We start from the raw sequence: 143,376 nt of genomic DNA on the forward strand, positions 1-143,376 counted from the left end.
TCATATTACCCAGGTTTATTCTTGACTCAGTCTTGATGATTGCTTCCTTTTGCTGTTGCTGGATACCTGCAATTCTGCCATCACCTCCACTGTGCCAAGACTCCTGTGCCAAGACTTGGTGGTAACCAAGCTGGAGATCTATCCTGCTATTAGCTGGGATGGGGATCTGCCAGAATTGCTGCCTTCTGCTTCAGCTGAGCTGGGACTCTGTCACTGGGTGCAAATCCCTGCCAATGTCACTCGCCACCAGTGCTTTCCCTTTATATGCCTTGATGACTCAGAAATTGGCTTCAGTTGGGGAAGAGAGCCACTCCCTCTCTTCAGCCATGTTGCAGGAGGCCCCACGGCAAGAGTGCTTGGGTCTCAAGGAGTTAGAACTTAGGAGTGAGAGCAGCATGTTCATGTTGCCCAGTCAGCTGGGTCAGGAAGGGTCCCCCAGTCAGCCACCAGGTCTTACTGACCTTCAGGTCTTATTTCTGAATTCGCTTTCTAATGATGACATTTGATAAGTTACCTTTCATTGGTCCCTTTTTCCTCCTTTTTTCTTTTAAATTTTATTTTAGTTTTCAATGTTCATTTATTTTGAGAAAGAGAGCTAGCACGCGTGTGGGGGACGGGTAGAGAGAGAGGGAGAGAGAGAATCCCAAGCAGGCTCCATGCTGTCAGTGCAGAGCCTGACACAGGGCCCAGTCTCACGAATGGCGAGATCATGATCTGAGCCGAGATCAAGAATTGGGTGCTTAACCAACTGAGCCACCTGGGAACCCCTCTTTTATATTTTAAAAGTAATACATGTTTGAAAATAAATTCAAAGCAGTAGAGAAAAATGTGAAATAGAAAGTAAAGGTCCCGTAGTGGTAGCCACTGTTCACTTTTTCTTGTGTGTATCTTTCTGTATGTTTTCTATTCCAGTACAAATATATGTATAGTTAATAGTCTTTAAAAACCCACAAATAGGATAAGATTACAAGGCTCTCCTGCAATTTCTTTTCTCATTTAATAATCTTGTACATCTCTTTATATCTTTTCATAATAATTGTTTCTTGTACATCTACCTCATTCTTTTTGATAGATGCAGAGTATTTATTTTACTCAATGGGTCCACCATTGATGGGCATTTGTTTTCTTTGTTTACTGTAATAAATGAGGCAAATGAATGTCCTTGTTCACAAATCTTTGCATACTTGTAAAATCTGTAGAATAAATTCCTGGCAATGAAATTGCTTTGTCAAGGAGTACGTGTGTGCACTTAAATTGTTTAATTACATCACCAAATTGCCTTCAAAAATGCTGCACCAATTAGACACTCAACAGTATGTGATGGTCCCTGTTTTATCACACCCTTACCAGGTCTGGGTATTGTCACCTGCCCTTTCTTGAATCTGGACTCTTGTTTGCATTACCACTATGGGCATGGTTATTTTTTGTCTTTTTCCTAGAGGGGTGCTCAGTATCCTCAGTGTTTATTTGAAACCTGGTGGGGGTGGGAGTGGGAAGGAAAAGTTGTCACCTAAGACCTCACACCAGCCAAATCTTAGCCTATCTTGCTTTTTGGAGGAATTAAACAAAAGCACAAATGAGACCCCAACTGCACACCAGTAGGTCCACAATAATTTTTAGCTCTCTCTCCTTCTTTGGGGATTAGGCTGGTTTATCCCATGCATTGAGGACCAGCATCTCAGGCCAAGGCCCACATCATGAATTTACTTGCTCTGGTGGAATGAATTGCTCAGCCTCGGGGCCATGCAAGGCTGGGTCATTGAGAAATGATCTGGTGTCCACATTAGGGCCAGCTGAGTCTCCTAAGGCTGAATTTGTTTCTGTCCAGATAAAAACATTATTCCCTATGGCCTTGTCCATCCCCATGGTCTTGTACTATCTTGCTTTTAATGTGACTTTTCCTGTAGTAAAGTAGTCAGTTTCCTTTGGGAAATGTCTAAGTCTTCTGTGTCTGACCTGGGGAAAAATAACTTGAGATTTGATTGCCTCTGGGAGGTCAGACCTGGTGGAAAGAAAGCCTCTGTCTAGAGTTACAGTGTGTAAGAATCACCTTCTTTCCTCCGTGTTGACTCAAGAGACTGGAACCTGGGGTGCGGACCAGGAGGCAAAGAGCTCAAGGGATGAGAGAGAACAGTCTGCTTTGTACCGTCAGTCCTTCTGGATTCTTGATCTCCTTACTTATTCCAAACCTTCAAGAATTTGACCCAAGACCCCCCCTCAACCCAGGATGGAGAAGAAGGGAGCCCAGGTTGGTCCTTGATTAGATGTCAGACAACCCCTTTCTTCAGGATCCAGGGAAAACTCATCTGCCAACTGTTTTCAGCAGCTATCAGTTAGTATGCCCTAGACTCCCCCTACATCTTGCAAGACCAGGAAGCTCAATCCCTGGCCCTACCCACCTAGGCCATTTGGCTGTGGGGGTCCAAATGTGGTGCCAAGAAGCTGCTCCTGACACAGAAAGAATCAAAGTCCCCTTCTGTATTAGACCCCACTCCCTCTCCCAACTTACTCGCAGTCCAGATCTCTGTACCCAGCCCATCCCCACTCCTGCCCATGACCGGGGCTGGTCCAGGTCCTGGGCTCTGCACACACCAGCCTACCTGCCTCTAGCCCAGGTACCACCTGCCCTTTTGGCTTCTGTAGGGAAGCCTGTCAGATTTTACCTTAAATTTCTCTCTCTGTCTTCAGTCCTCAAAGTCCTCTCTCTGAAACTGATTCTTTGCCCTGACATCTATTTCCCTTTCCTCTAGCCCTAGGAGGATGGTGTTTATCCCCCTGTGGCTGCAGCTATCCCTTGCTGATCCTGAAACCACCCCCTTGGACTATATTCTGGCCTCAGGAACTACAACCTCCTTCCCAGAACAATCACCTCTAGGGCTCTCCCAGGCCTGCCTTTCCTGCTGTTGGTGCGTCACATGTCCACCACCGAGGCTAATCCAGACGTATTGACATAAAATCATGCTTCCTCACCCCTAATTCCCAGTGAGCACTAGTCTAGTTCTGAAATGTACTTGTGATCGGACCGCTGGGTTCACAGTGACCCTGAGCGTTTGTGGAGTGCTGGGAAAAAGTACAAATAGAGGCCTACATACTATGTGTCTAAATATTTAAAAGTTAGAAGTTAGGGGTGCCTGGGTGGCTCAGTCGGTTAAGCGTCCGACTTCAACTCAGGTCACGATCTCTCAGTCTGTGAGTTCAAGCCCTGCGTCGGGCTCTGGGCTGATGGCTCAGAGCCAGGAGCCTGCTTCCGATTCTGTGTCGCCCTCTCTCTAGAGACTGCCCCTTCCCTGTTCATGCTCTCTCTCTGTCTCAAAAATAAACGTTAAAAAAAAAAGTTAGAAGTTAACACACTGGTAAACATGTTCCATCCTCCTACTTTGACAACTATACCTTCATAATGACAGGGCAGAAAAATAGGTGCAAAGCTGTGGTTTTAAGGACCGAAAGTCAGCACATTATCAAAAATGATTGAATTAAATTGTCGCAGAAAATATAAAATATTTTAAAGTTCTTTCAGCGTTTTGGATCAACAACTTTATAGTGTTCATCATATTGGTACAGGTTTTGGTAATTGTTTCTTAAAATAATTTTGTGTACTTTCCCTACTTTTCTAGGATTCCAATTACAGGTAAATTTAACCACTTGAAATTGAGTCTGTTTATTTTTCCCAGTCTCTTTTTCCCCCTCTCTGTTCTCCATTTTGAATAGTTTTTACTGTGTGTCTTCAGCCTCACTGATGTTTCTTCTCCAGTGTCTTCAGCTTCACTGATGTTTCTTCTCCAGATAATTTGCTATCCAGTGACTTTTTCACATTATATTTTTCATGTCTAGAAATTCCACCTAGTTATTGTAAAATCTTTTATTTCTCTTCTCATCATGTTCATATCTTCCTTCAAATTACTTCAAATTTAGAAAACTATTCAGCAGAATATACTAATGCTAAACAAACGTGTTTCATGACTGTACGACTCAGCTCCTTGGGTATACGCCCAAGAGAAATGAATGCCTATGTCCACTAAAAAATATGCATGTAGTATATTCATAGCATCTTTTTTCATTATAGCCCCAAATTAGAAGCAAACCAAATGTTAATCAACAGTAGAATGGTTAATAAATTATGATATAGTCATATCTGGGATACTAAACAGCAATGAAAAAGATTTAACTGCATGCAATAACATGGGTGAATCTTACAATTGTAAAATTGAGCAAAAGATCCAGACACAAAAAGCTACATTCTGTATGATTCTATTTTTACATAAAGTACAGGCAAAGCTACTTTATGCCAATAGAATTTCAAAAAACAGGGGTTATCTCTTGGAATGTATTAAGTGGCATCATGCATAAGGGAGCTTTGATGGGATATCAGAAATGTCTATATCTTCATCTGGATAACAATTACATATGTAACAATTCACAGATCTATACAATTAAGATTTGTGCAGTTTATTGCACATAAGGTATATCCCAATAAAAAAGAAGAAACTCTTATGCTTCTAAAAAATGTATAGGAGTAATGATGTGATAACCATTTCAAATTTTAAAAACTTATTTTTAAAATAATTTGTTTTACATTTATTTATTTTTGAGAAACAGAGTGAGACAAAGTGTGAGTGGGGGAGGGGAAGAGAGAGAAGGAGACACAGAATCTGAAGCGGGCTCCAGGCTCTGAGCAAGCGGTCAGCACAGAGGCTGATGCGGGGCTCGAACCCACAAAGACCTGGGATCATGACCTGAGCTGAAGTCGGACCCTCAGCCGACTGAGCCATCTAGGTGCCCCAAATTTTAAAAACTTCTGTTAAAATTCTAAAAGTTTCATTTAAAAAAATATTTAAAAAAATTTTAATTTCAGTATAGTTAACATACAGTGTTGAATTAGCCTCAGGTGTACAATATAGTGATTCAACAAATCTGTACGTTGTTCAGTGCTTATCATGGTAAATGTACTATTAATCTCCTTCACTTATTTCACCCATCCCCCCAACCCACCTCCCCTCTGGAGTTTGTTGGTTTGTCTCTTTTTCCTTTGTTCATTTGTTTTGTTTCTTAAATTCCACATATGAGTAAAATCATATGCTAATTTGTCTTTCTCTGACTGACATATTTCACTTAGCACTATACCCTCTAGACCATCTATGTTGTTACAAATGGCAAGATTTTGTTTTTTTCTGTGACTGAGTAATATTCTATTGTATATGCATACCACATCTTCTTTATCCATTCATCTGTCAATGGACACTTGGGTTGCTTCCAAAATTTGGCTATTGTAAGTAATGTTGCAATAAACATGGAGGTTAATATATATTTTTGAATTAGTACTTTTGTATTCTTTGGGTAAAGATCCAGTAGTGGAATTACTTCCCACCAACAGTGCACAAGGGTTCCTTTTTCTCCACATTCTTGCCAACACTTGTTGTTTCTAGTGTTTTTTATTTTAGCCATTCTGACAGGTGTGAGGTGATACCTCACTGTGGTTTTGATTTGCATTTCCCTGATGATGAGTGATGCTGAGCATATTTTCATGTGTCTGTTGAACGTCTATATGCTTTCTTAGAAAAAAATGTCAGTTCATGTCCTCTGCCCATTTTTTTAAATTGGATTATTTGTTTTTCTGCTGTTGATTTGTATAAATTCTTTATATATTTTGGGTACTAATCCCTTATCAGATCTGTCATTTGCAAATATCTTCTCCCGTTTAGTAGGTTGTCTTTTTGTTTGTTTCTTTTGCTGTGCATAAGCTTTTTATTTGTAGATAATTATTTTTTAAACATTTTATTTTTAAGTAATATCTACACCCAACATGAGGCTGGAACTCACAATCCTGAGATCCAGTATCACATGCTCTATTGACTGAGCCAGCCAGTCACCCCTTGTGATAATTATTTTTGACTTCCGTATTTTCTTCTGGTATTTTCCAATATATATAATACTAGCTTGAGGACTTTGAGAAGATGGCAAAAAAGGAGTCACCAGGAATCTGTCTGCCCACCGAGAGGACAATTGCACTGGCAGAATCTCTCTGATGTAACCGTTTTGGAACGCTAGAGTCTTTGAAGGCTTGCAACTTCTGGGGAAAACTTAGGATGGTAAATTATGGCTAATTTTGGTCATTCTTAGCTATTAGTACAATAACACCATCCCCTCCCCCTCAGTCACATAGTAGACAGCTGTGTAAGTATTCCTGGAGCAACTTGCACATAGTACATGGGAGATAGGGTGTGCAACTATGAGCCTGTCTTCCAAATATACGGGATCTGTGCTCTGATCACTGATAGTTGCTTCTGATCAAAGAGGTGCAAAGAGATGTGTGGCCATTGTCGCACCACCCTGATCCCCCCTTGTTGAAAAACACATTTCTGCTGAAGTGATTTGCAGGAGATTTAAAGGGTCAGGGTCTCTTTTTCCTCCTTTATTTTTGCTTTTTCCCTTTTGAGAGACAGATATGTAAGATTAGAACATTGAAAAGCAACTGCATATACAGAGAAAATTAGAAAGTGGCCACACTTGCCCAGGGAAAGGTCCAGAAGGACCAAAGATATTAAGCTTACACCTTATTCTGACCCTCAGCACAGAAATGGTCTAAAATGACCAAACAAACAAAACTCACAGTAAATAATAAAAAAAAAAATAATAAGATTGAGCAAACCCTAGGGAGGGGGAGAAAATGATTTCCTGAGTTACCATAATTTTAGATTCAAATTTGTTGTGTTCAGCAAAAAGTTCCAAAGCATACAAAGAAACAGCAAAGTGGCCCATTCAAAGGAAGGAAAGGGGCGCCTGGGTGGCTCAGTCAGCTAAGCGTCTGACTCTTGATTTCAGCTCAGGTCATGATCTCAGGGTCTGTGAGCTTAAGCCCTACATCCAGCTCTGTGTGCTGACAGCTCAGAGCCTGCTTGGGATTCTCTCTCTCCCTCTCTCCCTGCCCCTCCCCTACTCACACACACACTCTCTCTAAATAAATAAACATTTTTTTAAAAAAGGAAGAAAAATAAACCACCAGAAATGGTCCCTAAAAAAGACCTAATGGCAGACCTACTAGACAAAGACTTTCAAACAACTGTCTTAAAGGGGCACCTGGGTGGCTCAGTTGGTTAAGCATCTGACTTCAGCTCAGGTCTGATCTCACTGTTTGTGAGTTCAAGCCCTGCATCAGGCTCTGTGCTGACAGCTCAGAGCCTAGAGCCTGCTTCAGATTCTGCAACTCCCTCTCTCTCTCTGACCCTCCCCCACTCACGCTTTGTCTCTCTCTCTCTCTCTCAAAAATAAATAAACTAAAAAAAAATTAAAACAACTGTCTTAAAGATGCTCAAAGAACTAAAAAAACTGTGTGGAGAAAATCAAGAACATGGTGTATGAACAAATGAAATATCGATAAAGAAATAGAAAACCTAGAGATTCCTGGGTGACTCAGTCAGTTGAGTGTCCAGCTCTTGATTCTGGCCCAGGTCATGATCTCATGGTTCATGGGATAGGGCCCTGTGTTGGGCTCTGTGCTGACAGTGTGGAGCCTGCTTGGGATTCTCTCTCTCTGCCCCTCCCCTACTTGTGCTCTTTCTTTCTCTCTCAAAATAATTAAATAAACATAGAAAAAAAAAGAAGGGAGAGATAGAAAACCTAAAAGAAATCTGAAAGAAATTCTGGAAATGAAACGTACACTAACTGAGATGAAAAATTCACTAGAGGGATTTGAAGGAAGATGTGAGCATGCAGGAGAAAGAATCAGCCAACTTGAAGACAGGACAATGGAAAGTATTGAGGCTAAGAAACAGAAAGAAAAAGATGAAAGAAAAGTGAGCAGAATCTCAGGGATCTGTGATACAATCAAGTGGACCAACATATGTGTCCTAAGAATCCTAGAAGGAGTAGAGAGAGAGAAAGGGTCAGAGTTTTTGAAGAAATAATGGCTAAAAAATTTGATGAAAGACATTTGATGAAAGACATGAATATAAATGTCCAAGAAGCTCAATGAATCCAAGTAAAATGAATTCAAGGAGGCCCACACCAAGGCACATTATAATCAAACATTCAAAAAACCGAGAGTCTTGGGACACTTGGCTGGCTCAGTTGGTACAGCATGCAGCTCTTGATTTTGGGACTGTGAGTTTGAGCCCCATGTTGGGTGTAGCAATTACATAAATAAATAAATACATAAATAAATCTTTAAAAAAAGAGAGTCTTGAAAGCAGCAAGAAATAAGTGAATCATTATATTCAAAGATTGTCAAAAGATTATCAGCATATTTTGCATAAAATTTGGAGGTCAGAAGAGAGTGGCCAATATATTCAAAGTGCTAAAAGAGGGGTACCTGTCTGGCTCAGTTGGAGGAGCAGGTGACTGTTGATCTTGCAGTCATGAGTTCAAGGCCCACCTTGGGTATAGAGATTGCTTAAATGAATAAAAACTTAAAAAATAATCCCAAAGTGCTAAAAGAAAAAAACTGTCAATCAAGAATCCTATATTTGCAAAACTGTCCTTCAAAAGTGAGGGAGAAATTAAGACATTCTCAAATAAACAAAAGCTGAGGGTGTTGGTGGCCACTAGACCTGTCCTGAAAGACAGGTAGAGTCCTGCAAGGTGAGAAGAAAAAACACAGTAAACAGTAATTTTTTTAAATGTTTTTATTTATTTTTGAGAAACAGAGAGACAGAGCATGAGCAGGGGAGGGGCAGAGAGAGAGAGGGAGACACAGAATCTGAAGCAGGCTCCAGGCTCTGAGCTGTCAGCACAGAGCCTGACGCGGGGCTCGAACTCACACACCGCGAGATCATGACCTCCCCTAAAGTCAGACGCTTAACCGACTGAGCCACCCAGGCGCCCCAGTAAACAGTAATTTAAAGTTGTATGAAGAAATAAAAGATCTCAGTAAATATAAATAGATAGGCAATTATAAGCACTAGTATTTTTGTCACAATGGTTTGTAATTGTATTTTTTGTTAGTTTTCTACCTGGTTTAGAACACTAATGCATTTATTTATTTGTTTGTTTGTTTATTTATTTATTTATTTATTTTTGAGAGAGAGAGAGAGAGAGATATAGAGAGACAGAGACAGACAGAACGTGCACTCGTGCACACACAGGGGAGGGCAGAGGGAGAGGGAGAGAGAAAATCTTAAGTAATCTCTATGCCCAGCACAGAGCCTGATGCAGGGCTCAATCTCACAAATGGAGACTTAACTGACTGAGCCACCCAGGCACCCCTAAACGCTAATGCATTTAAAGAAAAGACTTATTAATGTAAAGCCTGTATTACTATAACTTTGGTTTGTAACTCCAAACCTTGTTTTTTACATAATTTGGGGTACTAATGCATTTATTTATGTTTTTGGACACTTAATGTTTAAACATGCAATTTTGGGCACCTGGGTGGCTCAGTCAGTTAAGTGTGTGGTTTCAGCTCAGGTCATGATCTCCCAGCTCGTGGGTTCAAGCTCCACGTTGGACTCTGTGCTGACAGCTCAGAGCCTGGAGCCTGCTTTGGATTCTGTTTCTCCCTCTCTCTCTGCCCCTCCCATGCTTGTGCTCTCTCTCTCTCTCTCTTAAAAACAAACAAACATTTAAAAAATCTTTAAAAATGCAATCCTGTGATATCAACAACCAAAAGGGATAGGGACAGCTGTAAAGGAGCAGAGTTTTTGTATGTTATTGAAATTGAGCTGGTATAAATACAAATTAGAGTGTTATAACTTTAGGATGTTAAATGTACTCCCCATGGTAACCACAAAGAAAATAGCTTTAGAATATACACAAAAGGAAATGAAAAAGAAATCTAAATGTTTCACCAACAAAAATCAACTAAACGCAAAAGAAGCTAGTAATGCAGAAAATGAGGGACCAAAAAGGTAGAAGCCATGTAGAAAACAAATAGCACAATGACTTAAATAAGTCTCATTAGCAGTAATTACTTTAAATGTAAATAGATGCAACTCTCCAGTCAAAAGGAGCAGAGCTTGGTAAATGGCTCAACTGTCTGGTATCTACAAGAGACTCACTTGAGACCCAAAGGCACAAACTTTGAAAATGGAAGGATGGAAAGATTTCATGCCATGGCAACCAAAATAGAGCAGGAGTGGCTATACTAATATCAGGTAATATAGTATTTAAATAAAAAAAGTTTACAAGAGGCAAAGAAAACCATTACACGTTAGCAAATGATTTAATATGGTAAGAAGATACAACTATTACAGGCATAGCTCATGTAGTGCACTTTGCTCTCCTGCACTTCTCAGATACTGTATTTTTATAGACTGAACGTTTGTGGTAACACTGCAGTGATATTTTTCCCAACATTTGTTCATCTCATGTCTTTGTGTCACATTTTGCTGTTTCCCACAATATTTCAAGCTTTTTTTCATTAGTATTATATTTGTTATGGTGATCTATGATCAGGGATTATGATTTGATGAAAGTTCAGATGATAGGTAGCATTTTTAGCAATAAGTTATTTTTTAAAATTTTTAAAAAATGTTTTTATTTATTTTTGAGGCAGAGAGAGACAGAGCATGAGCAGGGGAGGGGCAGAGAGACAGGGAGACACAGAATCTGAAACAGGTTCCAGGCTCTGAGCTGTCAGCACAGAGCCCGACGCGGGGCTCAAACTCACAGACTGTGAAATCATGACCTGAGCTGAAGTCAGATGCCCAACTGACTAAGCCACCCAGGCGCCTGAGCAATCAGTTATTTTTTAAATTAAGGTATGTACATTTAAAAAATTAAAAAAATTTTTTTAAACATTTATTTATTTTTGAGAGACAGAGAGAGACAGAGCAAGAGCAGGGGAGGGGCAGAGAGAGAGGGAGACACAGAATCCGAAACAGGCTCCAGGCTCTGAGCTGTCAGCACAGAGCCCCACGCAGGGCTCAAACTCACGAACCGTGAGACCATGACCTGAGCTGAAGTCAGATGCTTAACCAATAGCTAACCAGGCGCCCCTAGGTATGTACTTTTTAAAAAAATATAATGCTATCATACACAAAATGGACTATAATATAGTATAAATATAACTTTTATATGCACTAGGAAAGCAAAAAATACACTAAACTCACTTTATTGTGATGTTTGCTTTATTGTGGTGGTCTGGAACCTAAGCTGCAGTGTTTCTGAGGTGTGCCTGTAAAAACTTTTCACACCTAATGGCAGATGATCAAAATATATGAAGCAAAAACTTACAGAATTGAAGGGAGAAATAGATCTACAATGATAACTGGAGACTTCAATGCCCCACTCTCAATATTGGATAAAACAACCAGACAGGAGTTAAGTAAGGAAATAGAAGGCTTAAGCAACACAATGCACCAACTACATCCAACAGACGTATACCGAACACTCCACCCAACAACAGCATACACATTCTTCTCAAGTGCACATGGAACATTTTCCAGGATAGACTATATGTTAGGTCATACATTAAGTCTCAATAGATTTTAGAAGGTAGATATCAACAAAGTATCTCTCTGACCACTATGAGATAAGGTTAAATGAAACAGTACATTTTCCAAACAACCAATGACTCAAAGAAACCACAAGAAAAATTAGGAAACACTCAGTTGAGTGAAAACAAAAATGCAATACGTTGAAACTTATGAGACATAGAGAAAGCAGTGCTAAGGGGGAAATTCATAGTTATAAATGCTTACATTAAAAAACAGGAAGGATCTCAAATCAACAACCTAACTTTATAACTTAAGGAATTAGAAAAAGAATGAACTAAACCCAAAGCAAGCAGAAGGAAGGAAACCATAAAGATTAAAGCAGAGATAAATGAAATAGAGAATAGAAAACAATAGAGAATGTCAGTGAAACCAAAAGTTGGTTCTTTGAAAAGACTAAGAAAATTGACAAATCTTCAGCTAAATGGACTAAGAAAAATAAGAGAAAACTCAAGTTACTAATATCAGAAGTGAAAGTGGGGACATTATTGCTGATTCTATAGAGATAAAAAGGATCATAAGAGAGTACTATGAACAATTGTATGTCAAAAAATTGGATAGCCTAGATTAAATGGACAAATTCCTAGAAACACAAAACCTAACCAAGACTACATTATGAAGAAATAGAAGAATATTTATGTAGCTATTATAGTTAGGAGATTGAGTCAATAATCAAAAAATCTCCCAATGAAGAAAAGTCCTGGACCTGATGGATTCATTAAGGAATTCCACCAAAAATTACAGAATTAACATTATTCCTGCTCCAACTCTTCCAAAAAATTTAAGAGAGAATACTTCTTAACTTATTCTATGAGGCTAGAGTAACCCTGATACCAATCTAGACATAGATAATACAAGAAAAGAAAACTACATACCAATATCTCTGAACACTGATGCAAAAATTCTCAACAAAATACTAGCAAACAGAATTCAGCACCATATTAAAGGATTATGCACTATGACCAAGAGAGATTTATCCCTGAAATGCAAGGATGGTCCAGCATATGAAAATTGATCAGTGTCATATTTGACATCAACACAATGAAGGGAAAAATCCACATAACCATCTCAACTGATGCATTTGACAAAATACAACACTTTTTCATGATAAAACCACTGAACACACTAGGAATAGAAGGAAACAGCTTCAACACAATAAAAGTCAAATATAAATAAACCACAGCAGACATTATACTCAATGGGAAAAGACTGAAAGCTTTTCCCCTAAGACCAGAAACAAGGCAAGGATGCCTACTTTCACCAGTTATATTCAATATAGTACTGGAAGTTTTAGAGCAATTAGGCAAGGAAAAAAAATGCAACGTACAGAATGGGAGAAAACATTTGCAAATCGTATACCTGATAAGGGATTATTATCCAGAATATAAAGAGAACTTCTAAAATTTAACAACAACAAAAAGCAAGCTGATTCAGAAATTACGAAAGGACTTGAATAGACATTTTCCCAAAGAACATATATGAATAGCTAGTAAGCACATGAAAAGATGCTCCACATCACTAATTTCTAGGAAAATGCAAAGCAAAACTGAGACACCCCCTCACACCTATGAGGATGGCTACTATTAAAAAACAATAATAGCAACAGAAAATAACAAGTGTTGGCAAGGATATGGTGAAATTGGAACTCTTGTACACTGTTGGTGGAATTATAAAATGATACAGCTGCTGTGGGAGACGACATGGAGGTTTCTCAAAAAAATTAAAAATAAATTACCATATGATCCAGCAAGTCTACTCCTGGGTATATACTCAAAAGAAATGAAAGCAGAGTCTTCAAGAGATAGTTGTACAGTCATGTTCACGGCAACATTATTCACAATAGCCAAAATGTGGGAGTAACCCTTGTGTCCATCAACTGATGAACGGATAAGCAAAATGTGGTATATACCTATATTGCATCTTAAAAAGTAAGGAAATTCTGTAATATGCTACATCATGAATAAAACTTGAGGACATTATGCTAAGTGAAAGAAGCCAGTCACAAAAAGGCAAATGGTGTAAGATTCTACTTATATGAGGTAAATGGAGTAGTCAAAATCCTAGAGACAGAAAGTGTAATGGAGTTTTCCAGGGGCCATGAGGAAGAGAGAATAAGGAGTTATTATTTAATAGGTATAGAGTTTCAGTTTTACAAGGTAAGAAGAGTTATAGGGATGGATAGTGGTGAATGTTGCAACAGCAGGATGAATGCATTTAATATCGCTGAAATGTACCCTCAAAATGGTTAAGATGGTAAAATTTATGTTATATGTCTATTACTATAAAAAAGGAAAAAAAGTTTGTTGTTCAATATGACTCTTGTTCCTGTAAAATCTAGTTGACTGAAGTAATATTTACTTATCGAAATTTTATATATAATTTCTTCTCTCACTATATTGCCCATTATATTGTTAATCTCATTTGAACTCTTTATCTCAGAAATGATTACTCATTTTGTCATTACCCTTTTATCCACTTTACATGTTTTCCATTCTATAATAAAATTTCAAAATCATCTGTACTATACCCAGAAAATATCTATTGATTTCTGGAAATATAGTGCTTTTGTTAGTTACATACCAAATATAATATTATCCTTTTAATAATATCATGGCAATGTTCTTTATCAAAGTGCATATTTGTTTAGTGCTGACAATTGTTGCTCCTTTTTTTATCCTTTTCTTCAGACATCTTATTGGACGTAATTTCAACAGTTTTAGATCCAGAGGGACAGAGGCATCCTTGTGTACTTTAATAAATTGTGGTGTGTGTGTGTGTGTGTGTGCGTGTGTATGTGATACGCAAGATTCTCCTAATCACAGGGACCAGATATGGACCTCTTTTCCTTCAATTTAAGGAGGCTACTGTCTGGACCCATATGTTTGCTTTCCCAACACTTGGCCTGTAGTAAGAAAATAAAATATTGAGAACAGTCTTCATTTCAAATATTTAGACCTATTGTCCTCATAAGTGGGAACAGCCGCTTACTGTTTCCTACATCTCAGGCACTGTTCTACACATTTTATACTTACTAGTGAAACATCAGTATTTAATCACAAGAATTCTATAAGGTAGTTTCCGCTATTATACCTATTTTAACAGATGAGGAGACTAAGGATAGAGAGGCTAAGCAAATTGTCTAAACATTAAAATATCCCAAGAATGTCAACACTTTGCTGTTAAAATTTTCTCTCTTGAATCTAGGAGAAGCACAAAAATTCAAAACAAACTGGTTCCCAGTTCTTGTTTCAGAAACTATGGTCATCAAATCTATCTATCTATCATCTATCTATCTATCTATCTATCATCCATCTATCCTGGAGTTCTCATACCACAGGTCCACCTGTCTATGAGGGAGAGTCTCCTGGGAGTCCCACAGACATCTCCAACTCAACATGTTTAAGATAATATGAGTAGTTTTCTCCTCCAGTCTTGCTTTGCCTCCTGTGATTTTTATTTTAGTGAATGACACTGCTCAGTCATCTGAGCCAGACCCTGGGGTGATCTGAGGTTCTTCCTTTCTTCTTCTACCAAGTTGTCCTTATTTAAACATATAATTTAGTGCTGATAATGTGCTGTTTCTTGATTAGGACAAGTTACAGGAATGTGTTTACTTTGTGACATGTTGATCAAGTGGTACACTTACAATTTATGCAATGAATATATGTATGTACATATGTATGCACATTATATACAATCCAGTTGTAATTCAATATAATTATTTTATAAATTTAAAAATGTAATTTACTTAACATTTTAATTAACTTAAAGAAGAAAAATATACTTCAAAAAAGCATTTTAAAAACTGCTTTAAAAATAAATGTGGGGCGCCTGCATGGCTCAGTTGGTTAAGCATCTGACTCTTGGTTTCAGCTCAGGTCATGATCTCGTGGTTCGTGAGATTGAGTCCTGGGTCAGACTTGGAAGTCTCTCTCTCTCTCTCTCTCTCTCTCTCTCTCTCTCTCTCCCTCCCTCTCCTGCACTTTCTCTCTTTCTCTGTCACAAAATAAATTTAAAAACTTACAAAAATGATATAAATGTAACAGAATGTTATGGTTGTGTATGAACTGGGGCTCAGGTGTTTCTAAGAAAGGTTGGACAAATCCTCCTCTCTTTGTATCCTTTTACATCTAGTGATTTACACAAGGCCTGAGGAACCCCTGGCGAGAAGTCCTAAACTCTTTTCAGAGATATACAATATGGTGGATGAAAGGGGTGACCCTAAATAGAAACCAGATGATAGGGAAGGAGACCAGAAACCACTGAGGGAAAACTCCCTATATAAATGGGAAAAGTTGTTGAGTACATAAACCAGCTCTAACAATAGGTCACAATAATGGAGAAGAGTGTCCATGTATAGGACAGTGGCTGAAACTGGAGGTGATTCCAATCCAACCACTCTGGTGGCAGATGTGCATCCTGGTAGACATGCATTATGAGTTTTAATTGGAAGAGTTAAATCACTGATTTTTTTAAGTTTGTTTGTTCATTGATTGATTGAGAGCTGGGGAGGGGCAGAGAGAGAGGGAGAAAGAGAATCCCAAGCAGGTTCCATGCTGTCATCACAGAACCTGATGCAGGCTCGAACTCACAAACTGTGAGATTATGACCTGAGCTGAAATCAAGAGTCAATGCTTAACTGACGAAGCCACTCAGGTACCCCTAAATCATTGATTTCTGAAATACCCTGGGGCTCAGCCAATCTCGTTATGTGGTTCCCCTCCTCTCTTACCCTGTGCATGTCTCAGGAGAATCTCTTTCTTACTTTCAAGGGGTGAAGACATGGACTTTCTGCCTTGAGTGTGATGCAGTGTCCAAGTTTCATGGCCTTCAGTCTACAGCTGAATTCTAGCACCAGCATGTGGGAGTTCCTACATGGGGTGGTAGGGATGACATCCATAGGAATGGAGTTTCAGCAGGAATATGACTCTTATGGAGACAATAAATCCTGAGGTTATGGAGTCCCTGCCTGGATGTCTATGGCAGTAAGAAAAAGAAGGATATAACTAACAGCTCAAGCAATTTCATGGCAGGACCTCTCCAACTGAGCATAACGTAGAAAAAGCATTCTCTCTATTTCACAAGAGATAACTTTAATCCCAAGCATCAAGCCAAAGCTGCAGCATTTCAGCTCCACAAACAATGGCTTGTGGCAATGATGGGATTCAATTGCCAGTGTGGGGTGGCACTTTCATGAATGGTTGGGACCTGAGCATGCAGATTTCTGGCTCAACTAGCCATGGTCCAGAGCTCCCACTTTTTGCTTGCTTGCAAAAATCCTTGGTTTTAAGCTAACAAGATCTAGTTGCAAATGTTGATGGGTGACATTTGTATTACCAACTGGTAAAAGTTGAGAGTTTTGGTTATCTTTGTACAATTACATGTAGGTGTGTGTGCATGTGCATATGTTTATATAAGACTTGGTCTATACCCATGTTCTTGTTAGAGTGTTTCTTTCTTTTTTTAAAATTTATTGAGAGAGAGAGAGAGAGAGAGAGAGAGAGAGAGAGAGAGAAAAGAATGATTGGGGGAGAGGTACAGAGAGAGAGAGAGAGAGAGAGAGAGAGAGAGAGAGAATTTTAAGTAGGTTCCATGCTCAGTGTGGAGCCCACTGTAGGGCTGCATCCCACAACCCTGGGATCATAACCTGAGCCAAAATCAAGAGTCACATACTCAACCAACTGAGCCACCCAGGCACCCCTAGAGTGTTGCTTCTTAGAACAAATTTGACCATGTTGGTCTTCCTTACATGAAAACTCTTCACTGACTCATTGCCTAGGGGTCCAGCTTCTTAGCCAGGTTCACCACACCCTCCATAATCTTGCTCCTGTCTGTATCATTAATCTCATCCTCCTCTGCTATCCTTACACAGTGTAATCATTCTGAAATGGTACTTGGATTCCCACTTTCATTGAGTGTCTCGTATTTAAATTTTTCTACAACTATTTTGGAAATTATATACTCTCTTTCTATTCTTTTATTGATTACTCTAGAAATTTTAACATATTTATTTATGAAAGTCTGAAGTCAATCCCCTTACCCCACCGCCACTCCCACCCCAAATTCAAGGACCTTGGACACTTTAACTCCACTTTTTCCTTTCCAGAGATATAAGCTACTGTCCTACGTTTTAATTTCATCTTTGGAAAACTCACCAGAGCTCATGATTACTATTTTAACAGTCATGGTTTATGCATATGTATCTACATATTTACCATTTTCTTTGTCTTTATTATTTCCTGCATCCTAGACCTTCCATCTTAGATCACTCCTTACAGAGGAGATCACATTTGGTCTAAAGAACTTTTCTTTTATAATTTTCTTTATTGAGGGTCAGCTAATGGCAGTCTTTCCATTTTTTCTTTTCTGCAATGTCTTTATTTCACCCTGATTCTTAAAAAATCTTTTTAACTGTGCATAGATTTCTAGGTTGACTGTTCCCTCAGCACATTGGACATACCATTCCACTGTTCTCTGGGTGTCTGTTGTTGCTTTGTGAAGTCAGTTGTCAGCTTATCTATTGTTTGTTTGAAGGCAACCTTTCTTTTCTCTGGCTGCTTTAAAATTTTTTTTATTCTTGATTTTGCAGTTTTAACATGATGTAATAGGTGTGGACTTATTTCTATTTATTCCATTTGAAATTCATTGGGCAACTGTAGCTTGATACCTTTATCGATTCTGGAAAAGCATCAGCCATTATCTCTCCACATATTGCCTCTACGCCATGGTCTCCCTCTTTTGGGGGGGTTTCTGATTAGATATATGTTTGGCCAACTCACATTACCCTTCACGTTTTGTAACCTCTCCCTCAGAGCTTTCTCTCTCTAGGATGTCTTCCTCATATATTTTTCAGCTCTTTCTGTTCACTGATTCTATTAGCACCTGCATCCAGTTGGCTGTTAAACCCATTTATTGAGTTTCTAATTATAGTTATTATATTTTTCATTTCTAGAAGTTATATTTAGTTCCTTTTCTTATCTACTTGATCATTCTTTAAAATTCCTGTTCTTTGCTCATATTTCAAAATTGTCTTTTATTTTTTAATGAATCTGAGACACACAGAATTAGATAAATCTTAATCCTTGATTCATGGTCACACACTGTCATCATTGGACACAGACCTCTATTTTGTGTATGAATGTATGTATGTATGTATGTATTTTAAAAAAATGCTTATTAATTTATTTATTTAGAGAGAGAGGGGTGGTGCAGAGAGAGGGGGAGGATCCCAAGCAGGCTCCAGAGTGTTAGCGCAAGCCTGTTGCAGGGATTGATCTCAGGAACCTTGAGATCATGACCTGAGGTGAAATCAAGAGTCAGAGGTTTGACTGAGCCACCCACGCACCCCTGCGTGTATTTCTAAAAGAATGTGATGAATTACCTAATCCCACCATCCAACTCAAGAGCTAGAAGACCTACCTATCTGCTTCTTCCCATCCTATAATTCTGCTTTCCCCCTTCTGAAATCTGTGATTATTGGGGTGCCTGGGTGGTTCAGTCGGTTGGGCGACAGACTCCAGCTCAGGTCATGATCTCTCAGTCAGTAAGTTTGAGCCCCGCATGGGGCTCTCTGCTGACAGCTCAGAGCCTGGAGCCTGCTTTGGATTCTGTGTCTCCCTCTCTTTCTGCTCCTCCCCCACTCGCACTCTGTCTCTCTCTGTCTCTCAAAAATGAATAAATGTTAAAAAAAAATTTTTTTTGAGATCTGTGATTATCATTCATTTTTTTTGTTCTTATAGTTCTAATAAATATATATGTGACCTAAATATATTGTTCAGTTTTAATAGTTTCTGAACTTTATGAAGAGTATTATGGCATATATAATATTCTGGGATTTTAAAAAATATCTGCATTATATTAACTAAGACTTTTCTATATTTTTGCACACTCTATAATTTCCATTGTGAGACTATTCCATGACTATTTTATTCATTCTTCTCCTAATGAGCATTTTGGTTGTTTCTATTTTTTTCTACTATCAACAGTCTTGCTGTGAATATTCCTTTATCTATTTTTTGACAAACATGAGCAGAAATTTCCACTGGGCACATAGCTATGGGTGGAATGCTGGGTTGTAGGGTACATAAGATAGTCAGTGCACATCAGTATAGCTACAGGCTAACATCTAGTCTGGTTGGTCAGGCACTCCATTCTGATTAGTCAATATCCATGTGACATTGGTTGTTCATACTTTGAATATTATCCTTGAGGATTTATGAATGGCAAACTTTGTAAGCTAATGTCAAATTATTTTAAATCGTTGTCCTAATTTATACTTCCACCAGAAATAATATGAGATTGCGTTGATCCACATTATCTGCAACATTTGAAATTGACAGATATCTTAATTTTTGCCAATCAGATGGGTATGAATTGGTATCTCATTCTGGTCTTGACTTGCATTTCCTGTTTATTAATAAATTCAAGCATCTCTTCAAGCATATATGGCCATATGCATTTCCTCTGAGAATTTCCTGCTCATATACCTTGCTCATGTATCTTACTCATGTATCATTCATGTACTTTTCTATTTGATTGTCTTGTTTGTTTTTTTTTTTTTAAGTTTATTTATGTATTTTGAGAGAGACAGACAGCATGAGAGATGGAGGGGCAGAAAGAGGGAGAGAGAGAGAGAATCCCAAACGGGCTCAGCACTGCCAGTGCAGAGCCTGATGCAGGACTTGAACTTACAAAACTGCAAAATCATAATCTGAGCTGTAACCTAGTTGGATGCTTCACCAACTGAGCCACCCAGGCATCCCTGTCTTGTTCTTATCGATTTGAAAGAGTTTATATAAAGAAAATTTAAAATCCCTTATGCCAATTCTTGGTCATTTATGTATATAATGAATATGTCCTCAACATTTGTAGCTTTTCACTTTCTTTAAGATGATTTATAAAATAAAAAATAATCAAAAATGAAAAAAGATGATTTATGAATAGAAGTTCTTCACTTTCATATAGTCAAATGGGTCGATATTTTCTTTCCGAGATAGTGTTTTTTGTATGCCTTGTTTAAGAAAACCTTCTTAATCCAGGTTCAGAAAGATATTTACGTATACTTCTGTGATGTGTCACACTAGTTTCATGTGTCAACATGACTGGGTCATGTGGTACACAGATATTTGGTTAAATATTACTTCTGGGTATGTCTGTGAAGGTGTTTCTGGATTAGATTAACATTTCAGTAAAGCAGATTGCCTTCCCCAATGTGAATGGGCCTCATCCAATACGCTGAAGTCTGAACAGAATAAAAAGGCCGAGTAAGAAAAAATTCTCTGTGTCTGCCTGTCTTCAAGCTAAGACATCAGTCTTCTGCTTTCGAACTTGGACTCCAACTGGAACTTATGCCATCTGTTCTCCTGGTTTTCAGACCTTTGGACTTGGACTAGAACTATACCATTAGTTTTCTTGGGTCTTTAATTTGCCTACAGGAGATCTTGGGACTTCTCAACCTCTATAATTGCATGAGCCAATTCCTTATAATAAATCTTTATATATATATGTATATGTTTAACACATATATAAATTATATATTTGTATATATATTTATATCCTTATTTATGTAACTCATAAGCAAATATATGTTTATATATGCAAAATATATTGACATGTATTTTATATTAAATATATACTTATATATATATTTTTAAGATTTTTTTTTAAGAGTTTTAAATTTTAAGCAATCTTTACACCCAATGTGGGGCTCAAACGCACAAACCCAAGATCAAAAGTTGCATGCTCTACTGACTGAATCAGCCAGGCACCCCATATATTTAATGTACATAATTTACATAAATGTACCTTAAAATAAATATAAATCTATCTATCTGTCTATCTATCTACCATCTCCTATTGGCTCTGTCTCTTTGGAGAACCCTGACTAATACAATTTCTATAAGACATTTAAATTTATTTGATATTTAAGTCTTTAACCCATGTGGAACTGAATTTTGTGCATTATGTAAAGTAGGGATCCAATTAATTATTTTTCTAAATAGATCATCAGTTCCCCTTCTTTTCCCGTATATCTGCTATGCCACCTCTGTTGTACGTCTAAGTTCCATATGTAAATCTGTTTTGAACAATCTAGTCTATTGTACTGATCATTTTGTACCTCTGAGCCAGCATCAAATGGTCCTGTTGCTATACCTTCTTAATAATCCCTGGTATCTGATAAGGCAAATCACACCACTTTATTCTTTTCTTCAGAAATGTTTAAGGTAATTAATTAGATCTCTTAGTACCCATTTTGGAGCTTTTACTATGATTTCCAATTAAAAGAATCCTGGATTCTTGGAAAAATGGCTATTTTTCACATCTGGATAGAAAATGTACAAAATGAGGGGCGCCTGGGTGGCGCAGTCGGTTAAGCGTCCGACTTCAGCCAGGTCACGATCTCGCGGTCCGTGAGTTCGAGCCCCGCGTCAGGCTCTGGGCTGATGGCTCAGAGCCTGGAGCCTGATTCCAATTCTGTGTCTCCCTCTCTCTCTGCCCCTCCCCCGTTCATGCTCTGTCTCTCTCTGTCCCAAAAATAAATAAAAACCATTGAAAAAAAAAAAATTAAAAAAAAAAAAGAAAATGTACAAAATGAGTCGAAACATTTTCTAATATTACAAAATGAGGAAATTATAAATATTTCTGGGACTGCAAATGACCCGGTGGCCAACTTGAACCCTGGTCAAAGATGGAAAAATAGAGTATAAGTACAACAATAACTTTGACGGATTAAAATACTTCAAATATATTTTAATACATACATTTGTAATGATACTAAAAAACCCTCATTGGTGACCTTTGGAATATGCTAGTGAACCATTACTTTTGTTTGATTATCTTACTTTGTATTGGGTTAAAAAAGACACAGCAAAATGCATTTAAATGTATAGGCCTTAATATGTGCAAATTAAGTGTATAATCTTAAATGTATAAATTGATGAAAATTTACATTTATATACATCTATGTAACTATCACTCAATATAAGGTATAGAATAATTCTTCTCAACTCGTAATGTGTATATGTATCAGCTGGTGATTTTCAAGTTCTGATTCAGTAGGTCTATTGTGAGACCTTGGATCCTATGCATTTAATAAGCTCCCAGGTGATGCTGATACTGATGATTTGTGGCCCACACTTGAGAAGCCAGAATATAAATTCTTCTATGTTGTAGCGTGTAGTAGTAATAGTAGTTTTTTTTTAGTTGCTGAATGATTTTCATTTGTTAATAGAATTACTATTCCTACATTTATTACTTATTTTACCATTAATGGACATTTTTGTTTCCAATTTTAGGCCATTATGAATTCAATTGCTGTGAAAATTCTTGTACATGTCTTTGGGTGGACATATGCACTTACTTGGTAGGGAGTATATACCTAGGAATAGAATTGTTGGGTCATAGGGTCTCTGTATAACTTTAGCAGATACTGTCAAACAGTTTTCCAAAATGGCTGTACCGTTTCGCTCTTACCAGCAAGGTATCAGAGTCTTGGTTGGTCCATACTTCACCGACACTTGTACTGATCTTGTTAAAATACAGTTATCCTGTTGAGTGTGTGGTGGTATCCAATGCAGGTTTTCTGGCCAGTGGGAGACCCTCTTTTGAGAAGTTCCTCCTCAAGTGATTTTTTTTTCCTACTAAAATTTGTGGCTTGTTTTTTTGTTTCATATTGGCTTGTAGGGATTCTTCACAGATTCTGGATGTGAGTTCTTCATTTGATCGATATACTGCAAATACCTTTTCCCAGTCTGTGTTTTGTTTCTTCACTCTCTTTAATGATGTCTTTAATGAACATAAGTTTAATTTTAACAAAATCCAATTTGTCAGTATTTTTTTCTTCAATTTTTGAAAGCTGTGGTAAAATACACATAACATAAAATTTACCATCCTGACCATTTCTAAGTGTACAATCAGTGGCATTAAGTACATTCATACTGTTGTGCAAGCATCACCACCATCCATTTCCCAGACTTTTTCCCTTGCAAAACTGAAACTCCGTACCCATTAAACAACCACTCCCCATTCCCGTTTCCCCTCAGTTGCTGGTAATCATCATTCTACCTTCTGTCCCTAGGATTTTGACTACTGTTAGTACCTTGTGTAGGTGGAATCATACACTTACACCTATGGAATAATACAGTATTTGTCTTTCTGTGACTGGCTTATTTCACTTATTTCTTTGTCTCTTGCAATGTTTTTTGATTTAAAATTTATTTTGTCTGATACTAGCATAGCCACTCCTGCTCTTACATTACTGTCCTCTCTTGTGCTTATTTTTTGTAGTGAAATGCTTATATTCCTTTCTCATTTCCTTTTGTGTATATTTTATTTCTTTTTTTTTTTTTTTAAGTTTATTTATTTTTGAGACACAGGGAGATAGAGCATGAATAGGGGAGGGTCAGAGAGAGGGAGACACAGAATCCGAAGCAGGCTCCAGGCTCTGAGCTGTCAGTACAGAGCTCGAGGCGGGGCTAGAACTCATGGACCACAGGTCACGGTGACCTGAGCTGAAGTCGGACGTCTAACCGACTGAGCCACCCAGGCGCCCCTATTTCTTTTTTTTTTTTTTTTTAAGTTTATTTAGTTATTTTGAGAGAGAGAGAGAGAGAGAGAGAGAGAAAGAGAGCAAGCATGAGCTGGGGAGGAGCAGACTGAGAGGGAGAGAGAATCCGAAGCAGGTTCCCCATTGTCAGCAGAGAGCCTGACGCCAGGGTTGATCTTACAAACCATGAGATCATGACTTGAGCCGATATCAAGAGTCCTATGCTTAACCAACTGAGCCGCCAGATGCCCCATTGTGTATATTTTAGAGCTCTTTTCTTTGTGGTTACTATGAGGATTTCATTTAAAATTTTAAAGTTATAACTACTTTGAATTTATACCAGCTTAACTTTAATAACATACAAAAAGCTCTATCCCCACTGCTTTTGGTTGTTGATATCACAAAATTATATCTTTATATATGGTGTGTTCTCAAACATAAACTAATAATTATTGTAAGTGCATTAGTCTCCTAAATTAGGTAGAAAACAAGATGTGAAGTTACAAACTAAAGGTGCAGTAATACTAGCTTTTACACTAACACTTTTTTTCTTTAAATGTATTAGTCTCTGAAATCATGTAGAAAACAAACAAAAAATGCAGTTACAAACCATTCTTACAATAATATGAGGTTTTATGATTGCCCATGTTTTTACCTTTACTGAGATCTTTTTAAATGTTTTTAAAAAGATTTTACTTTTAAGTAATCTCTACACCCAGTGTGGGGCTTGAACTTCATGACCCTGAGATCCAGAGTCACATGCTATACAGACTGAGTCAGCCAGGCTCCTCAGCCTTTATTAGGATCTCTATTTCTCCATACAGCTTTGAGTTACTGTCTAGTGTCCTTTCATTTCACCCTGCAGGACTACCTTGAGCACTTTTTTGCAGGGAAGGTGTAATGGTAACAAACTTCCTCAGCTTTTGTTTTCTGGGATTGTTTTAATATCCTTCTTAGTTTTAAAAAACAGTTTTGCCAAATACAAGATTTTTGATTGACATTTTTTTTTCTCTCAACAATTTTGATATATTGACGACTCTAGTCTGGCCTTCAGAGTTTCTGATGAGAAATCTGCTTATGATCTTATTGAGGACACCTTGTAATGCGACAGGTCACTTCTCTCTTGTGCTTTCAAAATTCTTTGTCTTTGTCTTTTGGCAGTGTGAATATAATGTGTCTCAGTGTAGGTCTCTTTGAGTTCATCTTTGATTCTTTGAGCCTCTTAGATGTTTATATTCATGTCTTCCACCAAATTTGGGAAGTTTCAGACTATTTTTTTCAAATATTCTCTCTGTTCCATTCTCTCTTTTAATCTCCTTCTAGGACTCCCACAATATATTTGCTGGTCCTTTGATGGTATCCCACAGGTCCCTTAGGCTCTGTTCATTTTTCTTCAATCTCTTTCCTTTCTGTTCCTCAGCCTCAATAATTTCCATTGTCTTACTTTCAAGTTCATGGATATTTTCTTCTGCCGGTTCAAATTTGTGTTTGAATGTCTCTAGTGAATTTTTCATTTCAGTTAGTGTATTTTTCATCCCTAGAATATCTTTTTAGATTTTTTTAAACATTTATTCATTTTTGAGAGACAGACGGAGCATGAGTGGGGGAGGGGCAGAGAGAGAGAGAGAGAGAGAGAGAGAGAGACAGAATCGGAAGCAGGCTCCAGGCTCTGAAATGTCAGCACAGAGCCTGATATGGGGCTTGAACTCACGGACCGCAAGATCATGACCTGAGCCAAAGTTGAATGCCCAACCGACTGAGCCACCCATGCGCCCTTCTTTTTAGGTTTTCTATCTCTTTATTGATAGACATTTTGTTCATACATTATTTTCTTGACTTTCTCCATAGCTTTCTTTAGTTTTTGAACATTGTTAAAACAGTTGCTTTAAAGTCTTTGTCTAGTAAATCTAGCATTAGGTCTTTTTAAGGGACTGTTTTTGTTTGTTTATTATTTCTCTTTGCATAGGTCATACTTTTCTGTTTCTTTGTATACTTTGTGATATATTGTTGAAAACTTGAGATTTGTACCTAATAATGTGGTAACTCTGGAAATCAGAGTTTCCCCCATCTTTCTTTCTTTCTTTCTTTCTTTCTTTCTTTCTTTCTTTCTTCCTTCTTTCATCTTTATTTCTTCCTTTCTTCCTTTAAATAAGTTTTTGTAAACTGTTTCTATGCCTAGGATCAACCTGAGGTGTAAACTTAAGGTCTTCTCCACTATTTTCTGAGACCATGTCTTTTCCTGGATATGCCCAGTGACACTCTAATTTCTCCTATATATGTAGTTGCTTTTAAATATCTTAGTCTTTAATGTCTAGTTACCAAAAAGAGAAAGAAAAATGAAGGGCAAAGAAGGATCTAACTTCTTAAACCCCTGGAAGCCACTTTAGCCAGGGTGTGTGCGTGGGTGAGAGGAGGTCCAAATACAACGGCCACCTCCTCTTTGTCTACATCTTGTTATTTGAAGTAACTTTCAAGGGTCAGAGCACAGATCCCTGATATTTGGAGAAAAGGCTACTTTTGGCACCCTGGCTTCTGCAAGCTGCTCCAAGAAAACATGCACAGCCACCTGTCAGGTAGCTGGAGGTGGGGGATAAGCAGATGTTACTGTGCTAAACCTGAAATTGACCAAAATTAATAGGAATTTATTGTCCAAGTTTTTCCTGGAAGTTGCAAGCCTTTCCAAAGACTCCAGAGCTCCAAAAATAGATTCTCCAGTGCAATTATTGCCTGGGTGAGGAGACAGGTTGTTGGTGCTTCCTACTCCATCATCTTCCTAGAATCCTTCTACGATATTTTATTATATGGTTATCACCTTTTGCATCCTGCTTAGGATTTTCCCACTCCAAAATCATAAAGATATTCTCCTATATTTCCATCCAGAAGATTTAATACTTTACCATTCATATTTAGGTCTGCAATCCATTTTGAATTGCTTTTTTTCATTAAGGAGGGCACTTGGGATGAGCACTGGGTGTTATATGTAAGTGATGAAGCACTGGATTCTACCCCTGAAGCCAAGACTACACTGTATGTTATTTAACTTGAAAATAAACAAACAAACAAAAAACAAAAGAAAAACAGAAAAAAAAAAGAATTGCTTTTTTGTAGTCAGATTTTTTAAAAATATTTTTTGATGTCAATGTTCATTTTTTTAAGTTTATTTACTTATTTTGAGACAGAGAAAGAGAGAGAGAGAGAGAGAGAGAGAGAGAGAGACAGCAGGGAGAGAGAGAATCCCAAGCAGGCTCAGGACTCAATTTCATGAACCGTGAGATCATAACCTGAGCCAAGATCAAGAGTTGGTCACTTAACCGACTGAGCCACCCAGGCACTCCAAGTCAAGGTTCATTTTAACCAACTCATGGTTTCTCAAACTTAAAGGGAACAAATCAAATATTTTTTTGCTTTTCCTATATGAACTATGCATTGAGGAGAGAATATTTCTCTTCATAGAAGAGATAATTGAGGAATGATGTTTCTCTTCATAGAAATGATCCAGCTAATAACTGAGGAGGGAGTTAAATAATTGGTATGTCACCATTTTTCAGCCTCTAATGCATAAAAAAGAGGCATCATATAAAGAGATATTACCAGATACAATCATCCACTGATGGAAATATACAATACTAGCTATAAAAAATTATTGCCCTCAAATTGAACTTGTGTCTGATCAAACCTCTAGATATACTTAAGAATTTTATAAAATTTTATAAAAAAATATGGGGGGATAGAGAAATATGATAAACAACTTTACAAGCAAACCCTCAAACTATAGGAAATTCTCAAGATAAACAATCTTCTTTCTGCAACAAATGAATTTGCTGAAAAAAAAATGGAGAGGGAATCTATAGATTAAAAAAGACTTCAGTGACATTAATCAATTATAATGTATGAGAAGAATCAGAGAGATTTGTATATTTTACTATATATTTAATGATATTAAGGGATTATTGTTAAATTTTTAGATGTGATCATTATAATTATATTTAACAAAAAAAAATGCCTGTATTTTAGAGATACATACTAAAATGTTTATTAGTAAGATATTATGTCTAGGACTTGCTTCAAAATAATACAAAGAGAGGAGGAAGTGGAAGATATAAATTAAATGAGATTGGCCAGGAGTTTATAATAATTGAATTGGATAATTGAATAGATACAGGGGGAGGAGTATTATATTATTCTTTCTTCTACATTTTTGTTGTGTGTGTGTGTGTTTGAAATTTTTCATGATAAAAAGTTTAAAAACTGTCCCCTTGTTACTTTTCCATATTGATTTTAGAACCAGCTTATCAAATTACATGGTTTTTTATTGAAACTGCACTGAATCTAGGATCAATATGGAAAGAACTGACTTTATTATAAAGTTATACTTTTTAAATTCATGGATGTGAATTATCTTTCCATTGATTAGCTTTTTTAAAATTTCAAGAAATGTTTATACTTTTCTGCATCTTTATTAGGTTATTAAATATCTAACCCCTCATTGTAATATAGTAAATGATGTACTTTTGCAGATTACATGTTTTAGTATTGTGCTAATGTAAAAACATGCAAGTGACTTTTGTATATTGATCTTCTATCCAGGCACCTTGCTAAATACAGTTGCATCTAACAATTTGTCTTTCTTTTGTATTTTCTAGGTAAAGAGTTATGTCATCTGAAAATAACGTTAGTTTTATTTTCCCTCTTTAATCGTAACATGCATGTGCGTAAAAAGGTACCTTAAAAGAAAATTTGATAGGGCTACAATAGATAGGAAATAAACAAATCCACCATCACAGTGGGAGATTTCAATACATTTCCTTAAATTGGTGATAACACAAACAGATAAAAATACACTAAATATGTGGAAGATGTGAACAATAAAATTGTACAACAGAGACTTGACAATTAGTACAATTAAAGAGTACAAAATCTTCTCCAGAACTATCTTAGTATCTATCTTACACTACTGAGAAAACTCAGTAGTGTAAAATAAAAATAAGCATTTAAAAAATACCTCAATGTCTGTGAGTCAGGAATTCAGGAGGAGCTTGCCTGGGTGGTTTTGATTCAATACATCTTTAAAAAATTTTTTAATTTATTTTAGGGGGAAAGAGGCAGAGAGAGAAGGGGACAGAGGGTCTGAAGTGGTCTCTGTGCTGACAGCAGAGTTGGCTCAATTTTCTCATGAGATTCACGGAGATGATTTTAGTGACTGCAGTTATCTGATGGCTTGATGGAAGCAGAAGTATCTACTTTCAGACTGATTTACCCACATAACTAGTAAGTTGGTGCTAGTGGTTGGAAAGAAGCCTCAGTTCCTCCTCATTGTAGGTCTTGTCACAGGGCTACTGGAATATCTTCATGACATGGCAGCTGGTTTCCCTTAGGGTGAGCAACCTCAGATAACAAGGTGGAAACTGCAAGGTGTTTTATGACTTAGCCCCAGAAGTCACATGCTATCATTTTTGCAACATCTTATTGCTTGTACATAGCAGGCTTATTATTCAGTGTGGGAGGCGACTACCCAAGATTATTAATGCCTTGAGATGAGAATAATTGAGGGCCACCTTGAAGACTGATAAGCACATGTGTTATGTTTACAAACACCGATTATATACTAGTCACAGAGCAAGTTTCAACAAATTTTAAAGAAAAAGTATCATACAGGCAAGGTTCTTTGATCACAAATATACCCTAAATACTGCTATTTAGAAATGAAAAACATGCTTTCAAATAACTCATGTGTCAAAGAAGAGATCATAATGGAAATTTAAAAATACTCAGAACTGAATGATAATAAAACATGTGAGATACAGCGAAAATAGTTCTTCAAGGATAATTTTTAGCCTTACATATTTATATGAAAAAAGAAGAAAAGCTGAAAATTAGGGAACTAAGTTTCCAACTTAAGTGGTAAGTTAAAGAATAAGTAAACCCAAGGAAAGTAGAATAAAGTAGATAATAAAAATAACAGTAGATATCAAGAAGTTAGAAAAGATACAATAGAAAAGATCAGCAAAATTAACAAATTGATTCCTTATAATGATTAAAATATGGACAAAGAGTCTCTGCCAATGAGAACCAAAAAAATAGAGCAGACAAAAATAAATGTTAACCAAAAAAATAGAGCAGACACAAATATATGTTAACCAAAAAAATAGAGCAGAAACAATCACAGAGGAAGCAGAGATTCAGAAGATAATAAGAGAATTTTGTCAACAACTTTACAGCAATACATTTGAAAACTTAGACAAAACAGACATAGTATTAGAAAAATATAACTTATTAGAACTGACTCAAAAAGAAATAGAAAACCTGAAATAGTGCTTTAAATATTACTATTAAAGAAACAGAAGAAATAGTAAAACAAAACAAAACAAAACAAAACACTTCCCATAAAGAAAACACCAGTTCCAGATAGTTTTACAAATGTGTTTCACCAAATTTAAAAATATCAGATCATTCCAACCTTACATAAACTTTTTAGAGAAAAGAAAAAAGATAATACTTGTCCAACTCATTCTATAAAGCTAGAATAGCTTAGATACCAAATCCTAGATGACAAAAAAATGAAAATATCAGGCTTATTTTATTTATTAATATAGATGAAAAAATCCAAAACAAATATTAGCAGATCAAATCCAATGATATATGTACAATAAATCATAAAGTTCTTTGAGTAAGTTGGGTTTATTTCAGGAAAATAAAATCAAATATCAGGAAAATCTCTAAATATAATTGACCACAACAGATTATAGGAGAAAAACCATACGATCATGTCAAAAGATGCAGAAAAAGCCCTTGATAAAATTCAATGTGGATTTAATTAAAACTTTTAGTAAATTAGAACTAAATTTGAACTTCCTTTACTTGATCAAGAGAGGTCTCCAAAAACTCTGCAATAAATATCATCATAAAGAAGAAATGCCAGAGCATTAAATTCATACATAAGACAAAGTTACCTGCCATCATCACTTCTAACATTGTACCTTAGGACCTGGCCAGCACAATAAAAAAAGGAAAATAAGTGAAAGGCAACAGGATTATTTTATCTCTAAATATATTAAACAGTTATTTTATATTCTGTGTTTCACAGCTCTAAGTTGAGTTATTTGCAGATGTGTTTCTGCTACTTGTTGTTTTAGCTGGTTCTTGTTCTTTTTTCTTGTTTCTTTTTTTAAGTTTATTTATTTTTGAGAGAGAGTGGCAGAGAGATGGGGGGGTGGGACAGAGGATCTGAAGTGGGCTCCATGCTGACAGCAGAGAACCTGATGTGGGGTTCAAACTCATGAACCGCAAGATCATGACCTGAGCCCAAGTTGGCTGCTCAACTGACTGAGCTACCTAGGCGCCCCGCTGGTTCTTGTGCTTGATGTCATATTTCCATGTGTGTTTGGTGATATTTGATTGTGTTCATTCATTTTCTTTGGAACCTTATCTGTGGAAATCATTCGAGGCCTGAGCTTTATATTGGCTTCTGCCTGGCACCTGGGGCACTACCAGTTTGGAATCATTTAATGCTAAATTCTTGGTTTGAGGTTTTTCAGATGTCCCAGATAGTTGCATATTGTGTGAGGTCTAAGTTGTAGTTGTGGAATCTCAGGAGGTGATTCTTTTTTCCTACATTCATTGGTATTGTCAAGGTTTAAAACGTAATTTTCTTGAGGCACCTGGGTGGCCCAGTCAGTTAAGCGTCTGACTCTTGATTTCAGCTCAGGTCATGATCTCACAGTTTGTGAGACTGAGCCTCGCATCAGGTTCTGATGCTGTCAGCATGGAGCCTGCTTGGAATTCTCTCTCACTCTGTCCCTCCTCCACTCATTCTCTCTCTTTCAAAAATGAATAAATAAACGTTAAAAAAAAAACCAGTTATTTTCTTGCAATTTCCTGGGTGTGGGGATGGGGCAAGTTTTTTCTAGTTCGCCTGTACCTTAGAGTAGAGAGAATGCTTTGAGGTTCTAAGTTTATGCAGAGGAGTGTTTGCTCAACTTGGGCAGACCCTGTGCTTTATCTTTTTTCCCATATTGCCCTGAGAGATCATGAAAACTGAAGCTCAATTTCACCTGTTAGCAAATACCCCCATGTCAGTTATTTATCGCCACAATGTTATGGCATAACATACCGTTCAAAAATTCAGTGGCTTAAATTAATAAGCATTTATTATTGCTCAAGAGTCCTCAACTTTGTGGGATGGTTCTTCTCATTCAGCTGGTCTCACTTAAGTGTCTGCAGTCAGCTACAGTCAGGTATATACCTCTGTTGCTCTTGGCTAAGCCCTCTCTTGTTTGGGGGTCAGCTGGCTATACCTGACCAAGAGATGGTGGCTCTGATGGTCTTGGCTGGGAAAGCCTGGCTCTCTTGCACCTGTCTCTTGTCTCCAGCAGGCTATCCCAGGCTTACACTCACCGTGGAGGCAGGAGTTCAAGAGAAAGAGCAGGAGTATGCAAGCTCTAAAGCTTAGGCTTAGAACTGGCACGTGACTTCTTCCCTATTCTATTGGCCAAAGCAAGTGGCAAGTCAGATTCACGGTGTGGGAAAGTAGAGTCTATCTCTTGATGCAGGGAGTTTCAAAGTCATATGGCAAAGGACATGGATGCAGGGAGAGGTGAATTGGTGCCATTTTTGCAACCAATGTATCATAACCGCCAAGACTAAAGTTGCCTTCAGTGCTCTTCATACTTCTCTGGTTTTGCCTTCAGTTAGATTTTGGCTGGGGTGATTTTAATTTTCTTGCCAGCTCATTGATGCATTTAAGAAGATTAAAAAAATTTTTTTTTAGCTATCACTTTTTAACACTTATCACGTTTTCAGTGGGAGGATCAACGAAGCACCTAGTCTGCCATACTGCTTGAATGACAGACAGTTTGATGAGTTCTTGTCTCTGCACATGTGTGGTTTTCTACCCTAATTCTCTCTCCCAACTTGGAGCCTACTCAAATGCTTCCTTTATGTTTCTTTGCTTTTCTGACTACTCCTCTTCACTGACGCAGAGTTGGCTGTTGCCTCTAAACTCAAAGTATTCTGTACTTATCTCTATTAAGGCATGGAATTCCTAACACGGCAATCATACTTTGTGAAGTGCAGGGTCCCTTGTTAAAGATTAAGAATTCCAAGATAGTGACAGCAGAGCATTACACCAAGAGTGGGGCCTTTTTAAGTGTGGGACTCTGTGTGACTGCACAGCTCACACTCCTAAGAAGCTGGCCCTGATCGTAATTATTGGCTTACATTTCCATCTCCCTTATATGTCACTGGATGGCTATGAAAGAACACGGCCTAAGGTAAGCCTGACTGATTAATCATAATCAGTAAATTGTTGTTGAGTTAACTAATGAAAGCTGCCCTATATTCTCAGTTCTCAAACATATCAACCCTTTGATGACAGCTTTAAGAGAAAAGTAGAAAACCATATTAAATGTCCCTATTCATTATAAGATGCATTCCAATGTCAGAATAGTTAACAAAATGTGTATCTGAGAAACCATGGTGGTGCCTTTTGGTGTCTGACATGATGACTATTCTCATACTTCATGGAAAGCAAAATGGTTCTTTCGGTTCTAAAGTGGGTTCCTGAGAACAAGTTTCTACTTTATTTTCTGTCATATCTGCTCGTGGGTGGTCCCTGGCCTGGAAATGGTCTGCAACCTTAGCTCATGATTGAAAATTCTTGATGGAACAGGTGTGGTGGGCAGCAGGGCACGTAACCATTCTGCCAGGCCCCTGTCCCCAGACTTCTAAGTTTCCTTGGGGAAGGGCTTTCCAAACTCCTTTCTGTCATTTATGTCATGTGGCATCTGTAAACATTTCCCTGGAGAAAGGGGAAAGGGCGTAGCTCCCTTTTGGAGCTTTGAATTCTACTTTCCCTGCTTCAGTTTCCCCCTTTATACAAGGAAGAGCCAGGAACCCCAAAGGGGTACAGGGAAAAGGGAATTGTTGAGTGGATGTTCAATCATAACTCCTCCAAGATCCGTTCCCGGAGAGGAGGACAGTTGGTCTCCCAAGCCTGCAAGCTCTCACTTCACCACCCCAAAGCTTTCAAGACCAGACGAGGTGAAGGAAGGAAGATGGGAAGAGGGCTTTAAGGATTCCTCTCCACCCCAACTTTCAGCGCCTGAGGCAGTGTTCCCTCACACCCACCCTGGGAAGTCAGGATCCAGGACCAGCCCCTCCCCCACATTTCCAGCCCCTCCCCCTGCGGCTTCCCCCAAGCGGCCCCCCCCCCCCCCCCATTACAGCATCGCTTTGGGCGCCAAGACGGATTCCAGCCAGGAACTGCTGCAGTCAGCTCTCCTCCGCCTCTCCTGGCTCCTGCAGCCTGTGTCCTGGCTCTGCAGCCTCCGGCTGTGCTTCGGACAGTCCCCTTTCCCTTCCCCACCCCGCCCCCGCCATGGCACAAACCCTGGCTCAAGGCCTAGAGGTGGGCGGGCACAGTGGGCAAGGGTGGGAGCCCCAGCAAAGTCGCCAGGTATAGCGGGGTTCTCCCTCCACACTGGGAATGCCTGGGGCTGTGCGGACTGTGGGTGGGGGACTCCTGTCCGTGGCTTGGAGGCCGGGCACAGCGCCCCACCCTGGCAGGGGCTGGGGCAGAGAAAGGGGGCTCCTCGAACCCAAGCCAGGAGCCGAAGTCGGGTAGCTGACTGGGAAAACCCGAAGGGTCTCCCGAGGCAACGTGTATAGGGGGCTGTGTGTGACATTCAGGGTGTGACTGTGCCTCGGTGGGCGCGATTCCGTGCCTGTGGGGCTGTGCGACTGTCTCCCCGGCCGCCCGCCTCGGGGCTTGGGTCCCTGTGCCTAGGTCGGCTGTGCTTGGTCGTGACACCGTGTGCCTGTTCCTGGGTCGGGCGGACACGGACCCGGTGGTCCCCGGAGAGGGGAGCTGGTTCGCACCCCCGAGCTGGGGGCCTCCCCAAGGCTGTCGCTCCGCCCGGCGGGCGCTCCTCCGAGACCCCGGCGGCGGTCCGCCGGCTGCGACCTCGGCCCTCCTGGGTCCGGTGCGGGGGCGGGGAGCTCGGTCCCCCTCCCTCTCCCGGGCTCGGCAGCCCTGCGTGGGGGCGGGGGCGGGGGCGGAGCGCGCGGGCGGGATCCCCCCGCCTCCCCTTCCTGGTCCCCGGGAAATCCAGCCTCCGTGGCTTGGCCGCCTCCCGCTCCCGCGCCCGCTGCCGCTCGGCGCTCGCTCGGGGCTCCGCAGCCGGCGCGGCCCCTCCGCTGGGGGCTCCGCAGTGCCGGGCCCCGTCCCTGCCCGCCCGTCCGCCCGCCCGCCGCCGCAGCGCCCCCGGCCCGGGCCGCCGGCACCATGTAACCCGGCCGGAGCCCGAGCCGGGCCAGGTAAGCCGCGGGGAGGGGTGGGGACGGGGCCGCGCTCGCGGCGCCCTCTGCAGCGCCCCCCAGCCTCGGCCTGGCTGCGGCCCCGGCGCCGCCCACGCCCCGGGCTCCCGCGGCCTCGGCTCCCGGCCCCGGGAGCGGTGGGGGGAGGGCTGGGCCTCCTCCGCCGCCTCCGCCCCCGCCCCGGCCTGGCGGCCGCGGGCCTGACCCCGGACACGGGCAGGGGGACCACGCGGAGCGAGGACCGGCCCTCCGGGGTTGAGCCTCGGGGGCCGGCCAGCCCCGGCCCAGTGCTGGCCGGGGCTGGAGGCTCGGGCTGGGGAGGGAGTAGCCAGCCGGGTTGTGGGGGGAAGTGGTGGTGTTGGGGAGATCCGGAGAGAAGTTTCCTTTGCAGGTGTGTGAGTGTGAGTGCGTGTCACTGTGTCTGTGATGAGTGTGAGTGTGTCACCGTGTGGGTCTGTGGGTGATTCTGTATGGCAGTGAGTGTGCGTGTGTCATTGTGGGTGAGTGTGTGTCAGTGGGTGTATGCAGTGAGTGTGGAGTGTGTTACAGTGTATGTATCTGTAGACATGTGTGTGAATGAGTGTGTGTGCTGTCACCGTGTGTGCCTGTGTATGTCTCTGTGCGTGTGTATGTGAATAGGATGTGTGTGTGCCAGTGTGACTGTGTCTCTGTGACTGGGTCCAGGTATCTGTGGCCTGTGTGTGTTGGCTGTGTGAGAATGTATCTGAGCAGGGTTCACTCTGAATCACTGACACCTGGGCCTTGTCCCTCCTCTCCCCAGGGGATTCCTGGTGGTGTGGAGGCATGGGACAGGGAGATCAGACTTTTCTGAGGTCAGATCATCCCTCCTCCCCTGTGACTCCTCACCTCTGACTCAGGCAAGAGCTGCATTGTACTCCCCACCTTGATCCTCACCTTCACCTACCTCAGGGGGTATCCTCTAGGATGCTACTGGTTGTGTCCTTCCTGCCTGCTGGGGCCCCTGGTGGTAGTATGACCAGGGGTGAGCTGGAGTGTCTGTGTGCTTCATTTTGGAGCCTGGGAACTTGTGTCAGCCCAGTAATGTTTCACCAAGGGCCCTTTAGTGCCAGGAGCTGAGGAGGCCAGGTGGAAGCTTCTGTCCTGTTGTTAGTCATCAGAGCAGGTGGCTGTCTCCCAGACTTCCAAGTCCTAAATTTCCAAGTTCTGGGTCATTTGTTCAGTTCCTTGGCTCCAGGTGGGTCTGTGCTAAAGCTCTTTGAAGTAATAATAGTAGGAAAACAATGCCCTTCTATCAGCCCAGGGCTTTTGAAAAATACTCCCCTCTCAACTCTTTCTTCTTATCCCCAGACAGCCTTGGGAAGCAGGCAGGCCAGGTTAAGCCATATGAAATTGTCAGTATTCAGTTGTTTTTGCTTTTTACCTATGAAAACAGCAACTTCATGTAATTCAACTAAATACAATGCCAATTTACAGATGAGGATGTTGAGGTTTGAGAGGTGAATTGCATTTCTCATGATTTCACCCTGCTAATCAGTGGAACAGAAAGACTCCAACCTAGGTCTTTGGGTGATTTCAAAGAGCTGGGCTGGGCCAAGGTTAAAGAATAGTACTCCCTGGTGTGTTCTCTCTGACCCTGGGAGCACTGATCTTCACCTCACCCCAGCATTCCCTGACTGCTGGGGCTACTTCTGCACCCAGCTGCCAAGGCCTAAAAGGGAGAGAGGGGGAGAAAGAGAGGAGGGAGGGAAGGGAGAGGCTTCGTGAGTTGGCAGTGAATCAGGGTCTAAAAAGGGAGCCGGGAGGGCTAGGGTGGCAGGTGTTTCTAAAAGGAACATGAACATAGGATGAACAGCCTCAGATACAAGCCCTGCATCCCCTCACTCCCACTGTCCCACTGATCTAGCAGACAGTGCCCACTGGCATTTTATGCCAGGGTGCTCATGTCCAAGGAGTGAATTTGTATGTAGCTATTGAATGATGGCCCGAGAAAGGACCTTAGAATTAACTTCGTCTAACCTCTTAATTATAAAGTGAGGACACTGAAGCCCAGAGAAGGGAGGGGACTTGCCCAAGGTCACACAGCAAACCTGTGTGTTCCTGGCTAGTCTTAGCCCAGGAACTTTCCAACCCCCCATGTTGCTTTCCCTTCCTGGAATTCTCCCCCTCCCGCCCCCATCTGTGCCCATCAGAGCTCAGCAGAGGGGATTTGAGGAGAAGAATCAAAGACTAACTAAGCCTAAGGCTGTAGATCTTTCAACCTGGGGACCTTTTCAAAAAGAGAGATAGATGTTATTGGGGATGGGGATTTGTAACCATACCCACCACTGAGTAGGCCATGGGCTTGTCCTGATACCTGCTGGTGAGGGGCTGGAGTTGCTGAAGGCCAGACTCCCAGACTTTTCTTCTGTGGCAGCTCGGCTGCTGCCTGGCACCTCACATCATCTCTCTCCAGCTGATGTTAGGGCTTGAGCAGGCTGAGCTCCATTTTCCTTCATCCCACCCAATTTCTGATGCATTTTGCCTCTAGCTGGCCTGACAATTCCTTATTTCATGGATTCCTGTTGGGTAGAGAAACTTCTGGGGCTTTTCTGGTTTGGGAAGGGTCTATAGTTACCCTTAAACCCTTTCTAATTAAACTTTCTGGAAGTCTAGGGGAAATGATAGGATAATTGTCCCCATTTCACAGATGGGAAGACTGAAATTCAGAGAGGGGCCTTCTATTTGGCTGTTTTTTGTTTGTTTGTTTGTTTTGTTTTTTCTCTTAGTCTACTAAGATCAGTAGAAGAGGTTCTTGGAGTGAGGCGATGAAGGGAGCAAATGACAAAAGAAGCTTTTGTCTAGAGGGGCTTCTAGTGTCTTATCATCCCCATGGTCAGGAAACCTTTCCAGAGTCTGATATTATTCCCACTTGGTGGATTCAACATGTTGTCTCAGTGGGAGTTGGAAGAACAGCTGTGTACCCTCCACTATACAAGCATTATGTCTTGATTCCTTCTTTACCCGCCCCCCAGTCTGAAGACTGCTGGCTCAGCGGGCCTCCTGCTGTCTGGGGAGTCTGGGTTTGAGCTGGGGTGAGGCAGTGGCACCATCGTTATGGTAACGAGCTGCCAGCTCATTGTTGCTAATAACTTGTCGAGTCCCTGGGCTCAAATGCAGCATGCCTTCCCACCAGCTCTTCTTCCCATGTCACAGAAAGAAAAAGTGAGGCTATGAGGGAGGGGGCCAGTAAATAAGGGCTTCTAGAGAAGTGGATGGCCTTGTCCTTGGATTATAGCTAGAGAGTTGGGGGTAGGTCACTGGGGGGCTGATTTACATGTTTGATTACATAAGTTTGTGTATGATTGCCTGAGCTATTACATGTGAATACACTCAGAGCATTCTTGTATAGACCTGTACATGCTAGCTGACATGTTCATATGCTTCTACACAGCAACCCACATGTAAACATGCTTTCAAGTATCAGAACATGCTTGCACATGAATACTGCCTCTACCATCTGCACATAAGTCACCCAAGAAATCTGGGTTTGTGGGGGTGTCCAGGTATGTGGGTGGGGATCTGATCTTTTTCTGATGCAGCTTCAAAGTGTCTTGTTAACAAAGGGACAGAATGGTACCAGGGTTCCTCCTTCCTTCCAGTCAAGAGCTGAGAATGGGAGTGGGCTGGGAATGATGTGGGGGGCTCAAACTCCCAGCTCCTGAAGGCCCCTGCCTCTGTGTCCTTTGAGCTCAGGTATCTCCTGCTCCCCTCACTCTCTGTTCTTTCTCATCCTCTCCTCTTCCTATGTGTAAATATTAAAGAGCTGAGCCTGCAGGGCTGATGTAGACATGGGGAGAGAATGAAATTAAAAAGGATTCCCTTGCCCCCATCTCGACACCCCCACCCCGCAGTCCCCCGCTACTGCCTCCTCCCCTTTCCCTTCTCCCCTCCCCTCAATCAGTGCTTCCACATGTCTCTCCTCCCCCCAGTCCAGATGGGAGCTGGCTCCTTCAGAAAGGGGGCTCAGATCAGGGTGTGGGGAGCTACCTCTCTCTGCCTCCCCCCACCACATCTGCCTACAGGGCTGGGAGCCCCCACGTGAGTATTTCTCTTATCTTTGGGGTGGTGGTTAAGAAGGAAAAGTGGTTTTTAGAACCAGCTGTGAGTGGCGTTGAGAGGCTCAGGGCTGAAAGGAGGTGGGTGGGGTCCTCTCTCTAGGTTCCCTCAGGGAAGCCTCGTGTCTGGGTTTCTTTTCTTTCTTTGGACATAGAAGGAAGGGAGCAATACCAGGTGCTCCCGGTGGACGGGAGCGAGTGTGGGATGGGCAGGGGAGAGGGGCTTCTGTTTTAAAGAGCACTCTTGTGCGGTGGGGTGAAGCATCCTGGGTTTCTGGGGACTGGCCCCTCAGAGTCGCTGGGAGCTGTCCCGAGTGCTGAACGGGACTCGGCGGGAATCTGCTTCTTCGGAACTGTCTTGGGTCTTGAATGGGGCTGCGTTGGGACCCGATGATGGAATGGTGACTAGGCAGTGCTGAGGGCTCACTAGAAAAATTCTCCCAGATGACCCACTTTCCAAGGAAGGAGTCCCTGGATGGAAAGATAGATTCTGGGGTCCTCCCTCTGTCTTTGGCCTCACAATTATTAGTGGTATTTGAGAAAAGGATTCCTCTTTTCCTGTTTCAGTTCCCCCTCCCCTTTCCAAAACCACCTTTCTGTTAGTGTGGAGGTAGGAATGGAGGATGATATTGTGGCTGTGAGCTCTCTTCTGGATAGTTTTTAGTGCAAGAAGCTCAGGGGTATGGGCACCAGCTTTTCTCTTACTGGGTCCCAGAAGTTCAGACTCAAGACAGTTCTGGATTAGGAGAGCTTAGGTTTACTAGTTAGGCCTGGGGTAGATAGAGCTCAGGAGTTCAGGACAGTTTGATTGACTATGTGGTACTCCTTTGCCCGGCATACTTCGGAATTGAGGCAGGGGACAGTGAAATATTCTGCAAGCCTGTCTCATGCTCTGCCTACCCCAAACACAGCTCAGAGCAGCCTTTGGGAGAGACTTTTGCTGGGGAGGAAGATTTACAAGCAAAGGATTCAAGAGTGGGTGGGGTTGTTCAGAGCCACAGAGCAGAGAAGGAGGAAGCCACTGGAGACAGGGCAATGAGAAGAGGAAGATTTGGGGGAGAAACCCCTCCCCCTGAAATTAGGGGATAGGGTCTGGGTTTCAATCCTCAGCTTCCTTGGAAATCTTTTCCCCACTAACCTAGAGTTGTTTCAATTTTCTGGGTTCTTGGACTTCATCTTTGTAACTCAGAAGGGAATAGAGCAAGGCCTTATTTCTCCAGGTCCTTTCCCTTGTCATCCCAGGGGGATGAGAGCCAAATGTCAGGACATGCAGATGAGACTGTGGGGGAACAACAGGCAGGAGGGGTTGATGGCAGCTTCACTTCCCATCCCCAAGAGCACAATCAAATATTCAAATGGGATCCTTCTCGAGGGGAGAGCAGAGAGGGTTCCAGATGATGCTGGGCAAAAACTGGGTGTGGCAGGGAGTTCAAGGAAAGGGGGAAGTATGTAGGGACCCCAAGCTGAGCCAGTTCATTCTTTCCCAGATGTGACTTCTAGTTAATAAGGAGCCCATCACCCATCATGGTTTTGATGTAACTCATCAAGATGATTCTGCTCTTCTCTAGCTGCTTGGGAGGAGCTGAGTTTTCCTATGCTGTGGGTGCTGGGAGGTGGTGGGTGTGGGTGTGGGTGCCTGTTTGGGGAGGGGAGGTGTTTGTGCTCCACTCAGCTCCCTTGGTTACATAACAGCTTTGATAAGACTTTACTTTGGATCTGCTGCTACTGCCTGAAGCAGTCACCCCTCCACCCCCACACGGAATACTGGATGTCCACCTCCCTCTCCCTGGCCCCTTGGAGAGTCCTGCTATTCATGATCCAATGTTCCGGCAGCCACTTTCCTGCTGGGAGGTGTCTTCAGCTTCCCTCCCTGCTCCCTACCCAGCTCCTGTTTTTTAAATACTTGCTTTTTTTGTTATCTTGAGCCAAGGTCATCATCTTTACATTTTGGAGCCTTGAGATCCTCTCTTTGGCAGGGTCCTTGGGCTGGGGTGGAAGAGGTCCACTGAACATCATGAAGTTGCCCTCTAGGAAAGGAGAGGCATCTCAGGAGGTTTTAGGGCCCAGAGATAATCTGACTGTTCCTTCTTCTGCTCCAGTAACTGTTTTGGAGTCTGGGAGCAGTGGACCATATCCAGAGGTACTGGGAGGAAAAACTCTGATCTTGATATTTTCTCTTTATTTTCTCTTTTTAAATTTAAGAGTTACATATGTATATGGGGGTGGGAGTGGGAGCTGCCTCTTCGGTGGGTAAAAGTACACCTACTCCAAGGTGTACCTGCTTCATTGTTACTGATCCTCCAGGTTGCCTGAGGAAATATTGGTTACTACAGGCATTGGACAAAGGGATAACAGAGCCCATTTTTAGAATGACTTTTTTTCTGAGAGTGGGTGGGAATGGGGTGTGTCCAGGACTGGGACATATCCTATTGATAGTAGGAACAACTTTCCAAATGGAGAAGTGGGAGACTGGCAAGAAAGAGAGGGAGTGCAAACCTGTGATGTCCTTTGGAGAGAATATGGACTCCTGGCTTTCTTCACAGGATAGAAGTCAGGGGATGGACTGTATATCTCTGCTCTTCCAGTGCACATGTATGTGTTTTTCTGCCTGTGAGTGGGTATGTGACTGTGGATATGTACACATACGCATGAGTATGGTGTATGAATGTGTTCAAACACATTAACGGACTTGTGTATAAGTGTTGAGACGTGCATACATAAGTATATGTATGTATGACTTTATGTGCGCATCCACGTATATATGTGACTTTGAAGACAATTAATTAAACCTATGTGTGAGTGTGTGTGTGTATTGGGGTGCTTGCTCAACAGTGCATATGTGTTTAAGTTTGCATGTGAGCATGGATGTGGGGACATATGTGCACACATGAATTAATAGCGTATGAATATATGCACTTAAGTTGGGTCATGTGAATAAATGTGACCGAGAGAAAGAATGAAAGAGAGAGAGAGATTCTGGCTGAACACTGGGGCTGTCCAAAAGTTGTTTTCCCACAGGCTTGAATTTGATCCACTCTGATGCCTGTGGCTCTTCTCCAGAAAGCAGCCTCTTTGAGATGTCTCAAATTTTCATGTTCCTCACTACCATCCATAGGATGTGGGTTTTCAGAGGAGAAACCTATACAGGCCTTGAGGATGGCTAAGTGAGGGAGTCGAACCCAAGCTGATCAGATGCTATGGCGCTTAGGAGTGTATGTGGGGAAAGAATATGGGAGATTAAACATTAACGTGATCACAGACATTTCAAGAATCAAGCAGAACAAAGTAGCCTTGGTGGCTGAAAGGGGCAGGGATATTAGAGAGGCCTGAGTATGTGTATGAGTCTTACACGTGCAGGGCATGTGGCAATATGTGTGTATGCGTGTCTGTGTATATTACTTGTCTATGCTTCAGTATGCCTACCTTGACCTAAATGCACATTCTAACATGTACACACATGAATAAATCTACAGGAATGTATTTGTCACCATGTACTTACATGCTAACAAACATACATATAAACAGAGTATGCAGAGATATGTAGGCATATGCTAACACTGGCCTAATTGCAACTGGTGAGTGCATACATGTGCACCTCACTCACCCACTCACATGTTAACAACAGCCTGCAGATAGTCCCTTTTACACCACACATGCCTCATCCAATGCATCCCTTCATTCAGCCAATGTTTATTTTATGCCTACGATCTGCTACAGTCTGTACTGCACACTGGGGATGGTCCTTGACCTCAGGTAACTTACAATCTAGGGAAGGTAAAAGACCTGGAACCAAGTAAGGAGAGTATTAAGGAAGGCGGTGCAACATAAGTGTTCGTTGGAGGTGGTGGAGACCTATAGAGAGGTTGGTCAGTTCTGGGGTGGGGAGGAGAAGGGTTTGGCAAAGGATCCATAGGAGAGGAGGCCTTTGAGCCACAGCCTGAAGTTAGAATAGGTATTCCCCAGGTGGACAACTGTAGGAAAAGGTGTTTCAGTGACAGGAAATGTCCTAGCTGGTCTCCCTATTTCCACCCTTGCCAGCCCCCTCCCCCATAGATTCTCCCCTGGAAAACCAGCCTGAGTAAGATGAGGTCCTGCCTTTCCAATGGCTTTTCATCTCAGAATGGAATCCAAAGTGCTTAGTGGGGCTTGAGTGACATAAATGCTGACCTCCCAGTCACCAGTGACCTCCCTGATCTCAGGTGTCATTCCTACAAGGGCTGCCTTTTGGTTCCACAAGAACCAAAGATGGTGAACACAGTCCCACCTTGAGGCCATTGTACTAACTTTTCCCTCAGCTTGAAACGTTCTTCCCCCAGATACCCATGTGATTTGCTCTCTTACTTTATTCAAGTCTTTGCTCAAAAGTCACATTTTTGGAGAGGCCTCCCCCACAGTCTCTCTTGACTATCCCCTTGTCTTTCTGTCTCCTCACCCCACTCCATTATTAAATATCTTTGTTTATCATCTCTCTTTTTCGGAGTCAGGGAGCCAAGCCCGAGGCTGATCAGACGCTGTGGTGCTCAGAGGTGTATGTAGGGGATATATACCCTATACATTCTAATATACATGCTATAATACATGCTGTACTAGAATATAAACTTCTTCAGAATGGGAGCTTTGTCCGTTTTGTTCACTGCTGTATTTACTGTGTCCAGAGGAGTGCCTGGCTCGGAGTAGGTATTCAATACATATTTGTTGAATAAACACATTTTAGACAGATCACACTGGCAGCTAGTGAGGAGAATAGATGGGGGTTGGGCCAAGATGTGAGGTAGGGAGACCAGTTAGGAGCCTGCTGAAGTAGCTTTGGTGAGAACTTAGGATGAGGGCCGCTTTGATGTAGAACAGTGGAAGTAGAGGTGGATAAAAGGAGATGCAATGTGTAAACACATGCATGCATGCACTCCTGTGCACACACATGCACACGTATGTATTTTGGCCAGTCAGATCTATTGTCTCAGCTGGAGACGGCTAAGGAAGAAAGTAAAAATGTCTTTATGTGTGTATGCGGTTTGCATGTCATGAACACCCCATGGCAAGCCGGACACCTTCCAGATAACCCTGGCTGACATTCTCCCTTCCTTTTGGGTCTTGTCACCACCACCCCACCTAGGCCTACCCTTGCCAGCCAGATTACAGAGGGCTGCTGTGTAGGGGTCCCTCTGGTTCCATTTGGTCAGTGATACAGGGCTCCTGCCTTAGGGAACAGGGTAGGGAACAACATTCTGGACAGGGGGAAGGGTCTTAGGAGGTCAGAGCCGCAGAGACTTAGGACAGAGGCCCTCGGGTCTGGACCCAGACCGGGAAAGGACTCAGGGCTCTGGGCCAGCCTTCCTGAAGTCAGATATGGTGGAGGCAGGGCAGCCTCCTCAGCATTTTCCCTCCCCTCTTCCTCTCCCTGCTCCATTCTGGGTCCTCTCTCCTGGTGGGGTGGATGCCTTGGCCGAGTATGGGCTCAGGAGTGAGTGGTTCCCCCAGGCTGTGATGTGAATTCAGGTATGTGGGTACATCCAGGGAAAAGGGACCCGTTTTCCAGAGGACGGAGGCGGGGGGGGGGGGGGGGGGGTTTGGTGGGGGTGGTAGGGGAGGAAGCTCTCGGAGAGTCTCAACTTTGGCTGTTTTCCTCTCTCCCAAGAGACACGGGGAATCGCGCCGGTGTAGCAGAGTGCGGGACTGAGGTTAGACCTCAGGCGGGGCTGGTTGGCGGCCGGCGGGAAGGGACTGAGACTCGAGGCGTGGGGCAAGCCGGGAGGAGGGCCGGCGAGAAAGGGGAGAAGTGGGAGTGGTGGGCCAGCCCCGCCCCGTGCCGCTCCCCGAACTGGGGTAGGGCCGGTTAAGGCCTACAGCCCTCTTTGAGCTGCTCCCCCAGACCTCCAGGCTCGCGCCCGGGTTGCCTCATCCCCCCGAGGCCAGTGCTAGAGCCCCCTGCAGGCTCTAGGTGTCTGGGGGCCTTCTGCCAATCTCCTCTCCATCTGGACTAGGGGCGGGGGCGCTGTCGCCGCTCCCCTCCCACCTGGGCTCCCAGCTTGGGGGTTGGGCCGAAGCTGCCGCCAGAGCCGCCCACCTGCCCGCGGTGTCATGGCAACGACTCTGCCCACGTGGACGAAGAGGAAAGGGAGAAGAGAGGAGGTATCACGACAGACGTGAGGATGGGAGGAGGCTCCTCAGGGTCCTATGTGCTGGAGCCCCCACCCTGCCCGTGGTTTGGCCCTAGCTGCTTTCACCCCAGGGTCCCCAGGGCAGGGTGGGGCTTGAGCTCCAGTCCTGGCCTCTGAGTGCCCGTGCCCTTGGGTGTCCTGAGTAATGCTGATGACCTTGGCCTCCTGTGCTGGGGGTCTCCCTGGCAGCGTCCTGGGGGAGATGGGGCCGGGCCGTAGCATGTGCAGATCTCTCCTCACCCCACCCGACAAGTCGGGGATGGTGCCTGGGGCTGAGGGGATGAGAGCCCGACCTACTTCTCCATTTTCTCACTATTTTTCAAAAGGAAAATGACCCACTTTTCAGCCAATGGGACTGGGGCCTGCTCCCAGGCTGATTCCGTGAGCCCCCCTGCCCAGGCCTCTGCCCCATTCTCAGCCTCTTAGCCACGTGCTGGACCCACTTCCTGAGGGAAGCAGGTGCACCTGTGTGGAGGGGTCCTTCCCTGCCATCTGCATCAGGCTGTGGAGGGGCCTGCTCTGAATGAGGCAGGGGTGTGCTAGGCCCCTACCGATGGTAGGATCAGCCCCACTTTGGGCAGACCCCATTGGCAGCCACAGTCCTGGGCAGTTTGAGTGTCTGTCTGCTATCCCCATGCACTCCCAGGATGCATCTGTGGAGGGGAAGGGAGGGGTCGGGGGGGGGGGCGCAATCCTCTCACTCTGTATCAATGGATGGTGGTAGGCTTTCTTCTCAAGCATGGAAAGGAAGAGCCTGTGGCCCTTGAGAACCATGTCTGTCTGTCTGTCTGTCTGTCTGCCGGCCTGCTAGAGCTCCTCCCCGAGAGCACTCCTGGAGGGTTCTGTCCATCTCTTTCTTCCCAAGCTCCTCCCCCTCTCTAGGATATTGGTCTGGGCCTCAGAGCCCCCTCCCTCCCTCAGCTATATTGGCCTGGGCTGGCTTGGGGGGGTGATTAGGGATTTAATTATTTAGTTTCTCCAGCTCAATAGATTAATTCCATCCATCACAGGCAGGCTGAGCCTTCTCCCCCTTTCAGGACTGCCTGGCCAACCCCAGAGGGAGGGAGCATCATTGCTCACCTGGGCCTAGTACTGGATCTGGGAACAATGGATAAAGTTCTTGTTGGGGGAGGATTTGGTGTACGACATTGAGCAGATGTGGGTGCCTGAGTGATGTGAAATGAACATGTATATTTGTTGTTTGGGGATAAACATGTGAATGAACATGTATGTGAGGTTTGTATCTGGGCAGCTTCTCTGTGTAGAAGCATCAATGTCCATTGGATAAAAATGCAGATGTGTGAACCCTTGTGGGAACAAGTTTGTGTGTATTTGTGCACATTATGTAGATGATGCCTATATATATGACAAATGCCACGTGAATTGTGTTGGATGATATGCATGGCTGTGTAATCTGACTCTGGATGAGCACATATGTTAAACTGTGAATAAGCAGCCTTGGCAACATGTGCCCATGTGCGAGGGAGGGATAGCAGGGATGGAGGTTTTCTGAGGCTGAGTGATGAGTCAGGACACACTGGGAGTCCACTTGGTGGCCTCATCAAATCCATTTGGTCAGAGAGACATGCTACTTTTGACCTGCTTGGGCTTGGTCTCCTAGTGGTTGAGAATGTTGGGCCTGGATTCAGACCAGATTTCAGTTCCTCTTCCTCCACCCTTGTGACCTTGGGCAATTTTCTTTATATTTTTCAATGAGCCTCAGTCCCTCATCTGTAAAATGGGAGTAAAAATGGTACCCACCGCAAAGGAGAGTTTGCGAGGATTGCATAAAGACGTGCATCAAAAGCACTTGACACAATGCCTGCTCCGTTGTAGGCATTCACAGAGCTGCACCTTGGACTTCAGAGTTGAAAGGCAGCAGAAGTTGTCTGTCTGAAATGTGTTCAGTGCTTGAATCCATTCTATAGCATCCCTCCAAAGTGGCCCTCCAACTTCTGCTAACATGCTTCGCTAGACAGAACATGCCCCGTTCTTCAGGAAACCCACATCACCCTGGTCCAGCTCTGCCTGCTGGGGAGTTCTGATCCAGCTGCAGGCAGTCATTTCCCTGCTGCCACCTTCTGTCTCTCCTCTACGCCCCGTGCCCCAGCTGAGGGGTACTACTTCTTGATGGCTCAATCACTTATTGAGCGTCTATTATATGCCAGGTCTTGTCCATACAGAAACAGATCAGATGAATCCTGGTTTCCAAGGAGCTCACAGGCCACAAACAAATATTTACCCTATTGGGTTGAAGTATGGGGCCTAAGAGGAGATAGCAACTGCTGTGTCCTGGGATTGATGGGGAGGGCACGCGTAAGTAAGGTTTCTTGGAAGAATGGATACCATTCTTCAGAGGGCAGAGCTGGGAGGGCAGGCCTTCCATATGGAGGGATCTCACAGTCTGTACTGTCTCCTCTCCCCATGCTGTCTCCCACTGTGGTTGTGGCTCCTGCTAAGCCTAGAAGTCCAGAGAGGAGAGCAGAGGCTAAGGTACCCTGGAGGCTGGGACAGGATCAGGCAGTGGTAAGGGGTGGGAGGTGTTACCACGTGAACTCTGACAGTCAGCCAACCAACCAGCCTTCATGGGGGCCCTATGTGTGACTCCCCTGTAGGAGAAACCCAGAGGAGGAGACAGGTCTTAATGCAGGCAGCCCCCGTCCAAGCTGACACAGAGAGCTTACAGGACAGTGTGCTAACTCAGGAGGCAGACCTAAATTCTGGACTCCATGAGGAGACCAGACATCTGGGCCAGATGGTAGGAAAGGCCATGGGCCTGGCCTGCCTGAGAAGCTGCTGCCCAGTGGACCCTTGCCATGGGCTTGGGATCCTACCTGTTGTTCTCTAATGGCTCTGGCAGGGTGAAGTCTGGCAGCATCATGGAGGCCAGAGCAGCAGCAGCCCAAATTTTATCAAACACCTACAAATGGCAGAAGGTGCTGGGGTGCTAAAGTCAAAAGAAGCCACCATATGGAGACATAAGTGTCAGCTGCCTTGGTTAGATCAGCTTGTTTACTCATTGCCACAACCTTAGGAGGTAGGTATTATCCCTATTTTACAGATGAGCAAATTGGGACTCAGATAAACAAGTTTTTCAGCATCATGCAGGCAGGTTGCAATATAATGGTTTGAGGCAGATGACTGTCTTTCCAATACCCAGCAACAAGGTCACTGGGCTTTCCCTTTCAGATCCCTGGCGTTGGAAGAGAGACCACCAGCCCTGGCTTCAGGGTTTGGTGGGTCTGCAAATCAAGGGCCTCTAGTCTCAAATGCCACTATCTTTGGCCGCCGGGGCTGCTCTGCTATCTTCAGCATGCTCAAGGTGTAGGAAGTCTTCCAAAGGAGCTCAGGCAAACAGAAAGTCCTGGGTGAAACATGAAATAAATGAGTTTCCAGAGCACCCATTTCTGATCCAAACCTGAGTCAGGTATGGCTACAGCCTCTGCCCAAGGCCATTTGAGAATGGTCTTAGAGACCCTGCTTCCAGACCTCACACACTTTAGTGGTTTCTCCCTCGTTATCAATAGGATTGATGGACAGTTTGCCTGTATTATCTTAATCCTTGTGACAATGCGATGAGAAAGGAACTATTTTTGCCCCCATTTGGAAGTTGAGGTGAAGAGAGCTCAAGAGAGATGAAGGGCCTCCCTTAAGCCCACATGTCTAGTAAGTGGTGGACCTGGGACATGAACCCAAATAGTTTAACTCAAGACCCACAGTCTCTCTGACTAGCTGCGTCTGACCAGGGTCCTCTAGGAGTCTTGTCCTAAGAGTCCTGCCTTACAGCAGTGGGCAAGCATGACTTCCCCCAAAGGAGGCTTCTGGAGATCTTCAGGAGGGGGAACATGGACATGACAAGGCAGAAGAGCCTGAGAATGGGTTCACTTGGCAGGAAGGGAGGAGCAGGCCAAAAGCAGTTGGCCATGGCTGCAATTAGGAAGGAGGAGGGGGTGGTGGAGATCAGGCTGAATTGTGTCCCACAGGGCCTTTGGCAGCCCTGGAGAAGGAGGAAAACTGAACTTTGCTCTGGTGTCTCTTGGCTATATGGCCCCAGCTGGGAGAGGAGCTGGAACCCAGAGAGTCTGAATAAAGAGACCTACTTGGTGTGGGTGGTGGACCCTGAGCCCTGAGATTCCCTCCTCAGAGTCTCATTCTTTTCTGCAGTGTGGGGAGAGTCATTTTCCCCACTCTTTCTTCCTCTTTCTCCCAAATGCCTTCCTTGAACTGTGCAAAGGGGCACATCTGGAGAGACCCAGATGCAGCTAGAAAAAAAACCATCTGTATCTGCCCAGTTGAGAGGGGCTAGATAGGTATGGTGAGCAGGGCTGGGTTTGGAGGCTGGACTTCTAATACTACATCCTTCAGGGGCTCTCTAAAGCTTTTAGATGGAAAGGAGTGGAGGTCCTTTCTCTGGGCTATTGGGCACAGGAGTAGAGTGGATGAGGGTAGCAAGTGAAGACTTTCATTCATACAGATACACAGATATATATGTCTATATTTGTATATCTATATATTTAGTTTATTTTTTGAGAGAGTTAGTTTATTTATAGGGAGAGAGAATGAGTGGGGGAGGGCCAGAGAGGCGGGTGGGGGGGTAGAGAATCCCAAGCAGGCTCTGTGCACTGTCAGCACAGAGCCCAGTGGGCTCCGATGTGGGGCTTGAACTCACAAACCGTGAGATCATGACCTGAGCCGAAATCAAGAGTTGGACACTTAACCAACTGAGCCACCCAGGTGCCCCCATGAAGGTATTTTTTTGAGCATCTGTTAATGTCAGGCATTGTTCGAGACACCCAGAATACTGCAGCACATGAAACAGACAAAGTCCATGCCGTCCTGCAGCTTATGTTCTACTATCAGGAGACATACTATAAACATGTAACAGATAAAGAAAATAATCTCAAAGAACAATAAGTGCTATGAAGGCAATGAAGCAGGCTGATGTAGAGCGTACCTGGGGGATGGGGCTCAACTTTAGTTAGTGAGTGGTCAGGGAAGGCCTCTCTGAGCTGAGACCTGAAAGATGAGGCAGAGGAAGCCATGGGAATATCTGGGGCAGAGCGTTCCAACAGAGAGAACATCAAGTGCAAAGCCCCCTGAGGTGGGATTTTCAAAGAGATTACAGGTAGTGTGGGTTATTCACAGACTGAGCACTGTCCAATGGGTCAGGAGATGGATTTAGACTTGCCTCTACCTAAATGTCTCGAGTGTTTTGGGGCAGTAAGCCTGTTTTCTGTAAAATTCCTACCCTAACCCCCCAGGAAGACTTGATTAAATAAAGCAATAAAGGGGAATGAAAAAGACCCCAAGCCTTCCTCCTAATATTCTCTTCCTCCTTCCTTCTCCATTTTCTGGGGGCAGTAAGTGTAGGAAGTTTTTCTCTGGGGTCCTAAGGGCTGGTGGTAGGATTGAGAGAGGTCAGGGACAAGGGCACCAGCCCAGCTACAAGAGATGCTGCCAAAGGCAGCTGGGCAAAGCCAAATGTTGAAATGGTCAAGGGGGCTCAGGCAGAACTGGATGCAGGAGGAGGCAGACAGCTGGGGGAGGAACGCCTACCCATGTACACAGGAGTATGGGCTACAGGTCATTGGCTGTGTGTTAAGGCTCCCCAGTAGTGAGCCCCCGCCACGTATGCTGCTGTTAGGACAGGGGGTGGTAGAGGACCGGACAGGAAAACTGAGGCAGAATCCTGGCCATGCTGGTTAAGTTGACACAGGGAAAGGGGATGGGTAGACAAAGCCTGAAACTTGCAGAAGCCCAGGACTACAGCAGCAAAATGAGTTCCAGGCCTTGCTTGTGGCAAGCTCTGTTGTGTTGGAACTGGTATGGGGATGACCTCATAGGTTCCAGTGTGAGGGGACTAGATAGGGCTGATCCCCAGCAAGAGAGCAACTGTACCCCTTTGCTGCCATCTGGACCATTGTGTCCAGCGTGTAGCTCTCCCAGACAGCTTCGTGGGGGGAGGCATGAATCAGTTAACATTTGATTTTTGAAATCTTTATCTTTGCTTTGCCCAAGGCATCGCTTTGTGTCTACCTCTGAGACATTGGCTTTTGCCAAACACGTCTGGCTCCCTGGTGCCCAGGTGTGGACAGCCTTGACTAAGAACTGCTTTTTTCCCAGCAGAATACCTTTGGTCTTATATGGTTGTCCTGGAGAGATTAAGTGACCCACCCAAGGTCACACTGTAAACCAATAGAGGCAGTTAAAAAAAAATTGAAAGGACAGATAATGAGAGCTACTTTTATTAAGTATTCTGTACGGTACAAGGGCTTTAAAGACTGCACTTTGTTAACCATCACATCACTATTACCTTTCTGATGGTTCTATTATTATTGCCATTTTACAGATGAGAGGCTAAGACCTGCCCAAGGACACACAGCAAGTGAGTAAGTGGAAAGGGACTTGAACCCAGAAAGTCTGACAACAGAGTCTGCACCCATAACTGCTTTGATCCAGGGAGTTTGTGAGTTGCCTGGGTCTCAGAAAATGAAAAGCAACTGATTTGGCTGGGCAGGGCCCTGGGGGAAAGAAAAAGAAAACACTCTGACTCTTTCCTCTGCAGCCCTTTTCCTTCCTCCATTTTCCATTCTTTTTCTGGAAGGTAATTGCTTGGGGCAGTGACAACCTCCTGGCGAATTACACAGCTGGTTTCCCAGTGAGATTTGTAACAACAACCCCGCCAGCCTGGCGGCCCGCAGCAAGTTCCGGTTTAAGAAACTAATTGCTGGATTGTGTAGTTGGTGCTAAATTGGGTAATTTCTTGGTGACGGCATGTGTGCCAGTTCTTCCATTCCCAGATAGATTCGAGCTGCATCAGAGAATTTGTCATACACGGCACCCTCCCAGACTCCTCCACTCTCCACTTCCCGAGCTAGCACAGGCAATTGCAAAAGTGGCTGTTTCCCTGGGCCCAGAGGTTCATCACCTGAGCAGCTCTCTGTGTCCTGGGATAGTAGAGAGGTGACTTCATGCAGTAAAATGGGGAACATACCACCAGCACCTAGAATTGCCATAGGGCTTCAGGGAGCTTCTTTACTCTGTACTTATCTGACCTTGGACTTGGAACAAACTCAGCACTCACCTTTGGGGAAAAGGCTAAACCATATACCACACTCTGGTTTGCTCTGGAGTGTGTGGGTACGTGTGAGGTTTTTGTTTGTTTGTTTTCTTCTTCTTTTGACAAATTCACTTTCATTACTGTGTTTACTTCAGAATGGCTTTTAATAAGGGTGTCTTCTCTGGGCTGACAGCACAGGTGGGAGGAAAGCTAAGGTGTTGGGGTGAGGCAACACTGAGTTTGACTTTGGGTTTTACCACCAACTCTGTGACCCAGGACAGATCAGTTAGCCTCTCCCAGCCTCAGTTTCTTTTTCTGTGAAATGGAAGTGGGGAGGATAGTACCTATCCCTTGGAATAATTGTGGAAATTAAATAAGATGTCATAAGTGAAATGCTCACATTCACTCAACAAACACCTGCCATATGCCAAGTATCATTCTAGGGGTGGGGGGGGGGTGAATAAGATGGATGAAATTTCTACACTCACATGGAGCTTACAGTGTAGTGGGAGAGACAGACAATCTCCAAATCACACACATTGAAAATGGTAATGATATAAGAGCTATACAGGTACCTAATGCCTTGAGAGCAAACAGCAGGGAGATCTGACCTAGTCGGGGAGGCCAGAGAAAGCTGCCCCGAGGAAGTAACAACGGGGCTGAGATCTGAAGGGTGTGTAGGAGTTAACAAGGCAGAGGTGGGCGGGAAGAGCTTTCTGGACAGGGGGAACAGGTCCCTGATGGGATCATGGGATTGCAAAAAGACTGGCCTGGTTGGAGCAGAGAAAGCAAGGGGGAGCATGTTGTGAGAGGGTGTTGGAAACGTAGGAAGGGCCGGACCCTGCAGGCCTTGTTGGACAGGTTATGGTGTTTTATCTTAAGAACATCAATAAGCCAATAAAGAGGTTTAAGCAGAAAAGTGACAATATCAGATTTCTGTTTCCAAGTGACCATTTGGATTGGAAGCTGGGTAGGAAAGGAAGCAGGGAGACCAGTTAGGAGATTTTTCAGATGCTCAGGCAAGAGATGGTGTTCTGAGTTAGCTGGATTGGTTAGTGGTGCTTTCTACTTACAAATACAGAAAACCTGGCCAACGATGGTTTAAATAAAGAAGAGTTTATTTCTTACCACATTTAGGCCCAGAGGAAGGCAGACGGCTTATGTTGGTTCCATGGCTCAATGACTCCAGGACTAGCATTTCTGGGATTCTCTAGGCCTTTCTCTCATGGTGGCAAGACAGCCCGCCTTAGCTCCAGGCTTCATGGTTGTATTCAAGCCTAGAAGAAAGGGAGGAAGGATGGTACTAGCAAGCTCCACCCCTTTTATCACAAAGGCAGAATATTTTCCAGAAACCATCAGAGTTTTATGTATGTATCATTAGCCAAAAGTGAATCCTGTAGCCTCTAGTTACAGGTGCTGGGAAGGGGGAAGGGAGGTTAAGAGTGAGTTTTAGCTAGGCAGCCAACCATTGTTGGTGGATATGGAAATAGTGGGCAGATCTATTTTTAGGAAGCAAAATCCGTAGGTCTTGGTGATAGATGGAATTATTAGTCCCCTCCTTGCTTGTTTTGCCTCTCTATGGATTAGTATATAAGGTGACAGCAGGAGAATATGATGGTAAAGTATACCATATAAGAGGAAGCCTGTATAATCCAATCTACATCAATGATGTCTTTTCTTTAGGAAATCCATAAATTGGGTATCTCCTTCCCCCAGCAGTTTGCATTTGATCATAGTTTAGTATTTGGACATTGGGGATTTTGCAAATTCAGAATAAAGGCTTCACATGAGGGATTACACTGTGTAATCTTTTAGAGTTCATAAAATGGTTTCATATACATTTTATCATTTGATATTAAGATCCTGGGAGATAGATGAGTGGGCATCATCTGGTCACTTGTCTAGTGTCACACACCTTCTGGTCTGAGAGCTTGTACTTTTTCCACTACCCAGTGCTACCCTATAGGACATGGGTAGTTTGTCTGAAGAGAAGCCCATCTCCCCTGAGACTTAGAGCTGGGAGAACATGGACTGATGCTAAAGGGACTGAAGTTTGATAATCTTGATGGAGGTTCAGAGGCTTCGCAGCAGCACCTGTGTGAGGCGGGGCCAAGGAGTAGGGGGAGCTTGGGAACATCTACCCTTGGGAAGCTCAGCATGACACTCCTTGATGTGACCACAAACAAAGCAAATGAGATGGTCTGAGCTTCTGCCAAAGTGGACTTTTGTGCTGTGAGTCTCAAACGTGGGTCCTGCCTGGGCAAGAGGAGGAGGATCATGATGTGGATGAAGGACCAGGCTATCAAAATTTCTTTCCAAAGCAAAGAGATGCTTCCAAGAGCTTTTCCAACAACTGCTTGTGAGGCCTCTTGGTCTGAAGTCACTTCTGCTTCCCCAGAGAAGGGCAGTGGAGAAGAATTGTTATCTAGAGCCAAGCAGTTGATATCTGTGAGGTCACCCCAGGTTCTCTCCAGGAAAGGTAACCAACAGCTTCTCCAGTCCAGGCCACAGGGTGGGCCAGGGGCTGGGCATGTCTCACCCTCTCCTCTGTGGAAGATTTCCAGGAGACTCCACCATTGTCTCCATTGTCTCACATTCCTCAGGGTCAGGAAGTTCTTCCTGATGTCTGACTGTGTCTCTTCCACTACTATTAATCATGCCTGCAAAGCTAGCTCTTCTTCCTGACATCCCTATGTCTAATAATGGCATCATTAGTCTTCCAGTCACGGCTGCTGCAAACTTCAGAGTTGTCTTCCTTCCTGACTCTCTCTCTCTCTCTCCCACCTCATCCCAGTATTTGCCAAACCCTAAATGTCTGCTGGAACTCCCACAGCCCACCCCTAAGAATTCCTTATTTGCCCACCTCTTCTGCCTTTGTGCCTCCTGTTTCCTCCTCTGGGAATTCTCTCTCCCCCACCACTTTGTCTTCAGAACACACAGCCATCTTGTTCTCCATCCCAAACACATCGTTCTCTGGGAAGCCTCCTCACTCTCCCTCTATTAAATCTGTTCCTGTCTTCATCTGAACTAGCATAATGTTTTGCTACCCCTTTCTAGTCCAGTCATTTATTCATCTACTTGGTGAACAATTTATTAAGCACCTGCTCTGGACAAAGCCCTGAGTGAGGTGTTGGAGATTCAGAGATAAATAGATATGGTTCCTACACTGCAAAAGACCACTTTCTAGTTAGGAGGACAGAAACTGAAACAGACAATTTCAATGCAGTATTATGTTTCTTTCATGGGGGAACCCAGGGTGTTATGAAAGCCCAATAGAGAGATATAACCCAGAATAAGAGTACAGAAAGTCTTTAAGGGACGGTGAAGCTTCATCTGGATAAGTGTTAGCCAAGAGAAAGGGTTGAAGGGAGTAGATGGAAGGAGATCTAGGAGGAGGGTACAGCTTGTGCAAAAATATAGCGACCTAAAATAACCCTGTCATGTGGGATTGGTCCCTTGTTAGACTATAAGCCTCTCAATGACAGAGACCACACTTAAATCACCTCTACACACTTCTTACTTAGAGTCTTACTTATGGTAGCTGCTCAACAAATATTTGTGGAATGGAGTTATATTTGAGGGCAATGGAGGAAAAAAAAAAAAAAAAAAAAAAAAAAAAGCAGTGGCTCAGCACCATGGACAGATCACACAGACACCTGCAGTTGGAGGTAGTCCAACCTGTAAGCTCATTTGCATGTATTTGCATAATGAAGCCAACTTCATTTCCCGGGGGTCCAAAGGCTCTGCATCATGGGGGATCTAATCAGTCCTGGTTTGGGGGGGGGGGGGGTTGGGAAGGGAAACTGTCAAGGCCAGAGGCTGGTCCTCTGAGGACTCTGGGAGAATCTCTTTCTTCCTTTGCTCACTACTCTTCTTTTCCATCAGGAGCCAGTGGTCCTGAGCCTTCTGAAGTTAGAGTTCTGTTTGGTGGTGGGGATCCTGACACCAAGGATGGGAAACCCCGGATGGTGAGTTGTAGGAGTCTGGGAGATGAGGAGTAGATTGAGGTTCTGAAATCAGAATGACTTGAGTTATTCTGGATGCAACCTGAAACAGTGGATATGGAGAGGTGGTGGTGGGGAGGAATGGAGGATGGGTCTCGGAGGTGCTGCTGTCTGGAGTCTTTGAGGCTGTCATCCCCTCCTAGTCAGCAGATGGCCCAGGAGCCTGGTCTAGGATGAGGGAGGGCGCCGTCTGCCAGCTCCTCAGTCCCTGTCCCTCCTGCTGACACCCCCTCCTGCTGTAGCTCCTGTCCTGGCAGCTCTGGAGTCCTGATTGGAGGCAGTTCTTGCTGAGAGCTGACCTCTCTGTCCTGTAGCCTTGGCAAGCCTGCGATGGGGGCCAGGGGTACTGGTTCCAATGCTTTCTCTCCACCACCTCCCTGCCCTTCCAGCCTACTGTTCCTGGGAGGAGGAACTCCTGAGTTCCAATCCCAGTTTAGGATTTAGATGCTGTCTTGTACAACCAATGTTCTTCCTCTTTATGGTTTCTCCTCCCTGTGTGACTCCCCTACAGTGGAATGGGAGTGGCCAATGGGAGTGAAAGGCAAAAGGGGAAATTTCACTGGGGAACACTTGGAACCCAGAAGAAGAAGAGGCAGTCATCTTAGGTTATTCCTTCCTGTCTCAGCCCTGGAGTGGGTGGGTGGGGGGGTGTGGGAGGGAGGAGAATGAGCCTGCAGCCAGATGGAAGGAACAGGGTGTGGAAAGAAGGGGAGGGGGTGGGTATGTAGATGCAGGTCCAGCGTTCTCTTTGGTTGCTGCTGCTAGAGGCCATGACCCTGAGGCCTGGCTCCTGGAAGCAGTGGGTGTGGGTAGGGCTGGGGCAGAGGTGTGGCTCTGGATCAATTTGCCTACAGCCAGTTTGTTGAAAGCTAGTTCACCTAATGACTGGTTTCATATATATATATGTATATGTATATATATATATGTATATGTATATATACATATATATAGTCTGTTTGGGTATCCTTTTATTTTGGGTACCCTAAGGATTTTTAGAAACTCATTTGGCTGAGGGTATTTTATCTTGTGAATAAGTATTTATCAAATTTGCAGCATTTGACGAATGATGGCATTATTTTGTGCCCTTGTGAGTGTCTTTGTCTAGTATGACTGTTTTAAGGAATTTGAAGCTCATTTGTGGAAAGATAGTACAATTAATTACAATAAATTGATATGCATTACCTAAAGGGATACTGGAATACCTAATAATAGATAGTTTTAGGTGAAGTGGCCTGTTGTTCATTCCAAATCCTTTTTCTCTTTATTTTCCCAGGAGGTTCCTGGGGCCTGGCCCCCAACACTATGAAGAACACTTGCTGAGGCCATGAGGGGTTACCATGGCGACCGCGGTAGCCATCCCCGCCCAGCCCGCTTTGCCGACCAGCAGCATATGGACGTGGGCCCAGCTGCCAGGGCCCCGTACCTGCTGGGCTCCGGGGAGGCCTTCTCCACCGAGCCCCGCTTCTGTGCCCCGAGAGCTGGCCTGGGACACCTTTCTCCTGAAGGGCCCCTGAGCCTGAGTGAAGGGCCATCAGTAGGCCCTGAGGGAGGGCCAGGGGGGGCCGGGGTTGGTGGGGGGAGCAGCACCTTCCCCAGGATGTACCCCGGCCAGGGCCCCTTTGACACTTGTGAAGACTGTGTGGGCCACCCTCAGGGCAAGGGTGCCCCCCGCCTGCCTTCTACACTCCTGGACCAGTTTGAAAAGCAGTTGCCAGTTCAACAAGATGGCTTCCACACACTCCCATACCAGCGAGGTCCAGCAGGGGCCGGGCCCGGGTCAGGGCCAGCATCTGGCACTGCCCCGGAGGCCCGCAGCGAGAGCCCCAGCCGTATCCGGCACCTGGTTCACTCTGTGCAGAAGCTCTTCGCCAAGTCCCACTCTTTGGAGGCTCCAGGGAAGCGGGACTATAATGGGCCCAAGGCTGAGGGAAGAGGTGGCTCCGGAGGAGACAGCTACCCCGGCCCGGGCTCTGGAGGCCCCCACACCTCCCACCACCACCATCACCACCACCACCACCACCACCACCAGTCCCGGCACGGCAAGAGGAGCAAGAGCAAGGACCGCAAGGGGGACGGGCGGCACCAGTCCAAGGCCGCTGGCTGGTGGAGCTCTGATGACAACTTGGACAGCGATAGCGGCTTCCTAGCGGGTGGGCGGCCCCCTGGGGAGCCTGGTGGTCCCTTCTGCCTGGAGGCTCCAGATGGGTCCTACCGGGACTTGAGCTTCAAGGGGCGCTCGGGCGGGTCGGAAGGCCGCTGTCTCGCCTGCACTGGCATGTCCATGTCACTGGATGGACAATCGGTCAAGCGAAGTGCCTGGCACACCATGATGGTCAGCCAGGGCCGGGATGGATACCCAGGGGCTGGGCCAGGCAAGGGACTCCTGGGTCCGGAGGCCAAGGCCAAAGCCAGGACTTATCACTATCTGCAGGTGAGGCTTTGGTGGGGGTGGGGAACAGGGTCCTCAGTCCTCATTGAGGTTGTCACCCGGGGAGCTATCAAAGGGGTTGGATGGGAGTCAGTTGTCCCCATGATGGAGGCCTGGAGGCAGGGAGGTTCTGCCTGGCCTCACTGTGTCACCTCGAGCCCCTTTTGGGATCTCGGTTTCCCCATTTGTACAACGAAGAGGCCCTTCTATTCTGACATTATATGTCACTGCCAGGAAGACTTCCCTTCGACCTGCTGTTTGGACAAGCTGTGCTGGCCTCTGTCTCATGAGCTCGGAGGCAGAATGAGGTTGAGGGTAGGCAGTGGACAGGATAGTGTGGTACTCCCTGGCAGTTGCTTCCCTTGAGATTAGAGGTCAGCAGTTGGAAAGCAGTTCTCCTGCCCCCAGGCCTTCTCCAGACCTCTTTTCTGCTCAGATCTGGGTGGTCCAGATACTGTTTGAATATGAAGGTCAGTTATTTCCAGAATGTGCCTGTGCTGGGGTTTGTCATTCTGGGGTGCCTGCAGTAGGACACCACAAGGCTGTGGAAGAGCCTTGGGAGCCTGTCCTGTGGGTTTTCCTAGGCTGGGGACACACTGAAGTCTGAGGCCCAGATACAACACCAGGGCAGGGCTTCTAGGGAGTGGATTGTGCCCATGATAGTTGGCATGCTGTCTCCATCCTGTCTCACCACTTGTGTGGTCTCTGCAGGTGAGGCGAGGAGTTCTGACTCCTCCTTATGGAGCCCTTATCCATCCCACACTGTCCCCTCTCCATCTTCTCACTGAGGTGGGATCAGGTTCTTCTCACCATCTTCTCTCTCAACCTTCCTTTTCTCTGCCTCAGGACCCTCTCCCATACCCCTCATACCCCTGGTTTGCTTTTTTTTTTTAAATTTCATTTATTTTATAATCTCTATGCCCAACATGGGGCTCGAACTCATGACCCCGAGATCAAGAGTCACATGTTTTTCCTACTGAGCCAGCCAGCCAACCCCCCCACCCCACCCCACCCTGGGCTTACTTTCTTGAGGCCTCCCATGGGTTTAGGAGGAAAAGTCATTACAAGGTCTGGAAGTCCAGCAGACTTAGAGTTATCCCCCAAACCCACATTCCACGTGTTTAATCCACAGTCATTCATTCAGTGAGCTTTCCTGGGTGCTGTGGATATAAAGAGGAAGACACAGACGCTGCTTGTGAGGAGCCCACAGGGTCGAGGTGGGATTGACAAGGAAGCAGGTAGAATAGAGTGATGAGGCTGTGATAGCACAGAGCCCCAGGCACCGTGGGGGCACAGAGGGGGCACCTCACCCACCTGGGGTGGTGGTGGCCAGGGGACTGCTCAGAGCAGCTTCGGGGGAGGATGGCCCCTGAGCTGAATCCTGGTGGAGCTGGAGTTGGTTGAATGCAGAAGAGGATTAAGGGTCTTCCAGGAAGAGGCTACAGCTTGTTCAAAGGTACAGAGAATTGACCTTGCATGTGTCTTTTGGGTGTCCCTGGCCTTGCTGGTAAGTTCTTCACACGTTAGGGCTCTTCTGGGTGGAGAACTTACAAGAGCTCAAGGGAAAGCAAGAAGGAGGGGTAGACAGTAGGGAAGGTTAGAAACTTCTCAGATTCAGGACTTCAGGGTTGTCCTTGAATTGCCCCTTTCCTGGGTAGAGAGGTCCTCTAAGTTGGGATTTGAAGGGTCCAACAGAAAGGGCCAAGGAGGGAACACCAGCCCTTCTTCTGCTATAACTGAGCCCTGGCTGTCCCTGGAGCTTCACTGCCACTCCGCTGCCTCCTGCTGCTTCTCCAGGGCTGCCCTGACCTCTCTGGGGGCTTCCTTTTTAACATGCACCTCACAGTGTCCTGCAGAGGAGCGAGGAGCTGCAGTGGCTGTGGAGTGGGAGCCCTGCAGTGTGGCAGAGAGTGCCCTGGCTATCCCATCTGCTGGCCTGTCTCTCTCTGCTTGCTTGTGGCTCCTCTCTGTAGAGTGCAGAGACGGGAATGATTCCTTGGGGCCTGGGGTTCTAAGACATCTGAGGATTGCAAAGTTAGAGCCTGTTTGGGGGAGAACTAACAGATTGCAGGGACCTTGCACAAAAGCAAGGGAAGCTGGCCCCATCAGACCAGGTGTCTTTGTTGGATCCTTAACCCTTTTGTTGGGACCCTATTTCTCCCACTGGACCTCAGCTCTCCCTCAACCCTCTTTTGAACCCCTCTTTGTCCTCAGAGCCCTTGTTCCTTTATGTTCCTCCCTGCGTTACCCTCTTCTGATTGAGTTCCGGCATCTTCACTGAGCCCTGCTCCTCCTGGTGGGTTACTTCCATCCTGGAAACCCATTCCATCCCTGGGTCTCTGTTCTTGTGTTTATCTCTGTCCCTTCACCTAGCCTCACCCCCAGAGTCTCTGTCCCTCCCCTGAACCCTATGCTGTCCCTGAATATTGACCTTCTTAGTCTCCATCCTCACCCCATTCAACCTGTTTCTTACAACAGGTGTTCGAAATCTTCCTTGCCTGCCCCAGCCCTCTCCCCCACGCCTCTATTTATACGTCATTCTTCCTAGTGTAGGCCAACCATCACAGGTTCCCTCACCTTCCTGTCAGCCACCTACGGATTCATCTAGATCCCTAGCCACCCCCATTGCCTTCCTTCTTGGCTCAGAGAAAAAGCCAAGACCACTCACCCAGACTGATCCCTCTAGCAGGGTTTGAGCCCATCTCCCCAGGATCCCCTCTATCCCTGAATTGATTGCCCCTTCTCCATCCTACATTTAAAGGCTAGCTTTGTCTTTACTGGCTCTTTCTCTTATTCTGAAAACATGCCCAAGTCTCTCACCCTACAAAATCTTTAACTCCATACCCCCTTCTGTCTACTGTCTTCTCTTCATACCCAAGTTCTTAAAGCATAGGTTCTACACCTTCACTTCCTTTCATTCTCCCTTTATTACAGTCTGACATCCACATTCCCTGTCCTCTAAAATGTTCTGGCATTGGTCCCCAGTAGTCTCTTGAGAGCTCTCCTTGAAAGGCACTTTTCAAGGCTTATAATAATAATAGCTAACATTTACTGAGGACTTACTATGTGCTGGGCATGTCATATTGACTTATTTATCCTTCCCACCAACCCTGGGATGTAGGCATAATTGTCATTACTGATTCATAGATGAGGAAACTGAGAGAGTAATCAGTTTTGCCCAAGTTTGCCTAGCAAGTGATGGGGCGAGATTTTGAACATGGATTTTAACTCCTGAGCCCGAATTACTAACCTCTGAATGCACTGTGGCATTTGACATTATCAACTCCTTTTATTCTGGAAATGTCTCCCGTTTCCATGACATGGCATTCTCCTGACTTCCCTCCTACCCCTTTGCCCACTCCTTCTCAGGTGACTTCATAGGCTTTTCTTCCTTTCTTTGCAGTCCCCTTTTTAAATGTCAGTGAATCCCTCCCCAGCTCTCTTTCTTCTTTCCCCTGGGCTGTTTCATTCACCCTTATGGATTCAGCTGCCGCCCATGACTCCCACGTGTCTGCCTCCAACCCAGATTTCTCCAGTGAACTCCAGAACTGAACATCCAACCACCTGCTCAGCAGTTCTCTGCCAGACTTAAGATGCTCAACCCTGACCTATCACCTCTTCCCCAAACCTGCTTCTCTGGGATTCTGTGGCTCAGTGAACAACAGCACCATCCCCCAGGTCCTCAGCCAGCAGCCTCCCAGTCATCTGTGACTCCTCCCAGCGCACCCCCCACCACCCCCTCACCCCCTACATCTAATCAGGCTCACTGATGCTCCTTAACACCTCATTTCCATCTCCTCGTCCCCCTCATTGTCATGGTCTTAATTTAGGCTCATCATCTCTTGCCTGGCTAACAGCATAAGCCTTTTAATTGGTCTCCCTCCTGCCACTCGATCCCCTGCCCTTCTCCCAGCACTACACAGTGCATCCCCCCTTTGGACTGTCAGAGTGCTCTTTCTGAACGAAATTTGATGGCACTTCCCTGCTTAGAGCCCTCTGTGACTCCTCAGAGAGGGAAGGAGGGAGAGTTGGAGGATTTAGGATGTCAGCAGGTTAAGAGAAGGAAGGAGCAGGAGGGGTGAAAGGTGAGGGCAGGTGATACTTCACTGTGGGGGGTGGGTCAACACAGGTCACTTTGGCCTCCGATCTTCAACCTCTTGGCACTTGGCATATCACCTCCAAGACTCCATAGGTGGCCCTCAATTAAGTAGTAAAAGGTCCATGGAGGATGATGAGGCATCTCCTGTAAGGGAGGGGACAGCCTGAAACCTTACTTCCAGCTCCGCTTCTGCATGCCCCTGAGCATGGCCTGCTCCAGCTAGCAGAGCGCCCCGGCAGTGGGGATAGAGGGTTCTGGCTTCTAGATTTCATAGGGACATGTCTGAGAGACAGAAGCCCCTGTCCCTGCAGGTGCCGCAAGATGACTGGGGGGGTTACCCCACTGGGGGCAAGGATGGGGAGATCCCCTGCCGCAGGATGCGGAGCGGCAGCTACATCAAAGCCATGGGGGATGAGGAGAGTGGAGACTCAGAAGGCAGCCCCAAGACGTCCCCCAAAGCAGTCGCCCGGCGCTTCACCTCCCGCCGCTCCTCCAGCGTGGACCAGGCCAGGATCAAGTAAGGACCGGGAGGGCTGGGGGCGGAGAGTGGGAAGCTGATGCTGGGTCCCTGCAGGAGGTGTGCACCAGAGGGGTTCCCTGCCTAGGATTCAAATGGGGGAGTCTCGCTTTGCCCCACAGAAAGAGGGGGTCCCTGGTGAGATAGTGCCTCTCTGAGTGCCTCTTTAGGAGAGTCTCTTTGCCCAGGAGTCTCCTGGGAGGATGCCTGTCTGGGGGTTTCTGAGGTATAGAACCTGCTCAGAGGCCCCAGTGCTATTATTCCCCCTTCTAGCAGACCCCCATTCTGAATCTGGAATTTTGACCTTTCCCAGCTGCTGTGTCCCACCCCGGATCCATCCCCGGAGCTCCATCCCTGGCTACAGCCGTTCCCTCACCACCGGACAGGTAGGGATGGTCCAGCACACCTGAAGGAAAGGGTGGGAAGGAAGGGGGGTGGGGTCAGTCCCATACTCAGCGTATGCCTGCAAATCAGAGGTCTGCCCATGGAGAGAGCCCAGGTCTGGTTCTGGGGGAGCTGGGAGGCCTTGGGACTCCTGGATCTGACTCAGCCTGGGGGTCTCAGTCACATCCTTCAAAACCACCGAGGGGCCTCTGATGAGTTTGCAGGGGCAACATCAGTTTTCTGAGGTTTTCCAGTCCTGTCATGGCCTGATTACTCCCAGTTCGCCCCATGCAAAAGGCAGGCTTGATTGTGCAGATGGTACAGGGATAGGCAGAGCTGCGGTCTGAGAGATGGCCTGTGCTTGAGTTCTCTCCCCGCCATTCCAACCATTGGAAGACACGGCAACGCCTCTGTTTTCTCACCTTTAAAATGACAGTAGTAGTGATATTTATCTCAGGGGCTTTGTGAGAGTTCCGTGAGAAAATGTATGCAAACACAAGGTACCTGGCTCCAAAGTGGTACTTTATAAATGTGAGTTCCATCCCTAAGTGTAGACTTTTCCCTTAGCTAAGCAGAGGCGGTGCAGTTTAGTAATTACATGTATGGCATGAATTGGAATTCTAGCTCAGCTCCTTACCAGCCGAGTGACCTGGGGCAAGTTACTTGACTTTTTTGAGCCCCACTTTCTCTATTTAAAAATAGGCATCGTAATAGTGCTCGTGGCACATAGCCAGCACTCAGTAAAGGTTAGCTATTTTTACTGTTTGCCAGGGAAAAAAGAGCAATGCAAAAAAGCAGTGCAGAAGAATGTCCACATTGGCTCCTATTGTTTGCTGCTGAGGTCTTTGTTACATTTCCTGAATCAGGGAATCTGATTGGCACAGCTGTTGTTTCTCATCAGACTAGCTTATGTTGCTCAACCCACTAGTTCAATGCTCAGTCCTCATTTTACTTGACCCATCAGCAGCATCTAACACAGATGAGGACTTTTGCCTTCCTGAAACACCTCAGTCAGTTGGCTTTGAGGACACCATACCTTTTAGGTTCTCCTAGATTCTCTCTGGCTGCTGATGCTTGGTCTTGCCACCAGTGCCTCTCCAACTCGCCAGGATCTGAACACTGGATTTTTTTCAGGACTTGGTTTCTGGACTTCTCTCTACACTCACTCCTTAAGTGAGCTCATTTAGGCTCATGGCTTTGAATATTACTTTATTTTATTAAAATTTTTAAAAGTGTTTATTTGTTTTTGAAAGAGAGAGAGAGAGAGAGAGAGAGAGCAGGGGAGGGGCAGAGAGAGAGGGAGACACAGAATCCAAAGCAGGCTCCAGGCTCTGAGTTGTCAGCACAGAGCCTGATGCGGTGCTTAAACCCACAAACCGTGAGATCCTGACCTGAGCCAAAGTCAGATTCTTAACCAACTGAGCCACCCAGGCACCCTGGCTCTGAATATTATTGAGGGCCTGGTGACTTCCAAATGTGTATCTCCAGCCCCAATCCTCTCATAATTGCTGGGCATGTGTGTCTAACTGTGTACTGAAATCTCACTTGGATGTTTAGTAGACATTTCAAATTTAAGATATCCACAACGAAACTGCTAGTACCCTTACCCCATTCCCCCTACCTCCCCAAACGTACTCCTCCGTCCACTGTTGTCTCTGTTTCAGGTAATGACAACTTTATCCTTTTAGGAGTTCTGATCTAAAAGCCTGAAGTCAGTCTTGACTCCTTTCTCTGTCTCACGTGCCCCATCCAAGCTTTCGGCAAACCGTGTTGGTCCCATCTTCAAGTATATCCAGGACCAAAGCACTTCTCACCTCCGATGCCACCACTCCAGCCTAAGTCACCATGGCCTTTGTCTGGGCTTTGACACTGCCTCCTGAATGGTCTCCTGCACGTGCCCCTGCCCCACTTCATTCTCTCTCAGTACATCCCAGAGTGATCATTTCAAAATAGAATTACGTTCACTCAAAACCCTCACCTTACTCAGAGGACTTACAAGGCCCTGCACGATCTGTCCCTTGCTACCTGCGAATCCCGCTCCTAATGCTTCTCCGCCTGTCACCCGCTGCAGCCACAGTGGTCCTCTTGCTACCCTTCTGACACCACAGGTGTGCTCCAGCTTTTTGTCTCCTTATGTTTTAGGTAGGTCTTTTGTAAATAGTTTAAGGAATTTAGTTTATATCTATACTGACAATGGCTCGAGGGTTTGGTACATTTACATTTATTGTGGTTACTGATACACCTGTATCAATACAACAGTATTACTGCTGTTTCATTGTGTGCCTTCTATTTCTCCTGCCTTTTGAGTGATGCTTTTCTACTCCTTTCCTACCTTCTTTTGGATTAGTTTTCTTCTTCATTTTTCTTACTACCAAATCCCACACTGGTTTGGCAGTTCTATTTTCTATTTTCATTCTTTGTGGTCACTCTTATAATTTTCATGTGCATATTTGACTTAGCAAGGTCTAAATTTGACAATTTCTTCTTTCCTTAGGATACTTTAGTTTTGATGACCTCTTCCCTTCTTATTGTACATGTTGCCTGGTATTTTGTTCCATGTTCTTTTTACCTCTCCAAATTAGTCTTTATTATTGTCACATTAAAATTTTTTTTTAACATTTTATTTATTTTTGAGAGAGAGAGAGAGAGATTGAACGGAGGAGGGGCAGAGAGAGAGGGAGACAAAGAATCTGAAGTAGGCTCCAGGCTCGGAGCTGTCAGCACAGAGCCTGACACAGGGCTTGAACTCTTGAACTGTGAAATCATGACCTGAGCTGAAGTTGGAGGCTTAACCGACTGAGCCACCCAGGTGCCCAAATTTTATGCTGTTAGTACTTGATTATATAGACTCATATCTTTAACCCCTCCCCCCATAACTTCTTACGTTTCATTCCTTCCTTTTAAATATTCTTTAGTTACAATAAATTACGTTTAAAAAAATAAAAAATAAATCTTCTTTAGTAATTTTTTCAGTGAATGTCTGTTAGTATAAAACTCTGCCTTAAACAAAAGATGTAGTCTGCCCTCGTTATTTAACATAAATTAGCTTATTATGGAATCTTAGGTCAACATTTATTTTCTCTCAGTGTTTTGAATGTATTCTTTTGTCATCTGTCTCTTCTTGTTGCTGTTGGGAAGTCTGCAATCAATCTAATTGTCTTTGTGCATAGTTTTTCATTTCTTTCTGATTGCTGTTGAGATCTTCTCTTTGATTTTGGTGTTCTGCAGTTTCATTGTGGTATGTGTGTGTGCTCCCTGAATCTGAAGATTAATGTCATTCATCAAATCTGGAAAATTCTCTCATGGTTACTGTTTGTTGGTACATCTTTTTTCATCCTTTTACTTTCAACCTACTTGTGCTTCAAAAAAAAAAAAATCCAATCTAACAATTACCACCTTTCGAATGAGGCTTTCTTGTTCATTCACATTTAATGTGATTATTGATATGGTTGGATTGTGTCGTATGTCATTTTTGCTCCTCTGTTCTTTCTTTACTGTCTTCTCTTGTATTAAATGAATGTTTTAGTGAACCATTTTAATTTCTTTGTTATTAACTCCCTTTTACTATATTATTTGAGTTATTAGAGTTGCTTAAGGAATTACAAAGTGTATCATAACTGATTAAAATCTAATTAATTCTGGTAAAAAAAATTAATTCTGGTAATTCTGCTCCAATGTGTCTCTTTTTTCTCTCCTCTCTTTGTGCTGTTATTGTCATGTACCTTTCCTATGCATATGCTATAAACTAACAGTTATTATAAAGGAATGTTGGTATTATAAATAATAGCTTTGTGAAATTTTGCACCTTTTAAAGAAGTTAGGAGAAAAAATGAGAAAAACATATCTATAGAGTTTTTTATATTTGCCATTTCTGGTCCCCTTCATCTCTTCCTGTGGATTTGAGTTACCATGAGGTATCACTTCCCTTTAGCCTGAACAACTTCCATTGTTTCTTGTAAGATAGGTCTGCAACAAATTCTTCAGTCTATATGTATTTGGAAACATCTTTAATTTTACTCCATTTTTGAAGAATAATTTTGCTGAATATAGAATTCCTGGCTGACAGTTTTTATTTTATTTTATTTTTTAAATATTTTTTAACATTTATTTATTATTGAGGGACAGAGCATGAGCATGGGAGGGGCAGAGAGAGGGGGAGACACAGAATCCGAAACAGGCTCCAGGCTCCAAGCTGTTAGCACAGAGCCCGACGCGGAGCTTGAACTCACGAACCGTGAGATCATGACCTGAGCCGAAGTCGGACGCCTAACCGACTGAGCCACCCAGGGGCCCCAGTGGCTGACAGTTTTTAATTTCAACATTTTGAATATACCATTCCACTGCCTTTAGCGCTCATCGTTTCTGATGAAAAGCCCGTTGTTAATCATATTGTTGTTTTCTTGTATGTGATGAATTGTTTTTCCCTTGTGCTATTAAGATTTTCTCTTGGTTTTTGGCTTTCAACATTTTGACTGTAATGTATCTGGCTATGGATCCCTTTGTGTTTAACCTACTTTGAATTTACTGAGCTTCTTTAATCTGTGGAATAATATTTTTTTTCATAACATTTGGAAAGTTTTGAGCTGTTATTTCTTTGTTCCTTTTTCTTCCCCTTTCTCTCTTCTTCTTTTGGAATTCCCATTACATGTATACTGCTTTACTTGTTATTGTCCTGTAGGTCTCTGAAGTTCTGTTTATTTTTATTATTTTTTTCTCTCCATTCTTCAGATAGGATAATTTATACTGATTAAGTTTACTGATTATTTCATATGCTGAGCCGTTCTAGTGAGTTTTTCACTTCAGTTATTGTACTTTTCAGCTCCAGAATATCTATTTGGTTCTTTAAAAAAAATTTTTTTTCTATCTTTTTGTTGTGATTTTTTATTCATGAAGTTATTGTGCTTTCTTTTAAATCTTTCAACATGATTTACTTTACTTCTTTTAACATATTTGTAATAGCTGCTTTGTAGTTTTTGTCTGTAAATCAAACATTTGGGAACATTCATATTTTCTTGTTTATTTGCATGTCTCATAATTTTTTTGTTATATTCTGAACATTTTAGATAGCGTATTGTAGCAACTCTGGATTCTTACTTTACCCCTTGATTGTTATTGCTTTGTTTATTATGTGTTTGTTAATCCCTGGACTAAATCTGTGAAATCTGTCTTCCATGCTAAACGTGGCCTCTGATGTATTCACTAAATTTCTTTTCTTTCTTGTTTTTATTTTTAAGCCTGCCTTCCTAGGAGTTGTCCTGTGTCTGTATAGCTTAGTGTTCAGCCAGAGATTGGTCAGAGATTGTGCTCAAAAACCTTAAGCCAGAAAGGCTTCTCTCTGCTTATGGTTGTGTGTGTGGACCTGGGAGTACAAACTTCAGGCTCTTTTTAAGCCTACCCTGAATTTTACTTTTTGCCAGTCTCTCTTGTGTTATCTCCTCACATGTGCACAAGTCCCATTGGCCAGAGAGGTGTGGGCAGCTCAAGACGTCTCTGGTCTCTGCTGTGTATGCACTCACCCCTACTTAACTCAAGATATGTGGAGAGCTCATCAAACCTTCTCTAGCTGTTTCATCCCCTGAAACTTCTCTGTTAAATCTCTGCCTCATCTCTTAGTCCATTGCTTGTCCCAAACAGCATTGAAATCTCAGCTTAGCAGTGCTGCTGGCTATTCCTGCTCTATTCCCCCCCCCCCCCCCCATTCTTGATACTATACCTGACAATGTTCCAAATTAAGTGAGCCCAAATTAAGTGTCAGTGGCAATGAAGCAGCTGGTTTTCACAGCCTGCCTCACCCTGATTGAACTATTGCAACTGATAGAGCTGGGAACTTGAGTAATGGGAGCAGCCCCAGGCAAGGCCACCACGGACTCATGCTCTTCAGTAATTTTCATGTATATGTTTCTTTCTTGTATACCTTTGACTGATTTTCAGAGTGAGGAAATAGTTATTTTTGACAGTTTTGTCCAGCTTGTCACTCTGTCATGCTTGAAGTTAGAAGTGTGGAAAATTCTCCATCAGTATAATTATCTCCAAATATTGCCTCTTCTACATTCTCTCTATTCCCTCATCTGGAGCTCCTATTATTTGTTTTGTTTTAAGATTAAAAAAATGTTTATTTATTTTATTTTATTTTTTTGAGAGAGAGGCACAGCTCAAGTGGGGAAGGGGCAGAGAGAGAGGGAGACATAGAATCCAAAACAGGCTCCTGGCTCTGAGCTGTCAGCACAGAGCCTGACATGGGGCTTGAATCCACGAACTGCAAGATCCTATTCTTTCCTCCATGCATCTTAACCTCTCGTTCATATTTTCCATCTCTTTGCCTCTTTATGCTGCCTAAGTTCCTTAGATGTATCTTCTGATTCACTAATTTTCTTTTCAGTTGTGTCTCATCTACGATTTAACTCATTAATTATGTTTTTATTTGACTGACTTTTTCAGTTCTGGAAAGCTGGTTTGGTTTCTTTTAAATATTTCTAGTCTTCTTTTCAAAGTTTATGTTCTCTTCTTATATTTTCAGTTTTATCTTTTAAGTTTTAGAAGTTTTAAACATAGTTTAAAAGCTAATCTGTTTTAGCTAAGGTAACACGAGCTGCTGTGACAGATGAAGCTTGAATTCTCAATGGCTTAGCTCAATAAAAGCTTAGTTGTTTATGTCACAGTTTGTTTTAGTTATCTATTGCTGTGTGACGTATTATCCTCAAACATAGAGTCTTAAATCAACAAATATTTATTATCTCACCATTTCTGTGGGTCAGGAATCTCAGTGCAGCTTAGCTGGGTACCCTCTGGATCAGGTGACTCACATGGCTTCACTAAGATGTTGGTCAGGGCTGTAGTCATGTCACGGCTTGACTGGAGGAATATCTACTTCCTTACTCACTCATATGGCTGTTGCCATGTGATGCTCACTGGCTATTGGCCAGAGTCATCAGTTTCTTGACATGTTGGACTCACCATAGGGCTACTCAGAACATAACAGCTTGCTTCTCCCAGAGCAAAGACACTGAGAGAGAGTGCCCGAGATGGAAGCCACAGTCTCTTTGTAATCTAATCTCAGAAGTGACATTCCATTGTATCTGCCATGTTCTATGTATTACAATAAGTATAGGCCATACTCAAGAGGAGGGAACTATACAAGGGTGTTAATGCTAGGAGGTGGACATCATTAGGGGTTGTGTCGTGGGTAGTGTACCACATGGTCTGGTATGAACTCATCTTCAGTGGAACTTTATCTGTGACAATCCTGAACAGCCTGGGTTAGAAATTTGTTCCTCAGAAAATACTTTGCAATCACTTCTGTTAGACTATTCTTGGTCTGGGACCATTTTATGTTAATTTTTAATTTGCAGGGAGGTGTCTGGGTCACCCAGGCCTATGCAGACAGAATCCTGTATCTATGTGAAGACCAGCTTGTGGCTACAAAAATCTTAGAACATTGGCCTACTTCTCCCTCCCTCCAGTGCCTAGATTACAGACTAGCTTCCTATTATCATCCTGTGCTGATAATTACTTTTTTTTTAGTCTACTTTTCATGAAAGGTTTCCCCTTTCCTACCTTTATGGAGGTTCTCATTTCCAATGCTGTGTTTCATGTGGGCCCAGCGCCTTACTCCTACACCCAAGTGAGTGTTAATACCTAAACCCGTTAGTCCCTGAGACCAGCAACCTGCACCCCCACCTTCCACCGCCCCTGGGCTGTTTGCAGCCCTGACTCACACAGTTAATATTCTGATTTTCTAGTCTCCTCTTTGCTTTTGTCCCCTGGGGACACATCGTGCTTTCTTGTGAGCTCAGCTATGCATATAAAACATTTCTTATATTTTATCCAGTGTTTTAGAGTGTTTTGAAATGGGAGTGTTTTCCAAGGTTAGCTAAACTAAATGACACAGGTAAACTATGGAGGATGTTGCGTAGCCCCCAGATGAACCTGCCAACTCCAGCACGGACAATTTCAGTTAGACCCAAGCAAAGCGTTTTCTGCTAAATATCCCACACCCTGGGAAATATTTACCGATTCTGAGTCTGATTTGGAAAAAGGCTAAGGTTCCTATTTTCTAAGAGGATTCTTTGACTTTGACTCTACTGAAAGTGGGGGCTGGGAGAAACAGGGTGGAAGACAGTGCAGGGATAATAGGAGAATTCACAGCACAATGTTACAATTTTATAATTCTAATACAGTAAAGATCAACACCGGTGCAATATTCCTCTGGGAGTCTATACAATTCTGTGTTTCCCTTAGGTCCTGGTCCCTTGTGGGAACACTTCAGAAGCTCCTCTTGGCCAGTAGAGATAGAAAGTGTGTCCCCAGGGAGTTTCTCACCTTCCCTCTGTCTGCCTTGGATAGAATTGGTCATAGGAATAGCATATGGTTGGGATTTCAAGAGCTTCAGAGACTCTGGGAAAGAGAGGCCTCTGAAAGGTACTGTCATTGTGATTTAAGACCCTCTGCTATATGCCAGATATTATGTCTAGAACTTTACACACAGAAGAGGCTTGGAGATACAGAGATGAGCTGCAAAATGAGATTCCTTCCATCTGTGGTATCCAGAATGCTCTCTACTGGAGTTAGATCAACTCTCCTATGCCCCAGAAGGGACTCTCTGAGCTGGATTGGTTCTAGTTGGGGAGTATCTTGAGCCTGGCCTAGAAATAGCAGGAGTTAGATCAGCTTCTGAGCTTTAGGAAATAAAACTGGTCCTTGGTACCCCAGAGGTCCAGAGATAGGAAACTTGCAGAAGTCATGATGAAAACCACAGCTGCCACAGAAGTGTGGCCTGTGCCAAACATGGCAGAACTTAACTTCTACAGGATCTTGGATTGATTTTTCCATGACCTGTGATTTCTGTACACTTGTAATGAAATTACTTTATTTTATTTTATTATTATTATTTTTAATGAAGTTACTTTAGAACAAGCCGCAGAAAGAAGTCCAGACACTCCTTTTTGATTACTGGGCCCACACTGGAACCACTGAATCCAAATTTTCACAAAATTTTGTCCCTGAGCTTTGAAGCAGCCAAAGCAAAGAGAGGCATATGGTTAGAGAGCCTTGGGTTCAGATCCTTGGAGTGGAGCTTGAGTTAAGGTAGGTTTAACAAGGTCCTCAGGAGATTCTGATGCTCAGTCAGCCTGGGAAAAGAGCCAGGAAACCTGGCATTTAACTTTGGTAAATCACTTACAAGCTGGGCATCTTTGGACAGTTCATCAGCTCTCTCTGAGCCTTAGTTTGGGCAAATTAAGATCAGTAGAATTGGATGGAAATTTCTGCTCAATTTGAGGTAGAATTTAGTGATGTCATGTTATGCTTTGGAGGTGGAGTTATGGAAATGTCAAGTTGCATTTTACACGTGAGCCAAGCCACTACTTTATCTGTTGATTGCACATAAATATGACGTCATGAATCTCCTGGGAGATGTCACAAGATGCAGCCATGGGACACTTGGTGTCATATTTACCATGTGGATGCTACCGAGGACCTTATCCATGACTTCCTCCAATGGTCTCTACGTAATCACTCATGGGGGGATTTCTCTTGGGCTCAATAACAGGGAATAGTTGTGGTTCTCAAGAGCAGTGGCTTGTTTCCAGGTAGGTTCTGAGACCTTCACATGTCATCCACTGAAGGCTTAGGATGTACCAGTACCTGCACCAAATGCCCCACATGTTTTTCTTTGAGTCCCCTAAATATCCCCATGAAGATGGTACCATTATCATTCTCATTGGGCAGGTGATCAAACTGAGGCCCCAAAGCTTTAAGTAGTTAGTGCTAGGAAGGTGCAGAGCCAACATCTGAGTCCAGGCGGGTCTGGCTCTGTAGCCTGTGCTGCAGGCAACCTGCAAGCTATACTCCTTGATGCTTTGGCTGCTCTGAAGCTCAGGGTCAAACTTGTACTCATCCTGTGCTCTGGGTGTAGAACTTATCCCTGGACCACCTACCTTTATTTTTCCTTTGTGCCAGTTTTCTCATATAATACAAACGATGCTGCAATCTCTGCGGTACATTTAGTCTTAGTGCAGTGCTAGGGGACACGGTTCCATGAACAGAATTTTCGTTTTGCTTTTTTTCTTAGTTGCTTTAATTTTTTTTAAACCACCATGGATTCTGTACCACAAAATATCAAAACAAAAACTTTTGCTCCATCACTTACCCATTAATTTCTGCCCTGCCCCATGGTATATATATCTCTATAGGGTGCAATCAGTTTTGTAATGTAATGGATCATAAATAATAAGATAAAAGGCGCGCACTGCCTTCCCTGCAGTTCCCCACCTCCATACTGGGCAGGAGGGTGGATGTCCCTGGTCCTCTCCCTCTGGGTTAGGTGAGAGAAATGTGAGGGGCTGGCTGTAGGTGGAGAGAAAGATGATGCGGTCCCAGGTGTCCGGGAGAGGCATAGATGGGGTGGAAGGAGAAGTATGTAGGGTAAAGAACAGACCCCAAGACAGTGGAGGCAGGCCTGAAGAGCCGCACAGGGCATAGGATCCTCAATCCTTCTTTGCACAGAGTGAGGGTTTCTTTTCGTCCCAGCATCACACAGAGGCAGTCTCTGCAGATCCAGATATATTCCTAAGGCAATGCGCCTCAGAGACACCCGCTTTCATCCCAGCACCCCTGTAACTATCGTCCCTACCCCCTGCCCCCAGCTCAGTGAGGAGCTGAACCAGCAGCTGGAGGCGGTGTGCGGGTCTGTGTTTGGGGAACTCGAGTCCCAGGCAGTGGACGCCCTGGACCTGCCCGGCTGTTTCCGCATGCGGAGCCACAGCTACCTCCGGGCCATCCAGGCCGGCTGCTCTCAAGACGACGACTGCCTGCCCCTCCTTGCTGCCCCTGCCTCTGTCTCAGGGAGGCCCGGCTCCTGTGAGTGTGCCCTCTCTGCCCCCACCCCCCGCCCGGCCCTAGGTTGGAGAGCGCCCTGGGTTCTGGCGCTGGCCCCAGTCACAGCTGTGCTGTGTGATCTTGGGCAGCTGGCTTGCCTCTCTGGGCCGCATGATGGGGAGAACAAGCCTCGGCTCTGTACATAGCAGCGCTTCGAGGACGCGTGCCTGCTGCCTCCTCGGGCACCGCGTGGGTGTGGGGCGGTGGGCCACAAGACACCCGATGGGACGCGAGTTTCTCACCCGCTGCGTTCCGGCCACAGCCTTCAACTTCAGAAAGGCGCCGTCCCCCATCCCGCCGGGAAGCCAGGCCCCGCCCCGCATCTCCATCACGGCCCAGAGCAGCACCGACTCCGCCCACGAGAGCTTCACGGCCGCCGAGGGCCCCGCCCGGCGCTGCAGCTCCGCGGACGGGCTGGACGGCCCGGCCATGGGCGCGCGCACCCTGGAGTTGGCTCCGGTGCCACCCCGGGCCAGCCCCAAGCCCCCTACACTCATCATCAAGACCATTCCTGGCAGGGAGGAGCTGCGGAGCCTGGCGCGGCAGCGGAAGTGGCGGCCGTCCATTGGGGTGCAGGTACGGCAGGACGAGGCGCCGAAGCAAGCTCAGGCCCTGGCCGGTGGGGATGGGTTGACCTTTTCCTTGGTCTGCTCTGCGCCTGGTCATCGACAGGGCCCTTACAACCAGTCCCGGCCCACTCCCTTGTCACTTGTCGTGGAGCCATCGCCTCTACTGGTTGCCAGTACGATGCCTCTGACCTCCTGGGTCTCTTTTCTTGTTGGGTCAGATTGTCTTTGCAGAATCTGCCCACTGGCTTGGGGCTCAGCCTCTGCTCACCCCTCTGCCTGGGGAGAGCTTGTGTCCCTTGTCTAGCCCCGGCCACTGACTCCCGCTACCCTGCCGCCAGGTGGAGACTATCTCGGATTCGGACACGGAGAACAGGAGTCGAAGAGAGTTCCACTCCATTGGTGTTCAGGTGGAAGAGGACAAGAGGTAGGTCTGGGTGGGGCTATCTCAGGCTTCCTTGGGGGAGAAGAGGAGAGGAGGCTGCACAGTGCCCTTCTTGGTGCGGTCTGCCTGCACACCCTCTCTTTCTGGACTGCGACTAGAGCCCTCCTAATGGGGAGGAGTCTGGGCAGCCACAGAGGTTACCCTCGGAGATGTCAGCAGGGCAGCCATCAGATCTAAAGTGAGTTCTCCTTGTACCCGTGCCTGTCCCAGGTGTTCCGAGGCAACAGGAGTGGTTGGAGGAAGGGGCTGGTAGGGAGAGGTAACAGGTAGGTGCTGAGCAGGCCTCCAACAACTGTCCTTTATAGGGGATAGCAGGATTTTCCTAATCCCTCCTTATGACCTGTGGTGTACAAGTATGTGAGCTCAAAAAGAAACAAATAAACATGAAGATTGCCTCTCAGGGGCCTCTGGCAAATGTAATACTCCTCCTCACTTGGCTCACACAAGCATTTAACCAGTCAGGGGTACCTATTACATGCCTGAGATGGTAGAGTTACCAGCAGCCACTATTCTGGCATTAGGTGGCCTCAGAAACACTGCTTCCTTAATTTCCAGCTGAAAAATTAGCATTCAGCTCTGGAGGGGATACTGGGAGGAGTCCTTCTGTTGTTGGCTCCCTATGGGAAGATGCTTTCTCTAATGACCATGTGGCAGTGCCACAGTGGCCCATCTGCCCTCTGGGCTGCGATGCCACCAGGCCAGTGGCCCGAAGTACGGCGGCTGCAAGAGTTTCATGGTAATCTGTGTTGTCCAGGCCATACGCACTAGAGGAATAAAGCTAGAGTCTTAGTAGCAGCCCCTTGAGCTGTTCCTAGCTGCCACTGTTGGGCCTCTTGACCTCCCCTAAAGTTCTGTTAGCTGTTTCTGGGAACCCCTGGGAGTAGTGTGTGTGTGTGTGTGTGTGTGTGTGTGTGTGTGCGCGCGCGCGCGCCTGATCAAGTCGTGGGGTTCCTGTGGGCTGCACCAGTTTTCTTTATGCACACTCCAGCTCCCTGCAGTTCCATATGCTCCTGAGGCTGTAAATGCTTCCACCAAGGGTGATCAATAGCTGCCTTGTTGCCTCCATTGCTCCTGAAAGCCACTGTCCTCCAAACTCTTAATATTCCACAAAGATCCCAGGAAAGGAGCACTTTATGGCAAACCCAATTCACAAGTCCATGACCTGAGTTCCTGATTGGTGGGGTAGGAGTCATGGAGGGAGGCAGTTCTGTGTTCAGAACTCTTCCCCCAACTCTAATGCTGCTCTGTGGACCATCAACCAAACCCACTACCCACACTCACTCCTTTATAAGGCTTCTTGGTCCCTCATCCACTGAGACCCCTGGGGGTCCCCCTATTCTTCCTAACAAGCCTGAATCCTGGGAAGAGTGCAGTAGACATTCTACTGAGATTCTGGCTAAATCAGTAAACTTTCATTCATTCATTCATTCATTCATTCATTCATTCAGAAAATGCTCATTGAGCATCTCTTATATGACTGTTCCTATTAAAGGCTCATGGAAACATCAAAGACATGAGTCTTGCCCTCACAGAAGTTATGGCTTGGAAGGGAACCAAGGCAGTGAATAAATACTCCACAGAAAGAAATATGATCATGCATTATGGTGTAATATGTAATGGGATATTATTACATGTTATGGTGGGAATATGAAAGAAAAAATCTAAGAGAGAAGGGATCTTATTTAGGGTAAGTGGGTAACTCAAGGATTGACTGGGAATACTCAGGTGATGATTGTTGGTGGAAGGGTACCAGGAAGAGGGAATAGCATATGTGAAGGCACTTGGGCAGGACAGAGTTTGACATGCATCAGGAACCAAAAGAAGGTTCTGGGGCTGGTGTGGAACGAGATGGGGCAGTGGTGAGGGAGTGGATTGGAGAATAGGCAGAGGTCAGGTCATGCAGAGCACGGGCATGATAAAGAACTGGAATTTAATTATAACTAATGAGTAGCCATTAAAAGGTGAAAGAAGCATGACAGGATCTAATTTGTGTTTACAAAAGATCACTAGCTGCTAAGTGGAGAATGAATTTGAGGGAAATAATAGTGAGTATGGGGAGGCTAGTAAGCAGGAATGTTTCCTGATACAGAAGAAAGGTGATAGCCTTTTGCATCATAGAGGACCTCTTTTTTCTATTTTATTTTCTAATTGGGCACTACCAGTGCACGGGAAGATTATAAAGTTTTATACGTTGATTTTTGTATTCAGCAGATTAGCTGCTGTCTCTTATTAGGACTCATAGTTTGTCTGAAAATCATGATGGATTTTCTATATAGTTGGTCATGTCTTCTGTAAATAAGGATATTTCTTTTCAATCTGTATTCTTTTAATTTCTGTTTCTTGCAATAGTGCATTGTGTAGGACTTCTAGTTCACTGTGGAGTATAGCAGTCTTGTCCCATTCCTGACACTGGTGGTTATCTTCTCAAATCCTGCTCACAAGTAAGGTGATGTTTGGTACAGATTTAGGTGGATACTATTTATCAGGTTAAGGAAATTCCCTTCTATTCCTAGTTGGCTAAGAAGTTTCATTTTTATTTTAAATAGAAAATGAGCTGGAATTTTATTGCATGCTTGTTCAGAATCTACTTGGATGATCATAGATTTTCTCCTTTCATCTGTAATGTGAATTATATTAATAGATTTTCCATGTTGATCCATTATTTCATTCCTGGGATGAACCCTGCTTGATGCTATTGTCGGTTTGGATTAAGTTTTGCTGGAAGTAGCAGAGCCTCAATAGAATCTTTAAAAAAATTTTTTTAATGTTTATTTTTGAGGGGGTGCAGAGAGAGAGGGAGACAGAGAGGATCCAAAGTGGGCTCTGTGCTGACCAGAGAGTTCAGTGTGGGGCTCGAACTTGTGAACTGCAAGATCATGACCTAAGCCAAAGTCGGACGCTGAACTGACAGAACCACTCAGGTGCCTGGAACCTCAATGGTATCTTAAGTGAATTTCTCCTTCACTTAGAAAAAGAAAAGCCTGGAGGTAGAAGTGCAGTGTCAGGATCCAGGCTTTTTCTATCTTGCTGGTCTTGCACTCTGTGCATCACCTCCTTCCCAGGAGCTGATGCCCAGGCTCCAGCCAGTCCTATCTGTATTCTGAGAAGTACCAAGGAGGAAGAGAGGAGGGACACAGTCCTTCCTTGTAAAAAAGACTTTCTGAAAATTACATATGACATGCTCAGGTACATCACATTGGCTAAAACCTCATCATGTGGCATCTAGCTGCAAGGGAGGCTATGAGATGTATAGTCTTAGTTGGGAAGCAATGTACAACGAGCAGGGCACATTGCTGAAAATCAGGGTTCTTCTGGCTAAAGACAAAGAGAAGAATGGACATACGGAACTCTAGTGGCTTTTGTCACAGTCTTGCTGTATTATTTTTATATACATTACTGGATTTTTGAATAGCTACTACTTTAAGATGTTTTTTGGGTTTATTTTTGAGAGAGAGAGTGTGAGTGGGGTAGGGGCAGAGAGAGGGGGACAGAGGATCTGAAGTGGGCTCTGTGCTGACAGCAGCGAGCGAGATATGGGGTTCGAACTCATGAACCATGAGATGAACTTGGATGCTCAACTGACTGAGCCACCCAGGTGCCCCTACTTTAAGATTTTTATATCTGTGTTCATAAGTGACATTAGATGACGGTTTTGCTTTATTGTTGTTATTCAATTCAGGCATTTAGGTTATGCTGGAGTCCTAAAATGAGTTTGGAAGCCTTATCTGTGGTTCTGTTCTTTGGAACAATTTGTGTAAAGTAGGAATTATCTATTTCTTAACGTTTTGGTAAAAGATGCCCATAAAACTATCTAGGCCTGATGCCTTTGGGGCTAGGAGAAACTTTTTGAAATACAGCTTTAGTTTCTTTCATGGTTATTGACCTATTCAGGTTTTCTTTTTCTTCTTGAGTCAGTTTTGGTGATTTATATTTTTCTAAGAAATGGGCCATTATACAAAAAAAAAAAAAGACAGTTTAAAAAAATTTTTTATAACATTTATTTATTTTTGAGAGAGAGAGAAACAGAGCATGAGTGGGGGAGGGGCAGAGAGAGAGGGATACAGAATCGGAAGCAGGCTCCAGTCTCCGAACTGTCAGCACAGAGCCTGACATGGGGCTTGAACCCACAAGCTGTGAGATCATGACCTGAGTTGAAGTTGGATGCTTAACCAACTGAGCCACCCAGGCACCCCAAAATGACAGTTTTAAAACATTTTTGGCACAAATATTCTTTGTCATAGTGTTATAATTTTATAAGTTTTTATTGTATCTGTAGCTTATGCCCCTTCTTTTCATTCCTAATACCATATATGTATGTCCGATCTCTATTACTTGATCAATGTTGTCTGAGGTTTGTATAGTTTATCATTTTAATATATTTTAAAGATATATATATTTTTAGAAGAAGTTATTTATTTATTTTGGGGGGGGCGCAGAGAGAGAGAGGAAGAGAGAGAATCCCGAGCACGATGTGGGGCTCAAACTCACAAACCGGGAGATCATGACCTGAGCTGAAACCAAGAGCCAGATGCTTAACCAGCGGAGTCACCCAGGTGCCCCTTAAAGTTATATTTTACCAGTCTTTAAGAAAACTAGCTTTTGGGTCATTAGCATCTCTATTCTTTCTTTTTTATCTTTAATGTTTCCTTTTTTTTTTTTTTTTTTTACTTTTGTGTTATTATTTTTCTTTTTCCTATCTTCTGTGACTTTTTTACAGGTTCCTGAACACTATTTCTTATTTTTTAACATGTGTTTTTAAGGCTATAAATTTTCCTTTTAACTATGCTGCTATAACTGTACTTCATAAATTTTGAGATGCAGTATTTTTATTGTTCAGTTCTAAATAGTTTGTAACTTTTATCATAATTTCCTTTTTCACCTGTGAATTCCATGAATTATTTACAAGTTTTTGTTTTGTTTTGTTTTAGTTTCCAAATTATTTTGTGGGGGGTGGTGGGGAGCTCTCTTTCCACTACTAATTTCTAAATTTGCTGCATGTGGTAATAGTATGCATTCTGTATGATATTTTTTATTCCTTAAAATTTGTTGAGACTTCCTCTCTCATATATACATTTATTATATAAATGGTCAGACTTCTAAATTATATTTTTCAAATGTTTAGCTTTGATTTCTGTTTAAATTTTTTAGCCAGTTCTGAGAGAGTTGTATTAAAAATGTCTCACCATGATTGTGGATGTATCATTTTCCCTGGTACTTTTATTAGTTTTTTCTTCAGTTTGAGAGTGCTACTTAGAAGTATTCAGGCTTATGATTGCTATGTCTTCTTGGTGGGTTGCCCCTTTGATCATTAAATAGGCTGCTGATCATCCTCACTAAAGTTTTTTGCCTTGACGTCTATTTTGCTTGATTTTATCATTATGGTTGTTTTCTTTTGGTTAATTTTCCAAAATCTCCTTTTTCATACTTTGATTTTCAACCTCCTTATATCCTTTTTAGATCTGTTGCTTGTAAACAGTGTAGGGCTAACATTTAGTAGATGTATTTAGTCTATTTATATATATATATATACATATATATATATATACATATATATATATGTATATATATATACATATATATATGTATATATATATGTATATATATATATTGATTACTCATTTATTTGGATTTATTTTTATCTCTTTAACAATGCCTTTTCTACACCCCCCCTTTTTTCTTTTTTAAAGTAAGCATAGATGCCCCACATGGGACTTGAACTCATGACCCTGAGATCAAGAGTCACATGCTGTATTGACTGAGCCAGCTAGGCACCTCGTCATGCTTTTTCTTTGCTTTCCTCCTCTCCTACTTCTCTGCCTCCTATTGAACTGATCAAATTTACTTTATTTCTTTTTTCCTTCTACTGCTTTGGAAGTTTACATTTTAGTAGTGATTTTCCTCAAATGTTTAGCAAATATACTTAATTTCATATTTTTCTACTAAAGTCTAAAACCAGTGAGTATTTCTACCCTTCATGGGCAAACACCAAGAAGCTTGGAACACCTTAATTTCCTTCTTAACTCCCTCTTCCCATCTTCCATGTTGTATTTGTCTAGTATTTTGACTATACCTCCTTAAAAAAAAAACTCTGCTAAAGCAGATGTTCTTGTATCTTCCATGGTCTAATAGTTTAGATTTACAAGCATATTTTAGACCAACTTACATGTTCACTATTACTTGTTACTGCCCACTCTGTCCTCATGTGTTCAGCGTTTTCTGTGCTGAAGTACTGCTTCAGCTTGGGACCAGTTGTAGAGCCCATGTCTCTTCTTGAGGTTTCTGGATTTCAGTGCTAGCACTCACTGTAACTCATACCCACACACAAAACGGACTTCCAGGCCACATTTCTGAAGCATGACCTGCATTTTCTAGTCCACGTTTGTAAGTAAAATGACCCTTCGTGGCTGCTGGCTTTGTACATGGGGTCTCCTTCCAGCTCCCCAGGATGCACGGGTTTGGGGGCTTTCCTCTCTTCCTCCCTGAGCATTACCATCTAGCCTCTAGCATATGTCTGGCCCACTATTCCTGTGGCTCACTTGGCTTAGATTCCCTCTCACTTCTTAGGTTTTGAATTTCCTTTTTGTCTCTAGTACCTGATGATTTCTCTCTTTCTATTTTCAAGCTTGGCACTATAGCAGAAACACCGTTTGGCTTTATTTTATCCAGTATTTCTCTGTGTTTCAGTGTGTGTGTGAGTGGGAGCTTTTCAAGTTAGTTCAGTCTGCCGTATTGATCAGTTGTCTGGACTAGGCTGATAGCAGTAGATACAGAGAGAAGCGGACCAATTTGAGAAGCATTTTGGAGCAAAGTCATGGAAGGACAGGGACAGGCTGAGGGGAGGTCCTTCTTGCTCTTGTGTAGGTATTCGTGGGGTCTTGGTGGGGTGAGCTGGTGAGGGGGAGAAGGTGTTGGATAAATGTCTAAAGAGCTGAATTGCCCGGGACAGGTGATCATGCTGGGAATCCAAGGGGGTGACAGGTGGGGAGAGAAGAAATCTGGCGCATCTCTCTGGCCAGGCTCCCTTGCTTGTCTGCTGCAGGCATCCTTAGTTGTCCACCTGCACTGTCCTTTCTGTCCCTTATGTCCCTGGCACTTTAAGTCTGACTTACCACACACCATGCCCCAAATGGTACATAAAAGCGAGCCATGACTACCAGCAGCCTTTCCAGGCAGACATCCAGGAGCCCCCACCTGCTGCCGCCCCATTTTCTTGGACTCTCTTGTTCTTACTCCTGTCTCACTGGCCCCAGTATCTGTCATCTCTCTCTGCCCGTTGGTTTTAGAAATTGCCAGAAAGGAAAGGTCTCTCCTCTTCTGCCTTTCAGTGTGTTCCCTGCCAACCTGTTGGGTGAAGAGTTCAGATTTATTGCCTCTTAGACCTGTTGTCAGTGGGTTTTTCCAGTTGCCTGTATCCGTGGTGACTTGGCTTAGAACTACACAGGGATGGGTGGCTGTGGGTGCTTCTCCAGTTCCATCTCCGCTGCACCCCCAACTAAGATTCATTTGTCCACAGACATTTATTAGACCCCTATTATTTGTCAAGTACTATGCTGGGCACTGAGGATACAAAGGTAAGTGGAACCAGACAGCCCCTGCCCTGTGAAGCATACTGCCATGTTAAATCTAAGTAGCTCATAAATGATGTAGAAGTACAGCTGTGGTGGTGCCACAAAGGAGAGGTATGTGCACCGTTGAGAGTGTATCGTAGGGGGCTTTGACTTAGTCAGAGTTTGGCGTGGCTTTCCTGAGGAAGTGACATTTGGGTAGAGATCTCGATGAATGGTTAATACAATTTAACTAGGTGAAAGTGGGAGATAAGAGTGTTGTAGGCAGAAGGAACAGTATGTGCTAAGTCCCTGTGGTGGGAGGGAGCATACTTAAGAAACAGTTACCAGGGCTGTTTTAGGGCATCCTACAGCACCTGTCTACCCAGACCCAGCATACTCTGGGCCAGGATAAAAGAATGCATGGGAGGGCACCTGGGTGGCTCAGGCGGTTAAGTGCCTGACTTCAGCTCAGGTCACGATCTCACGGTTCGTGGGTTCGAGCCCCGCGTCGGGCTCCGTGCTAACAGCTCGGAGCCTGGAGCCTGCTTCGGATTCTGTGTCTCCCTCTCTCTCTGCCCCTCCCCCACTCACACTCTGTCTCTCTGTCTCAAAAATGAATAAACGTTAAAAAAAAAAAAAAAGAATGCACGGGGATGCCTGGGTGGCTCAGTTGGGTAAGTGTCTGACTTCAGCTCAGGTCTTGATCTCATAGTTCATGAGTTTGATTGAGCCCCATAATGGGCTCGCTGATGTCAGCACACAGAACCTTCTTCGGACCCTTTGTCTCCTTCTCTCTCTGCCCCTCCCCTACTCATGCTCTGTCTCAAAAATAAAAATAAACATAAAAAAAGAATGTATCACATGACCTTGCTAAATGTTAGAAGACTATTCCTGGAGCCCTTTAAGAACATAGAAACCATATGAGTTTTGCTTCAAACTCTAACTATGGGAATCCCCTCCTTTTACCAGTAGATCCTTCCTATTAAGAGCTTATCTTAAATTCCAGATTTAGCAAAAAGAAAACAAAATAAAGAAAAAACACCAGAATGCTCAGTTAAGTCTGGTTGTCAGATAAACGATGAAGAGGTTTTAGTATATGGAGTTCCCCCAAATTGCATGAGATATACTAAAAAATTACCTGTTATTTATCTGAAATTCAAATTCAACAGGGGCTCCTGTATTTTATCTAACAACCCTACTTATACCCAGTTGTGCCCAAACAGGGCCACCTGGAGAACTCTATGGGAGGAAGGCAGCCCCCTCCTCACCCCACCCCCACCCCCCCTTTCCTTAGCATCATGGTAATTTCTGACTTTGGGGCCTTGGGAATGGCATGTACTGAAAGAATAGAAGCCCCTGAGCCCTGGGAAGGAAGTTTCCATCCTCATGAATTTGTACTCCCAGAGCAGTCATGCGAAAGCAATGCACTGCTGATTGACCACAAGCCCTGGATGTGGATGTGGCCTCCATTCCTCAGTCTTTAACTGCTCTTCTTAAATCTCCTACCTTGGTCCCACCTGTTACTGTCTTAGTCCCCAGGCTGGGGTGGTGGACTCAAGGCCCCTGATTGATGATATGTATAAGCCTTTAGCTGCTTTCTCAGAGAGGGAGCCAGTACAATAGGTGTACCTTGCTGAAATGTCAGTGCCCTTCCCCCTCCCTGCCCAGTTCCCTCCTTACACCCCCGCCAGCCTGCTGCCAAATACTCCTGGCAAAACCTCTTGACAACTCCTGAATGCTGAGCATTCCTTGGACGCTGTGTCTCTTGGGATAAACCAGTTTCTTCCCAGAGCCCTTTGTGTTATCCCTTAGAGAATCACAGTAGAAATGTCTCCCTGAAGTAACCATGTAACAACTTCCAGAATCATCAGGAATGTGATCATTGTCACCCCAAAGAGCTCGAGGGGGGAGGCTTCCTCAACCTTGTTAAAAAGCTTGGGGAGATGGGGCGCCTGGGTGGCTCAGTTAGTTAAATGTCCGACTTTGGCTCAGGTCATGATCTCACGGTTTGTGGGTTCGAGCCCCGCATCAGGCTCTGTGCTGACAGCTCAGAGCCTGGAGCCTGCTTCGGATTCTTTCTCTCTCTCTCTCTCTCTCTCTCTCTCTCTGCCCCTCCCCCACTTGTGCTCTGTCTCTCTCTCTCAAAAATAAATAAAGTGTAAAAAAAAAATTAAAAAAAAAAAAGCTTGGGGAGAAAATATTGTGACAGGCATTGTTAAGAAGTAGTGATGATTCACAACTGAAGCCAGTTTATATCCTGTGTTTACAGCTATTGGTGAGACCACAGCAAATACTGCCAAGAACAGAATTAAGTAGGGACATAAGCCCTGGACTGAAAATTCATCTGTTAGAGTTAGGATTAGGTTTGGCTGTAAGTTCCAGAAAACCCCCAGTATGACAGAAGTTTATTTTCCTCTTGCTTACAAGAAGTCTAGAGAGATTAGGTTGAGAGCTGGTAGGTGCTCTGCAGTGTCGGGACCCAGGCTTCTTCTATCTCATTACTTCTCCATCCTTAGCACTTGGCTTCCATCTCATATTCCCAGATGGCTGCTTGAGTCCAGCCATCACATCTGCATTCCAGTCAGCAGGGAGGAGGAAGGAACAAAGAAGGGTACATTTTCCTTTTAAGAACATTTCCTGGGAGTTGCACATACCCCTTCTGCTTATATCCTGTGAGCTAGACCTTAGCTATATGGCTATCCCTAGCTGCAAGGGAGACTGGTAAGAGAATCGTTATTCAAAGTGGCCATGTGTCCATCTTAAAACTGTGGTATTCTATTACTAAGGAAGAAAGGGAGGATGGATATTGGGGGATGATTAGTGGTCTCTACCATCCTTCCTTCCAACCAGCCTACCCACCCACCCACCCATCCACCAACCAACCAACCACTCAGCCAACGTTTATGTGAGGAATGGCTCTATTTATAAGGGAGACAGAAATGCAAATAACTAACTATAATACAATGTGCTTTGGAGTACAAAAGAGGTTTTATTCAGAATGCCCTGTGAGAACAGATGGAAGTGATCAGCAGCAATCACAATAATTAATAACTACAATCCCTCACTGGGTTCTCAGTGCTACATTCCCACTATTGTATTTGTCTAGCTCCCTTTCTTTTCAGTGAGAGCTATAAACCTCCCTGCCTCTCCATACAATAGCTAACACTTACAATGGGTAGGCCAGGTGCTGTTCTAAGTTCTTTACATATATTATCTCACCAGAATCCTGTGATCATTCTCATTGATAGACAAGGAAACTGAGGCACAAGCTGTAGAGCTGAGTTTTGGATCCAGGCAGTCTGGCTCCAGGGAGCATGCGCTTAGCCACTTTGCTGGGCCGCGTCCCCCTAAAGCTGCTCATTCACATTTCTTCCCCCGACCCCCCCACCCCCAAATATCCAGCCCACTCACTTCATTGTAATGATTGGGGTCATCTGTGGGACCTCTCTCCACTTCTGCACCGACCCCCACCTATTTGCATCCCTCCCCTCCTCTGCCATCAGTCCTGCCTGAGGTTAGGGCACTCCTCTTCCTGATTAAAGCTGCCCCTCTCCCACAATCCTGGGGAGGCAATGGAGTGTACTGCTGTAAGAGCTGGTCTCCACGACCAGACTGTACTAAAAATTGTTTTTGATCTTTAAAAAAATTGTTTTGAATTGTTATTTATTTTTTAATTTACATTCAAGTTAGTTAGCATATAGTGCAACAATGATTTCAGGAGTAGATTCCTTAATGCCTCTTACTCATTTAGCCCATCCCCCCTCCCACAACCCCTCCAGTAACCTCTGTTTGTTCTCCATATTTAAGAGTCTCTTATGTTTTTCCCCCTCCCTGTTTTTATATTTTTGCTTCCCTTCCCTTGTGTTCATCTGCTTTATGTCTTAAAGTCCTCATATGAGTGAAGTCATAGGATATTTGTCTTTCTCTGACTAATTTCGCTTAGCATAATACCCTCCAGTTCCATCCATGTAGTTGCAAATGGGAAGAGTTCATTCTTTTTGACTGCTGAGTAATATTCCATTATATATATATATACATACACACCACATCTTCTTGGTATATATTCATCCATCGATGGACATTTGGGCTCTTTCCATACTTTGGCTATTGTCGATAGCACTGCTAGAAACATTGGGGTGCATGTGCCCCTTTGAAACAGCATAGCTGTATCCCTTGGATAAATACCTAGTAGAGCAATTGTAGGGTAGTTCTATTTTTAATTTTTTGAGGAACCTCCATACTGTTTTCTAGAGTGGCTACACCAGCTTGCATTCCCACCAGAAGTGCAAAAGAGATCCTCTTTCTCCGCATCCTCGCCAATATCTTGTTGCCTGAGTTGTTAATGTTAGCCTTTCTGACAGGCGTGAGGTGGTATCTCATTGTGGTTTTGATTTGTATTTCCCTAATGATGAGTGATTTGGAGCATTTTTTTATGTGTTGGTTGGCCATCTGGATGTCTTCTTTGGAGAAGTGTCTATTCATGTCTTTTGCCCATCTCTTCACTGGATTATTTGTTTTTTGGGTGTTGAGTTTGATAAGTTCTTTGTAGATTTTGTATACTAACCCTTTATCTGATATGTCATTTGTAAATATCTTCTCCCATTCTGTTGGTTGCCTTTTAGTTTTGCTGATTGTTTCCTTTGCTGTGCAGAAGCTTTTTATTTTGATGAGGTAGGTCCCAATAGTTCATTTTTGCTTTTGTTTCCCTTGCCTCTGGAGACATGTTCAGTAAGAAGTTGCTGCAGCCAAGGTCAAAGAGGTTTTTGCCTGCTTTCTCCTTGAGGATTTTGATGGCTTCCTGTCTTACATTTAGGTCTTTCATCCATTTTGAGTTTATTTTTGTATATGGTGTAAGAAAGTGGTCCAGGTTCATTTTTCTGCATGTCGCTGTCCAGTTTTCCTGGCACCACTTGCTGAAGAGACTGTCTTTATTCCATTGGATATTCTTTCCTACTTTGTCAAAGATTAGTTGGCCATATGTTTATGGGAAAATTTTTTTAAAATTTTTTTAGTGTTCATTTATTTGAGAGAGAGAGAGAGAGAGAGAGAGAGAGAGAGAGAGGGAGTCTGAAACAGGCTCCGAGCTGTCAGCACAGAGCCAGATGCGGGGCTCGAACCCATGAACCGTGAGATCATGACCTAAGCTGAAGTCAGATGCTTCACTGACTGAGCCACCCAGGCGCCCTCCCCCCCCAATTTTTTTTAATGTTTATTTATTTTTTAGAGAGAGATGGAGACAGAGCATGAGTGGGAGAAGGGGCAGAGAGAGAGAGGGAGACACAGAATCTGAAGCAGTTTCCAGGTTCTGAGCTGTCAGCACAAAGCCCAACGCAGGGCTTGAACTCACAAACTGTGAGATCATGACCTGAGCCAAAGTTGGGCACTCAACTGGCTGAGCCACACAGGCGCCCCGATAACGGTCTAATCTTAAGAGGCCACTTGTTCTCTTTAAGCCTCAGTATTCTCATCTGTAAGTAGGGATGATACTGACACTCTTATCGTGGGACTGTTTTTGAGGACTTAGCATGTTTTTATGCAAAATGTTAAGTCTAGCACACACTAAGTGCTCAAAGCATGTTAGTTATTATTTATTGCCCTTATGTTTGGTCCTTTGACTACTGCTTCTTTCCTCTCCAGTTTTTCTTTACAGGTTGTGTTAGTTTCCTATTGCTGCTATAATCAATTATCACAGATTTAGCAGCATTGAAGAATACATTTAAAAATTTTTTTAAAGTATTTGTTTACTTACTTATTTACTTATTTATTTATTTAGAGAACATGCATGTGAGTAGGAGGGAGGGGCAGAGAGAGAGGGTGGCAGAGAATCCCAAGCAGGCTTCTCGCTTGGGAGAAGCGTTGGCAGAGCCCAATGTAGGGCTCAGACTCATGAATGGTGAGATCATGACCTGAGCCAAAATCAAGAGTTGGACAGTTAACCAACTGAGCCACCCAGGTGCCGCAATACATTTTTATTATATTACTTTTCTAGGGGTCAGAAGTCTGAACTGTGTTTCACTGGGCTAAAATCAAGGTATTGGCAGGACTCCTGGAAGCTCTGGGAAGAATCCATTGTGTCACTTTTTCCTGGTTTATAGAGGTTATCCACATTCCTTGCCTTGTAGCCCACTTCTGTCTTCAGAGAGCCACAATGGCAGGTTGAGTCCCCACATTACATCACTCCAGCCTTGATCCTCTCATCCCATCTCCTTTGGTTCTGACTTTCCAGTCTCCCTCTTTCACTTATAAGGACCTTTGTGATTAAATTGGACACACCAGGATAATCCAGACTTTTCTCCTCGTCTCAAGATACTTAATATAACCATATCTGCAAAGTCCCTTTTGCCACGGAAGGTAACCTATTCAGAGGTTCCAGGAGCTAGGACGTGGACCTCTTTGACCATTATGCTGCTTCCCCTGTAGGTTCTCTCCTGTCAAGATATGGCATGGGAGAACCATTCTAGACAAAATATCCCTCTCTTCCCCTCCCCCCGGCTTTATTGAGATACAATTGACAAATAGCCAAAATATCGCTCCCTTAAAGGTATACTGTTTTCTCTCTTCCTCGTTTCTCAACTAACCTTTTTGAGAGAATTGCCTTGCCTAGTTTTCTCCACCTCCTGCCAACCTCCTGCCATCTGCCTCAGCCTCCATGCTCCACCAAACTGGCTCTTGCCCTGGTCTCCCGAGGCTTCCATATTGCCAAATCAGTAGACACCTTTAATTCTCAACTGGCTGTATTTTCCATGTCAATTGCTCATTCCTTCTTGAGACCCTTCTGTCCTCTCTCTGCCTTTAGGTGACTCTCCCCTGGTTTTCTTCCTCTTCCTCTGTGGCTTAGATGCCTCTGGGGCATCCACTTGTCTCCATCCACTCATGAAATGTCCATGTTCCCCAGAGCTTTGCATCTCTGTTCCATTGCTCTTTTCTTAGGTGATCATGTCGCACACTGCTGGTTTTATTCTCTATTTTTATTTTTAATTTTAAAAAATATTTTATTCTTTTCTTTTTTTAAATGTTTACTCTTTTTTTTTTTTTTTTTTTTTTTTTGAGAGAGAGAGAGAGAGAGAGAGAGAGTGAGTTGGGGAGGGGCAGAGAGAGAGGGAGACACAGAATCCGAAGCAGGCTCCAGGCTCTGAGCTGTCAGCACAAAGCCCGGTGGGGAGCTCGAACTCATGAACCATGAGACCATGACCTGAACTGAAGCTGGATGCTTAACCGACAGCCACCCAGGCGCCCCTAAAAGATTTTATTCTTAAGTCATCTCTACACCCCACATGGGGCTTGAACCTAACAACCCCCAGATCAAGAGCCGCATGCTCCACTGACTGAGCCAGCCAGGTGCTTTACACTGCTGGTTTTAAATACTACTTGCACGGGGTGCCTGGGTGGCTCAGTCGGTTGGGCGACCAAATTCGGCTCAGGTCATGATCTCACAGTTCATGGTTTTGAGCCCTGCGTCGGGCTGTGTGCCGAAAGCTCGGAGCCCGGAGCCTGCTTCAGATTCTGTGTCTCCCTCTCTCTGCCCCTCTCTTGCTTGTGCTCTGTCTCTGTCTCTCTCTCAAAAATAAACAAATATTTTTAAAAATTAAAGAAAAATACCACTTGCACAAGGTTGACTGACTCCTGCTGAAACTCTGCCACTTTCTGGCCCCCTGCTGGGAGTATTGGTAAAGACTGTGCTTCTAGGATTCCCATAAGCTCTAACTTTTTTGGTCTTCCTCGAGGTAGACATGGTGAAGAGGCTTCATTGAGGCAGCCTGGGGCACTTATGCAAGCTTCTGTTCCAGCCCATGTGGCCTGTTTCCATCAAGACAGAATGTAATCTTCTCAGGATCCCCTCAGAGGTGAAAGGCAGCACACCAGTGGTGCTGAAGGACAGAGCCATGTTCCATGAGGGTACCAGGGAGGCAAACAGGGAAGGCAGGTCTTCAATAATGTCTTTTACTGGGGTAAGCCCCACCTTTACCTGTGTGGTTTGCAACTGCTGGAGCTCTGAAGGAGCCAAAGGTTAATGGGAGCTCAGAGGCACAGAAATATTCAAGATGGATATTTTGAAAGTGCATCCCAACAGTTCAGTTAGACACACAAGACTCTCACCTGAAACCGAGAACAATTTAACTGAACTTGGGGTGGGGGGTGGGGGGGCTGTCTCCAAATGCAAGAAGGCTGCTGAGGGAGATACAGTGCTGAGGATGGTCTTGGGGGCAATCAGGAGGCTCACAGAGGAAGACATGACTTGAGTAGGGAATGGACAGGGAGGGATGGAGGAGGAGGAGGAGGAGGAGGAGGAGGAGGAAGACCATTTCAGAAAGGCTTAGAGTCAGGGCCAGTGTAATCGACTTGGGGAATAAGGAAAATGCAGGGGGCGGTGAGGTTAGAGAAGAGGACTGCTTCCAGACTAGATGCTACCATTGGGGAAATGTCAGCAGAGGAAACCTGAACTTTATGTTGTTGGCAGTGGGGAGCTATGGAAGAGTTTGGGGCATGGGAATGAGCTGGGCAGAGATCAGCTTTAGGAAGACTGCTCCAATCCTGAGTGGATTGGAGGGAGGGAACATTCCCTCAGTGGTGAGGGAATGTTGGGCCCCTGATCTGAAAATATGCAAGGTATAATTTTTGAGAGAGGAAGTACCTTAGTGATTATTGGTCCATTCCTATCATTTTATATAGGATGTATGTGTGCATGTATGCTTACGTATAATTACATATATTGTATGATATATTTTACACACTAGATGGAGGGGAGTAACTCCCCAAAGGCACACAGCAACAAAGCCAGCGTTAGAACTCAGATCTGGTTCCTCATCTAGTGCTTCTCTTTGGTGCTGTGCTGAGTGGAGACTGAAGGGTCTTAAAAGGAGTCTGGTCCAACATCAAGGCAGAGGCTGATAGAAATCTTGACCAGGGCAGGACAGAGCAGATGCCAGGGTAAAGATCATGTGGGAGGCAGTGCGGATATGTTCTTGCTTTCTCTGTCTCTCTGGGTGGGGGTTGGGACATAGGGCTTGTTGGAGACTGCACATGAGTGCATCTCTCTTTCCTGGGTCCTGCAGCATCCTTCTGGGCCTGGTTTCTATGGCAACAGGCTCCCAGCAGGCAGCCCGCCAGCTGGAGGGAAGCAGGCAGGCAAGGCAGGCAGGGAGAGGAGGCCTGGGCAGCAAGAGGAAGGCTGAAGTTGTGGGGGTTGGAGGAGACTCCTGGGAAGCTTGAGGGGTCCCTAGAGCTGGTCCCCCAAGTTCCCCTCTCTTTAGACCGTAATGGGGTGGAGGTAGCTTAGGACATATGGGTCTTTCTTTTTTGGTCTGGAAACTTCCAGACGTCAAACTTCTGTTCACCCCTCCCCACCACCCCCACATCTCCTGACTCCCACTTCTTCAAGCATTGTCTGACCCCAGCTCCATGCACTTCAGAGGCTACTGACTTCTTCATAGGAAAGAACTCTGAACTGAGGAGGGGGTGAAACAGAAGAAAGCCAACTGACTTTCTGTTTTGCAGAGGATTTGCATATTAACTCAAAGACAAGAAATTTCCAGGCCCTATGTCATTCCTGCCAACAACTTAATTCAACTCCACTGGCACTGGCTGACTGTGTCTGGCCAGGCTCTGGGCTGAGCTGTGGGGCTCCCTAGAGAAGTCCTTTCAGCTGCAGGCTCCCCCCACCCTCCGGCCGCTCCAAGGCAGTTCTTCCTGATGTTCCAGCAGCTGGTGTGCTGGGAGATGCTTGGGCTGTGGAGCCAGCAGCCGTGGGTCCAAATCCTGGCTCAGCTGTTTTGTAGCTGGGTGACCAATGGCCTCTCTGGGCCTTAGTTTACTCGTTTCTGAAGGGCTGAAGACAAACCCGGGCAGTTGTTGTAAACTAGCAAAGGCATGCTATTTGTCCAAATGCTGAAATGTTTCTGTGTTCATTGGTAAAGAGCCACCACCCTGGTCTCTCTCTCGCCCTACTGCTTTGCCCCTTGCTTCTGCAAGGCCGTGCTCTAAGCACTTTGGGTGCGTCCATCCTGATTGCTGTATGCCAGCATCTTTTCTGCCCACCGAGTACAGATTGTTAAATATTCTGAATACCACCCCTGTCCAGAGGCAGTGCAACAGGAATTCTGTACCCACCTGCAAGGGCTAGTATAGTTCAAGGTCGTGGATTAGTGTCCATCACATTGTAGGTTTCTTTTCTTCTTCCTTTTCCTTTGGGCCTGGGGTGGGGGTGAGGATGGCGATGAGAGCAGGAAGGGGCAGGGATGACAGCCACTTCTCTCACCAGGCGGGCAAGGTTCAAGCGCTCCAACAGTGTGACGGCGGGTGTGCAGGCAGACCTGGAGCTGGAGGGCCTGGCTGGCCTGGCCACAGTGGCCACAGAAGACAAGGCCCTGCAGTTCGGACGTTCCTTCCAGAGGCACGCTTCTGAGCCCCAGCCCGGGCCCCGGGCCCCCACCTACTCAGTCTTCCGCACGGTCCACACACAGGGCCAGTGGGCCTACCGCGAGGGCTACCCACTGCCGTACGAGCCGCCGGCCACCGATGGGTCACCAGGCCCTGCCCCTGCCCCCACCCCTGGCCCCGGGTCCAGCCGTCGGGACTCCTGGATGGAGCGCGGCTCACGTAGCCTCCCCGACTCAGGCCGCACGTCCCCCTGCCCTCGGGATGGCGAGTGGTTCATCAAGATGCTGAGAGCGGAGGTGGAGAAGCTGGAGCATTGGTGCCAGCAGATGGAGCGCGAGGCGGAGGACTATGAGCTGCCGGAGGAGAGTGAGTGGGGGACCCTGTGTGCGCGAAGAGATCACCACTGGGTGTGGGCGGAGAGCCGTGGAACAGGGGGGCCCTCTGGTTGGGCTTGAGTGTGCCTCTGTGAGGACGTTGACCTCCATAGGTCTCCCCTTGGCAGCATGGCATGCTGGGAGCTCTTGGAAGGAAGTGGGGAGCAGCTTCAGAGGCTGAGGTCAAGGTCGGACAGGGAAAGTGACCAGATGAAGGAGCTGGGCCTCTTAGGAGATGGCTGCCAGTCCAAGTCACCCAGTCCATGGGGATCAAGGGGACTCTGTTCTCATCTGAGCTGGTGTGGGAGTCCAGGTCTGATCTAGCGAGTGGGACCATACTTCAAGGCAGAGGGCAAGGCAGTGCATGATGTTAGATCACTGTCTGAGGCCTAGGTGAAGGAGACACAGCCCTGGACTGAGGGAAGCCATGGCCCTTCTCTGCAAATCCATCTGAGGGGAGACAGTCATACGTCAGAATCCCTACATTTATGGAATAGTGACTAAGAAGAGTCAGGCATATGAAAATTTCCATAATTCTTAATGAGCCAAGGAGTCCTATACTGATGAGTGACAAAATTCGACCGATGGTGGTCATCGAGCTAGTGCCTGGCTAAGCCTAAAGGGCCAGGTTGGGGCTGGCTTCCGTCTGTTCCATGACATGGGAGGGAAGAGAGACACAGGAGGATAGGTGCTTACGAAATGGAGGTTGTATGAAGGAAGAAACACTGGTGTCTGAGGATACAGCTGGCCTGGTGAAACGGGGTAGGAGCTGTTTGTTAGGAACTTGAGGATGGGACGGGGAGGGGACTGGAGGAGACAGACAGACAGAGAGTGCCAGATAAGGGAAGGTTGAGTCATTCAGGGCAGACATCTTGGAGGCTGGGAAAGGAGAGTCATCCGGCCCTTCCCTGAATCTCCTTCTGCTCTCCAGTCCTGGAGAAGATCCGCAGTGCCGTGGGCAGTACACAACTTCTCCTGTCCCAGAAAGTTCAGCAGTTCTTCCGGCTGTGTCAGCAAAGCATGGTGAGTGCCCATGGGCTAGAGCCTACCAGGTGTGCGTATGCCTGGAGGTGAGACCAGGTGTTTGTGCCCAACAGGGAGAGGCCTGGGCTCGCTCTTGTCTCCCTGTCTCTCATCCCCCCACCCCACTGTCCCAGGTTGAACTTCCTGACAGTGAGGGTGGATGGGGCTTTCTCTGGTCCTGGCTGGGGCACAGATCTTCCTGACTGGCTGCCTCTCGTCTGTCTCTCTCCACTAAAGGACCCCACTGCGTTCCCCGTGCCCACCTTCCAGGACCTGGCGGGTTTTTGGGATCTCCTGCAGCTCTCTATCGAGGATGTGACCCTCAAGTTCCTGGAGCTACAGCAACTTAAGGCCAACAGCTGGAAACTCCTGGAGCCTAAGGTAGGGGAGAGTCCCTTCAAGCCAAAAGGACAGACTCTGGAAAATGCCCTTCCCCAGACAGACCTGTTGTGGGGAGAGGCAGGGGAACAGAGGACATTCACAGGGAGCAAAGGCAGTCCTGGACAGGTGATGGTGACCATCTTCTTTCAATATGATCCCACTCTTGGTCACTGCCATCTGCTTGGCCCTGTGCTCATCACTGCCTGAGCTGCCAGAGCCCCGAGGTGGCTGCAGCCGCCTAGGACCAGCTGTAGTTTGAAGAAACAGAGGAGCGAAATTCCAGACTGCCCTTAGCTTGGACCTAGGCACAGCAGGGACCTTGGCGGGCCCGTCAGCCCTCACTTCACTAGAGGTTGTCTGTGATGAGGCCCAGACGTCTAGTAGCGAACCCCCATTTCCTTGCACGAGTCAGGGAAGCCGCACTCCTCCCGACTGGGGGGATATCGCTCACTTCCCACCGTCTCGGAGGAGCGAGCGCTCTGATGCGAGTAGTCGCGAACGGCGACACCAGGGGGCGCCCGGTTTCCTAATTTTTAATGAAAAGTGGCTTTTGACCTTGCCGCAAGCACCCCCGGGACTTCTTGGCCGGCGTCGGTGGCGACGCCTTCGGACGGTTCTCCCGCGCGGGAGCCTGGTGTCAGCCCCACGGGAGGCGGGAGCGTGAGCTGGGGATCGGGGGTGGGGGGACCCCGACCTCCAGACTGAGCCGCCGCCCCCTCTCCCGGCAGGAGGAGAAGAAGGTCCCTCCGCCGATACCAAAGAAGCCCTCGCGGGGCCGGGGCGTGCCGGTGAAGGAGCGCTCCCTGGACTCGGTGGACCGGCAGCGGCAGGAAGCGCGCAAGCGGCTCCTGGCGGCCAAGCGCGCCGCCTCCTTCCGCCACAGCTCGGCCACAGAGAGCGCCGACAGCATCGAGATCTACATCCCCGAGGCCCAGACCAGGCTGTGACCGGCCCGGCCCGCCCAGCCTGGGCCCGGGCCCGCGGTTTTCTACCCGTACTGTACACCCAGCGTCGAGGTCACTGTGAACGCGGGCCGCCCCGTGCGCCCGCCCCGCCGGCACCGCACGCCCCGGCCCCTCCTGCCCGTCACACTCTCGTGGGTTTTTTACCTTCCTGACCCCACGCGAAGGCGCCCGGGCTGGGCTGGGGGCCGTGCCTCTCCGCCCTGCGCCCCCACCTGGACTCCCCTCCCTCCTGGTCCGACGCTTCGTCCCCACCTCCTCCCCACGGGCACCATCTCTGCCATTACTACCCCCCACGGGCCAGGCCGGGCCGGGTCCCCCATCTGGGCTCTGCGTCCCCCCCACCCCTCCCCCCACCCCGCGGGGCTGGGCTTCGTGGGGATCAAGCTTCGTGGCTTTTTATGAAGAATCCCGAACCCCACCTAGGAGCCTGCCCCACCCTCCCAGGGGCTCCACCCTCAGCCCTCAGCCCACCGGGCCCAGGGACCACAGTGGCTGGACCAACCCAGGACCAGGGCGCCTGGGCCTCTCCCCTTTCCCAGCTGCTGGGGAGGGGAGACGGGGCTTCCCTTCACCACACCTGTGGCTGTTCCCACATCCCCTTGAGTATCCCAGGAAAAATAAAACGGCAGAACTGCACTCGAGCCGGCTGCTCTCTCCAGAAGGAGCCACCTCTGCCCCGTGCATGGGAGCCGGGGGTGGTCGGGAAGTGGGTGGTGGGAGGGGAGGCCGGTAGCCGCTCTTTTGATATGGGGAGAGCCCAGTCGCCTGAGCCAGCTGGGGCAAAGGGGATTCGGCCCCCTGGTGGCTGCGAAGGATCTGAGCCCTACTGGAGGGGCCCGGGGGCAGTGAAGAAGGGTTTCCTCCTCACTCCTCCTCCTAGTTTAGTCCATTTCTCTGCCTCTCAATGCTCCCAGGCTTCCCTCCACCAACAGGGCAGCCCAGAGTCCAAAGCCTGGTTCACCGGCAGGCCTGCGCTCAATAAACAGGGTTTGCTGTTATTCTTAGACATGGATGGATATTGGTTTCCCTTCCCCGAAGGGTCCGGTGTTCCCTCTGTTCCACTCACTACTGATCAGCAGCAGAAACATTATTCAATTTAGTGTTGTCACATTTTTCTGATGCCTCCTCTGGGTGGGCACTTTGGTGGGGGGGTGCTGGGGGGGGGGGGGCAACAGAACTTTCCTGGGAAGCTAAGAAGAAACCCAGACCTGGTAGTGATGGCTAATGTTTATGGGATGTTTGCTCCGGGTCAGGCAGGGGGAGAGCGATTTACATGCATAGAGCTCATCCTTATGACAGGTGAGAGAGCTGAAACCCCGGACAGGTTCAGTGACCCGTCCAAAGTCACAGGCAGGGCTCAGAGTGGTGGACCCAGGTCTGTCTAATGCCAAACCGTGAGCTTTTAGCTCTACAGCTTTCCCAGTCCAGAAAGGGTTTGATGACAGCTCCCACCCTGTCTGGCAACCCCTTCTGGTCCTTGGGGTTGATGTGTCACCCTGAGGCAGGAAGAAGAGCCATCCAAGTCTCTGACTGCCTTTTTGGGCCACATTGGACTAGCCAGTTCTCATTCATTTATTTAGCAGGTATTTATCAAGAACCACTGTTGGCACTGGCCAGCACCTGGAACATAGCCCTGAACAAGTGTAGTTGCTATCCTATGGCACTAATGGTCTTATGGGAAAAACAGATAAGTAAACAAGCAGTTACAGAATGAGGGTGAATGCTGGAAAGAGCCACTGGAGCAGTGCCAGGGCTGGGAAGAATGTTCCAAGGTCTGATAACAGCTGTGCAAAGGCCAGGAGGAGGGAAAGCATTGGGAGTGCAAAGGGTTGACCATGCTGGGCTTTTGGGTCAACTTGAGGAGAGTGGGTCTGGGTCCTGAGAGCCACGGGGAGCCACGGAAGGGTTTTGAATAGGAGAGTGGCAGAAGCAGCTATTTTCCAGGCTGGTGTGGGAGACCACCTGAAAAGCATGAGGTCGTACACACACACACGCCTAGATGAGGCCACTGGAAGGTGGAGAGGAGCCCTATATGTTCCAAATTCCCCAAAGTGAGTCAGCTTGGAGCTGATCCCAAACAGATTCCTGGGCCCTGTCCAAGACTGTGAATAGACTCTCTGCCCCCAAATGAGTCTTTAACAAGTGTGCCAGGTGATTTTGATGGGCAGCCAGGTTTGAGAACATTTAGGTTGGATGACTGTCCAAAAGTTTCAACTAGAAATGCCCATTTGTCTATTTCCCCTGGACTTGCCAAGTGAGCCTTTGGCTGGGTCACTTTACTTCTCTGAGATGGAGTTTTCTCATCTCTAAAATTGGGTTTGAACTGGATGATACTCAGAGCAATCCTCTGGAGTGGATATTGTTACCATCATTTACAGCTGAGAAAACAGGCTTTCAGAATTTAAACTTACCCCAAATCACAAAGCTGAGAAGTGGCTTCTGAGGGTCTGAGTTTTACCATCTGCACTATACAGCTCTTTATGGGTCGATGTCTTTTCCCAGAAACTGGGCTGGGTTTTCCAGGACCATGAGGTATATGGGACTGGCATAGAGGAACAGCACAGCCCTGAACAAGTGTAATGGGCATCTTGCTACAGACAGGACGTCTAAATCTCCCCATGTGGGGCTGATGTGGCAGGGAGTCCCTGGATGTTGAGGCCTGGGGAGATGTGCTGGGCTCCATGGGCAAGTGAAGGGTTAGATCCAGTCCCTTTGCTTAAATTGCTCCCTGTTTGGCCATAGCCAGGCATATAAACAGACAGGTACATACAAAGGGAGGCCTCTCCCAGAGGGGCTGAGGAGACCAGAAGATAGAGCCTCTAGCAGCCAGTTGATTCTAGGAAAGCTTTCTGCAAGAGGGGCATTTTGAACTGGGTCTTGCAGAATAAGTTAGAGTTTTGCAGCAGAGGAAGAGAGGGAGGACGTTCATTTCAGGCAAAGGGACCAGCTGGGGCAAACGAATGGTAGGGTAAGTGTATGTGGGGTCATGGGAAGAGCAGAGACTGGCAGTAGGTGACAGGCTCAGAGAGAGGCCAGAAGGGACCCATGGGAAGAGAGGGAGTTTTAGCTGGAGATTTCAAGGTTTTATTTAAGGTTTTGAAAGACCCTTTGGCTAAGAGTGGGAATGGACTGGGGGGAACAATGGAAAGCAGGAAGACCACTCAGGGAATTGCTAAGGTGGTCCAGGTAAGAGATGATGAAGAACTTCAGAGACATTCCAGAAGGCATAAGCTGGGTTTGGGGAATAATGCAAAGATGAAGAGATTTTGAAGGTGTCATTTAGGTTTTTGGCTTAGGGAATAAGTAAAGCCTTCAGTGGACACAGACATTACAGAAGGAGGAAGCAATTTGGGGAATACTGAACATACCAGTGACCGTTTACTGAGCACTCGGGGCGGGGGGGTGGGGGCAAGCACTGTGCCAAGCACTTTATACACAGAAGGTGATATAATACTCAGAACCACCCTAGGAGATGGGAACTTATTGCCTGTGTTTAAACAAAGAATGTAAACAGCTTTTCTGAGATTAGCAGGCAGCAGGGCCAGAATTTGAACCCACATTTGATTCCTAAGTCTGTACGCTAGAGCTCCACTCAGTTCTGCTTGATGGAACTACCAGCCATCCCTTAAGACTCAGCTCAAGGATAGGTGCCTCTGGTGAGCACTCTCTGATTCTTCTTGGGCTCCTCCTCTGGGCTACTTGTGCATGCTTCTGTTGTCACTCCCTTGGCAGTTCATAGACCCCTCTGCTTTCAGGGCCGGGCAATCTCTTCAGAAAACTCCTGGGACAGGGGTAGTCACAGTCAATTTTGCATCCCCATTGCCTAGAACATGTGGATTGGCTGACTGAATGCTAATTATTCTAGGCAATTCTATTTCCTTCTCCTCTCTTTTGAGGAACAAGTTCTGCTAATAATGGTTTCTTACACATTTACGTGTTTCTTTATACTGTTCCTTTCTCCCTATCTCCACTTCCAGAGCGTAGCACTTTTTTTAAAAAAAGTTTATTTATTTATTTTGACAGAGAGGGTGGGAGAGGCAGAGAGAGAGGGAGAGAGAGAATCCCAAGCAGGCTCCAGGCTGTTAGTGCAGAGCCTGACACGGGGCTCTATCTCATGAACCGTGAGATTACAACCTGAGCTGAAATCAAGAGTCGGACGCTCAACTGACTGAACCACTCAGGCACTCCAGCACTGACTTCTTTGAGATCATAGAGGAAGGGCAGCTAATGTGATGCCCTAAGCAATCTAGGAGGCTTCCTATTTGGAGGTGTCCCTGAAGCTGGAAAAATGAGCCAGAGCTACTTTGGTAAAGAAAGGTGGGAGGGGCACTCCAGGTAGATGAAAAAGCATAGTAAAAGAAGGCACAGAGGTGTGAACTGTTTGGTCTGCATGGAGGAATATGAGTTTAGCCTGCATCCTACAGATAAACATGCTTGGCTGAGACTTGTGGAACACATGTCAGAGGGGCTAGTGGGGGGTTACGGAACTTGAGGTTTGGTGTTTTTCTCTACACAGTTGACCCCTGAACAATGAGGGCATTAGGGGTACCCACCTCCTGAGCAGTCGAAAATCCGTGTGTAACTTTTGATTCGCCCAAAACTGAACTACCAATAGCCTACTTTTCACCACAAGCTTTACAGATAACCGTTGATTAACACATATCTTGTATATTATATATATATAATGTACTGTCTTCCTACAATAAAATAAGCTGGAGAAAAGAAAATGTGATTAAGAAAACCATAAGGAAGAAAAAATATATTTATGGTACTGTACTGTATTTATTGCAAAAAATCCGTGTATAAGTGGACCCACACAGTTTCAAACCCCTGTGGTTCGAAGGTCAACTGTATGTGATCAAATACGTGTCTGTACAGGGCAGAGTGGATACAGGGGGAGTGAATACTTGTATCTGAGGGGTCAGGTAAGACTTAGGTTTTACTGCATTTCAATTTTTTGTATACCAACGATAGTACCATTTATTTCCCTGTTGCTCTGTGCCTGGCACAGCACTTTACATGCATTATCTCATCAAACCCTCACAACTTTCTGTGAAATAGGTGTTATTACCTTTATGCATAAGCTGGAAAGGAGGCGCAGGCTGATTAATAATGCCCCCAAGGTCACATGGCTAGAAAGCTAGCCCAGCTCTGAAGCGTTCTTAGAGTTCTAGACTATATTCTGCTAAGAAGATCTTGAAGTCAAGGAATCTGTCTTTAATTTTTGTGTGCCCAGACCTAGGTCTTAGAAGACGCCTAATAAACATCAGTTGAATAAAGAATGGATGACCTTCCACTTTCTCCCCGCGACAAGCACGTGCTAACGTCACTGGGAAACCTCCACACCACCAGGGGGCGCAGTACCCTTCTCTGTGCAGCGGGGCCTGCTGAGGACGCCTAGCTTCCTCTGGTTCTCTGGCTGGAGCTCAGCCAATCGCCGCGCTCTGAGAGAGCAGGCGCCAGTGGGCGGGATCCCGGGGCGAGGGCCTGCGGGCCGCTGGGAGTGGAGACGTCGGTGCTCCAGGCGAGTGAGCGGGCGGAGGACGGAGCCCGGACGGTGCAGTGCGGGCTGCGGCGCAGGTGAGCACGCGGTCCCGGCGGGCAGTTCCCTCCCCCAGAGCGGCCGCCGGGGCCGCCCGTTGCCGGGGGCACGGCTCCAGGCAGTGACCTCTGAATTAGGGAAGGGTGATCGCGAGTGTCTGCTCCCGCCCCGGCCTGACAGCTCCTCTCTTCCCAGGGCTCGGAAGCTGAGTCTGGGCTCCCAGCAGACCCTTTGCGACCAGGGCTTCTCGGCCTCAGGCACGTGGGTGAGAACGGACGCCGACAAGGCCACGAGCGTGGTGGGATAACGGGCAGGGCCTGGGAGCCCAGAGGAGGGAGAAGGGCAGATACTTGGACGTGGACCTCAGTTGCGCTCCCATCTCTGGGCTGGTCTCGAGTGACGGTCAGGGTCGGTCCTTCCACCCTGTCAGATCTCATCTGCCCTTGTTTACAGTTCTCAAATCTCGGAACTGCGGCTTCGGGTCTCATTGGGTCTCCAGGGCGCCGGCACAAGGACAGGCTTCCCGGGAACCCACTTGACCTTTACCGGACATTCAGGCTCCCTCTGTGTTGGGCCGGAAAGAATACGTTCCAGTATTTGCTGCTTTCATTTTGATACCCCAGGGATGACTTGGAGAGTATATAGCTTCTTGGAATCAGAAAAGTAGCCTGCTGTATTCCTGCCGCCTTTTGAGGGCGAGGGGGTGGGTGACTGCTGTGATTTTACACTGGCGGGTTGTCTGAGCTGTCATTCATTCATTCAACAAACTGTTTTGGGGAGCTTTGTACCAGACCGGGGGGGGGGGGGTGGTGGTGGTGGTGGTGCACACAGACATGGTCCTTGCTCTTTTGGAGCTGAAGTGTTTTGAGAAATGCAGGTAAGTAGGGTAGGCTGCCAGCCCAACATCTGTCACAGAGAAAGTGGTTCTAAGGGTTGAATAAATGAATGAATTGACTAGTTGGGGAATGATTAGAATGTGGGCAGGACGACAGAGAGACCTTTGCTGCATGTGGGGAGTGATATGAATTGTGGACTCATGCTTGCTATGTTTGACGGCAAATGAGGGATCTGAATGGAGGATTGCTGTTTAGAGTAAGTGTTTACTTATAGGGAATTTGCATAAAAGGAAAGAAAATGAAGTATTAGGTTTGAGGTTCTTCAGCGGAGTTTTAACAACTTCTAAGTCTTATGATTTCACAAATCTGAGTAATCTTAGAGTTTGCCCAAGAGGGAAGCTCTTCCAGATAGTGACATGCCAAGTAGATGGGAAGAAATTGCAGGAAGCTCTCCCCAAGTCCAGGACTTGGAGGAAACAATACACCTGTCTGCACTGTGTTCTTACCACTAGAAAGAGCACAAGCATTGAAGTTTGGAGAGGCCTGGATTCAAAAGCTGTGGCTGTGTCACTTCTAGTGATCCTGGACAAGTTAACATAATGTCCTTGAGCCACTGTGGCCTTAGACACAAATCTGGGCTGATAATTCCTGCCTCATAGAGGTGTTGTAAAGATCAGGTGATGACTAGTGTGTGACTTGTCCAGCATAGGGCCTGGTGCTAAGACAAAGGACCCAGAGGGGAACCTTGAGGCTGCTGCAGTTTTTTTTCCTTGATGATGATCCATTATAGTCTTGGTGCACAGAACACTGGATTTCTCCAAAGAGAATTGGAACCAAAAAGAGAGAATCATTTTATCCTTGGTGACGTTTCAGTTGTACACTTTAGACCAGAGATAGCCAAGTTGGAGAAACACCTACAGAGTGCAAATGGAATGATCTTTTAGTTGAGACTTTGGGCAAGTTAGTCAACCCTCTGATAATGCCATCCACTTCTTAGAGTAGACATGACGATTAAAGGGAATACTATATATAAACTGCTTAGCCCAAGGACTGGCATATAAGAGCTTAATTTACTTACTTTCAGGATGCTCCAGAGCCATTCCACCTTTTTTTTTTTCTGCCATGGGCTTGTACAGTGTTTTTTTTTTGGTTGTTTTTTTTTGTTTTGTTTTGTTTTTACAGAAAAACTCAAGCCCTAGTTTTTCAGTGTTGGTGATATTTTTAGGAGTTTATTATGCAAAATGAGGGTATGGGCTTGGTTGAAGAGAACGTATATTGTTATTTATTTATCTATCTATCTATCTATTTTTGAGAGGGGGTGGAGGGGCAGAGAGAGGGAGAGAATCCCAAGCAGGCTCCACGCTCAGCAAGGAGCCCAACGTGGGGCTTGATCTCCTGACTGTGAGATCATGACCTGAGCCGAGATCAAGAGTTGGATGCTTAACCAACTGAGCTACCCAGGTGCCCCGAAGAGAACGTATTTTGAAAGAGGTTTGGGCAGCAGTTTTGTAAAGTATACATATGTCTCATTGTTAGGGAAATCAAGGTCAGAATAGGAAAAAAATCATCATTATATAACATCCAGAATGGTTGAATTAGGGTTTTGGCCACTTAAATATGCTCCTTATTATTTTTGTGAGGCAAAGAAACTACTTCTCATTATCTTGGAGCCAGGAGACTCACAGTGGGACTACACATGGTAGGAAAATTATGGCTGGCTGTGTTCATGGAGAAACTGCATAGAGCAGAGAAAGGCTCTTGTCCATTTCTGTAATGTTGGCAAACTGTGGAGGCAGGGCCTGGGGTCAATAACAGACTTGAATCTTTGGTAGGTAAGCTCAGAGGTTCCCTTGTGGGGAACACTGCCATGCATGGTTGTGTAATTGTCAAAGAGCATAGTACATAAAAGAGATTCTTCCCCCTTTCCCTAACAATCATGTCTTTGAAAACTGCCTAGGTTGTTTCAGGGCCCAAACTGTTGCCTAAAGCAAGGTACCCTCTTGGATTACTCTGCCTTGGGTGGATGCTCAGTAAATTGTGCCAGGCTGCCTGGGAAGTGGAGAGCCCCAGTGGGTTGGGTTGTCCATATTCGGGGAAGAGGGGGTGCTGGTTTCTCCCTAATGCGGCCTTGTGCTCTTCTGCAGATGTCATGTGGCCTGTGCTCTGGACCGTGGTGCGTACCTATGCTCCCTATGTCACATTTCCTGTGGCCTTTGTGGTCGGGGCTGTGGGTTACCACCTGGAATGGTTCATCCGGGGAAAGGATCCCCAGCCCGTGGAGGAGGAGAAGAGCATCTCTGAGCGCCGGGAGGACCGCAAGCTGGATGAACTGCTAGGCAAGGACCACACCCAGGTGGTGAGCCTTAAGGACAAGCTGGAATTTGCCCCTAAAGCTGTCCTGAACAGAAACCGCCCGGAGAAGAACTAATGGAGGACACAGAGCCCCATGGGTCCTTCTGTGGGCCATGAGTGGCCCTGCCACCGTGTCTACCCGGCTCCAGAACCCACATGTCATTTGCTTTGTTGCTTCTTCTGGCCCTTCCCGCACCACCCAGCCTTGCACATACTGGCTGCTGTTCTGTTGCCAGGCAGACACGTGAGCAGCCGAGGGGCCAGTGAAGAGGAAAGGCCCTTGGGGGTTCTGGCCTGAAGGTTGCATCCGTTGTGTGGTGCGCAGGCTTCTGCGCTTCTGGGCGTCCTGCTGGGAGAAGTGTTATAAACGATGGCCGTCTGCTTCTGCGGGGAGGCTCTTCGGCCTCGAGGGGGAGGGGCTGGAGTTGGGGCTGCCTTAGGAGGCATGCCTGCAGGCCTAGTTCCTGTGTGCACTGGGAAGAATTCAAAAAGCTACCTGGCTTCTTTCACTAGTTTGCCCTCTTCCTGTGCTCATTCTTCCTGAAATCCTATCCTATCAGGTCAGGAAAGAGACTCCTCGGGGAGGAAAGCCTTTTTCTGTTCTTGGAAGTCCAGGCAGTTTGCCTTGGGACAGGTGAATTTGCTTGAAAACAGTCATGATTTTTCACCGCCCCCCCCCCCCCCCCATCACTGTATGGTACAAAACTTGATTAAAGTGGCATCTGAGAACCATGTTGATTGAATCCTATCTTCCAGATAGTGTTGGGGTCTCCTTAGGAGTTATGCAAGTGCAGGCACTTCAGGGGTGGATAATACTGGCCTTTAACTAAGGGCTCCGGGGCCCAGGCAGTGAGTCCTGGACGTGCAGGTTCCCAGCAGCCTTTTTATCATGATGGGAAGAGGCTTATAGGATATTTCAAAGTGTGAATTCAGTGTAGACCAGGGAGCTTAAGAATTGCTATCAAATTTCCCAGTTGTACACAGAACTACATTTTTCCCTATAAAAATAATATATATACATTAAAGAACATTTGGTAGAGATTTAAAAAGGGTCAGCCCCATGCCCAACCCCAGCTAGGGCTCTAGTACAACTACAAAGGTAGCATTTGTTCCCTTTCACTAATTCTTGGCATAGGTTTTTAAGATTTTTACATTATTGTCCACTTAATTTTATATTCTTTCTTTACATAGTTTCTCATATCGTAATCATTTTTTCTATCTTATCACATGGTCTTCACAATCCTACTTTAATGGCTTCACAACTGCCCATCAAGTGGGAAAAACGTAGTTTTCAGTAATTTCCCAGTTGCTGGATATTTGGATTGTTTCTGGTGGTTCACTAGTGTAAATATTGCAATACATATCTTTCATAAAGCTTTTCCTGCATTTTGGAGTCAATGGCAGGAACCACAAATGGCATTTTGGGTGAAATGGATGTGCAGTGTTGAGGACCTTGATGCATAATACCAAAGGTCTTTCTTAAATGGCTGCAGGAATTTATACTAAATGCTGCCGCTGAAGATGTCACTAGTGCTGTTGGAAGGGCAGTGAGAGCAGAGGGTGGGAAGAGGTGTAAGAACCTATTGTCCATGAAGTCAACTGACATTTAACCTAAGTGAGCAAAAGCAAGTAAGGAGCATATGATGAAGAATGAACTGTCTTTCAAGGTGATGATGGTGGTGGTGGTGGGGGGGGTGGGTTTGTCCTGCTTCTCTTCTCTTGGGACCTGAGGCCTGCTGGTATAACAGGTGGGTGGAGGTGGAATTCTGAACAGGTGGGGTGGGCGGAGCTGGGAAGATGTGGAAGGGGGTGGCCCGAGGAGAGAGCAAGTCGTTAGTGGCCCTCCTCAGTCCCTGAAGCGAGTGGCAATGCTGAAATGAGCCACTGTTGCTTTTAGGGAATAAATCTAATGAGTGTGTGAGTGTCTACCACTGAGGTAAGCATGAGATGTCTGGTTCTGCAAGGGTGTGCCGAGCTCAGCTTGGTTAGCCTGCTGGCGGGTGACAGACCAGTGCTGCCGCCCTGTGGTGGTCCTGAGCATGACCAAGCCTGGCAGCCCTTCCCTGGGCTTAACAAGGAGCGGCAAAGGCTCATGCCCCCAGGGGTCAGTCGGGGGAGGTGGGGGGGGGGGGGGCTTAAGTGAGCGGGGCTTAAGTGAACAGGCCAGGCCAGGAATTACAGGGACCGGCCTGCCTAAAGGGGGCAGTGGCCATGCAGCATCTTCCAATTTGTGATGCCAAATTTTTCGTTTTTTTTTCTTTTTTCTAAAAGATGCTAGAAATTTAGAATATTACGCATTTTTTTTTTTTTTGGAAACTTGATTTTTAAATGTTGACATTTGATTTTTTTAAAAAGAATTCAAAGCCTGCTAACATACCCGTGGATTTAATTTCATCCAGTAGCTGCCAATTTGTGACTTCTCAAACTGTCCCTTTCCTTTCAGTGAAATCTGCGAGGTATACATTTTTTTTTTTTTTAAAGCAGTATAACAACTTGTGGCAAATATTAGGGCCCAGGATTAGTTTCTCTTGAAACCAGTCTAATAGATATTAGACACTTAATATCTAATATCAGTCTAAGCAGAACTTTAGAGGATAGAAAACCTACAGAAACCTCACCAAAAAAGTTTTCCCACAAACTAAGACATTTTTGGATTTGCAGATATTTCAGAATAACCCTGTCACTGCTGATGTAGCTCCGCCCAGGGCCTGGCTGCCGAAGCCCTGTCTTTGGAAACCTACATTGCTCCCTTCCAGGAGTCTCATTTTATGCCCCCTCTAGGGCAGTTTCATTTCCTAGGGTTTGCCCTCACTGAATCTCTGCCGCCAGCAGGTCTATTAATATCCCCAGCTGGCTCTTTCTTTCCCACGGCTGGCCGGGATCTGCTGCCGCGGTGGAACTCTGACACAGTGCGTGCCTTCTTGCCTCTGCTCAGGTGACATCGAGTAGCAGGGTTCCTGTGGTTGTGGGCAAAGGCAGGCCAAGGTGGCTGGAATGAACCAGGGCACTGGTTTCTTCCATGCTTGCTGATTCACCTTGGAGGCACATGTCCCTCTTCTGGACTGGCCCAATTGTCACGACTCACTGAAACACATTATTAGTAAGGAGAGGTGCTTGGTGCTTGCTAAAGGTGCTTGGCCCCCTCTCGGGTGTTTTCTCGGTCCAGTGATGGTGGTGGCTTTAGAGCAGGGTTATCCTGTCTGAGCTTGGCAGGAATCACTTCTGTCCCCTCAGAGGCCCAGTGTCTGGTGCTTTTCCACTCCCTCTAGAGCCTTTCCTGTGCCTGTTGCTGTGTTAGCACAAGTCAGCTGGGCAGCTGCCAGGATAAGCCTGCCAGGGAGCCCTTTGACTCTCGTCGGCTTCCCAGGGTCCCAGGCTGGTGGGACTGTTGGCCGAGTGAAACACGATGGGATTAGCCTCCCTGAAGCTGCCTGGGAGCCAGGCAGCAAACATGGAAAAGCTGTCTTGCCTCCCTTTTCCACTTTGGTGTGGACGTCTCTGCACTTGTAGAGTGGTGAGCCAGGGCAGCGTGGCAGAGTAAAAATAAAGTGCATTCTCGAGTCCAACAGTTGAGTTATGAATACTGCCTCCGCAACTAGCTGAATGACCTTGGGCAAGTCACTTAGCCTTTCTGAACCTCACTGTCCTCATCTGTAAAATGGGGATAAGAATACCTATATTTGCTGGGTGGCAGCAGGCTAAGGTAACATGTAAAGTTTTTAGCAGGGTCTATGACAACCAGTAGGTAGGTGCTCAAAAATGTTAGCTGCTTTCATTTTACTGCAGGAAAAGCCTCCATTTCCTGCAATAGTTGCATGTGTCCTTGTGATCCTGGTGAAGTGGGGATCTGGAGGCAGGACCAGCCTTGGCTGGGAGAGTGATAACAGGACCCTGACAGGCCTGGTGGCTGAGGACTTCTTAGGAATATTTTACAGAAGGGACTGCCTTGGATAAGAACCAAGCTGGCCAGTCCTGTGTCACTAAGTAGCAGTTCTGTTGGTGCCGTCTGCAGGGTCAGAGATGGGAAGTGGGGAGCAAGGGGTTGCAGAATCCCCAGGAGTCCTGTATCAGGAGCACAGGTAGAGGAAAGAGCCTTGGACTTGGGGACAAGGAAACTGGGTGACATGGGACATGACCTTTCACTTCCCCTGGCCTTGGCTTCTCCACCTGCAAACTGGGGACGTGCGTGTGTTCCCTGCTGATGGTGTAAAGAGAAGGAGAAACCAATCCCGAGGACGCTTTGAAAACCGCGAGTGCTAGGTGATAGTCCAATGAAGCCTTACTTCTAGCGCACTGGATGGCAGCCAGTCTGAATAATGAAATGGAAATAAATGCTCTTCTATTCCTTTTCTGTACACAGTCTCCCAGAGTATTTGCTAAAGAGCAGTCTTTGGGATACCAGCTTTAAGAATGGAGAAGAGTAATTAGTCTGGATTTCCCTCCAGTATCGAATGATGGGTTTGCAGATAGCTCCGTAATCTAGTTGTGTGACTAGGAAAGTTACTTCACTTCTCCAAACATCATCTGTAAACTGGGGATGCTTCTGCCTCCCTCACAGAGTTGGGAAGATTGAGGGAATCCACCCCAGGTTTGGTGTGGAGCCCTCCCCCTCTGTCCTGTTTCTCCCTTGTTGTCTGACTCCCTCCCCCACCCCCCCTCTTGTGGGCTCCATTGAGCCAACCTGCAGTTACCCTCCTCTGTATCGCATCATCTTGCCTAAACTGTCAGTCTCTTCCTGGAAATTCTTCCTATTTCTGCCAGCATTTTCTTTCTGAAAGACATTTCTGATGAGGTCACTGCTTAAAGACCGCCATGGCTCCTCTCACCAGAGCCCCTGGCATGCCTCACTCCTTCTTTCACCAGCTTGCTCCAGCCTCCCTCCCATCATTCCTGGGACAGAGGCCAGCCTTTGCCGCTTCCTGAGCACACGATGTTTGTTCCAATCCTGATACCTCTATGTCCATCGTGTGTCCCTCCTCCTTGGCTACTTGGTGAACTCCTGTGACGCTGCAAGATATAGTACGGGCTCAAAGGCACTTTCCTAAGCGGAGGCTGTCCTTCCCTCCCTGCTTGTCCAGCCCTGTGGTCATTGTCCTGTGGCATTTGTTACAAGGCACTGTAATGGGTGTGTGTCTTCCCCCGTTAGACTGTGAGTTCCTTGAGGGCAGGCGCCACGTCTTATCCACCTCTGCCCCTCGCAGGGGGCCTGGCACAGAGTCATTTTCAATAAATGTTGAGTGAATTAAGAGGCCCCCCGAGTGTGATTCTGGGGTGGAGCGGACAACTGGGGCTGGGTGCGGAGACCAGCTTCTATGGAAGCTGAGGGGGCAAGACCACCGGGCGTGTGCTTTGAGGCGCCTGGCCGCCTTGAGCTAATGGCGGCACTGTGTTGCTACTGCTTTGTCTTCCCCGAGGCTGGTCATGAGTGAAACCAAAAGAAGCCACTGGCTTCATTTTCCCAGGGGAAGTGGGGCTTGGGCAGAGGGCTGGCTTTCCCCACTGGGTGGGACCTGGACCAGCATAGCCCATGATGAATTTGACCCTGATGACTCTGTAGTGGGGAACAATGTCCTCAGGAAAGCATTCAGGAAACCCTTCGTGTAGTAGTGATCAAAGCCCTGCAGCAGCTCGGCAGGGTGGATGGGAACGCTCCAAGGAACCCGGCAAGGCCCTGGGATGGAGCCCAGGGAATCCCTTAATGCCCTTACCAGGTGGGGCTCTCCCTCAGCCTCAGCAGAACCCTGGGCCAACCCTGGGGGACACGGAAATCCTAGGGAGGCCTGGGAGTGCCGGGGGGTCTGAGGGAGCCCCTGCTTTGGGAGTGTCTCCGTTTTGTCTCCATTCATCCCTTAGGCCGGGGAGGGCAGGTGGGCTGCTAGGTGAGGCAGGCTTCCGTTTCCTCATTTCACCTAAAAGCTGAGGTAAACCTTGTATTCACAAGAAGCCCTCTTCGTTTGTCCCTCATCCCCAGTGAGTTCAACCAGAAGGGAGAAGAGCACTGGTTCCTGTTAGGCTGACAGGGGATCTGAGGCCCCGAGCGGGAAATGGCTCACCCCAGATAACCAGCAGAGCTGGGTCTGTAGCCACCCGGTGCCCCCTCCCCTTCCCAGTTTACATGTTGTCATCACACCAAAGCAAGGTCAGCTGGCCTGCAGACGGGTAGACCCGATGAGGGAAGCACACTTTGAGTGCAGGCTGGCCATAGGGCACAGCTGGGGCCCTCTGTGGGCGGCTCACGTGACATACCTCGGATGGAGGCTGCAGCCTGCTTTTCCTGCCCCTTCCCACTTTCGTTTTCCCAGTGCACGGACCACAGACAAACCTTTAGGGGTAGCTCTGCCTCTCTGACGCTCTCCTGGCTGTTTTCCCCACGCGCAGGAGGGTAGGAGGTCACAGACTTTCCCACAGATGGAGCCCTGTGTGTTTATAATTTGGTCAATTGATGACAAGGTTTGTTTATCTACTGTTGTCCCTAAAGCCCTGTCCTTGGCTGGCTGTCACCTCCCTGACATATGCTGGGGCCTCGAAGGGCTCCGATCCCAGCCCTCCCCGCTTCCCCTCCAAGAAACTCAGCTCTGGAGTTAGGCTGCTTGGGTTCAAAACCCAACATAGCCACTTAGAACTCTGAGGCCTCGTCCAAGCTTCCCAGCTTCTCTGTTTCAATTCCATGTGTCAGGTGGGCTAATACAGGACTTATCTCAGGGGGTCATTGTGAAGATTAAGAGAAAACATGCAAGGCATTTGGAACTGAGACTCACTGATAGCCCTCAGGAAAGGTGGTTATTTTGATTCATAGCAGTTTTTTTGTGTTCCACGCATGTACTCTTGCAACAAGGCCCTGTTCTCTGGGCTTTAAGAGGAGGTTCCTGAGTGTAGAGGGGAAATGGGCCTACAGTAATGCCGTGACAGGAGGCTGGGGAGTGGTGAGGGCATTCTGATCCTCAGCTCTGAGGCCCTTTGGCTTTGCCATTTGGTGCTTTTCTGCCCCAACCCCCCTGCTTCACTGCCTCCCCCACCCCCCAGCCTCTTCTGCATTGCTTTGGCATCTCGCAGCATCCCCCGGTTCCAGCTGGGTCCCCGACACCCACACAGCCCTGCCTTGGTTGGCCCACTCATTGGCCTGTAGGCAGGTGGAAGTTTCTGGAGGAGGCTGTAGAAGCTGGGCATCTGAGGGGAAGGGCCAAGCTGAAGGGGTCCTTCCTGGGTTATCGTGGCTCTCGGAGCACCAACCCAGCTGTCAGTGTGTGAGGAGGAAGTCCCCCCAGACCCCTCATCAAGAGGAGGGTCTTAATTTGCTAGGGTGGCTGCAACAAAATACCACAGTCCAGGTGGCTTGAACGCAGGCATTACTTTTCTCACAGTTCTGGAGGCTAAAAGTTTGAGATCAGGTGCCTGCAGTGTTGCTTCCCTCTGAGGTCTCTCTCCTTGACTTGGAGATAGCTGCCTTCTTGCTCTACCCATGGTGGTCCCCCTGTGCACTTGCGTGACACCGCGTCCCGGGTGTCTTTTGTATCCAAATCTGTTCTTGTAAAGACAACAGATTGGATTAGGGCCCACTCTTAATGGCCTCTTCTAATTTAATCACCTCATTAAAGGCCTTATGTCCAAACACAGTCACATTCTGAGGTACTGGGGGTCAGGACTTCAACATGAATTTTGAGGGGACACAATTTTGAGGGTAAGGCAGCGGTAGGGAAAAGGCTGCCTCTGCCTTAGGGGAGAGACTTGGGTGTGGGGTACCCAGCCCCCTGAGGCAGGGGCCTGCTGGCCTCTGGCGCTGGCCTGGTTCTGGGGTGAAGCTGGTGCTGGCTCCCCCTCGCCTCCCCAAGAGACCGTAGGGTAGCAACTAAATGCCTGAGGCCGGAAGACACTGTGAGCTGATTATCCCTGTGGTCTCTGGGGTGAAGGAACAGTCAGCGGGCCCCAGGCATGGGTCCTGTCCTTCCCCTGCCTTATCAGAGCCTAGACGCCCTTCCGCCTTGAGGCAGCCTTTACAGGCCTGGCCATGGCCCCAGGCTCTCCCAGTGGGGGCTGACTTTGAGGGGAGAACTCAGCTGCCCTTGTGTTAGCTGAGCTGTGCAACTCACAGTAAGTATCCTTTCAGGTAGGGAGCGGTAGAAAGGCACCGAGAATTATGATTTTTTCCAGAAGATTTACCTGCCTGCTTGGGTTGGTTCATGCTGATATTCCAGTATAGACATTTTCCCTTGAGCTCATGTGTGTTTTGATAAAAGCAGAGGAGGGTGGGAAAGTGACTCAGATGTTTGCTGGGATTCGGAATTGGCCACAGATAACCAGCCAGCACCTTGCTTTGGCCCGGAGCCCACCTCTGTGTCACTTTCATGCAGCCCTGTTCAGCAGATTAGAGAACATTTCAGGGGCCTCTGATGGTGCCCTGCCCTTCCCCAACCCTCGGTGTGTCCCTCTGGGGTCTGCAGCCCCAGGGCTCATGTGGCCCCTGGTTCCCTCAGGGTCCGGAGCCAACGTACAGGCAGGGGTGATGGATGCTTTAGGACAGGCTGCCAGCCACCTCCTGCCCAGCCAGCTCAAGTCCTGGGATTGCGATTTTCCGGCCTCTTGGAAGAGAGCTGGAGGACAGCCGCCCCGGTTCTCTGGTGGCCCTCATTAGTCTCGGCACCTGAGGCAGACAAATCCCAGCCAAGAACAGGGACATAAGCTTGCTTGCTGAGCTCCTGCAGGCTAAGTGTTGGGTGGGTGCTTCACGAAATCTCACTTAATCCTCCCAAGATGCCTGCAAGACAGGGATTGTCTCCATGTTAAGGAGGTGGAATCTGAGACTCAGCCACTAAGCCACCCTCTTAAGTCACAGGTGGAGAAGGTGGTGCCACTTAAGCCCAGGTCTGCTGGCTTGGGAGTTCTTTTCTACCCCAGGGAAGCTGGCGGTCCCTGCTGATTTCACTGTGCCCATGGCCTTTCTTCCCCTGGGACAGGGAGGGTGGAGGGTGGGAAAACTGGTGAGTGCTTCCTCCCTTTCCATCTCCAGAGACCTCTTTGTTCTCCCCATTCCTGGACACTGTGGGCCTGGGGCTCCTCACTGGCTGAGCTGGAGCTCTCAGGTCTCCAGTGGCTAGCTGGGAATGAATAGGGTAGTCACCCCTTGACCTGTCTGGCTTCCCACACCACTCCCCCTCCCCCAGGCAGCCACAATGGCCTGAGGCTGATTCAGTGCCTCCTTTATCGAAAGTGGAGAACAATGCTCAGAGGCAGGCTGCTGGCGGCAGGGTGGGTACAGCCCCCTGCCCTCTGAGGGTTGCTTCTCCAGTGCCAGGAAGTTGAGGGAGGACTGTCCATGTCTGGGGTCTGGGGTAGAAGGCCTAAGGGGGCACGTGAAAGGAGGGGGTAAATGGTACCCTTCCCTTACTCCCAGACCTGAACGTGTCTCCCAGTACAAAGCAACGCTAGGGGTGGTATGACTCCGCCTCCCATTAGCTGGGTGACCCTCTGCCAATGACCTCATTTCTTTGTGTCCTTGCCTTGAACATGAGGCTTTACCAGCAATGTCACCAGGTAACAGAGAGGAAAGCTCTCAGTCTAGTGCCTGACTCCATAGAAAATGCTCAGTTGCATTTGTTCCTAGCTGCCCCCTGTCTTGCTCTCTCTGATCAGCCTCTCTTGGGAGGCAGGGTTCATGGGGGAGGCACTGCCTGGGAAAAGACTTTTCTTGAGTCTAGCTGGAGCCTGGAGGGAAAGGAGGCCTCCCTGCTCTCTTGTTGTGCTGTGCTTTTCATGACCCAGAGGAAGCTGAAGGAATCCTGAGCATCCATTCTGGTAGGATAGATGGTTGAAGGGGTGACTGAAGAGGCCTTCATAAGCCTAGAACCGTGCTTGGTGTGTCCCAGAGGTATGCAAGGAGACACGGGAAAGCCTTTCCCAGCAGAAGGCCTGAGATCCTGGAACTGGGGGCTAGGGGACTGTTACTGAGGAAGGCCACACAGTCTTTAAAAATAGGTCATTTTGTTCTGATTGGGCTTGGGTGGGGTTTGGCAAGGAGGTGGAGAAACAGGGCAGAGGCCAGCAGGGAATTCACCCTTGAATCAGAAATGAGGTGAGATGGGTGGCTTTCTTGGCAGAGAGAGTTGAATCCTGCCTGGGCCAGGGGGTGGACAGGGAAGCCCCACCACTGCCCCTGCCCCCAGCTTTGCCGAGCTATATTTTCAGAGACAGCACAGGAAGTGGGCTTTCACAATGTCAGGATACAGGAAGCTATCGGACTATTGAAGGCCACTTCCTGTGAGCTGGTCATTCACATACATTTGTCACCGGCTATCAGGCCTTTTGGGCCCTGCCATTGTCTGGAGGGGCTGCAAAAGCCTGGGGCCGCCAGCAGAGGCTCTTGGACACAGAATGCACTATTGTGCTGAACTGGCAGCACCCCATGGGGTGGGGAGGAAAGCCGGTGGGTGAGAAAGGGACAGCCTGCCTCTCATTGTCACTGACTGCACAATGAGGTTGGGGGCTGGGGTCTGCTCCTGCTCATGGGAGCCTGAACTTCTGGGAGAAGGGATGGCTGCAGCAGGAGTCTGCTTTCGGGCGTCATGCCAGACAGAGCTGGAAAGGAGTTCAGGCCCTTTATTAGCAGTGGTGGGTTTTCTAGATCTCTGCCAAGAACCAGTGTGATATAAAATGGGCTTTGAGTCGAGCAGACCTCGACTTTGAGGTCATACTCTGCCACTGTCACCTGTGTGACTTTGGCCAGGCCCCCTCACCTCTCTGAGCTTTAGGCTTGCTCCCACAAAACCAGAAGAATTACAGCCACCTCATAAGATGATCAGTACTCGAGATGGTCTGTTGAAGTTCTGAGTACCTGGCATGAAATTAGAGGTCTGAGAAATGTTAGTTCCTTCTCCACCCTCATCTCCTTCCCTTCCAGCTCACTTCTGACCCCGCTGTCTGGTCCTCCAGCAGTGAGCGAATCAGCGTGTGCAGGGGAGTGAAGAGGTATTTTAATATCAGCCCAAACAAAGAGCTGTGCCTTCCCCTATGCCAAGAATATCAAATCAACTGTTAATTATCTGCACTAATGGACGGCACAGAAGCAGATCATCTTTCTTTGGCCATGTGCCTTTGGCCTTGTGTGTGAATCTGGGTGTGTCTGAGTTCTACAAATTCACTTCAGGCCAAACGGAGAAGTTGTAACAGGGCAGACCTAGCTCAGGAAGAGGCAGGTTAGAGACGTCTGGCAGCCCGGGGCTTTGCCCTGCTCAGCTCTGACCCGTCAGTGCCAGGAAGGGGCACTTTGTTCCTCAGCTGTGTAATGAGGTGGAAAACCAGGGGCTTTGAGGTCATACACTTGGGTTCAAACCTTGACTCTGGCCCTAACTAACTGTGTGACCTTAGGCAGGTTATTAAAGCTTTTTGTGTCTCAGTGTCTTCATTTGTGAGGTGGGGATAATCTCACTTTGCAGGGTTTCTGTGAGGACGAAATAAGGTAATGCATAGGCCTTTGTTTTCTTTCCCTTTCCCTCTTGTTCCCTATCCCTTCAGCCCTACCCTGGACTGAGAGCCATTTCTGGTAGCTCCTGGTACATGGACACGGTTAAATGTTTGGATCTCAGAAGGTTTTACCACCCCACCACACGGAAGAGACAAAACTGCACTGTTCGATATGGTGGCCTCTTGCCATGTGCAACGATTAAAAGTGAAAAGTAATGGATTAAAACTAACAATTCAGTTCCTCGCCAGCTGCACGTGGCTGGTAGCTACTGTACTGGACAGAGGAGCCAGAACATTTCCATCATTGTGGAATGTTCTGTTGGACAGCGCTTAGCTGGAGGATGTGCTATACCACAGAATCTGATAAGTAGAAGGAAATAAATGAGTGAGGAGAGAGGGCTTGAGTGCGATAATGGCCCTCTTCTCCTTGGAGTGTCCGTGGGGTTTGGACTCTGTGTGTGGTGCTCTTCTTCCATCAGTGGAGTGAGTCCAGATCACACTTGGGCCAACACTCAGATGCCAGGGACCTCTGAGTGAGCTGCCCAAGTCGGCCCTGTGCCCCAGGGTTGGGCCATCTCCAGCCCTTGCACTCAGACATAGTTTGCCCTGTGTGCCACACCGCCCACACAGGTGTGAGTTGTGTCTACTTAGGACTTGGGGGGCACGACGGCCATAAGACTCTGTCTCTAAGCCGCTGCTCTGGGCTCTCTTCCCACATGGCCTTGCGATGACACAGCCTCCTCCCAAGCATAGTCCTGCATGTGACTCTCAGCGTCTTCTCACTCGGTGCTTAGCTGCAGGGGCCGACCTCACCACTCAGCCTGGTCTGATCCCTGAGCCTTGGCAGGCCACTGGGCTCTGGAATTAGCTTTTGTTGCCAACAGCCTGGTGTGTGTGAGTCCTGGGCACCCCCAGACCTCAGCTGTCTGACTCCCAGCTATGCTTTTCCAGCTTATCCAGTTTTTAAGCCCTGCTTAGCTTCCTGACTCCCTGACTGGGCTCGTTACTGTCTCCTTACCTTTCTCTCTTTCCCCTCAGAGGGTCTGGGCTGGTTTCTGTGTTCCTAAGCTGTGGACTGGGATCCTGCTCTGAATATCCCCATCCCCTAAAACTCCAGTTCTGGAATATGTCTGCTTTGAGTATCAAACTGGTCTAAAGACATCAGCATTGGGCTGGATCTTGCCTTGGAGTAGCTCAGCTTCCCTGTTCGGGTCCTAGCTTCCTGTCCCTTCCCTGATGGGACGCTGATGCCTGCACCAACAGAGGAGTCCCAGTGTGTGTGACAACTGAGGCCACTGGGTTGGCCTCGTGGGCTTGCCTACCTTGGGCAGGCATACAGACAATCCCAGCAGCTAGAGTTCAGAGGAGTTTGGCAGGTGCTAAGGTTAGGAGTGGGTCTGGGGTCACACATGAGGCCAAGTTGGGAGAGATCAGGTTTCTTTTGCTCAGAATATATTCTCCCATTGCATATTTCACAGGTAGGGTCCCTGAAGGAAAGAAAAGAGAAATGGCTGACTCAAGTCCACACTGGAAGTCTAAGTAGAGATCAAACATCCATCTTTGTTTCTACTGACCAGAAGTCTCCCAGCCCCTTTCTCCACCCAGGCCTGGGGTCACTCCTGCCCTAGCACAGAACACCTTGTTCTCTTGTCCCCCATCTGAACTCTTCTCTTTCCCTCTCTGCCCTTGGGAAGTTGTAGTGAAAGAGGTGGTCCCCGGGCATCAGCTTTCTGAAGATACTAGAACTGCCCCTACTACCCATTCTTGCCTCTGCCTCATTTGGCTGCCAGCTGAGCAGTGGGGGTGTCCGGGGAGGTGTCTCAACCCAGAACGAACAATGGGCTGCCCGTGCCATTGTTGAGAAAGGCCCATGGGACCTTCTGGCTGGTGCCCCCTCCCGCTTTCCTTCTCCCTGGTGCTGCTGCTTTGTGCTGCCTCTCCTGGGAGGGAAGAGAAAGGGCATGTGGAGGCTGGACAGCGCCTTAAGCAAGTGGCCGAAATCCAGCTTACAGCTTTTCAGGCAAAAAGTGCTTCATAGTTTGTGAACCAGCTTCAGTGGCAGCCATGAAGGCCACCAGTACTTTCTCTGCTCCTCTCACCTCCGGGTGTCTCTCTGCGGTGGCACTAACCTCTGTGCACACCTGTTTCTTCCATGTGGAGGAATACGGCTGCTGAGAGCTCCCAAGTCTGATACAAGACAGGTTCTATCACAGGACTGACTGTAGTCCTTGCTTTCCAAATCCAGAAATCCCAGACAGGAGGTCCACTGGTCCATGTACCTGTCCCTTGACTGACAGGTAGTAGCCAGGGAAGGGCAAGTATTAGGTGAGAATGTGGCTGCTTCTGCAGTGGCCTGGGGAATGGGGCCAAAGTTTCCAGAGAAGGCAGGCAGTTTCTTAGGTGCATGATGAGGGTGGGGGCAGGTGTGATGGCACCTCTTGGGCAGGGCAGGGGCTTGCAAAGGCCTTAGTCCTCTGTGCTGCTGTGATCACTCACCACAAGTGCACTGGCCTTAGGAAGGGAGGTGGGGTGGGATGACTAAGAGGATTTCTGGGACGTTGGCATTGACATGAACATCAGGGGTGCCCAGGTAGACTAGTGTACTGGAAGGATCATGGCTGTGGAGCCAGAGACCCAGCATGGCACTGGCTCTCCCACCTCTGCAAAGGACTTGGCCTCTTTGAGCTCGATTGACATCCATAAAGGTTCATGAGATGTGGCTTTCTGTGGCTTCAGCAACCTATGGCTACAAATGAAATCGCATTGACGTTAAGACCTCACTTTTTCTGCCTCCTAGCTCTGCATCTATAGGACCCCAGACTTCTACTTGGTCACAGAGTCCCCAGGATATGCCATGTATGTTCGTAGCCTGCTGTTTCATGAGTGGCCCTGGCCTGCGGGCCCCAGAAGGGCTACAGGGACCCTTCTTCCAAGCCCAGTGCTGTCCCAGTGCCCTCAAACCTGCAGACAGGGTGCCAGGTGACATCACATGTCCCTCAGCCCTTGCTGAACTGGAGCCACGTGGAATTCTATGAAGAAGTGGAGAGAAGGCTCCTCTCACCAAATCCAAGTTGTACTGGGTCACTGGGCCCCCAAACAGTGTGGCTTGTGAGCCTTCTCCTACATAATCCCCCGGGAAAGGCATCTCCCCTGCTAGCAGCTCCCCCTCTCTCCCTGAGCTTCTGGCCCAGTCCCAGCTGAGCCGGGAGAAAGTGCATCTTGCTCTGGTCTCTCCAGGAGCCCCCTTCCTGTGTACTCCCCCCATGTTGGACCCTCCTCTTGTGGAGGGATGCTGGGAGGAGAGGGCATTGTCATTTTCATGTGTCAGATACAACCTGACTCCAGATCCTGATTTAGCCTCCTCTGGAAATCCCTTCTTCTCCACAACAGCAGTGACCTTTTAGAACGGTTGGTGTGTTGACTAAAGGAGATACATGACGGATGTCCAATAAATGGTAGTTCCCTTTCCTTAAGCCAGGAGTTCAGTGGTCTCCTTTTGGGAAGGCAGGGACGATGGTACCTCTTATCTGCTGAGGGAGTAGGTGCAGTGAGGGCGAGGAAGGCCTGGCCTGGCCTGGCCTGGCCAGATGAAGCTAGTGTATATCCAGCCTAGCAGCTCTTCTGTGGTTTTTTTGGATGAGCTCCATGGGTCCCAATGTGGTCGAGTCAAAGGTCCCTGCTGGTTGTTAGGTGTGTCAGAGTTTGAGCCAAAAGGTCATGGGAGGTAATCCTGGCTGAGAACTCAGACCTAGGAGGGGAGTGAGGGACTACCTTGTTCCCCCTGGATGACTTCCTGCGGTGTGCGTAGCTGCACCCCCCCCCCCCCCCCCCCCCCCCGCCAGCAGGAGTCCCCTCTGGAGCAGTCCTTCTGTGGCAGCCCAGCCCAGCCAATGGCTACTCAGGCTCTGCTAGAATGTTTCCAAAAGCAGGACCATCAGAGAGAAAAAAGTGTGCTCCACATTCAAAGACATCTCCATGTGTTGGAATGATGACAGTCTGGCAGGGCTAGGGGCATTTGGGTGGCTCTATCAGTTAACCATCAGACTCTTGATTTTAGCTCAGGTCATGATCTCGTGGTTCGTGGGATCAGCCCAAGTCAGGCTCTGCCCTGACCTCATGGAGCCTGCTTGCGATTCTCTCTCCCTCTCTCTGCCCCTCCCCTACTCATGCTCTCTGTCTCTGTCTCTCTCCCTTTCTCTGTCCCTCCCGTTTGCACTCTCTCTCTCTCTCGCTCTCAAAAAAAAAAAAAAAAAATATTAAAAAAATCTAGCAGAGGTAGAGGGTAAAATAATAAACTGAAAAAAGAATGGAAAGAGCTGGTTTAAAGATAGTCTCAAAAATGACCTTGGGAAAAGTGGGGACAGGGACTCAATGAGGAGGGTGGGGGAAGGGTCTAGGCTAAAGTCACTGGGGCAGCTTTGGGATCTCCCTGAGACGAAGAGATCTTTCACAATGAGATGTTCTGAAAGCTAGGCCTAACTGTACCCCTGCCTCCCCACCTTTTACTTGGAAAAGTTCCTCAGAGAAGGTTCTGGCTGGATCACTCATTCCCCAGCAAAAGTTGAGACCAGGTCATTGGCCCCTGAAGGGAGCACAGAGAGGTGGTGCCCTTGGGGAATAGGCAGGATAAAGAGTCAACTGGAAGCTGCTTCTGATACATAGAAGCTGTTGGCTCCCCAGGGGGGATGGCTTGTGTACTCAAGAAGGCTCTCAGAGCTGCCTTTCACCCAGGGACATAACACAGAGAGGTGTCCACCATGACCTGCTGTCTGTCCATCCAGCCTTCACTTTCCAGGAAGGGACATAGAACCCCAGGATTAGCCACGTGCACACATGGAAGTGCATCACACACACCTCTGGCACCCTCATGGCTCATACACATACATGGATCCTGACACATGCGTGTCACTTCCTCCCCATCTTCAGCCACTCTTGTCCTGGAGAGTTAGTTGATGCAGGCCCAGGACTTCTTGTCTCCTCCTCCTCTGCCCTCACTGCCCCCCTCTCAGCCAGCCCCACCCCTGAGAAAGTACAGCTCAGGGGTCCCCAGGGCTGCACAGGAAATGCTTTGCACACTATGGGTCAGCCAGGCTATTTTCTGTCCCAGAACTGGAGGGAGGCTGGGCTGGGAGTAGCCAGTCATGACAGTCAGCTGTTTTCTGCCTCTTTCTCTGTGGCTTTTTCTCTGCCTCTACAATTTGCAGTGTTTGTCTGTCTCTCATGTCTCTATCTTGTCTCTGTATTTCTCTTCATGCCCCAGAGTCTTTCTGACCCACTGTCCTTTGCTTCCTTTCACTTGACTATTCATACCCTTCAAAACTCAGCTCCGTGCCACCTCTTCCAGAAAGCTTTCCCTGATCCCTCCTATCCAATCTGGGCTCCCCTCCCCTTTGCTTCCAAGAGCTCAGAACAGGATGCTCTCAGAGAATTGCACTGTGTGGATAAGAAGTGTCTTTGCCTCCTGGCCAGATTGTGAAACTCGTGAGCACAGGCTGTGAGGTGTGCCAATGTGAGCCCTCTTTTCAAGGGATACATAACTTGCCTAACAACAGATGGCTGCTGAATTGCCTTTAAGGAGGGTAGGTTTGGGCAACTGCAAGGCTTCTGTTTAGCTGGGTGAGCTGTGTAGCTTTGGAGCCAGAGAAGAATTACCAGGAGAGTCAGCACAGTAAGGGGCTAAGGCCAGAGAAGGATGTATTAGCATCCTATTGCTGCTGAAATGCATTGCCACGAATTTAGTGGCCTAAAACAACACAGATTATTTATTTTTTATTTATTTTTTAACATTTATTCATTTTTGAGAGATGGAGAGACAGAGCGTGAGCGGGGGGAGGGGCAGAGAGTGAGGGAGACACAGACTCCAAAGCAGCCTCCAGGCTCCGAGCTATCAGCACAGAACCCAATGGAGGGCTCCAACCCACGGACTGCGAGATCATGACCTGAACCGAAGTCAGACGCTTAAGGGACTTAGCCACCCAGGTGCCTCAACACAGATTTATTTTTACAGCTCTAGAGGTCAGAAGTCTGGAACAGACCACATTGATCCAAAGTTGTTTCTCTCTGGAGTCTGTAGAGGAGAATCCATTTCTTTGCCTGTTCCAGCTTCCAGAAGCCACCTAATTCTTTCCCACATGGCCCCCTTTTCTCTTTTCTCCATCTTTACAGCTATTTCGAGTCCTCATATCACATCACTCTGACATCTACTTCTGCCTTCCTCTTCTACTTTTTATGATCCCCTTGATAATAGAGAATAATCTCCCCATCTTGATGTCAGCTGATGACCTTACTTCCATCTGTCACTTTAATCCACCTTTAATCCACCATGTAACCTAACATTTTCACAGGTTCTGGAGATCAGGATGTGGACATCTTGGCGAGGGTGGACATCATTCTGCTTACCACCTTGAGCTACTAGTGTGGTGGGAGGGAGACTGTGAACAAACATGTCTGATGAGTTTGGGGGGAGATCTTGTGGTGGGGTGTGCATGTCCTCTTTATTTCTTACAAACTCTCCAGCACTTGGACACATTGCATATTTTCCTTGGGGTACACGTGAAGGCACGCAGACTCTGGCTTCAAGGGTTGGCATGAGGAAAAAGCCCCGGGTTTCCCACCCCAGGAAGAGCTGAAGGCTGATTTATACATTCATTCATCGACCCGTATGTGCCGGGTTAGGCTTCTAAGCTCACAGCCCTTAAGTCGCTCACAATCCACTGGGGGAGGCAGGTGTACAAACAGGCAAGTTCACTCTAGGGTGGGAAGGTCGGTCATGAGGATCTGCACAGACAGAGCACAGAGGAGGCCTTCCACTTAGCCCGGAGAGAGGAGAGGCCAGGAAGACCTCCTCTGAGTTTTGAGGGATGAACAGAAATTCACCAGGTGAAGATGGGAAAGTGTATTCCAGGCAGCCTGGGATGTCAGAGAAGGGCACAGGGATGAAGATACAAGGCAGCATGAGGTATGTGCGTACGTGTGTGTGTGCACGTGTGCACGCATAAGTAACTGTGAGTACAGGTCCTGGCACATTAGTGGCACTCAGAAAATGTATCTGGAAGAAGTTCCTCAGTGTTAATGCTGTCCTATTTCTGTTTCTAGGCCCTTCCAGACATAACTAGATAGGAGACACCTCCTTTTGCAGAAGTCCCCCTTGAGTTACTGTGACTTATCTGAGAAGTCTTTTTCAGGGTCTGTCATTAGGAAAAAGAGGAAAGTTATTTCCTATCTGATCCCCAATGTAAGAATAATTCTTGGGGGCATCTGGGTGGCTCAGTCAGTTAATTATCCAACTTCGGCTCAGGTCACGATCTCTTGGTCCGTGAGTTCAAGCCCCGCATCGGGCTCTGTGCTGTCAGTTCAGAGCTTGGAGCCTGGTTCAGATTCTGTGTCCCCCCTCTCTCTTTCTGCCCCTTCCCCATTCACACTCTGTCTCTCAAAAAATTAATAAATATTTAAAAAAATTTTAGAGTAAGTCTTCATATCTGAAGAAGGATGCTATACACTTTACTGAATCATTCGTAATGTCTCAGCTGATCTTTTTTTTTTTTTTTTTTTTTGTTAGTTTGTTTCCCCGCTGAAGAAACTGAGGCTCAGAGAATTAACAAACATTTCCCAAGGGCCCATGACTGAGATCCCACAGCTGGACTCCAGCACTCCTGCTTCTCAGCCAGGAACTGCTGGGGTGTCTTGTCCCCTTCCCTCTGGTGCTGAGGCAACTGGGAGCTGGGCCTGGGTGGCCTGGTGCTGCCCAGGACTCTTCTCCCCCACTTCCCCCAAGGAGTTTCCTGAAGGTGGAAGTGGGTCCTGAAGTCCTGAAGGGTGCTGCACCTGGAGGGTGAGCTCATGTCAGCAGACAGAGCAGGGAAGGCAGTGCCAGGCAGGGGAGGGCCTGAGCAGTTCCCTTGGCCCAGGTCCCTGCCTCCACCTTTGCCTCCTCTTCCCGGGAATGGGTCCTTTCCCTGGGTTCTGGACTGATAATCAGGAGACCAGGGACCCAGTGAGGCCAGGAAAGTCCCTCAGTTTCCCTGTCTGAAAATGAGGATTGAGTTAGATGGGGGTTTCCCTGTCTGCTGAATACTCTTCAGGGAAAGGGTGGCATGGACAAATGAGGGAAAAGCTCCTGCTCCTGGACTTACACAATATTCAGTGGTGTATCAAAGGCTCCGACAGGTCCTGAAATGAAAAACCCAAGTTATCCAGGGTCTGTCACTTGGCCTTTCTCACACTCCTGTCCTCACTGTGTCCCACTGAGCACACATTGGAAAATGCTGGCACAGATGGTCTCTAAGGTCCTTCCTCACCTCTACTTCCAAAATGTAAGTTCCTTGCGGCAAAGGTGTACTGTTGACACTTGTCATACATTTTTGTCTATCCAGCACCCCCAACCCCCTCTTTGTCGTGAAGGGGTCACGTATGAGTCTCGGAGGGTAGCAGAGCCCCATCTTTCACTACAGAAGCCTCCCTTTGCAACATACATCCTCCTCGTCCTTTCTGGCAGCTTGGGTGGGGACACGGGATCTAGGCTTAGGGCTGAATCCAGAGACAAGACCCAAAGATAAAGGCCAGCAGTGGTCTCATTCAGAGAGGCTGAGCCTGCAGGCGGGAGGGACACTCACAACATTCGGCATGAGTTTTCCGCCCACAGTGTTGCCTCAACTGGAGCTCCTGCTGTCACACCTGCCTGGGTTCCCCACGGTTCTCTGGGCCTCATTTTTTAGTCTTCCTACTATTACTCTATATTCCTCCAATAATCTTTTCCACACGTGTTAGCCAGAGTTGTTATTACTTCTGACAACTAGGAATCCTGACTGAGCACATAGTAGATACTCCATAAATATTGGTCAAATGCGTCTGTACAACCAACTTCTGACCCACGACTAAACCCACTTTTTCGGCAATCTAATCCAGCTTGGTCTGGTTCTGCAACTCCTGAGTACAGACCCTCTGTGGGATGATGCAGCCTGGGGAGTTTGGAGATGGGTCAGACTCCATCTCTGTCTCCTGGGACCCCTAAGTCTTCTGTGGGAGACTGACCCACGCCAGCACAGAGGGCCTGACAGAGTCTGTGGGAACACAGGAGAGTCTTGCTAGCTGAGGAGACCTCCTAGCTTGGTGCACCTGACCTAGGTCTTGAGAAATGGATAGGTCAGGATGTGAGGGAGCATTTCCAGGCTGAGGAAACAGACAAGCCAAGGGAGGCAGGCAAGCCTGGAGCGTGCAGGCCTGGTATGTGTAGCAACAGGCAAGACCAAGGAGTCCATGCTAAAGAGATTGGCTTTTGTTCTGTTAGTCGTGGGAGTCACTGAAGTGTTGAGTAGGGGAGGGACATAATGACAGCATCAGTTTGGTGCCACAGGAAGAGCCTGGGTTTGGGGGCCAACAGCTAGATGTTGCCACCTTCGGAGCTATGGCTCAGGCAAGTCACTTGGACTTTCTGAGCCCCAGTTTCCTCTCCTATAAAAAGGGACACAATAAAACTCAGTAGAACCATTGCAAGGATTTGAGACTTACATGATTTAAAGTACTTGGCATATAGTAGGTGATATGTTTTGGAGTGGTGGTGGGGGTCTGGATCTGATGGCCAAGAAAGAAAGGTGATTTTATTAAAGCACAGGGACAGGACCCCAGGGCAGAATGAGGTGCACCCCTGTTGTGAAGAGTGACTGATTGTATTCTATGGAGTCAGATGAGGTAAAGACAAAAGGGAGGTTCCTAACAGTACTTCTACATGCTAAAGAAGACTCCTAAGATACTGGAGGCCAAGCTATTGTCAAGCTAAGGTTGTTTTTTCCTCTAGTAAGGCATTAAGACAGTAGGGAGTTCCTGGAGGAATGTTTTACTCTGCCCATCTCACATATTTGTCAATGGGCTGTAGACTATAAAGAAATTTAATTTTACCTGCCATTTCCTTCTTGCCTTTGTTTCCCACATTGCTGTGGAGGGGAGAGTGATGTTGGGGCTCCAGGAAACTGAGTCTATGGGTTTCTGGAGGTTAGGCTATTAATAAGATTGTCTCTTTATTGTAATTTCCTAAGACATTTGTAAACTGATGGAGACTCATGTCCTGCAGGACTGTGATCTCTATCAGTTAACCATTGGTTTTTCCCTTTCCTTTGTTCTTGGGCAACCAGAAGTATCAGAGGAATGTCACACATATCCCACAGGGGCAGGTGTGTGTGTGTGAGTGAGGGGGAATGCAGGATGTCAGCTTGCCTTATGCTCCCTCCTCAGTAGGCACCCAATGATAGATCATAGTATCATCGTCGGATCCCTATGCGAGAAAGATGAGCCCCTTCTCTAGACAGACTCCTTGAGAGTAGATCTGCCTTTTATCTCGTCATCCTTAGCATAGCTCCTGGCACCGAGTAGATGCAAGGTAACATTGTTTGACGAAGAAGGATGGACAGAACACTGTAGCCAGTGTGGAGGAAGGAATGGTGGGGTGAGACTCCCTGTCCCCACAGTGGAGAGAGATGTGTGCCTCATGGCTCTGTCACCCTTTCACTGCAGGGGGTGAGGAAGAGCAAGACTTCATAGACCCGAGAGTGTCTTGCCCTGTGCAAAACAGAGAAAAGAGAAGCTTTTGATTTTGGACATGCTGACTTTGAAGCACCAAATGGGTATAGGAGAGATTGGGCTACTCTTGTATGGATCTAGGAATTTGGCCCAAAGGCTAAAGTACACAGAGAGAGAAGCGCCTGCGTGGCTCAGTTGGTTAAGGGTCCGACTTTGGTTCAGGTCATGATCTCATGGTTTGTGGGTTTGAGCCCCGCATTGGGCTCTGTGCTAACAGCTCAGAGCCTGGAGCCTGTTTCAGATTCTGTGTCTCCCTCTCTCTCTGCCCCTCTCCCACTCGTGCTCTATCTCCCTCTGTCTCAAAAATAAATAAACATTAAAAAAAAAAAGTACACAGAGAGAGACTTTAGCTCAAAATATGGATAGATTTTTGGGACTAGGTTGCCATTGAAGGTGATCAGATTCCCATTGATGGAGGTATATGAGAAGAAGCTGGCTGGCCATTGGTGGAAAGGCTAGACCACAATCTAACACTTGGTTGTGTAGTGCATCAGTCAGCGTTTTCTGTGTAATAAAGCCTGAGTGGTATACAGCAATAGGGTGCGTGGCTCACAAGTCTGGAGTCAACGGAGGTTGGCTAGGCAGCTCTGCTGACGTTGGATGGGCTCATTCACATGCCTGGGGGCTGCTGCCTCGGCTGCTGTGGCTTGGCGCATTTCCACCAGTCTCTGCTCTCGCAGGCAGTCCAGGCATGCTGTCTTGGCTGTGGTGGAGATGCAAGAGAGCAGATGTAAACATGTAAGACCTCTGGGGGCCCAGGCCCAGAGCTGGCACACAGTCATTTCTGTTACATGTTGTTGGTCAGAGCAGGCCATGAGGCCAGCCCAGATCCAGGGGGTTGAGGGTGGGGTGGGGTAGACTCCATCTCTTTAGTGAGAAAAGCTACAAAGTCAGCTACGAAGTCATCTACAAAGGCTGTGGGTCCAGGGAGGGATAAAGTATTAGAGTCATGAATGCAGTGCCAAATGGGTGGTGATTAGCCCATTGTTTTAAAGTCTGAGTTCCTGGTAAACCTAAATTTTGAACATTTTCTTCAGGGATCCCTGTAAGGCCTGGGGGAGGGTGAATGGGTTGGCATTTTTTCCTGTGGACTGTTGTATAAAAGCCTCTTAATTCAGTGTTAATAATGCATTATTAACTTGGCATTAGTGATGGTAAACACTATTGGGTCCTCACTACACATCTGGTGTGTTTTAGCTCCCTTGTTAATCCCTGTGAGACAGGCATTATTACTTTACCGTTTTGTTGGGGAAAAGACATCGAACCTTAGAGAAGTCGAGCAATCAGCCTGTCTGATTTTGAGGTCCTGGTTCTCAAACAGGGAGCCGGCAGGAGAGAGGATGGGTTGGTAGAAGAGCTTGAGATCCAGTCTCCGAGGGAAGGGCCAGTGTGCTCCGAGGGGGCTCAGAGTTTGAGATCCTGGAGGCAGAGCCATACTGAGTGTTGAAGCTACCCCAGGTGGGTCTGGGCCTCTGTGGCCAAGGTGTGGGCTGAGGAAAACTCATGTACTTCTTCAACTGCTAGCTGCTGAGTGCCTCTCTTGTTCCAGTCACTGCTCTAGGTACTGGAGACATAGTGGGGGAAGAAGATGCACCAGGTCTGCTTTCCTGAAATTTACTTTTCAGTGGAGGCAGACACTAAACCTATAAGCAAATCATAATAAATCTTCCGCCAGTGACAGGCACTAAGGGCCAGGCCTCCCTTCAGGAGATTTCCCAGAGGGTTCAAGGTTGTGTTGATGACATAATGTACAGGTGAGAAGTCACCTTATGTGCTCCCTGTGGGTCTGTGCAGCAGGACCACTGGGAGATCACAGCTCTGAGGTAGTCCGGCCGGAGGCCAAGTTTTTTTGGATTGAATTCTCAGGCCAGGACCCTAGGAGCCCTGGGGGCAGGAAGCAGGTGTGGAGTTGGACAAGAGCATGGCAAAAAGGCAAAAAGGCAAAAAGGCAAAAAAAAAAAAAAAAAATAGCGCCGAGGACAGTGAGGGAAGATTAGTGAGGATTGGGACATCAGAGAGGTAGGGGTGGGGCCCTGGGTTATGTGCAAGAGGATGGGGTGCAGGCTGGACCCCTGGCCTTAGAGAACAGCCTATGGACCATTTCTTGAACAGGGTCTGGGCTAAGAAGCGTAAGGTCCTAGAGGTCAGTTCTGATGCCAGCTCAGAATATAGTTGCTGAGAGTGGTGTGGAGGATGGGTTTTGTAGCAGCGTCTCCCTTCAGTGGAAAAGAGCCTGGATTGAATCAACATGTCTGTTGGGGATACAGAATGGGGGAGGAGTAACTCAGTGCTTTGGTGGGTGGGAGGGCTATTTGGTCACTAATATTCTCGAGAATTGCCAGTGCTTAGTGATAATAAGTCAATAATAAAATTAGTTTTATTACTTACACATTTCCTGTAGACAATGGACCCCTTTATTGTCCACACCTGGGGTAGACGACCCCCCACCCCCTGTGGTGTCCCTCTGTGCACATGCAAATGGTAGGATGAAAACAGAGCAGAACACCCCATTTCTAGCATCTGTTATAACCCCCCAGTGACTGGATGCATACTCCCTCTTTTCCAAACACTTGGAATCAGAAGATAGCTGGCTGTGATCAAGTTGGACAAATCACTTGAATTTTCGAACTTTTCCTCATCTGCACAGTGAGGTGCCCAGTGTGGCATTCTTTGTGCACCTGCATCGGGCACTTTGGCATTGAATGATTGGGCCACCAGGGGTGGTTTGTAAGAGTCCCTGGACGTAGTGGGAGAAGTGGTGAAGGGTGCTTGTGGATTATTATATGGCTGCTGGACAGTAATATTAAGACCTTCTTTCTGAAAAGGAGGAAATAAATCCTGCTCCCACCTTTTGGAGGGGGAAGTCATGGGTGGGGATGGAAGACGGATGGAAGAGGGGAGGATCCAAGGACATAGTTCTCTCTGGACAGGGTCAGAATTGATGAGGATGGTGAGGCTTATAATCTCGGGGAGGGGTTCAGAGCCTGGGGGGTTGGCTGCAGGGGCTGTGACTCTTGGTGAGAGGTTATCCACTTACCTAGAGCTGAAGATGGGCCCATGGGGTCTGAGCCTCAGTACACATAGGTCTGGGCATGGCATGGCCTGGGGGAACATTTTGTAGTTATATCTACAAAATGGGGATGATTTCTCTGTTTACTAACTGTGGCAGAGGCTGTTAGAGCCCCACTCATGCCCCTTTGGCACCTACCTGAGGACTTTCTCTGGCTGTAGGACAGTCTCAGCCCCTCATAGGCAGTCTCAGAGAGCTAAGGTGCCCAGGAGCAGCCCTCAACGAAAGATGGGTGGCAGTGATGGGGGATTATGTCAGCTTCCTTGCATCTCTGGGGGACAATTCTGTTCTGTGTTGTGTTCCCAGTGTGACTGAATCCCAGTTGCCCACAGCTGTCTTGGCACACTGATGTGCCTAATGGGAACTTCCTAGGATCAATTCCTGAATTAACTACGCTGCACTCAAATCCTTACCTCAGAGTCTGCTTTAGGGAAATCCCAAACTGAGACATTAACCTAATGGGTCTGTTGTGAGCTTCCTTATGAAAAGTGAGGATAGCTATGGCAGGTCGATGATAGCCCCCCAGCAGCCCCAGTAAATGAATACAGCAGGCTGTACGTACTTTGTAAACTGGAGACCCTCACAAATATGAAGGGGCTCGCTAGGGCACGATGAAAAAGATCATGAGCTTTGTGGTCTGGCAGATGGGGATTTACATCCCAAGAGCTGTGTGGCCTTGGACAAGTCACTTTGCCTCTCAGTCACCTCATGTGAAAAAGGTAATGGGAAGCAATTTTTGTATCTTATTTCCTCTCTAGTATTGGTAAGGGGGCTGTCCCAGAGACTAGCCGAAACACGGGCGCCCAATGGATGGGTGCACTTTTGCTATCAAACGTTAGCATGCATGTATTTCTGAGGTCAGTGATGGTACTTGTGGCTTGGAAGCCCCTGTCCTCTCTTTTCAGTGTGGGCAGACTTGGAGTTGAGTGCTTTATCCCTGGAGGGGCCAGGAGCTCACTGTCCCCACCCTGACTCTGAAGCTGGCATTCTGGCCTGAGTGACCTCCAGGGTGGGCCCAGCCCTGCCCCTGCCCCTGCCTCTGCAGCCCTCGTTGGCAGCCTGGCAGCCAGGCCTGTCCATGCTTATCAGCTCCTGTGTTTGCTCAGGATGGGTACGGGCCTCCTCCTCCCCCTCAGAAAACAAGAAAACATGTTTTGCCAGTGGCGGGGTGGAGTGGGGTGGCCTCTCTGGCTTCCAGCCTGCCCCTCAGCAGGGCCGCCAGCGGGCAGCAGCCTGTTGTTATTGGAGGGATAGCTGGCTCTCCGGCCGCCTGTTTCCTCCAGCTGTCCAAGCATGGCTGGCTGGGGAGGAAGCCCCCAGTCTGCAGGGCCCTAGCTGAACCCCCTGTCACAACAAGGGAACAATGGCCTGGATCGGCTGGTGGGTGGGTAGAAGGGCAGCCTCCTCTGTTCCCTGCTCCCACCAGCGAAAGGGACAGTTTGTTGGGAGGTCTGCTCCCTGCTTGCCTCCCCCACCTTGTTTTCCACCTTGTTGGGCATACTGTCTCCCATCACAGGGCCAAGGAAAACAGTGGTCTCAGGAAATGTCTCTGGGCTGTTGCTGGGGTTCAGCAGCTCTGGGAGGTAGCAGAGCTGGGGAAGGGAACCAGAGAGGGAGAGGTGTTGCACAGGCTCCATTCTTTCTGGGACTGTAGCTAAAGGGTCATGATCTGTTTCCTCAGAGAACCTCAAGGACTTTGTCTCCCTGCATCTTGTGTCCTCAGGCCCAGTGCATGGTCTGGCACAGAGCAGATGGCAGAAATGATTTGTTGACTAAATCAATGAAAGATCGAATGTATGAATAAATTCAGTTTCTAGCTCTGCTACTACTGGCTATGTGACTTTCAGCAGGTTACTTAACCTCTCTGAACCTTGCTTTCCTTATCTGTAGAAAAAGTGCTTCATAGAATTGTTGTAAAAATAAAATATACTTCCATCATTTTGATTTTCTCCTGGGGAGTCTATGATACAATAAGCCCAAGAGATTGTAACTAGTGTTAGTACATGATTATTGCCATTGCTGTTGTCCTCAGTTATGATTTAGAGGAGATTGCCACAATATTTGCAGTAAGAGGTCTACAGTTTTGTCTCCATAGGTACAGGAAGTGGTGCTGAGCAGATGTTATCTCTCCTGGGGTGGGGTGTGCCTCTTCCCACACGTTCACAGCCCCCTACATTGTAGGCGGGCTCCTGGGCCAGTCTTGGTAGCCCTTGGGGGTGAGGCAAGTAGTTTGGGGTTCATTGCAGGACTTAAGTGTATCAGAGGCTGTGCGGGCCCCTATGATCTGTTATCCAGTTTAGTCTTCACAACAACCCTATGAAGAAGACATTATTATCTGCATTTTACAGATGGGGACACTGAGACTCAGAGAGATAGAGTCACATGGCCAAGGCCACACGGCTGGTAATTTATAGAGAGATTTGGATCTAGGTCTTAGAAACACAAAGTTTTGTTCATTCTCTTGTGCCTCAGTGCCTAGAGATAAAGACATGCTACTTAGATGTGGGATTTGGTCTATCAGTGACTTTAGACTCAGGATTGTAACCGAAAGTAAAGTAAAGATGGAGGTTTGAGCATGGAGCCGGGGATGGAAACTGAAGAGTGGGAAGCTGATCCCAGCATGAACTAGGGCTTTTGAGGAGTTGTGTTCAGAGTACGAGGGACAAGCATAGCAGATACTGTGTATGGGTATACATGTACATATGCATGTATTGGATTAGTCAGGGAGGCTAATGGTATAACCACAACAATAAAAACAAATCCTTCATGGCTCAATACAATAAAGGTTTATTTTTTACTTATTTCACAGTCTGGCACACCACATGGGCAGTCGGGTGGGGAAGGGAGCTCTGCTCCATGCGATCATTCAGGGACCCAGGCTCCTTCCATGCTGTGGTTCCATCATCCTCTAGGGTCTCAGAGTCATCCATGAGACCATCTCCATTCTCCAGGAAACGGAACATGCAGAAGACAACCCACTCTTAATTGCCTTGTTCAGAGGTGACTCATACCACATTCATCTGTATTCTATCAGCAAGAACTAGTTGCATGGTCCTACCTAGATGCAAGGAGGATAGAAAAGGGATCTAGCAGTGTGTCCAAGAAGAAGAGACAACATGATATGGATGAGCCTCAACAGGCTCTAACACAAAAATATCAGTGATTTCTTTATTTCTGTATATCAATTATCTATCTATCTATCTATCTATCTAACAATTTTTGAACTTTCTATGTGCAAGATACTGTGCTAAGCTTTGGTCCACGGGGTACAGGCAAGGCACTCTGTGCTCGGGCAGTTGCTAACAGGACTGATGCTTGTTTTATTCAAGTTACTGGATCTGAACTTATACAGAAGTACCTAGGTGAAGGGGCTCTAATAGTTTGCAAGCTTTTTGAAATGGCCAGAATAAAAAAAGCATGTCTTATCTTGGATGAAGTTGATGCTATTGCAAGGGCTTGTTTTGATGATGGTGCTTCAATGATGGAACTGATCAATGAGCTGGACGGTTTTGATTGTCAAGGTAACATGGGAGTACTGATGGCCACTAATAGATCTGACGCTTTGGATCCAGCACTGAGGAGGCCAGGGAGATTGGATAGAAAGATTGAATTTAGCTTACCTGATCTAGAGGGTTGGACTCACATTTTGAAGACTCGTGTTCATTCCATGAGTGTTGAAAGTGATATCAGATCTGAATTGTTAGCATGACTGTGTCCCAACAGCACTGGTACTGAGATTAGAAGTGCCTGCATAGAAGCTGGTACGTTTGCCATCAGAGCAGGGTGAAAAATTGTTACTGAGAAGGATTTCATGGAGGCTGTAAATAAGGTTATTAAGTCTTATGCCAAATTCAGTGCTACTCCATGCCATATGACTTACCACTGAGCCCTAAAGGCTTTCATGGAAACACTTCTTTTAATTGGAATCCTAACCTTATTATAGACTTGTTAATGGCCATTACACACAAAAAATGAAAGGGTTTCAAAATTGTATGGCTTTTTACAGACGTCTTTTCTCTGTAGTACAATGAAAGGTGATATTTAATATCATTAGGCAGAAAAGCTTATCACAATGTATGTTGACTGTTTTGATCCACTACCATTTAAGCATCCCATATCATAAAGTGCTTGCTTAGACCACGTAAGTTCTAGGCAAATGATGGCTGGGTGGTGATTGTATCTTCCCATTTGCCTAGTGAGGTGGGTCTAATGCATGCAAAACTTTCCTACCTAATTTACTTGGAGAAGAGCTGGGATTCAAGTCCAAGTTTGTCAGCTCTATCACCTATGTTTCTCCCCTTCATACTCTTCTGTTCTTCGTCAAAATAGCCCATCTCAGCACAGGACCAAACAGGACCATTCAATGTTTGTTTATTTTTTTCCTACTATGTTGAGTAATACAACTTTGGTCATTAAAAATTTTTTTTTAATGCTTTTATTTATTTTTGAGACAGAGAGAGACAGAGTACAAGCAGGGAAGGGGCAGAAAGAGAGGGAGACACAGAATCCAAAGCAGGCTCCAGGCTCTGAGCTGTCAGCACAGAGCCCCACACGGGGCTCGAACTCACGGACTGTGAGATCATGACCTGAGCTGAAGTCGGATGCTCAACTGATTGAGCCATCCAGGCACCCCAGCCATTTTTTTTTAAAGTGGAAGAAGCATCTGCTGTATTAGATTTTGCTTTGCTATTTGAGTTGAGTTCAAGTTAATCAAGAAGAATTAGTGATTTTAATGACCAGTGATATGGTAAAGAAGAAAAAAATATATATACACATAGTCATCTAATTTAGAAAATCCAGGTTGGTTTCATACAGAGAAGTACTTATTTTCATCTTATAAAATAAAGGTTTAAAATTTTGGTAAATGTCCTGCTAGACTTCTGGTCTCTAACAGTGAGTTATTTTTTTTAAAATAAAGTTATATTGGGGGCACCTGGTTGGCTTAGTCAATTGAGTCTCTGACTTCAGCTCAGGTCTTGATCTCATGGTTAGTGGGTTCGAGCCCCATATCGGGCTCTGTGCTGACAGCTCAGAGTCTGGAGCCTGCTTCAGATTTTGTGTCTCCCTCTCTCTCTGCCCTCTCCCATTTGTACTCTTTCTCTCTCTCTCAAAAGTAAAATAAACATTAAAAGAATTTAAAAATAAAGTTTTATTAGGATCCTAAAAAACAAAAACAAAAAAGATACTGTGCTAAGTTCTCAATAGAGGTCATCTCATTTAATCCTTGCAACAAGCCTGGTTGGTTAGTACTAAGGAAGATGACTTTTTTTTTAAATTTTTTAATGTTTATTTATTTTTGAGACAGAGAGACAGAGCTTGAATAGGGGAGGGTCAGAGAGAGAGGGAGACACAGAATCTGAAATAGGCTCCGGGCTCCGAGCTGTCAGCACAGAGCCCGACGCGGGGCTTGAACCCACAGACTGCGAGATCATGATCCAAGTCCAAGTCGGACACTTAACCAACTGAGCCACCCAGGCGCCCCAGGAAGATGACTTTTTACAGTAGGAAACTACCAACCATTGATCTGCTTTCTCCCACTGAAGTTTTATCTTTTCTAGAAATTCAGACTAATAGAATCATATAGTGTATCATCTTTTATGTTTGTTTGTTTGTTTTTTCAGTTAGCATGTTTCTGAGATTCATCCTGTTGTTGGTATGTTCAGTTTTATTTTTTCATTTTAGCCTTTATGGTGGGTTTTGTAGTGGTATTTCATTATGGTTTTAATTTGTATTTCCTTAAATTTCCAAAATGTTATTGAGCAGCTCTTCACTTATTTCAGTTATTGCCTTTGATGAAGTCCCATTTATCACTGTTTTCTTCTATAGTTTGTGCTTTTTATGTTCTGATAAATGTTTATCTAACTCATGAATTTCTCTTCTTTTTACTTGTAGAAGTTTTATATTATTAGCTTTCATGTTTAGGTTTTTGACCTATTTTCAGTTAATTTTTGTGGAGCTAGGATCTCAGGTTCCTTCCTTCCCACCCCATCCAATTGTCCCAGCATGGTTTGATGACAAAACTATCCTTTCTCCATTTATTTACCTTAGCATTTTTGTGAAAACTCAATGGACCATGTATGTATGGATCTATTTCTGGACTTTCTATTCTGTTTTATTGGTCTATATGTTTATCCTTATACTGATACCACACTTGTTGATTATAATAATTTTATAGTAAGTCTTGAAAACAGGGAGCATATGTCCTCCAACCCAGTTCTTTTTCTAGGTATATTGCATTTTTTATAAGTTTAGAATCATCTTGTCAATTTCTACCCAAAAACCCTGCTGGAATTTTGATTGTGATTGTATTTAATCTATATTATATTTAATTTATGTTGTATTTAATTTAGAAATCTATTTCAGGGGAGCTGATATCTTTTTTTAAATGTTTGTTTATTTTTGACAGAGAGAGAGAGAGAGTGAGAGAGAGAGAGAGAGAGAGAGAGAGAAGGGGAGGGGCAGAAAGAGAGGGAACCACAGAATCTGAAGCAGGCTCCAGGCTCCAAGCTGTAAGCACAGAGAGTGATGTGAGGCTCAAACTCATTAACTGTGAGATCATGACCTGAGCTGAAGTTGCATGCTTACCCGACTGAGACACCCAATTGCCCCTGGGGGAATTGATGTCTTAAAAACAATGAGTCTTGTTATTCATGAACATGGTATATGTCGCACTTATTTAGACATTCTTTACTTTCTCTCTACAATGTGTTGTAGTTTTCAGGGTACAGTTCTTGCACATTTTGTTAAATTGGTCCCTAGTTTTCATATATTTGATGCTACTGCTAATGGAATTTAAAAATCCCAATTCCAGTTACTTTTTTAGTGGTATATAAAAATGAAGTTGAGTTTTGTGTATTGACCTTGTAAGTTGAGATCTTACTAATCTCACTTATTAGTTCTAGTATCTCTTCTTTTATAGATTCCTCAGGATTCTCTAAACAATCATGTTATCTGAGAATAAAGGCGATTTGACTTTTTTCTTTACAAAGCTGCATGCCTTTTATTATTTTTTCCTGCCTCATTGCATTGATCAGCATAATGGTGACTAGCAGTGGTGAGATCAGACATCTTTGCCTACTTCACCATTAAATATGATATAAGTTGTAGAGTTTTTGTAGACAATCCTTACAGATTGAAGAAATTCTCTTCTATTCCTAGATTACTGAAAATTTTAAATCATGAATACATATTTAATTTTATTAAGTGCTTTTTTTTGCATCTATTGAAATGATCATGTGTTTTTGATTTTCTAATGTTACACTACATGCATTTCTGGAAAAAGCTTACCCATAATGTGTTATTTTATACATATATCCCTAAACTTTTGTTAGGGACTTTCATTGTCTATGTTCATGAGGGGTATTGGCCTATAATTCCTTCCTTCCTTTCTTCCTTCCCTCCCTTTTTCTTGGAATGTCTTTATCTGTTGTTTTTTATCAGGGTAACACTTGCTTCATAAACTGAGCTGGGATATTTTCCCTCCTTGTCTATTTTCTGGAAGAATTTGTATAGAATTGTTAAGATTTTTTTCCTTACATGTTTGATAGAATTCACCAATGATGTCATCTGGGACCTGGAGGGGTGTGTGTGTGTGTGTGTGTGTGTGTGTGTGTGTGTGGTTTTAAACTATAAATTCTATTTCCTTAATAGATATAGGGCTGTTCCTGTTTGTTTCTTCTTGAGTGTGCTTTGGTTGTTTGTGTCTTTCAAGAAACTTGTCCATTTTATCTAAATGTTGAATTTGTTTGCATGAAGTTGTTCATAAAATCTTATCATTCTTTTAATGTCTGTAGGACATAGTGGTGGCCACTCTTTCATATTTGATATTTGTGATTTGTGTCTTTCTTTGATCAATCTGGCTGGTAGTTTTTCAATTTTATATGTCTTTGTAAAGAGCCAGCTTGGTTTTATTCACTTTCTCTATTGTTCATCTATTTTTTAATTCATGGACTTCTGATCTTATCTTTGTTATTATTTAAAAAAATTATATTCATTTTGATCTTTTTCTAGCTTCCTAAAATGGACGTTTAGATTACTGCTTTTAGAACTTTTTATTTTCTACTAGAAGCATTTAAACTGTCCGTTTCCATTTAAGCACTGTTGAGCTTCATTGCAAATTTTATGTTGTGTTTTTATTTTCATTCAATTTAAAATATTTTCTAATTTTTCTTGTGACTTTTTTTCTACTCCTGTGGTTTATTTATAAGTGTTGTTATTTTCCAAATATCTTTTTTTCCAGGTATCTTTCTATTGTTGATTTCAAGTTTAATTCCATTGTGGCCCAAGAACATACTTCGGATGATTTCAATTCTTTAAAATTAATTCAGATTGGTTTACGTTTATTTATTTTGAGAGAGAGCAAGAGAGCCCACATGCACCCACACACAGGGGAGGGACAGAGAGAGAGGGAGAGAGAGAGAGAATCCTAAGCAGGCCCCACGCTGTCAGCATGGAGCTTGACACAGGACTTGAACTCACAAACAATGAAATCATAACCTGAGCCGAAACCAAGAGTTGGACGCTTAACCGATTGAGTCACCCAGATGCCCCAGTTCACATTGGTTTTATAGCCACACATATGATCTGTCTTGGTGATGTTTCATGTGAACTCAGAACAAATGTGTATTCTGTTCTTGTTAGGTGGAAAGTTGTACAAATGCCAATTGGGTCAAATTGATTATTATAGTATATAACAACTATATAGTATATAGCATTGTTAAAGGCTTTTATATCCTTAATAAATTTTTTGATCTATTTGTTATTTCAAATTTACTGAAAGAAAAGGATTGAAATCCTTAGCTATAATTACAGGTTTTCTATTTCTTCCTTCAGTTCTCTCTGTTTTGCTTCATGTATTTCGAGACTCTTACTAAGTGCATGCATACCCATTTAGGATTGATAAATCTTCTTGAGTTGATAACTTTACACTATGAGATGTTCTCTTATTCCCAGTTCCTTGTTCCAAAGTCTATCTTGTCTGATATTAGTATAGTTACTCAACTATCTGTTAGCATTTGCATGATATGTTTTTTCCATCCTTTTTACTTACAAAATAAAAAGGACTTTATTTTTTATAGCAGTTTTAGGTTCACAGCAAGAATGAGCAGAAAGTACAGAGTTCCTATATACCTCCTGTTTTCTCCCCCCACCCCCGAACCTCTCTTACTATCAACATCTGGCATCAGAATAATACATTTGTTATAATTGATGAATCTACATTGATATTTTATTATCACCAAAAGTCTATAGTTTACATTAGGGTTCACTCTTGGTGTTATATGGGTTTTGACAACTGTATGTCATACAGAATAGTTTCATTGCCCTAAAATTATCTATTTGTTATTCATCTTTATCATTCAGGTCTATTTATCCCTTTTTCCTCCCTAACTCTTGGCAACCACTGTTGTTTTTACTATCTTCATAGTTTTACCTTTTCTAGAATATCATATAGCTGAAATAATACAGTCTTTTCAAATTGGCTTATTTCACTAAATAATATGCATTTAAGTTTCCTCCATCTCTTTTCATGGCTTAATAACTTGTTTCTTTTTAATGCTGAATGATAATCTGTTATCTGGATGTACCACAGTTTATTTATCTACTTACCTGCTGAAAGACTTTTGGCAATTGTGAATAAAGCTATAACCATCTATACACAGGCTTTTATATAGAAATTTCAAATCTGGGTAAATACCAAGGAGCACAGTTGCAGGTTGTATGGTAAGAGTATACTTAGTTTTATAAGAAACTACCAAACTGTCTTCCAAGGTGGCTGTGCCATTTTGCATTTTCACCAGCAATGAATGAGGTCCTTGTTGCTTCATATTCTCACCAACATCTGGTGATTAGTGCTCTGGACTTTGGAGATTGTAATAGGTATGTAGTGGTATCTTGTTTTAATTTCCATGAGACAGCCGATGTGGCATATCTTTCTATATGCTTATTTGCCATCTGTATATCTTCTTTGGTGAGATGTCTGGTCAGGTCTTTGGCCAATTTTTTAAATTGGGTTGTTGATTTCTTATTATTGAATTTTAAGAGTTCTTTGTATATTTTAGATAGCAGTTCTTTATCAGGTAGTCTTTTGCAAATAATTTTTCTCAGTCTGGGTCTTGTCTTTGCATTCTCTTAATAGTATCTTTCAAGAGGAGAAATTGTTCAAATTTTTAAAAAATCTTTAAAAAAATGTTTATTTTTGAGAGAGACAGAGAGAGCATGAGTGGGGGAGGGGCAGAGAGAGGGAGAATCCAAAGCAGATTCCAGGCTCCAAGCTGTCAACACAGAGCCTAATGTAGGGCTTGAACCCACGTACCGTGAGATCATGACCTGAGCCAAAGTTGGATGCTTAACTGACTGAGTTACCCAGGCACCCCAAAAAATCGTTAATTTTTTTTAAAGACTCTTTTTTTTAATGTTCATTATTTTTGAGAGACAGAGTGTGAGCAGGGAAGGGGCAGAGAGAGAGAGAGAGAGAGAGAGAATCCAAAGCAGATTCCAGGCTCTGAGCTGTAAGCACAGAGCCCGAGGTGGGGCTCAAACCCACCAGTGGTGAGATCATGACCTCAGCCGAAGTCAGGTGCTTAACTGACTGAGCTGCCCAGGTGCCCTGAAATTGTTAATTTTAACAAAGTCTAGCTTTTTATTTACTTCTTTTATGGATTGTGCCTTTCTTTGGTGTTTATTTAGTAAGTCATTGCCAAACCCAATATCATCTAGAGTTTCTCCTATGTTATTTTTTAGGAGTTTTATAGTTTTGCATCTCATATTTAAATCTATGATTCATTTTGAGCTAATTTTTGTGAAGAGTTTAAGATCTGTGTCTAGATTTTTAAAAAAAATTTTTTGTTATTGTTTATTTATTTTTGACACAGAGAGAGAGACAGAGAATGAGTGGGGGAGGGGCAGAGAGAGAGGGAGACACAGAATCTGAAGCAGGCTCCAGTCTCTGAGCTGTCAGCACAGAGCCCAATGCAGGGCTCGAAGCCACGAACTGCGAGATCATGACCTAAGCCAAAGTCGGATGCTCAACCGACTGAACCACCCAAGCGCCCCCCCCCCCCTTTTTTTTTTTTTTGCATGTGGATGTCCAGCTGTTCCATCATCATTGGTTGAAAAGACTATCCTTTATTTGTATTGCCTTTGCTCCCTTTTCAAAGATTGACCATATTTATGTGGGTCCATTTCTGGGCTCCTTATTCTGTTTCACTGATGAACTTTGCTATTCTTTACCAATACCATCTTGATTCTTATAGTTTTATAGTAAGTCTTCAAGTTGGGTAGTGTCAATCTTCCAGCTTTGTTCTTCTCTTTTAATATTATGTTGGCTATTCTGGGTATTTTGCCTCTACCTATGATTGGTTTGTTGAAATCCATAACATAACTTGTTAGGATTTTGATTCTGATTACATTTAATCTATAGATCAAGTTGGGAAGAACCGACATCTTGATACCATTTAGTCTTCCTATCCTTGAACATGGACTATCTCTCCATTTATTTACTTCTTTGATTTCTTTTATCAGAATTTTATAGTTTTCCTCACATAGATCGTGTACATATTTTATTAGAGTTATACCTAAATATATACCTTTTTGGGGGAGGTGCTAATATAAATGGTAGTGTTTTTTTTTTTAAATGATTTTCTTTTTAAAAATTTAAAAATATTTATTTATTTTGAGAGAGAGATAGAGAGCAAGCAGAGGAGGGGCAGAGAGAAGGAGACAGAGAATCCCAAGCAGGCTCCATACTGTCAGCGTGGAGCCCAATGCAGGGTTTGAACCCATGAACCATGAGGTCATGACCTGAGTCGAAATCAAGATTCAGATGCTCAACCCACCAAGCCAATATTGTGCCCAATATTGTGTTTTTAATTTCAAATTCCAATTGTTCTTTGCTGGTATACAAGAAAGTGAGTGATTTTCATATACACACACACACACACACACGCACATATAAAATATATATATTTTAAAGTTTATTTATTTTGAGGGGGTAGGGGCAGAGAGAGAGAGAGGCAGAGAGAATCCCAAGCAGGCTCCATGTTGTCATCATGGAGCCTGATGTGGGGCTTGAACCATGAACCATGAGATCATGACCTGAGCTGAAATCAAGAATCAGACACTTAACTCACTGAGCCACCCAGGCACCCCTGATTTTTGTATATTACAAGACCACTGCTCCAACCCCTGAGCTATGGAGACAACCACATGATTTTTGTATATTAAACTTGTATCCTGGCAGCCTTGCTACATTGCTTATTAGTTCCAGGAGTTTCTTTGGTTGATTCTTTAGGATTTTCTACATAGATAATCATGTCATCTGTGAACAAAGACTGTTTTATTCTTTTCCTATCAATATCAATATCAGCTAATCCAAATCCACTTCCTAATGATACTACACCATTTCATGAGTAGTGTGAGTAGCTTATGATAAAATAATCCTAGTTCTTTCCTACTGTCCATTTCACTTATATGTAGTCACACACACACACAAATGAATAGATATTAGCTATTTTGTTTTTTTATTTTTTAAATGTTTATTTATTTTTGAGAGAGAGAGAGAGGGAGAAAGAGAGAGAGATCGTGAGCAAGGGAGGGGCAGAGAGAGAGGGAGACAGAGAATCCCAAGCAGGCTCTGCACTGTCAGGGCAGAATCCCACACAGGGCTCTAACCCACAAACTGTGAGATCATAACCTGAACCCAAACCAAGTGTTGGACACTCAAATGACTAAGCCACCCAGGTGTCCCAGCTATTCTTGTTTTTGAACCAACTTGTTAGATCAAATAAAAATAGAAAAAATTAAAGTTAAAAAAATTTTTTTAAATGTTTATTTTATTTTTGAGAGAGAGAGAGAGAGAGAGAGAGCAGGGAAGGAGCAGAGATATAGGGAGACACAGAATCTGAAGCAGGCTCCAGGCTCTGAGCTGTCAGCACAAAGCCTGACGTGGGACTTGAACCCACGAACTGTGAGATCATGACCTGATCCAAAG

General features: G+C 45.8%; 2 protein-coding genes across 6 annotated transcripts; both read left to right on the forward strand.

Annotated features, from left to right (window-relative positions):
* Window positions 1-34,238: 34,238 nt before the first annotated feature.
* Window positions 34,239-97,198, forward strand: DLGAP3 (DLG associated protein 3). Of its 4 annotated transcripts, XM_078452081.2 has the most exons (13): window positions 34,434-35,283; window positions 51,867-51,902; window positions 56,463-56,545; window positions 57,855-59,012; window positions 63,420-63,625; window positions 63,939-64,011; window positions 74,653-74,866; window positions 75,147-75,460; window positions 75,792-75,877; window positions 93,701-94,185; window positions 95,125-95,216; window positions 95,454-95,597; window positions 96,326-97,198. In XM_078452081.2, the coding sequence occupies exons 4-13, from the start codon at window positions 57,906-57,908 to the stop codon at window positions 96,542-96,544; spliced, it is 2,940 nt and encodes a 979-aa protein (XP_078308207.2). In that variant the 5' UTR covers window positions 34,434-35,283; window positions 51,867-51,902; window positions 56,463-56,545; window positions 57,855-57,905; the 3' UTR covers window positions 96,545-97,198. The 4 variants fall into 4 exon arrangements, with proteins under 4 accessions (XP_060478161.2, XP_078308207.2, XP_078308206.2 ...); XM_060622178.3 differs by lacking the exons at window positions 34,434-35,283; window positions 51,867-51,902 and adding an exon at window positions 34,239-34,423; XM_078452080.2 differs by lacking the exon at window positions 51,867-51,902.
* A 4,810-nt stretch (window positions 97,199-102,008) lies between these two features.
* On the forward strand, window positions 102,009-106,021 carry SMIM12 (small integral membrane protein 12). Of its 2 annotated transcripts, none has more exons than XM_060622194.3 (2): window positions 102,009-102,142; window positions 105,085-106,021. In XM_060622194.3, exon 2 carries the CDS (start codon window positions 105,090-105,092, stop codon window positions 105,366-105,368), a length of 279 nt encoding a protein of 92 aa, XP_060478177.1. In that variant the 5' UTR covers window positions 102,009-102,142; window positions 105,085-105,089; the 3' UTR covers window positions 105,369-106,021. The 2 variants fall into 2 exon arrangements, with proteins under 2 accessions (XP_060478177.1, XP_060478178.1); XM_060622195.3 differs by lacking the exon at window positions 102,009-102,142 and adding an exon at window positions 102,272-102,369.
* Window positions 106,022-143,376: the final 37,355 nt, after the last annotated feature.

Source organism: Panthera onca, chromosome C1 (genome assembly GCF_046562875.1).
Source record: "Panthera onca isolate mPanOnc1 chromosome C1, mPanOnc1 haplotype 2, whole genome shotgun sequence".
Lineage (NCBI taxonomy): Eukaryota > Metazoa > Chordata > Mammalia > Carnivora > Felidae > Panthera > Panthera onca.

Coding starts and splice junctions, on each gene's coding strand:
- SMIM12 (XM_060622194.3), top strand. CDS start 105,090: ATGTGGCCTGTGCTCTGGACCGTGGTGCGTACCTATGCTCCCTATGTC.
- DLGAP3 (XM_060622178.3), top strand. CDS start 57,906: ATGAGGGGTTACCATGGCGACCGCGGTAGCCATCCCCGCCCAGCCCGC. Junction 63,626..63,938: donor GTGGACCAGGCCAGGATCAA/GTAAGGACCGGG, acceptor GACCTTTCCCAG/CTGCTGTGTCCCACCCCGGA. Junction 75,461..75,791: donor GGCCGTCCATTGGGGTGCAG/GTACGGCAGGAC, acceptor CCCTGCCGCCAG/GTGGAGACTATCTCGGATTC.